The 143266-nt window shown below is 45.0% G+C and overlaps 4 protein-coding genes across 6 annotated transcripts; 1 reads left to right on the forward strand and 3 right to left on the reverse strand.

The window, feature by feature from the left end:
• Positions 1–3094: 3094 nt before the first annotated feature.
• CRISPLD2 (cysteine rich secretory protein LCCL domain containing 2) lies at positions 3095–33946 on the reverse strand. Of its 3 annotated transcripts, XM_039721387.1 has the most exons (16): positions 33522–33946; positions 32669–32715; positions 28494–28807; positions 23156–23274; positions 20819–20951; positions 20614–20729; positions 19212–19312; positions 17902–18060; positions 16572–16632; positions 15824–15890; positions 14723–14853; positions 14508–14551; positions 13521–13593; positions 12771–12846; positions 8351–8484; positions 3095–6431 (listed from the first exon to the last, which is right to left on the reverse strand). In XM_039721387.1, exons 3-16 carry the CDS (start codon positions 28734–28736, stop codon positions 6377–6379), a joined length of 1512 nt encoding a protein of 503 aa, XP_039577321.1. In that variant the 5' UTR covers positions 28737–28807; positions 32669–32715; positions 33522–33946; the 3' UTR covers positions 3095–6376. The 3 variants fall into 3 exon arrangements, with proteins under 3 accessions (XP_039577321.1, XP_039577320.1, XP_039577322.1); XM_039721386.1 differs by lacking the exon at positions 33522–33946 and having other exon boundaries at positions 32669–33316; XM_039721388.1 differs by lacking the exons at positions 32669–32715; positions 33522–33946 and adding an exon at positions 28937–29078.
• A 4498-nt stretch (positions 33947–38444) lies between these two features.
• Positions 38445–84639, reverse strand: USP10 (ubiquitin specific peptidase 10). The gene is made up of 14 exons (XM_039721222.1): positions 84570–84639; positions 65888–65956; positions 62808–62853; positions 57320–58345; positions 51679–51770; positions 50035–50144; positions 49540–49595; positions 48272–48375; positions 47455–47554; positions 46095–46275; positions 43501–43666; positions 41649–41793; positions 40520–40585; positions 38445–39553 (listed from the first exon to the last, which is right to left on the reverse strand). The coding sequence occupies exons 1-14, from the start codon at positions 84588–84590 to the stop codon at positions 39366–39368; spliced, it is 2370 nt and encodes a 789-aa protein (XP_039577156.1). The 5' UTR covers positions 84591–84639; the 3' UTR covers positions 38445–39365.
• Positions 84640–90163: 5524 nt separating this feature from the next.
• Positions 90164–108315, reverse strand: KLHL36 (kelch like family member 36). The gene is made up of 5 exons (XM_039721169.1): positions 108261–108315; positions 104059–104140; positions 99451–100524; positions 98431–98588; positions 90164–92161 (listed from the first exon to the last, which is right to left on the reverse strand). Exons 2-5 carry the CDS (start codon positions 104116–104118, stop codon positions 91606–91608), a joined length of 1848 nt encoding a protein of 615 aa, XP_039577103.1. The 5' UTR covers positions 104119–104140; positions 108261–108315; the 3' UTR covers positions 90164–91605.
• An 81-nt stretch (positions 108316–108396) lies between these two features.
• Positions 108397–129324, forward strand: COTL1 (coactosin like F-actin binding protein 1). The gene is made up of 4 exons (XM_039721170.1): positions 108397–108575; positions 108865–108947; positions 119524–119681; positions 127992–129324. The coding sequence occupies exons 1-4, from the start codon at positions 108499–108501 to the stop codon at positions 128100–128102; spliced, it is 429 nt and encodes a 142-aa protein (XP_039577104.1). The 5' UTR covers positions 108397–108498; the 3' UTR covers positions 128103–129324.
• The last annotated feature ends 13942 nt before the right edge of the window (positions 129325–143266 follow it).

Raw genomic sequence — 143266 nt, forward strand, 5'->3', positions numbered from 1 at the left:
GAACAATGACTATTTTTTATCATGACTGCCATGACTCTGCACACCTTTACCTAGGCTTCTTCTGCCAGGTCATCTCTATCTGTATCACCCATGGGAAAACGACAGTCCTTGCTTGTGCACCACCCTGGTCCAAACCCAGGATGGTGCACATGCACTTCTTTCCTCCTGGACTTCCCACAGCAGGATGAATATTTTCCAGGCAGTAGCAGGACAAACCCAGACAATGTCATACTGCACCAGAGACCTGAACAGAGGAAGCAAAGCTGGAAGGTTTCTCACCTGCCTTGCTGATCCTTTCACACCTGATATGGCTTTTATCTCCTTGGCCATAATGTGATGGTTTTGACTCTTCATTCACTTGGGCTGAGTTGGTCTTTACTGGTTGGTCTCCATCTTTTATTATTTCTTGTACTCTTCCCTTCCTGATTGTTCAGCCTGTTTGTTCCAGAACAGGTTCTGATGCAGTTTTGGAGCTCCCCGCATTGATATAAATAATACTTTCATTAGTAACATATCAAGTTAAGATGGTATGAATACCCCTACCTCCTACAGTCAATCTCTATTGACAGATTTTTTTGCTCTCTTTTTTCAAACTTACAAAGCCTGCTCAGCTGGTGGAGAGGGAAATTAGGCTGCTTTTGAGATTTGTTTTTGACAAACTTGTCCTCTGGCCCCTGGGTTTAGTTCATAGGTAGTATTTTCTCAGCTTCCACATGTGCAAAAGACAGATGTGTAGAAACAAGCCTTGAGGCAGCTACTAAATAAAAACTTCAGATGTCAGTCAAGAACTCCTCAGGACAGCTGTATGTGTTGGCAGGCCCCCCCTTGGGGTCACAGTCACCCACAGCCCCTAAACCACAGGAGCCCAAACCTGACAGAATCAGCCCTTGTAGGACACCCCAAAGCTCTGGGTTTATTTTTCTCCCTTCTTCTTTCTGCTCTCAAGTTCCACCTGCGCCTCCTGACTTTTCACCCACTATAAATATCCCTGTATTCCTTTTGACACTGAATCTCCCTGCCAGGGGCTGTGCAGTGGCTGAGGGACGCTGTGGACAGCCCTCCCCTGGGTGAGGAGCAAAGGGAGCAGCACAAGGCAGACCTTGTCTGTTGACTTAACTCCCTAACCCAATTTTAACCACCGTCAACAAGATAGAAGGGTGGTTTCTGTTTACACTGAGGCTTCTTTACGCTGCTCTCCCCACACCCTAAAGTGGCATAAATGCCTCCTAAGTGCCTTAAAGTAGGTCCTTAGTGTAAATGAGAGTCAACCCCATCGTTTGCAAAATGGCTTTGAAAACATCGGGGGCGCATCCTATAAATGACCGTGGGTTTTTGGAAGGACACCCACCCCAAGGTATGCCCGTGCTATACATAGGCTCTGATGAGCTCAGCACGGGCTGAGGGGCAGCCAGCAGAAGGCAAAACAACCAGCAACAAGATATTTGTGCCCAAAGCAGCAAGCAGAGAGGGCCTGGCTGCTTGTTGATCCCCAAGGATTCCCAGCAATGTGGGAATATCAGATCTGCCACCCTGGCTCGGCTCAGCTCCCCTTTCCTTTCCTTTCCTTTCCTTTCCTTTCCTTTCCTTTCCTTTCCTTTCCTTTCCTTTCCTTTCCTTTCCTTTCCTTTCCTTTCCTTTCACCTGCCAGTCTTTATGCCTTCTCAGCTAAAGCAGAATCTGGATCCCACTCCAGCTGGGAAAAAAATAATTAATATTTCTCCTGCTTGTGTGTTTCCCCAAGCCTTCCCTCAGCTGTTTTCCATACCTGGTGTGCAGGAAGCGGGCACAGCTCTGTTTGCCACGTTGCTCTCACTTGTGATAATACCAATTTCTGGTGGACAAGCAGAGGACAAAGCCCAGGGCTCAAGCAGGAGGAGACAAAACCAGAGACAGTGTCAAAGGATGGCAAGCTGACCCAAAGGATGGGTTAGGTTCAGCCCTAAATTTTGAGTATTTTGCTGTTTTGCTCTCTAGGCCAACCAGGACCTAAATTTTACCACAGAACGCACAGAATCATAGCATGGATTTAAGTTGGAAAGGATCTTAAATATCATCAGGCTCCAAATAACAGAGAGAGGCATTTTGTAGCACCAACAAGTAAGATATCAAACAACTATTGCCATTAATGGGATGCTCCAGGCAGTCTCACAATGACCAACAGCCTGAATTCCCCTCTCTGCTTACCTTGAAGCTCTGCTCTGGAAAATCTTCCCAAATGCTTCCAGCACAGGAGATATTTTTGCAGCAGCAAGAATGGAGGAAGGAAAGCACAAAGTAAATTCAAATGGGCACTTTGGAATTGCAGAGCATGCAGGAGCCATGAAAATTCCCTTTGACAGAAATCACTGGCGGGGCAAAAATGAGGTTATCTCATCAGTCCTAGGCTGGGATTTACAGGGAAATACTGTTCAACCAGAACTGCATCAGCCCAGCCCTGAAGTAAAGCAAACATCTCTGGATTTAACATTAATCCTCTTGTATAGGTAATGAAAAACACAAATTCCATGGCCTGGTTAATCAGGACTCCATCCCATGGCCCAGCCTACGTTTTTGGTCAAAACCCATCTGGTGCTCATTGTCTGGAGGATGAGTTATGAACCTCCCCGAGTTGCTCCTTTAACCAAATGGGGTTGGATTACCAGGAAAAATCTTGGTTTGATTTGTGGTGCTGTCAGCAAGGATGAGCCGGGAGAAAATTTCAAAGGGAGTTACAAAATACTGAATACTTTTCCTTTCAAAAAATGAGTGCACAATTCACACCAGCCTGCTCAGGTGGAGAGGAGTTCGCCTCACTGTATTTTGCAGCACTAAATCTTTAATACTATTTCCAACCCATTAATCTAATTCAACCCTTATGTTGCAGGGATTCAAAGACAGGCAGTGTTTTTCCCTTACTCTCAGTATGTTTCACTAAGGATACCTCTTATTTTTGATGCCTGGGCAGTTTATTTACTTGTGGAACAGGCTTTGCACATCCCAATCTCATTTGGAGTCTCCAGGGGACACTCCAGTTCCCAGGATTAATCCCAAATAGCTCTTCTAAACACCAACCCAACTCTGGCTGAGCATTAAAGACAAGGGAAGCATTCATTCCGGGAAGGTTTTATTTCACAAATAATTCAGAAATCAAAAGAAAATGGAAGGGTAGGGAGGAAAAGATATTTTACAATTCAGTATTTAGACAAAAAAAAAAAATCTAGTTTATAAACAACCACGCCCCCTTGGAAAACATGCAAAGGCACACAAAAATTTACAATTAACTTTTATACATAGGAAGTAAAATACACCATTTTTCATAGAAAAAAAAAAAAGAAAAAGCAACTTTATGAACTGGCCCTAAATATTTAGACTGCACAAGTGACAAACTGGAGCCTCCTCAAACAGATGTTGCCTGGAAGTCTTAAAAAGAAGGAATGAGTGGAGCCAAGGCCCCACCAGCATGGGTTCTGGATTTCACCCTGGTTGTGTTTCCTGGAGATTGGGCTGAACCAGGTGTTCTGCAATGACCACACCATTGCTTCCAAACCCCAAATTATTGGAAAAGAGCAACCAGGCAGCATCAGCTCTTTGGCTACACCTGGATGCTTCAGGTGCCCACAGATCTGCTGAGCTGGGGCTGAGGAGGAGAGGGCCTGGTGAGATACAGACGTGATGCATCTTTAAGCTGCACTGAAATATAGCAGGCTGAGAAAGGTCTTGGTATCAGAAATAAAATCTGTCAATATTTGGCTAAAAAACTGGTACTGTCCCACCTATTCATGAATAGCTAGCACACATGATTGCAAGTCACTGATAGGTCATGACTGCCTTGGAGGACCTGATCACCCCTAATTCTGGGGGAGGTATGTTTAAATTAATAGCACCCAGGACCTCGAAAAATATTTGTGTAGTAAAGTCACAATTTCTCTTTTGTACAACAAATACAAAAATAAACAGATAAACAGACTTAAATTAACATCGGTTTCTAAAAATCCAAACCAGTTGGCTGAAGATAAAAATACGCAATTTTAACTTGAATTAAGCATTTTAGGATATTTCTGTTGGAATAATAACCCTTCCCCTGTCCCCTTTCTGTCACCTAGGTACATCCCCAGCTGTTTGGATTTTTATGTGCTCTCAGTAATCCCCTGGGTTTTACTCCAAGAGCCCTCACAGTCCTTTCCATCACCTTCCATCCGTAATTTTCATGGATCCCACGCTAGAGTCGAGGTGTTTTATGTGCTCTTGCAGTCCCCATGAACCTGACTGCACCTCTCCCTCTCCCCACTTCCATTGCCAGCCCATTTGGCCCAGGATGTCCCAGGTTCTTGCTGCAGTGTTGGATGGGCTGGAACCAGACCATGCCCACCCCAACGCTTCACAGCGGGCAGAAACGGGGGAGCTTCTCCTCACTGCCAACATCCCACATGCTCCCAACCAGCAGCTTTTCTAGGATATGTTCCAGCTGGTTTTAACATCAGTTTATTTAGTAAGAGAAGGAAATGGTTCAGTTTTTCTATCTAAAGTCAATACTGTACACCTTGGACGACAATACTACATTAACAAAGATGACACAAAGGCTCACTTCTCTCTATCCACCCCAAAAGTGGCTTTTCTGTGCAGTATTTTTGGAGACAGTGAAAAGCAGCTCCAATTTCAGGTTTTACAAAAGGTTTCTTTCCAAATTCAGATTTTATGGAGAAATAAATCCTGGTGGTGGGACAAACCGAGCGATGAATGTCATTTAAATGTCATTTCCTTGCTGATTTCATGGTGTTTACAGAAGTAAAGAAGCATTTAATCATATAAATGCTTCTGGTGTGTGTTTTGAAATAGCTTGATGAGATGGCTCTTATATCTGTCTAGATTAAACCAAACATGATCTGGGCCTAAGAGCAGCTGTGAAACATCTGCCAAACAGAGGGAAATATTTTCCCATTTGTTATCCAATATTACAATTCAGTTATTGAACGGAAGGACTGCACATTTCCAAAAACTGGAGAACCACTGTTGGCTTTGTCTTCTCATGGCTGATGAAGTTATTGGATGTGTGTGTATCAAAACCCACCAGATTTGTGTTTAGACCAATCATAAAAATTAATTTCCAATATGCAGCTGAGATTGTCCTTCTGCCTTAAAAAAGCAGCTCATGCTGAGCCCTTCTCTTGGCTCTGAAATGCATTTGGGTGAAGACAAAAATATCAAAATATGGAATAACACCATTACAACACCTTATGAGTTTTGCAAAACCCACCATCCTGGATATCAAATACTCATGGGTACAGAAATTTCAATGAAAGTGGGGATGTGTTGGCTTCACAATTGGAAATTCCTGGAAAAATTAATCTATCCCCAATTTATGCTGCATCTTTAAAGCCTCAGAACTGCACACACCACAAGGAGCTTCACGAAGGGAAAGTGAACCTGTTTCCTACAGATGCAACCATTCCTAGCAGAAATAAGATTAATTTTATCACTACTCAACTACTATAAAACAACCAGCACTGCTGTATAAACCAATACACTGCATTTAACTGAAGTTATGGCGTGGAGTATAGGATGAGATGTGCCAGCACAGGAGCCCCAATTCTCTGACTGCTCAGAGGTTGCCAAAAATACCTGGGAGTGTTTGACCAGCAAACACCAAACCTGCTCTTTGGATGATCTGGTGGCCTCATTTTCTGCAGTGAGGATCTCTGCCACCGTTTTGCACCCTGCTCCAGGCCCACAAAACCTCAATTTTGGCTGCCAAGAACATCCCCAAACCCCATCATTCGAGGTACCCAGCAGCCTCACACAGCAGTGCTGCTGCACGTCACCTCAGTGGGAAAACACCACTTTTTATCCTTTTTTTGCACAGAAACCATCCAACATACACAAAATCACTCTGTCAAAGCCCATCCTCTCCCCAAACAATGCCATTTTTCAATGAGTTTCTCATTTCAAAGTGTCCAGCGCCTGGACAGCCGCTCACTCCCGAGTCTGCTCATCCTCACACCCATCCCAGGAGAAGCTTCACACCCTAAAAACACCATCCAGGGCCAAGCTGAGATCCCTGAATCTGCTGCACATGGAGCCACCGCCGTCCTGCATAGCAACACCTCTGGTAAAATGAAACCTAGAACAGTTTATGGTCGCTGAATGCCCCTAGAGAAACAAAAAAACACGAGACAAAAAGATACAACGCTGCACGGGTGCGATGAGATGCCAACAGCTGAGTCAGAACCTGGGGTCTTTTTTTGGGGGGTAATTTTTTTTCCCCTTTTCTTTTGGAATTCCCTGAAGGAGATCAGCAAGGAGGGTACGGGCAGAGCTGATGCCGTTCAGAGGAGCTTTGGCGTCTCTGGAGATCAACAGAGAGCTCTCCCAAAGAAACCTGCACCTTCCCTGGGGGTTTTTACTGCTTCACGGCAAAGATTCGGAAGGCGTTCCCATCTGAAGGGTTCTTCAAGCTGGAGGCAAAGAAAAGAGGAAAAGAAAACAAACATGGAATCAACCAAGTGGAGGCACCACAGAACCCAAACAGGCAGCTCTGAATTTCTGCTATCTCTTTCTTAGGAGAAAATAAAGGATGAGAAAGAAGTGGCATAAAGCTATGTTTTCACCTCTTTTTTTTATGTTTTCAATCCAAATCTGTAGTGCTAATGCTAAAAAAAAAGGAGCTAGAAGACAGCAGGCTCTCTTACAGTCCTAGCTTTTATCCAAGGAACACTGTGCTCTCTTGTGCAGAGATTCAGGCATAAAGAGGAATATGTTTTCCTAAAAAAACAGTTGTCAAATAGGCTGGCAGTTCCCCAGGGCCTGTCTGGCTTGGCTCCTAGTGCTGGGAGTGGGAATGTCCAGATCAGCTCATGTTAAATGACAATAAATACAGAAATTCCTTTTCAACCTGCAGAGATGTCCCCAGATGCTCTGACTCCAACCTGCTTGGGGTGGCTGTGTGCATGGGGAAAGGGGGAGTTTCTATTCCCAGGTCCTACAGCACTGAAAAAACCCAGGAAAAACACAAAATTTCATATTCCCACAAAATAAACATTGCAATAGGGTGAAGACCCTGTAAATCCTCAAGACAATCTTTCCCCATACCTGAGTGTGTATCTTTACCCAAGGTTATATCCAGTGTCCTAAAGGGTGAGGGTTCACCTTAATCTTGGAAAAGCTGTTTCACTGTCTGGTGGATCTCTCAGCATGAAGCTGCTCCTTTATTGCTGAGTGTAAATAACACTTTCCAAATGTTCATCCCTGCTGTGAGAAGGTCTCTGGTTTCCCTCACCCCTGAGATCAGCACTGGCTGCTCACATTGCTCATACCTGAGAGTGGTGGGGTTTGTTCTTAGCTAGGGCACAGTTTGCCATCCCAGTAAAAAGCTGTCTTTTAGTATAAAAGATAAGTGAAAGCAAGACTGAGATTAAAAAATTTCAAAGGAGGTTTTTCACCTAAATGCAAGTTAACCAACTGGAAAATGCTGACCCTGGTAATCTATATTAAAACCCCCATATTTAACAGCTATAGATTTCCTGTCTTAGTCTGCTTTTATTTCTTGACATGCTCTAAAGCATTCTGGAATATCTATTGTTATAAAAGCAGAAAACTTGATAGAATTTCTTATGGTCTTTATAAAAGAAAAACTGCACAGAGCAGACAGAGTTAGCAGTGACCAAAAACCCCCCTGAGTAGGAAATTCTGTACTTGTGAAGATAACTGTGAGAAATCAGTGCCATCACACCAATATCTGAAAAAAACACACAACAGATTGAAAATGAAGTCTGAAATTAGGAAGGACTGGATGAGTTGTGACTGGATTTTTGTGGTCATGAGGAGGTGCAGGATGCTGGAAGAACAGATTTGCTGAAACCAGCATGGTTGGCCCTAGAGAAACTACAAAAAAAAACCTACAAGGGCGACAAATTCATCTTCAAAAAGTGTTTGATCATGTCTCAAGAGGTCAATTTACTTATTTCAAAGAGAAAAGAGGACATGAATCAACAAATACAGATGAATCCCACACCCCAGAATTGAACGGAAATCCAAATTACAAAACCCAAATCATGGCTGGGGCTCAGAACTGAAAATACCTGTGCTATCTCCTGATGTGTTAAACACACAGCAAAATGTATTAACATGGACTTGTGCTGTAACAAAACCTAACAAGACTTAACAACATTTCACAGCAGCCTGAGTGCAGCTCCTGGCTGGGGGAAGCGAAGAGCAGGACACCACGCTCCATTTGTTTGGCTGTCACAACTCACAGTGACACTGGGAAGTCACTTCTTTCCAAGCCACCAGCCTGTCAAGGTGATATCTGCTGACTTTGCCAGGCAGCTGAAAACACTGGAAAAGAAGAGGGAAGTGCAAAGGAGGGAGATCCCACCTCTCTGACTGGACGCCGTTCTTTAAGGAGCCAACGTAGGTTTTCTTCTTTTCTACAGGCATCACGTCCACAAAACCTCCTCTTTCATCTGAAATGACCCCTGCGTGCACTGCAGTTTTGCAGATACTGGAGCTCTGGAAAATATTTAATTGTTTTAACTTATGCACTGTCTCTATTTTATATACAAAGGCTTATCAATTCCACCAACACCAAGAAAAACAGAATAGACAAAGAAACTGTTATGAAACAGTTTTGTCCCTCTTTTGGACCAATTATGGGCTAGATCTTGAAGGTATGTCATAATCCCTGGGTGAAAGAAGATCCACCATCATCACAGAGGAGAAGCAGATTTTCCATCATTCTGAGGTGGAGCTGCACCTGTGAGGTCATCACAGAATCATGGAATGGTTTGGATTGGAAGGGAGCTTAAAGCTCATCCAGTTCCACCCCTGCCATGGGCAGGGGCACCTTCCACTGTCCCAGGTTGCTCCAAGCCCCATCCAACCTGGCCTAGGACATCTCCAGGGATGAAGCAGCCACAGCTTTTCTGGGCATCCTGTGCCAGGATGTCACCACTCTCACAGGGAACAATTCCCTCCCAATGTCCAGTCTAAAGCCACACTTGTTCATCTTATCCAGGGCCAAGACTGAATTGAGGACAACTTTCCAGCCAGTGCCTATTGGGACTGCAGCAGAGAAACCCCTGAGGTGAAACTCTGTGCTACTGACAGCAAAGGTTATTCACACAGTTGCTTGAAAAGGAAATGCTTCTCCTGAATTAAGGCAAACGATCACTAATTATCTGGGACAGATCACATCCTTCTGTCTTTCCTAGAAAGAAGGGCTGCCCCCATTGACTGGTGTAGTTTTTGGATGGACTTTACCCCATTAAACAACACCAAATGTGGAGGGAGATTATACTTCTGGAAAGACCAAAGTTTCTCTATTGCACATCCCAGATGTGCAGAGTCAGAAGAGCTGGAGGAACACAAATCAGTAACAACTGATGACTAAGCCCCCAAAGCATCCAGGAAAAGAGCAAAAGCACAGAAGGCTGAGGGATAGTGTAAACTTGGCCATCAGCTCTCTGCAGGGTTTAGATACAGCAAGCTGGAAGAACAGAAAGGAAGAACCAACTCTGCACAGCAAACTGCAGCAGGTGAAAATCCCAAGCCCAGAAATGCCCTGATAGCTAAAAATCCAAGTACCACAAAACCAGAGCCAAGTGCAACTGTTCCCATTGTGCACGTATGATACAGCCCATGCTGCTCCCCTGCCACAGCCATATATGGCAGCTCTTGTCCCCTATATATATATTTATCACTTTGGATAGCCTATCTCTTGGCAGCCCTCAGAGTTTTGAGTGCTAGTTTGGTATTTTGCTTCTATATATGGTCAAGGGAGCAAGGGAATGCTGTGTTTGGAAGATATGCAGTGAATTTGCCCTAATATGTGGTGGGAAATCTATAAATCTAAAACTGGCTCATAAAATTAAAATGTCCTGGATCAATTTGCAGCACTCTCCGCTGGGAGACATCCTGAACAATGTTCTTTTCAAAGCATTCCTGTTATTTTTTTCCAGGACTTGCTGTTCCGCCGCTCACTCAAAGCTTTGACCAACAGATTTACCCCAAACCTCCTCTTATCACTCTGTTGGATCACAGCCCTCTCATGTCCCAGGCCGGGCTGTGCTTTGATTAATTGATTGCAGAGCTTTTGGAAGATGAGATATTACAAGAATAAGGCCTTCCCTTCCAGGTCCAGGAGTACAGCAGCCTGGACAATACAATTTTCCATGGTGAAGCCCCTTGGGATGCTCTGAGACCAATTCCTGATGAAATGAGCCCCGGGGCTCACACCATAAAATGACAACACAGACAACACATTAACAACGTTCTCTGACTATGAGCTTAATCACCCAGAATTTCCTCACTAGTGTGACTGGTTTAATTACTAAGTTCTCCTGGGAGCTGACTCCCAACTCAGTTTGCTCTGGTGACAAACTCCTGCCTCTGTGCAGGCCATCCATCCATCCATCCATCCATCTCCAGGTAATCACAACTGTGGTGCACAACTGCGGAAAAAACCTTATCTCTTTCCTGCTCCACAGGGCTCCTGGGCAGGGATGGGATGGGTTTCCCCTGCAGGATTATGTCACACCAGGAGGCAGGCAGAGTGACAAGTGACAGAGTTCCATGGAAATCAAAAGCTCCTTTACAACCTCCATAAACATCCCTGGCTGTTCCCACAGGTCCAGCATCAAGGCCAGGTCGGACAGGGTTTGGAGCACCCTGATCTATGGAAAATCTTCCTGCCCACGGCAAGGGGTGGAACTGGATGAGCTTTGAAATCTCTTCCAATCCAAACCAATCCATGGCTCTATGATCACCCCAGAACCAGGCCTGCCCACTTTTACCATTACATATTTCTTGCATTTTGTTCATTTACCCCAAAATTCAAGTCTCCTTTCCAAACCTTTCCATGGCTCTATGATCATCCCAGAACCAGGCCTGCCCACTTTATCATTGCACATTTCTTGCATTTTGTTCATTTACCCCAAAATTCAAGTCTCCTTTAGGTCCCTGTTCCACAGTCTTACTAATTTCCCCACAAACAATTCCCTGAACTGCTTTTTAAAGCAAAGTGCAGACTGGAAATGGGGCTAAATGCTTCATTGTCCTTTAGACAGCTTATTCAAGAAGATTCTTTTGGAGCCCAGGTGCCCCCAGGGCCATGAAGGTGCCACACCAGACAAAAAGTTGGCTTCCCAAAGCACTCCCAGAAGACCAGCACTTGTCTCATCCAACTCATTGCCTGCTTTAATTATTCCTCAGCAGTGGGCTTGGGTTAATTCCCAGCACCCTGCACAGGCCTTTCTCCCTGGGAAAAGCCTTTCCCCAAATTCTCCTTGTGTGGTGTGGTTATTTCTCTTCTTGACTCCCCATTCTGAGCATTCCCAGCATCCCCACCTCCCCCTTTGCAGCACCATTCAGAGTCACCTCAAACTCTTTGTCCCAGCTGGTTTCACCTGCTTTGCCACCAAACCCCAAAGCTTTCCTGGCACCTCCACTACTGCTAGCACAGTAGTCCAAAAAATGGTTAACCAAACCCTCAAGAAGTGGCCAAATACTTTTTTATTACTATTGCTTTTTGTTTTCCTCCCAAGCCACCATCCATGCCCCCGTTTATGAAACAATACCCAGGAGGGAGAGTAGGAAATGGGTTCATTAAAGGACACTAATCCTTTTGCGTCAGTGCAATGCCAGCCTGGGATGCTGCTCCTCACCTAATTCCTTTGTAATCACAGGCCCTGTTCAGGGGTGATCTGAGGGAGGTTTGTCCTCTGTAAAAAAGAGAAAACTATTTCCCATTTCCTGCAGGTGGGAGCATGCAGGAGGCAGGTACTGCAGGGAGGCAGCTGCCCCGTGGATTTGCCTGTGAGCTAGTCCAGGATAACCTGTTTGTGCAGCTCTGCCTTCAAAAAAATTGGTCTTGAGCAAAATTAAAAATAGTGTGGGTCTTTTTTTTGAAATTGCTTTCAAAATTGCTTCTCCAGATTACTGTATGATTCCTGCAGGATGGATTTTCTCAGCAGTCTGCAAAGCTCCAGGGTGACCTGAAGCTGGGGGTCCACAGTCTGCTGACTGCTTTCCCCAGGTTTTTTAAACCGTGATCCTACAAGGCTACAGGGCAGCCAGGGAGCTGGCATTCCTGAACACAGCCCCCGATGGAAAACAGAAAATGAGGAAAAAAACCCAAAATAACCAGACACCCACAAATGGAAAAACATTGAAACTCAGTTTTTAGAGGCCTAATACTAAGAGATTTAAAGAAAATTACTCTGCCTAGTTTTAGCATCAAGTCTCTTCTCATCTCCACAAGCAAAGCTCAGAAAAACAAACCCATAAAACCATCTCACACTCTTTCTTTCTTTCCACTGCTCTGAGCTCTGCCCTGGCTGCTCAGAAGCTGTTCATCTCCCAGAAAGAGGAGGAAAGGGGAGAGAGGTCTTTTTCTGTCAACTCTATTGTGTGATAGGATGGAACAAAAGCCCTTTGATGCTCATCTATAAATCCCAAAATGCTTTAAACAAGTGCAACCATTATTTCACAGTCGGAGGCCAAAGGCTTGGGGAGGTTTTGGTGACCAAATCTCTAGGAAGGAGTCAGTGCTGGAGAGTAGAAGAGCTCACCAAACCCAGCTCAAGGAGTTGTGGAGTGACACATCCAAGTCCTTCCGAATAAATCAGTGTCAGAGACCAAAAGGGCTCCCCAAGCCTGCTGACCCCACCTTCCACCCCCTTTTGCCCATCCCCACATGGAATAACCACAAGAGAGTTTGAATTTCTGCCCTAAACCCCAGAGTGAGCCCAGCTCTGGGTCAGGGCAGTCGAGGATGTGCGGGGAGGGTTTGTACTCACATCGGCGTAAACGTTGGTGCCGAACACGGGCGCCCAGTACGAGGGCTCGTCCTTGCAGTGGGCTGGGCAGTAAATCCTGGAAAACAATGCATTCAGATTTATTCTCCAGAGCAGGCCTCGACAGGAAGGCCAGCTGCATTCCTGGGAGATTTCAAGCGCCTGCATCTGGTCTGCAGGTGGCAATAGTGAATTTGATTATTCACTCCCCTCAGATGACATTTGGTTGCTGCTGCAGAACTGCAAATAGAAGGATTTGGACCAGTAGAAGAGGGGTTGGTCTTTTATGATCTTTCAATGGGGACTACCTGTATTTTTGCTCAATTCTGTGCACACAAACCTCTGCATGTGTTTGTGCCCCTCTGCCCTGTCACTTCTGCACAGTTTCCAGGACAAACTTCTTCCGTGTTTTAAGGTGGAAAGGAAAACCATATCTAAAACCCAGCAAATGCAGAAGCAAAAAGACAAAGAGTGTGCAGTTGCACACTCACACATGAGAGTGTGCTGGGACAGGATTGTGCAGCCTGGCTGATAAGTTACTGAAGCCATCCAAAAACATAAAGTGAATTTTCTACTGTGATGCCAAGAAAAGCATGGTGGCAGGAGGAAACACACCATTCCCAGCCCCCTCCTCCAGTTCAACCAGTATGATCAGCTCTTCTTCCACCAGCCCTCAAATTCAGGGCCCTCAGCACCTCTGTTAAGCCTCCCCTCCCTAGGACAGAGGTTTTAAACCCAACAGATTTGTGTTACCTTGGGCAGTGGCTCGCTGGCTTTTTGAAGTGGCACAGCTCAGCTACTGTGGTGTAACAATCCAGAGTCTGTGCTGCCAAAATAAATGAGGAAAGGCAAATCATTAGACCCAAAAGCTCAGGCTGCTGCAGAGAACACAAGTCAGAGCCACACAATGCATTTGGTGAGTCCAGCTGGGAGCACCAGGAGGAAAGCTGCTCCAGCAGCAGGACCCCAGGATGGGGCTCTCCAGCTCTCCAGCAGGAATCCTACAAGCACACTACAGTGTGGACTTAAAAAGGTCACAGCTTTCAGAAGAGACAGGCAGCTGATCCACAACACCTGGGTCTGCTACAGCTCCAGATGTGGAGCCCAAATATCCTGACACCTGCAGTTCTCCCTGAAAGGGGCTCAGTGGATCTAATAAAAGGATGGTTCTGCGTTGGAGGAATTCTTCAAAGCTATTCAGAAAGTGGGAATTGTTTAAAAAGCAGAGCAGTGTTTATTTATGTGCCCAGCAGAAATGTGATGACTCACATTTAGTTAAAAACTAATTTCACATGCATTGTGTTTTTCATGACATTACTGCACTAGGACATTAGCCACTATTTTTTTTTTCAGTTTTTGTAAGCGTGGACACTTGACTGAGGCTTTTAAAGATGGGTGGCTCAGCTTCCATCCCTTCACTATCAGCAGCTGAAGTCTGGACCTCACCATGATCCATCAGCAGAAGATGCTGCTGGAATTGGCCCATTTTCACCTATTGCTCTGCCTTCCTCTTTCCCATGAAAATGAGGTGGGTGGTGGTGGAATTGCCCAGGGTGGGTGGGCAGTCACACAAGGCTCTGACCACCCTAGACCACCACTGCAGGGCTTGGCTGTGGCACAGAACCATTTGACACAACCACTGAAAATGAAAAAGAGCCCTGAAAGGAATGATGTTTTCAAGTACCCCATCAAACCCCAGCAACAATAATTTTTTTTCCAGCCTCAACATTTAAAACTTACTTGTGACTTTGGAAACCATGAATGCATTTGAAGGTTTACTTTTCCTGTAAAACAATCAAACAAAAAATAATTATTAAAAAAATAAGCAGAGTGGAATTATTTGGACTGCTGTGTTTACATGAAAGCAAAGATGACTGAACATCTGCTTGTATTTAAAGCTAATATTTCAATTATTAAATTAATATTTAATTTAAAGTTGTTGGTGAGGGCAGTACCTGAATGACTCCACACCATTCCTGGTGGACTTGACAAAAGCAGGTGTCCTCCCCTTCCTCGTGATATCCACCAGCCCTCCTTTGTTGTCCAGGATTCCGTAGTGGATGGCAGCACGACATATGCTGGAGGACTGACAAGAGATAAATAGATGGGGTGTGAAATGAATCAAATAAATCTCATTCACAGAGCAACGCTGCCCAACTGCTACGTGAAAAACAGAGGAGAAATGAAACCACCACCAGAGCACCAAGTGGAAAATAAGCTGAGTACACTCCTTTGGAATCTGGTTGTTAAATCTTCCTCTCCCAACACAGATTCTTTTATTACTATTATTTTAAGCACTGCCTGGTTGAATGGCAAGATTTTTTTTTTTTTAAATAACAAAACCATACATTTAAATACAATTTAGAGGGAAAGTGTTGGAAGTGAGCGACCAGTCTGAAATATTTCCAGTTCTCGACAAAATATTCAAACCCAAAATATTTCTGCTGACGCCACTTGGAGGGGTTGGGTGTCTGCAATCACAGAATTTCCAGGGCAAAGACACATCAGGGGTGATGCAGTCACGCACCAGCAGTTGGAATGGGGAAAGAAAAAAAGGTTTTTTTGGGTAAAATCAGGTTATCTTCCAACTTCCTACACCCCAAAAACTACTTTTGATGGGAAAATGGTGCTATGCCTTATGTATAAATTATCTTACTAATTTAAGATCAAGCAAATCAGCCCAAAATATTATTTCGTTACAAATTTGAAGTGTTTTTTATATAAAGTTTCTGTTCAGATGACAGCTGCCCACAGGAGCAGAGAGATCTTTGTAGGAGCTGTCTATTGGTGCTCATCCCTCACTTTCCATGGGTGTCCACATTAAGGACAATTCCTGACAAAATCACGTCTGGAACCACTTTGCCTTCCCAGAGTCTGCCCCTTTTTTCAACAGCGAGATGAGGAAAATACAGATAATCTTTATTAGCACCATTTTACAGCACCACAACCGGAGAGCATGAAAAGCCAAATTACACCAGAATGGCTGGCATTTCCCATTTCTGTCATTCCCACTGACTCCCACAAATTACATCCAGGAGCTATTAAAAGGTACTTACACTTTCATAATAAAATGTTCCAAAGATCTTTCCCTTACTGTACAAGCAGCCAGCTGGGCACAAATACCTAGTAAAGATATTTATCTTTGAGGGTGGCGAAAAACAATTCAAGAAAAACAGACTTTGACTCTATTTCACTTAATAGTCATTCCATTCATTTCACGTAGTTCTCCTGTTTTAAAAACAAGATTGCAAAATAGCTACTTTTTTAAAACAGTTGCTCCATCCTCCTTAAGAGCCTGACCAATATTTAGGTTCTGTGGATTTGGTTTTTCTCCAAGTGATAAACTGTCCTGTTCTCTGCAGAAACCTTAACCAGAAGTTCTTGACTGGCTGGGAGGGGACAAGCCATGAATTATTGGTCTGGCTTGGACAGCAGTGGAATGCATGAAAAAGGCTCGAAAAATGACTCTGCCGAAATTTATTAAATTATTTTGGACACCTGAAACTCCGGGTCATCACGGCTGAGTAAAATCATCCAAATCACCTTATTGCCAGGCTTGGCTGAAGGCTTGAATTAAGAGAAATTTAGGAGATTTTTTTTGTTGAGTTTTGGGACTTTTCCTGAAGAGATCTACCTAGAGAGTCCCAAAAAATATATAGTGCAACCTATCCTATGTTTGCAAGAACTGAATAATATTTAGCAATAAAACATATATATTAAATATTTATTTAAAACATTTAGCAATAAAAAGTGAATATTTATTTACTTTTTCCCTCAGCACTCCAAGTATCAACAAAACCCTACCTGTTGCACGTTGAGCCTCTGCACTTGTCCCTCATCTTGGTTTCACAGGTAATGACTTGTGCTGGAGAGGAAAAAAAAAATCAAATAAATACATTTTTTAAAAAGGAAATTGCTCAGCCTGCTCTTGAGCTACAGAAATGAGCAACCTCCACATATCTTTCCTGGAGGTCTTTGGTGCAGCAAGATAAAATCTGATTTTATCCAGCCTGGAGCAGTTGGTGCCTCTTTAGCCCTTCACCTGAGACAGGTGTCTTTGGAATATTAGCAAGGAAGATGCAGCTGACATTCAAAGTGAAGGCTTTGATTTACAGCCCGAGGTCTGCAGTCAGAGCTCTCATTCTCCTTTTAATTACAGACTCTCCAGATGCTGGCTGATAAACTTGAAAAGAGGCCGCTGGCTTGCCCCACCTTGTTTTCTCAATAAGTGTCTTTTAATTAACAGCGGCTGGAAAACGGCTCAGGAAGTACCAGCAGCTCCACAAATAACTTCAGAAATATTCCCCAGCAAGAAATAAAGAGGAAACAAGCCATAAACCCCAGAAAAGTTGTGAAGCAGGGTGAGTGCTGAGTGTAGAGCTTTTTAAAGGTGAGATAAAACCAATATTTCCTAAATGTATTACTGACTGAGGGGACTTCTGGTATATTGATATTTTATTGGAGTCACTCAGAGGAGCTCATGGAGATGCTCTGAGAGCTGGAGCCAGGCTGGCAGAGCTGGGGGTGCTCACCTGGAGAGGAGAAGGCTCCAGGGACAGCTCAGAGCCTGAAGGGGCTCCAGGAGAGCTGGAGAGGGACTGGGGACAAGGGATGGAGGGACAGGACACAGGGGATGGCTCCCACTGCCAGAGGGCAGGGATGAATGGGAGATTGGGAATTGGGAATTCCTGGCTGGGAGGAGCTGGGATGGAATTCCCAGAGCAGCTATGACTGCCCCTGGGTCCCTGGCAGTGCCCAAGGCCAGGTTGGATGGGGTTTGGAACATGGAGGTGTCCCTGCCCATGGGAGGGGTGGGACTGGATGGGCTTTAAGGTCCCTCCCAAACCAAACCATTGTGGGATTCTATGAAATTACTGAAACAAACACAGAACTTCTGCAGATCAATGTGCAGAGAAGGTACAGGCTGTTTTTGAGAGCTTTGCTCACCACTTCTAGCAGCTTTCTGCACAACTGAAATTTTCACGCAGTGAGTTTTCACACAGATCACCTTTCCTCCACGCAAACATCCTCCCAGTTTCTTTGTCCCTGAGCCTCCTCATCACTTCCCACACCTTTTCCCACAGAGGTGCTTCAAAACCCATAGGAGCTGAGAAAGAGAAAGGCCATGTCTTACTCATGTAGGATTCTGGGGTGATTTTCTTGGGCTTGATGGTTTTGCTGGGTTTGTTTTCTGGAAGGTGGAACTGCACCGGCTTCTGCTCCGCCACCTGCGGAATCTCCACCTCGTTGGTCTCATCTGTCTCAGCAATGATGGGATCTTCATAACGGTGATCTTGGTGAAAGAGGGGATTCAAAATAATCACAGGGTGCTCACACTGGTGGGCAAGTCAGGCTCATGTTTTGTGGGGATGATTTAATTGGGCAAGGATCTGCTTTTAAACAGCTGGGAGATCAAAAATGCCCATTGGAGACAGCACAGGGCGATTGCTAGGATACTCCTCTCCTGCTCCTCTGCACATGAAGCAGCATTTACAGCATCTCACAATAAAGATTTAAAGGGATCCCCACTAATTAGTGAAAAAAAGTGCTGATATTCCTCCCTCTGTTTCCCAGTGAGCTCTTCCCTCTGGAGGAAAACACAAATTTGCTGAAGGGCTCATATTCCATCAGGGCTTCCCCTTCCTTCTCCCTGCTGCAGCCCACCTGCACCCTGGGGTCCTGCTTCAAACCCCACAAGATAAAAACCAAGAAATGCATGGTGGCAGCAAAATAAGCCTCAGCTTTGGGCAAGTCTCCAGGGAATCTCCCTGTTTTCAAAGAGCTCAGCTCTCTGGGAAGAAAAACCCTTGGGAGGAGAGAAATGGCCCCAGGAGATCCTGGATGCTGGGGGTAGCACTGCTGCACTGGAGGGCTCACCCTAATATTGTTTTACCCTATTGACCTCTCTTCCAAAATACTCCACAGGTCAGGAAAAACCCTTCAGGATCCCCCTCCTCTTCTCCAAGGGGCACAAATGGTTATGTTCATTTTGCATCCCTGAAAACCATCCCTTGAATCCCCACCCTGAAAGGTGGGGAGGGAGGCAAAGGCTCCACCCGTGGCCCCTGAAGGAGCAGGGCAGGCAGCCAAGCTCTGCCCCCCACAGGATGCCTCTGCCAAGCACTGGAGAACATTTTCTTCCCCAACAAGGACGGGATCGCTCCTGCCAGCGCCCAAAACCCCCTGCAGCTCCAGGGCCAAACCCATGGAAGCTCAGAGCTGCTTCGCCCCAGCCAAGCTCTCTGTTTTCCCCAGGAAAACGTGCTGAATCCCAGCTCCAGATTTTCAGCAGCTCAGGGATTCTTGCTTTCAGTGCTGTTGATTTCCCACGTGGGATATTGAGGATGGCTAATTAAAAGGGGCATGAAGCTCCAATTAGAAGCTTCCACACGTTTGCTCCAGCCTTGTACCCCACCCCAGAGGTGCCCAAGCCCCAGCAGGTACCTTTGTAGCAGAGGTTGTTCTGGCAGCTCCCCCCATAGCTCGGCGGGCACTCGGAGCAGGGACGGCCGGTCTTGTATGGAGCTTCTCCAATCCAGTTGCCCCTGGGAGCACAGGAGAAATGAGCACCCATCAGACACCCTCCCAAGCCTCCAAACCCAGAAACACCATCCTGGCCTAGAGCAACTAAATAAAGGCTAAACAACAAGCCATGTAGGAAAGATGTTCCTCCTCGTTCCATCTCTAAAATGATATTTTTTAGGGGTTTGCTTAAATCGTGTGCCATATTGCTTTTATATTACATTTCAATATAAACGCCAGGATCTTATATAAACAGAAATAAATCAATGGATTACTGCATTTTGCTGAGGAAACTCCCCAGAAACAACAGCCCATTTTGGCATTCTGTCCTGCAAGTTTTAGGGGAAGAGGAGGTTGAAGGAGCCAGAGTTAAGCTGTGGCTATAAACTCCTGGGTTATGCTCTTTCAGCTGTCTCCACCTATGAGGCTACATGAGGACAATGTGCACCGGTGCCAGAGAGAAAAGATTAAGCAGAAACTGCAGAAATAGAGTGTTTTTCCATGCAGCAGCTCTGAATGGATGATGTGTAAATCTCCCAGCCTGCTGCGGGAGCTCTGTGGGAGATGCTGTTACCCCTCAGGAGGAGCAGGTTGTTAAATCCCCCCAAACCAGGAGCAAAATGTGCTCATCTGACGTGGGGAGAGGGGCTTAAAGAACCCACCCAGAGAGCTCTGCCTGGGACATGACAGCTGCAACCCCAAAATTCTTTTTCCTTTGCATTATTCTGTAGTGATCCCCTGAAGTCAGGTGCTCCCTAAGCCACTCAGTTTGCATAGAGTAATTTCCCTATTTTGTTTTGAAGTTTTAAATTGCCAAGGGCTTGGTGTGGGAATGTTTCTCCTATTAGCCCTTAAACCAGAAAATCTTAACTGCCATTGCCAGGTAGTAAACTGCTCCTGGATGTAGTAGGCAAGAAATATGATTTTCGTTTTGAAATTTAATCAAGCCGTCGAGCTAGTGAAATCCTGACTGCTGCAGTTATTTCAGGGTTTTTTTGGCACTCACCACCACCCCATCCCTTCCCACCTCTGACAGCAGAGAGCAAGCCTTGCTCAGCAGCTCACGCCAGCTCCATCCTGGCCATCTCCTGCTCCTCCTTTCCCTTCCCGTGGCAGGAACATCAAAGCTCCAGCCTGGCCCCAGCCTCTCATTCAGTTTTCCAGGCAGCGCTCTGTAGTTTTGAACCAGCCCTGTGCTGCTGTCTAAAGAAAAAAATTTAAAGCCACAACCACCAGTCTAGACTGCCTGAAATCTCTTCCCCAGAGCTAGTTAAGCCAGCTGCCAGTTTTGGGAGATGGAGAGAGCCCAGCTGCTCTGCCTTACTTGGGGGAGTAGTTGCAGACCAGGTAGACAGCGTTCTCCCAGATCTCCCCCCACACATTCATCTGCTTGCAGACATTCACAGCACAGCCAATCCTGTTGGTGGTGGCCCAGACTATCTGTAAGGGAAATGTGGTTATTGGAAATAAGTAAATTACCCCAATCCAGACATGGGGAGTGTGGGTACAAAGCCCTTGGAGTCCTTTACCTGGGTGTAATGTGTGCACATGGCACCTGTGCACCTGTCTGGGCACCAGGGGTTGCACTCGTGGGGGTATGGGAAGGTGTAATCCTTCACTTCATCATACCAGGACTGCACATGGAACGCTGGAGATCGATACCTGAGGGGGGGAAAAGCAGCTGGAATCAGAATGCTCTGGCAGAAATTTTCAAATTTAAAAAAAAAAGTTAGTTTTAAATGTTAAAAATGAAGGGTTAGATGGGATATTGGAAAGAAATTGTGCCTGTGAGGTGGGGGAGTTCTGCCACAGGCAATCAGGATGTTCTGGTAGAAATTTTCAAATTTTAAAAAAAGTTGTTTTTAAATGTTAAAAATGAAAGGTTAGATGGGATATTGGAAAGGAATTGTTCCTGTGAGTGTGGGGAGGTGCTGCCACAGGGTGCCCAGAGCAGCTGTGGCTGCCCCTGGATCCCTGGAAGTGTCCAAGGCCAGGTTGGACATTGGGGCTTGGAGCACCCTGGGATGGTGGAAGGTGTCCCTGCCCATGGCAGGGTAGTTGGAACTGAAAAGATCTTTGAGGTCCCTTCCAACCCAAACTGTTGTGTGTTTCTATGATTTTTTCCCTCAGATTCACAGCCTGACCTGACTTTGTATTATTTATAGGTTTGACATGATCCTCAAGTGCTGCTGACCTGAAATGCCCTCTCACTTTTCCACTCAACTACAAAATAACTTCTAGTTTGGCGGAAAGTTGTGTTTTGAAAGTAAACACAAGTTAGGCTTTGCCAAACATCTCAAACCAAAAGCCATCATGTACCCATTTTACCAGGGGGCAATTTGCTAAATCTGGAAGTTAACTCACAGCCAATACTGTAAGACCTTTGAAAGTGAGTGGGCTTTTCCTCACCCACATCCCACCAGGAGCTGGTGTGGAGTAGCTGGTGCACTGCATTCCTATCCTACCCTTTATTTGGCAGCAATTTTCCCCTGCACCAAGCCTCTTATACCCTGTGTGTAATCTCTGCCTCAGATATCACAGTCTGAGGCAGTGCTGATGCTGTTTGGGGGGCACAAATGTGCCAAAACTACCTGTAGAAACTCATACACACTTTACACACAGCGATCTGCAAACTGTACCAAACCCTCTGCTTTTTGATTGCTTTCAACAGCTCACACCAAGCAAGCTGCCAGAAATCCAAATGATATCATTACCAACTGGAGCGTATCCTTTCAGCCAACTTTTCATTAAAAATCACTCATTAGAAGTATTTTTAAAAACATCCATCTCATGATGTCATGAAGCAAATACTTTCCGAATCCTATTTTACAGGGGAGGAAATGGAGGCAATCAAGTTATGGCCCGTTCCTGAAAAAAGCTGAGATAAATCTGATTTTTCTTTCCTCTCAGGGACCTCAAAGGGAGCAAGATTGGATCTTCCTCCATCAGGAACCCATGGCCATCCTGAGCACTTGTAGGACAGCCAAGAACAGCACAATCTTTTGACTTTGTTTCCAATTAATTAACCATTCTACTTGCCAAACATTAAAATGGGCCCAATTTTTACATCCAGCTAATTTCACACCAGCAAATTTCCTTTGCTTTCCACCAAGCTCTACCTGATTTACAACAAAGATAACTAGACTTCCACCCAGGAAATGGGGGAAAAGTGCTCAGGGCTCCTGAGCAAGTACAAAATGTTTGCTGTGCAGAGCAGGTTTAACCTATAACAAGCTTAAAAACAAGGGCTAAACAAATTTCACCTTGAGATAAAGAGGAAAATCCCTTTGGAAGCCTTCATGTCAGCTTTCCTAAATGGGTTAATGACTCTAGTTTAACAACTTGTCCCAGGAATTGAAAAAAACCCTGCAAAGTGTTTTCAGTAAAGAAAAATCAGGAACCAGATAAATATTTATGGAAAACACAGCAAGAGATAATTAAATTCTGAAGTGAATCCAGACAAATTCTGAGCTGGATCCAGACATTACTCCTGAGAAATTTCAGCCTTCATCTGCATGATGCCAGAGCCCCTTGGAACAGCAGATTTAAGGGTTCAGGCTTCTGTACCTGTTCTCCCCAAGGAGAAGGAGTGACTTTAAGTGTGTTACAGAGGTGCTTCCCCCAGATCCAGAAGGATGGAGGAGCCCAAATCAGTGCTGATTTCCTGGGAAGTCTCAGTGGGAGATGTCTGCAGGCATTACCATGACACCCACCCCACTGCAGCCATCACAATTAACGACCCCAGCTTTTCTCCCATCTCCCCAGTGCTCCACCAGGCGCCAGAGCAAATCTTTCCAGCTGTCTCTCTCTAAAGGAGGACCCATAAATCACCCTTTTTAATGACCCTGTAGCACCCCAAGCCTTACCTGCCCCAGTGGACTGCCAGGTTCTGCCCAATTGACCTGATGAGGTCGCTGGGCCCGTGGTCCCAGATGCACTGCTGAGCCCAGGCGTGTGCTGACCGCTCCAGCTCCTCATCCCAGGTCTGCAGGGTGTGGGGAGAGAAGAGAACAGCTCAGTTTTGCATCTCAAACTCACTAAATCAGGAGATTAAACCAACAGCAGTTGGTGGAGAAAGACTATGGTACAGATCACACCACCCATGTCTGGCCTGAAGCCACCATATTTCTGTGCTAAAATCACATTTCTCAACATGTTCCCCTGCCATGAAAGTCCAGGGCACTGAAGGGTCTATGATTTCACCCAGCTGATGCCATGCATCTGAGGAAATGCTTCACTCAGTTCATCAGAAAACACACAAACCCCCGTGGGAAGACCCCAAGAACACACCCAGACCATCCACCCTAAACCACAAGATATTCCTGGCAGTTGGTTTTCTAATATGTTTTTAAAAATTAAAAGTTAAAATTCACGCTTTGAGATACCACAATATCCAACATGTCACACATTTCTGACATCACATGGTCTCCAACACAACACACATTTCTGAGTCCTGCAGGAGTTCTGACATACACTCAGTGCTTTTCAGCATGATTTTTCATCCATTGTCCTTACTGTTGGTGTATCTCCAGGCTTTCCCACCCAGGGAACTCCAGCAGTGGAGAGCTGCACTGCCTCCACCACCACACAGCTGGAGATCTTTGATCCAAGCTCTCAGTCAAGGGGTGTGGGTCTGAGCTCTCAGCCTCAGCTCCCCTTCTCCTTCCAGAGTAAATGAGAGCCCACCAGTGGATCCAGTCAAATACATCAGAGGTGGCAATGTCCCAGGGTTTTTTAAGCTTTTTCCACTCTCACTGAAACAGGCATCACGTTAGAAGTGACAAATCCCATTTCTGTTCCCACTGGGGGCAGGATGCTGGGGTGAGATCACCGCTCATCGAATATCACACGGCTGTGAGCCAAAGGAGAGCTCCAGCATGACACAAAGGCAAACAGGAAAGCAGCTCTGCTGGCTCTGCTGCCCAGGAGAGCATTTGTTCTAAAGGCCAGACTCGCTGGGCCCAGCAGCCAGTGCCCTGAATTCATTGTGTAATTACTGACAGCTGCTCTATTCAGAACAGCCCTTGGAGGATAATTCGTTGGGATTAAAATATTACCACACATTCCTACAAATAAAACCAAAGAGAAGAGAGGTCTTGTAATGTGCATCCAGCCCATCCACATGCCAGCACGAGACTGTCCTCTTTGGACATTTACCATCACAACCAGCTGCTCTTTCCAAGTCCTGTCTTCTCCAGAAGAAAGGCAACTTCTGATCTCAAACATTTCAAAGGACCTGTCAGAGCCTGGAGGCCTGCAGGGCATCCAGGCTCTCAAACACACTTAAAAACCATCCAGTGCTCATTCTGAGCATATCTGCACACAGTCACAGGCAGTTATAGCTGGGATGGGGAAGGACTGAGCATCCCTGGGTAAGACAAAAGGAAAATGCAGCATCTCCTGGAACTTGATGTGTCTCCACTATCTCAGTGAGGCAAACATGACCTCATCTCACTGAGCTCACAGCCCAGCCTCCCAGAACAGCTTATCAGTAAGCACTCTCAGCAACCCAGATTCCAGCAGCATCCCAGGGCTGTCCCAGTCTCACCAGCTTGGCTTTGGACCGAGCAGTGTCCAAGCAAATTCAGCCTGCAAAGCCCCGTGTGGACACAGCTCTGACACAGGGAACAAAACCATTTTCCTTCTCAGCCCTCCAGCTCCTTGGAAGTGATGGGATCAGACCCACCACACATCCCCAACCCTCTGCTCAGGCAGCCTCTTGCAGCAGTGCCCAGACACAGCTTTTTGTGGTTTCCCACTTTGTGGGCTCAGCAGCGACCGGCCACGGCTGCCCTCCCATCCAGCACAAAAGCCACAGAAACTCTCCCAAGATGTTCTGCACTCCGAGCTCCTCAGACTTCCTACCCAGCTTTATTCCCTGCAGCCCCAGAGGTGGAGATGTTCCAAATCTCCTAATTTAATGCAGAGACGTCCTGAGCAATGGGCTATTAAATGGGAATTAATGCAAGCCTACACTTTGTATCTCCCTTCGACGCCTGAGGATAAAATAAATGAACTCAGACAAAAAACACTTAACAGGTAATTGGGAAAGGGGCTCCATCTCTGCACAGCTTTTTGCTGCATGAGGAGAGAAGCTCGTTTCTGCAGGCATCAGATTACAAAGCCATCCCATCTAAATTAGAGCAGTTATTTGCCTCGTGCTTCTCAGACGCGAATGCGGTCAGGAGGCTGGAATTATTTCAGAGCAATAAATGAGGGGGAAAAAAGATTTCAGACTTTCCCAGCTATACTTGCAAGAATTCTTTATGCCAATATTCAAAGCAGTATCTAGGAAGATGACTGAAGCCAGAGGGGCAACAATCCTGTGCTCAGCTTTCTTCAGAAGCAGAGGCTGAACATTTTTTTGGGTGTGTGTGATTCCAAATGGATTAGCACATGGACTCTCTTTTTTTTTTACTTCTGAAAATTTCTAATGGTCTTTCAAAGTGGAATGGACAGTGTATAAGTAAAATATGTGCATGGCATACGCACACCACACCACAGCTTGTAGGTCCAGATTTAATAATGCATCCCACAAGGAGTCTGCTCCCTCAGCCTGAGGAGCCTGCAAACCCAAAGCCAGACACCTGAATTGCAGTGATCAGGTTACTCGCTCATTTTCCTCCCCAGACCAGACTTTCTGCAATGCTGGCAGCTTCCTTCTAAAAGTGGCATCAAACTCCAGGACTGACATGTCCTTGCAGAGGTCTGGAGATGCTTTTTGCTAACCCCCACAGAAACACTATCCCATCCTGACAGGGAAAGCACCACCCTACAGCTGAGAGGAAGGATGCATACCTTATACATGAAAACAAACTATTTTCCTTCCAGCAATCTGCACTGAGAACAATTTTGCTTTATCCAGCTGTCTCTGAGGCCGCCGCGAGAGGAAAGATTTCTGCCTTTCATCACTGCTGAAAGCATCTGACTAAGCCATCTTAAAAGGTCACCGTGCCTCAGGATCTATTATGTCCTTTTTCCTCTGAGTCCGTTATGTCCTTTTTACTCTGGGACTGTTAACAAGGAGTTTGTTTTGGCCTTGGCACCCATCCACCTCTGTTAAACAGTCCAAATGCACTCTGGAGTGTCAATCATGGAGCTGGTAGAGGGCTTAAGGTAATTTTGAACTGGCCCAGCTTTGTCAGGAAGTTGTGCCCTGCTCACTCATTTTCCATTAGCACTGAACACCTGTGCCAGCTTTCAATTAATTACACAGACCCAGCAGCTAAACCGTTTCTTTCTTCATTTTTCAGCCCACTTTGCCTTTATCCCATATGTATATAACAATTCTTTTGGTCTCCAGATAAGTTATAGGACTCATATATGTGCTCTTGCTTTCTCATCAACAGTGTCATCCAGTAGCAGTTAAATATGTCCCTTTCCTGGAATATATTAGGTCCCATTTCCCTTTTAGACCACTTAAATACATCAGATATGGAGCTGGGAGAGAGGATTTTCACAAGGGAGTGTTCAGAGGTTGATACCCACTCATCCACAAATTATCCCAGCACACCTCCAGTGACACTCCACTCCAGCACCAAAGGGAAAGAGGAGAGTTTATCTATGGTCCTACAGACAGACCATCCTCTTAAACCAGTCCAAATGAGAAATGTCCTCTGCAGGATAAAGGATTAAAGAGAAATTCCCATTCAGCATATACATGGCATTTCCAAGTCATACTGGGTAAACACGAGCACATGAAAGGCTGATTATAGCCCTTCCAAGCAGCACCATCTCATACTCAGCTCCTTTCTTCAGAGCACATAAGGCCCTTTCATTTGCCCTCGATCTCCCATAAAAACCACTAGAAAAGCTCCCAGAGCAAAGGCAAACACAGAAGTGCAAACAGCGGCCGGGCCGTGGACACTCTGCCAGCCCCACGGCCAACCAAAACACCTTGGGCTTGCTCAAGCTTTGTGTTTACCCTCTGGAAATCCATCAAGTCGCCTCTTCTGGCAGTGCTTCCCTGCAGGATAATGCGAGAGCTGCTGGGAAAGGGATGCAATCCCCAGTTCTTAGAAAGGCACAGGAGTTCTGGCAAAACCCAGCTGGTGTGGATGGACTGAGGGACAGCTGTCCTTCCTCACCATCCCCTGCCCTCCCTTCTCTTCCCCTTCTCCCTGCACTCACAAAAGGCAGGATTTTCCATTTGCAGCCCTCACTTCAGCACAGCTGGCAAACAATTTTATATTACATTTAAGTTTACTCTTCTTTTACCCTTTTAAACACAGTCTTAACAAGTCATCCATCACTTGATCCGTCAGCAGGGGCACAAGGTTGAAGTCAGACTAGTTTTGATCAGAACTATATTTGCACACTGGGAAAAGGCACACAAAAAGTAATTATTTGCCTACATCATTTTGTGGCCCTGTAATATTTTGATGGCATGGCAAAAATAGCTCAAAGTAGGGTCTCTGGCATCAGGTGAAAAAAATATTCATGTGAATTGTTGATGGCAAAGGCATATTTCATACTCCTCCAACTTTTAAGTTCTCCCTCTGAAGTGGGAGAATGCACTGACCAAACTTTTATTTTGGTTTCCTGAACTACAAAACCCAACAGCACTGACCCATCCACCTAGGAACTCCCAAAGCCTTTCCAGCTATTTCCAGTGGGAGCCACATTCCTCAGGCCCTGTTTCCCTGTGGTCCTGTGCAGATTCCCAGGAGCATTGTGGAGGTTTGGCTCACGTTGCTAAGCTCAGGTGATCAGTGTGTGACTGAGAGCAGGTGAACCTCCAGCACTGGGTTGGCAACCCAAAAACCACCCTGAGCAGACTGTAGTGTCCCCACAACAGCTTGAAAGCTTTCACAGGGAGAGCAGGGGTTAAACACTGGGGGAAAATTGCTGCTTTTATGACTTGAAGGTAATGGAAGAACCTGCTGAGGCAGGCTGGGGAATTGCCATCAGCGGAGATGCATCCAGGGCTGGGCCAGATGCTCCTTTATGAATAATGGAACCACTTCTGAAACTATGCAGAGATGGACTGGATGACCCATCAGCAGCCCCTTCCAACCAAAACAGGCCACTGATCTAAAGTATCCTTCACTCTGGAATGAAAGGCTTCAGGAAACCTCTTGAGAAAAACTTACTTCAGAGGAAATTCGCCACACCTCTCACACCACAAGGAAAATTTAAATACAGTTAGGGGAAAAAAAAAAAGAAAAAGTAGAAATAAAGTGATGTATCAGGCTCTAGACTCACCATGTACTCCATGTTAGAGGCCACTGGGTACACCTGACCTCTCAGTTTATTGTGGAGCATCAGTATCTCCTGTCTGTCTGAGAATAAAATGGCTCTCTTGGACCTGGAGTGAGCTTCCCCATCCTGGTATTTACTCAGGATGCTCTCCAGGTGGCTCGAGTTGGGCAGGATAAAGCACTCGGCTGCCTTTGTCAGCAGCAGCACGCATCCAAGAGGAATGATCCAAGGCAGGGCAGGAGTCATGGTGCCAGCAGAAGCAGAGATGAAGGTGATGGTGGATCTTGGTGCAGGGACTCCCGTGGCTCAATGCAGATCTGGAATTTGGGGAGAAACAGGCAGTCAGAGCAGTACCACAGGAGCTCTCAGTGCATTTGTCCCCCAAATGAGGTCACACAGCCCAGGTCTGAGCTTGGAAAAGAGTGGTGCTTAAAATTATTGCTCACCCCAAGGCAGGAAGACCCAAACAGCCCCACAAGAGGTGGGGACTCAGGTTATTACACCTGGGAATTCCTCTGATGCTGATCTGGGAGTGAACCCTTCCCAGGCATGCAGGAGGATGCCTTCTGCACTCCTGGCATCCCGCAATGCCCAGCAGCTCCATCCCTTCTCAGGCAGGGGGACACTTGGATCTACCCCCCAAAAGTAGCAGCTGGCAAAGCCAAAATTCGCTATTTTCCGGACAAAAGGGAAACTAAAACCCCCAGCCAGGCGGATGAGGAGGTGAGGCAGCAGCAGGAGCTGCTCCGAGGCTGCAGCAGAGCAGCTGGCGGGCCGGGTGAGGGCGGCTGTTGTCGGGAAATGTCGCGGCGGGGCCGGGCAGCCGCGTCCCCGCTGCCACTGACGCACCGCGGCTCCCGCTGACGCTTCCCGGCGGGCGGGAGCGGAGCCAGGGATCTGAGTTATGGAGCAGCAGCAGCAGCCGCCCTCCCCCGGGCAGATTAGGTGTTCCCAGGCGCTCGGATGCCGTCAGCACCGACAGAGTGGTCTTTGGTTTTAGGGCAGCTTCGTTTAATCCCTGTGCCTTGCTCCGTAGTGCTTCTGCTCCACCTGTCATTCCCAAGCACTTCCCACCCTTTTTCCCCGTGCTCCAATCTATCCACCCAGCGGTCCTTGAGCGTCTTGGCTGGTTTTATTTGGATCAGCAGCTTTTCACAGGAGGCTGTGCAGCACTCGCTGCTCTCCAGTGGGATCCAAGAGCCCCTGGAGCAGGATCAATCCATCCGGGGCAAGAAGCATCTATGCAGACAGAGCAAGCACAGGATCCCCCTTCTTAGGGCTAATTTTTGGGAGAAAGCTTCCTCATCCTTGTCTCCAACATGAGGTGAGGATCTGTTTTTGACAGCACTGTTGGAAGCATTCCTCTGCAGCAGCAGGAAACAACCCCCAGATTAGCAGGAATTATTCGAGAAATTTCATCCAATGACACAGGATTTGGACACTGAGACCAGAGGAGTTGGAAGCCCACCAGAGCAGGGAACAGCCATCTGACTCCTAGCTAAAAGCTACATTTGAGCACAAAACCCCAAACCTCTGTTCCCCCAACCCACCAGAACAGCATCTGAGGAGAACAGCGGCAAGGATGAGGTGCTTTGCACAGGCAGGCACCCCAAAAAAACACTGAGAACACTGAGAATCCCTGAAACAAAAGACACAGTCCCTGCTTGAGGCTTCTTTCTTGGACTGAACGTTGAGGCAGATGAAAACCAGCTGCCCTCAGCCTCTCTCCAGGCAGTGCATTAAGCCTTAGCCTGGGTACAACAATGCAGGATGTAATTTGCTCCGTTTAGGTAACAGCTTCTCATCATTTCCTGCTCCGCAGAGCAAGGCGAACACACGGGCCTTGTCCCCAGCTGCAGGCACACCTGGAGGGCAGGACGTTCGGTGGCACGGGGACAAACACTCCTTTAACCTCATCCTCCTCTCAGCCCCGCTTGCGGCATTCGCTTCCCCCCAGGCAGGAGCCCGACTTTCTAACCCGGCTACAGAGGGGTAGGGGAGCAGGAGCAGTTGCTTTTGTAGACTGTCTGACCCAAATTCAAGGAACAATTCCTACTTTGAGGCACTTCCCTGAGAGGTTAAAAATAGCTGCAATGCCATTCACAATGTGGCCATTTAGCCCCGGCCGCTCTCCCTGCAGGAGCAGCCGTTGCACCCCTCGTTTGGCCGCCTGCCCTTGGCTAAACAGGAGCCCAAATCCACCACCCATCTAAGGCAAACACTGAACTTTCAGAAAGGGCAGATTGAAAAAATCAGCTGTAGCATCTGAGAGCCAGAGGAGCTGCCCCGCTCACGGCTCCGCAGCGAGGTCGGCGCGTCTGGCTCAGCGAGGCGGCCAAAACCTCCCAACAGATGGTGCTTTATTCCTCGGGATGTGCTTCCCTGGGTCCCACTTGCCAGCAAAAGGATAGCAGCACCTCTTTAGAGTTAGGTCACTTTGGCTTAATCTTCTATTTCACTCGGGGTGTGCAAGTCCCTTCTTCTGCTTTGGCTTGAGGTGAGGAGCGCTGAGCATCCCAAGGAAGGATAAAGGGATCAGAGGGGGACAGGGAGCAGAGAGTTCCCTGGCCAGATGAGTTGAAAGCAGCTGAAAGATGCTCACGTTTCAGAAAGCTGTCACAGATTTCAGATGCCCATCCATCTGCCTCTCATATCCTCATGCCCAGGTGCAAAGAAGCACTGGGACATGTGTGCTCCAGCCCAGGCTGCCCCAGTGCCCTGCAGGGCTGGGCAATGCCTCACCCAGGGAGGCTGGAATCACAGTGCCTTTGAGCTGGGGCTTGACATTATTCACAGAAAATTATCAGCTGACAGTCACCTGAGGAAGCCTCTGCTGTTGATTTCAAGGGTTCAAGAGGAGCACAGCCTCCCTTCAAACACATCAGGCCCTTGACACTGGTGCCAGGTGAACATCTGGGAGCCATCAGAAACGACTGAGTCAGCAGAAAAGGACTCCTGAATATGCTGGGAAGCCTCTCCAAAGTGGGGAGAAATGGGAGGCCTGCTTCTGGGGTCTGAGGGAGTTAAAGTGCAGCACTGGACTTAGGAAAAGATTATTTTTAGAAAGCTATTTCCCCAGCTAATGGATGGTGTCTGCCTTGCACGGAAAGCAGGAGAGCTGGTCACATCTGAAGCCTGGCAGAGACACTGCTAAAGCCACATGCAGGCTGATCCTGCATTCATGTCCCCATGTCACCTTTTTTCCTTAGGGACACTGAGCTTTGACTGCCTCCCTGGTGAAGCACCTGAGGGGGCTCCTTCTCCTGGGTTGTGGGTGACATTTGCAGCTAAAACATCCCAGGGCCTGTGGAGTTACACATGGCACGAACTGACAAGGAAGGAAAATGCAAAGTTAGCTCAGGATGTCAGGAGGGCATTTAAAACAGTGAAGAGAGGGGAGTCAGCCTGGGATCAGCTTGTAACCTCAGCTAGCCTGGGATCTAGGATGAGTTAGCCTGGGATCAGCTTTTAGCCTGGGATCACCTTTAACCTGTGCAAAGAAATCCAGGGATAAAGCCACAAGATGATGCACTAAACCCCAGGTCATCTCTTTCCCTGGGATGCACACACCCCAAGCTTTGCAGGATTGGGTTGGATTCCAAAGGCAAGGAGGATGACAAGTTCCTAGACACAGGACAACAGTGACACATTGCACTGGATATACCACAGATTCAGCATCTTCAAGGCCATGGGTTAAAAGATCAGGATCTTCAATTTCAGTCCACTCCTACAAAACCCAAGTGGGTGAGTTTGTAAGTAAAACCACATGGAGAACCCACTGGTAACAGACACCACACGTGGTGATGCTGAAATTCCTTTCCTACGGGACTTGAGAGCAGAGCTGCACAAACACAGGCAGCCTGGAGCACACAAATGTGCCCACAGGTACCAGCTCTGGGGACTGCAACAGCATCCCTTGGATATTTTCTATTTGCATAGAAATCCACTCCTGTACTTGCAATCTCCTCCCATTCATTCCAGATTAATGCTTGTTAATCTTGCATTAAATTCTGCAGGGCACACATGAGGGAAGCTCAGACAGTATTGTGTTATTTTATACCATCCAGGCAACTTTTTGGAGAAGTTACTAAAACTGTGCCTTCTTACAGGACATTTCTTGCACTCCCACCACCCCCAAAATCAAAATTTCAGCAGCCAGGACCGAACTTTACACTTACCTTGCTGAGAACTTCCAAGTCTCCAGGTAATTGCAGCTCCTCCAAGCCTACTTGTGGGAAATAAATTAATATATCTGAAATATTTAAACGAGGAGGAGCGGGGAAAGGATGGAATGAGCCTCAGGAGGTGCAAGATGTGCAAGGGCTCAGCAACTCGGACCAAGTGCAGTCTCCCAGAGCTCCCCAGTGGTATTTATGCTCTCCAGGCAGAGGGGAGAAGCCGGGACCATCCCCTGTGACAACGGGCGTGGAGCAAGAACGAGGAGAGGGAGGGGAGAAGGGGGGAAAGCCACGAGCAGAGAGAGGGGTGTTGGCCGGGATGGCAGCAGCTCACGGGCGGTCACTGGGGCTCAGAGGAGCGGGACCATCCTCCCTAAGGCGGGAGGGAGGAGGAGGAGGAGGGATCCTATAAAATGCTCGCTGCGCTGTCCCTGGGACTCGCAGCCAGGAATTCCAGGGCACGGGAATCCTCCCCGCACAGGGGGGACCGCGACGCCGCGGGGAGGGCTCCGGTGACAGGGGACGGGGAATTCCAGAGAGGAATTTTCCCTGTAAGGGACTGAAGCCAGCTGTCTGTCCCCGGCTGCCGGCTCAGCCAGCCCCGCTCCTCACAGGGAAATCCCACCCAGCTCCAGCCCCTCCAATAAACCCCACGGCATCCCCCTTTTTTTTTTTTTTTTTTTTTTTTTTTTTTTTTTTTTTTTTTTCCAGAGCCGGATTTTTGCTGGGAACAGGAGATTAATCGCACTCTGGTTTGCTGCCAAAGCTCTCCCAGCGCTGGCATTCCTCCGGTGCAGGAGCCACAGGGAATAGGGAACACAAAAAGTCGGTGAAACACGCAGGCAGCACTCACCTCTGCCGATGTCCCAGCAGCTCCAGCTCTGGCATCCAGCTCCGTGGTTTTACTCACTGTCAAAGGAAACGATTGAGCAAAAGACAAGCTAAAAGTTCCTTCCTTTTTTCTCGAAGTAAACAAACAGGAAAAACCCAAACCACTATCGTGAGTAACAACGCGAGTGTGTCACGGCACCAGCATCCCCGGGATTCCCGTGGGATCCGCATCCCGCACCACGGGCAGCACATCCCCCGGGATGTCCCCTGAGGAGGGGCACCGCCACACCCAGCCTGGAGCCAGGGGAGCACCCATCTCCTGGGAGCTGGCACATCCAAGAAAAGCAGCTCTGATTTTTTCCAAAGGCACTGCCTTGTCCTCTTTCCAAAGTTCTCGGGGTGGGGAAAAAAAAGTCCTTCCATTCTTCTAAGCAGTCAATATTTATTTCTTCCTTCAGGCAAAACACCAACCACTTTTATTTACTGTTTACTAGGAGGGAGTTTACAAGATATTCCCAGAGGTTTGTTTAAAGCCAGCAGCGCTCAGAAAGCAGAGGGACATTTATCAAACTCGTTCAACAGAGCAGGAGCAGAGGAGCAAATATTGGCAGCTGGGAGAGCTCTGAGCAAAGAAAGAACCCTCTGAAGTCAGCATCGAGGCTGATTCCACCTCTGACACCATTTTCCTGATGATTTTTCAAGAAGGAACAGATTGTCATCACTGGGGTTGTATCCTGCAGCCCGTTTCAAGCTGAGATGGGCAGCCAGTCCTCACCAGCCAGTCCCAGTCCCCCAACCTGGTGCAGCCACACCAGCCCCTCTGGCTGCTCTTCCCACTGCCCACACTCTCCCAGCTGTATTTACAAAGAGTTTCTATTTACTTCCAAACAAGCTGTGCATGGGAACCAACAACACGTGGTCCAGCAGTTGGACCTGGCACTTCTGCCCTGCCAGGAGCCGTTCAGTGCAGTTTGCTCCCAAAAAAAGCTCAGACTCTGACACCAACACAGGCAACTCAAAGACCACCCAGAACTGAGCTGACAGAAGGTTCTGCACTGCTTTACTGTAAAATCACTGTATTTTTTTCCTTTTAATTCCCCCTTGCTCTTATGATTCCCTCTGGATAAATGAGTTTGCTCTAGGCTTATTTAATTAGCTGAAAGATGCTGCAGCCCCCCTAGATCCTAATTTCCCCAAAACACAGTGAATTTCACCCCAACACAGTGAACCCTGGTGCCCCCACACAGGCTGCCACCCCGAAACCACGCAGCTCCCCAGCCCTGACTCACAGCCCTCAGAAGGTGCTGCTCACTCCAATTACCATAAAGCTGAATTAACTCATTTTAAATCTCACATACCGATCTACAAATAATTTCCAGACCTCAGAGGAATTTGGTATTTTGTAATCTCCACAAATATCCCTATGGGAAATTATCCCTGTAGGATGGTTTGGGTTGTCTGATTGCTCCATCAACCTGGCTGCTTTACAAAGATTTGATTTTTTAATTTATTTTTTTTAATATACACCAGGATGGTTTCACTGTACAAGACATACACAGGGCCTGGTTGTGCTCAGGGATGAGCACAGCCTGGAACAAGAATTTTTACCCACCTCATTTTGTCTTGAGTCAGCAGCTTGGGGTCATATGTTTCACCAAAGCCAAAACAATCAGAAGTTACTTTTAATCATTGCTCGTTATTACTGCCTTGATTATAACGTCTCCATTTCATATGTGGTAAAAGCCACATAAAGCAGGCTGCATATGTAAGTATATATTAGCAGAGAGGTTTTAATGGAATAGCTAATGAATGGGAAGAGACACACATTTCCCTATGCCCTCCTAATTGACCAGGCAGACAGCAAGTCTTGATCTCCACTGGAATTAATGCCCCTTTATTTCCCACTCAAACACAGCCCGGCAGGAACGGCCCCAAAGCAGGGCAGGGTGAGAGGCACAGAGCTGCAGGGGATCCCTGGTTTGGTGCTGCTCCAGAGCACAGGGATGGACAGGGTGAAGGCAGTGGCAGCAGGGATCGCAGGGGTCTGTCTGTGATCACCAGCACTGAGAGCACAGCCAGGCTCAGGTTTGGGGGAATCACCCCCCGTTTGCTGCCTGCTCACATCCCCCTCCTGCCTGGGCTGTGCTTACCTGAGGGAGCCAAGGAATCTCTGCCACATCCACCACCCCAGCAGGGTGGAGATGCCTCTCTCCTGACCATGCTGCAATCCAGAAGCTCCTCCAGCAGATGAATGAACAGCATGGGGATCCAGATCACAGGAGGGAAATCCAGGCATGGATGGAGTTATTCCCAAACACAATTATTACTTGGCACTGTGAGCCCCCGTTTGTTCTTTCTTGCTGCTCTCCTGTTTTGGGGTAGCCTGGACTGACCACCCAGGTCCATCTGCAGCTTCTCATACTCAAGGACATTCCCCCAAATGCTTCAGCAGCTGATGATAAGCAAGAAAACAACTCCCCATAAATCTGTCCTGTTTAATCAGTGAGAAGCTGATGTAAAACAATGAAATAAGAACACGAGCTACTGCAATTTCAGAAAATTTAGGGGGCACCACTGACTGCACCAAGTATAAGTCAAATATGAACTGAAACCTACAAAATCCTTCTCTATGAAGGTGCTGAGGCACAGGCTGCCCAGAGCCTGTGGCTGCCCCATCCCTGGAGGGGGTTAAGGCAAGTTTGGACAGGGCTTGGAGCAAACTGGCCTAGTGGAAGGTGTCCCTGCCCATGGCAGGGGCTGGGACAAGATGAGTTTCAAGGTCCCTTCCAACCCAAATCAGTCTGGGATTCCAGGAAAACCACTCACCTTGTTCCCACAGGTTCAACATCTGCAGACTGGAACAGTTCAGGACCCTTCACCCAGCACCCACCTTTGGAGATTTCACCCCAGAGCAGAAGGTGAACTGCTATCACAAGCTCTGCAGCCACCACATCTCATTATTTACCAACATAAATGATTGCCAGAAAATCCTCTGGGTCATTAAGACAGCCTGAAATTAACCCCTCTTAGCTGCACAAATCTCCAGGATGTTTGGAACATCCCCTACACATCCAAGGCTCCCTCTTCATTCCTAGTGAAAAGCAGCAGATTCAGAGCACATTTACAGAAATAAACCCTCTGCTGACAGCTCAGGATCCATGCTGGCAGCAGACCTGGCCCAGCCCAGCCCTGAGGAACATCATCTCCAGAGGATATTGTGGAAAACAGCATTTTCCTACTTACAACACCTTCCCCAGCCCCAAACAGTGGTTTTAATAACCCTCCTCCCCCAGCCCATCCAGCCTCTCCCCTGCACATCTGGCTCATGGCACAAGTTTTTCCCCTTTGGAGCTGCACATCCAGTTTGTCATTTTGGAAATTTCAGGTCTTTTTGTGCATTAAGGAAAAACCCCAAACATTTCTCAAAATCTGGTTTAAACTTCAGTAAACAACCACCGGATTTATGGTGTATCATCAAGGGTGTTGGGGTTTTTGTTTTACATAATCACACCCAGAGCAAATGATCAAAAGCTGCAAGCTCTTGTTTTGCAACAATGGGAGGAGCTAATACACAAAATAAAAATTGTGGCTGTGTGTCCACATCATTGTTGCCACATACTTTTATTTCCCTCTTAATACACTGCAAAAGGACTTTAGTGACAAATACATCTGTAATATCCTCAGTAAAAAATGCAAAATTCACTTTTAAATGATACTGAGACAATTTCAAGTCATACTGAGAGAATTTCAACACTTGATTTTTAAACTGGGAATGACTCATTACCATTTCTTAAAATGGTAACATCTGTAACCTTTATTAAGTAATACATTAATTAGTGATCACCTGCAGTTTTCTCTGGACTATTCAGGTTAACCTACACTATCAGAAATGCACTTTTTCACAATGCACTGGAGACAGAGCTAAATAAACACCCAACACAGGTACAGAATTAAAAGCAGAATTTCTGCTGAACAGAAGACCACTTTAACCAGGTTCCAGAAACAGAATGTGAATAATAACAGCACAGAACAGTAATTTCAGAACCTGGTTTCTTTCTTTTTTGGAACAACCTCTCAATCCCCCAAGATTTCAAGTTCTCACCAGTGGGGCTCTGGGGCAATTCCCATCACAGGGATGGGAGCACCAATCCTCCAGCAGGCTCAGCCCCAGGAGCTGAGGTTCTCCCTGCAAACAGCCACAATGCAAGTGAGCTTTGCACAGAAAATTGTTTTGGAATTGGTGGAATGACACCAAAATCACAAGCAATCACCATCTGTAAATCAGAAAATCCTAATCAAGCATAAGCAGCAAAACCATACCAATACATTTGGACATCCCAAAACAATGCCAGAGCATCATTACACTAATTCAGCAGAGCAGGACCAGCCCAAAGAGCCTCGGGGTTGGGATGCTCCCTCCTACAGCAGGAGCTCTGGGCAGGAGAGTCAGAACAAGCCAGGGAGCTTCCACCATCCCATGACTAAATAAATATAATAAACCACTATCAGCAAAGAATTAAATAATCTATAGGAGATTTTAGAGAAAGCAACAGGAAGCTGATCAAGGAAATATTTTTACCAGAAGTTCTCCAGGGCAATGTCAGCTGGCTGAAAAAAAGACAAACAAAACATCATCTGCTGCAGAAACAACAGTGCAGGAGTTTCTAGGGCACAGAAGGAATTCCATCCCCTCTCCTGGCTGCTCAGTGCTCAGCCCTGGGACCACCACATCCCTTCACCTCTCCCCTCCCATGTTCAGTTCCACTCGAATGCAAAACAGGAACACTTCTGAAGTTTCAGAAAGTTGTAAAAGCAAAGAAAAACCATCTCCATGTGATTTAGGGAAGGCTCCCTACACCGTGAGAAGTGCTACACAGAAACCTCTGGAGTTTCCAAGGGCAGGATTCACACCTGAGGAAAAACAAAACCCACACACACACACACCTTAAACCAACTTTGTGACTTTTATTGATGGGCGACAACTTTATACTTCTAGGTATCACTAAACTGTGTACAATTAGGAACTCAACATTATAGGAGAGCAGACAGCAAAATTAAACAAAGCAGACTTAAAGAAATATCAATCTTAATTATTTTGCCCATTTTCTTAATTTCATGTACACAGAAGCATAAATGCAGTTTGAAATTTCTTAATAGCAATAAAGTTACAATCACCCATCTATATAGACTAACATCTTAACTCCAAATATTTGATCTGCAATGTGTACTTAAGCAGTTTCTCATCGCACAATTATTAAAATGTGTCTTCCTATCAGGAACCAGCAACTCTGCAGTTTGTACATGTTTTGAAGCACAAAGGACCATTTCCATCTCATACACATCGGCTCATATTTTACCACTTATCAAAAAACTATTGGGGAAGCAGAGAGAGCTTTTTATTTTTTTTTTTAATTTTTTTTCTTTTTTTACTGAAGTAAAGATAAAACATTTTCACAGAAATCTACAAGTTCTGTTGCTGGTGCAGGGTTTTCTTCTACTACGCAATTAGAAAGTGGGAATTAAACGCAAATCCCCTTTTTTATTATCTTAGGATTCAGCATTAACTCGGATGAACTTTATTTCATTTTAATTTTTTTTTTTTTTTTGTGATTCACGAGGCTTCCAACCGAGCGACTTCATTCTGCAAAGTCAAAACTCAACACAAACTATGTTGTGCACAAACGACAGCTTCCTTTATCACTCCATCCCACAGTTGCAAGGGGACAAAAAAAAAATTAATAAAAAGGGGGAGAAAAAAAACATGAAAAAAAAAACCAAAACAAAACAAAAAAAAAAGATTCACTCAGAAGAGCATTTACAGGAACAAAAGTTAGTGATGTTGGCGTTCTACGGGGCGGGGCGGGGGTCACAGCAGGTCCACCTGGCGGTAGTACAGGAGGTAGGCTGTGCGCTCCAGGGCCGCCTTCACCACCTGCGAGTGGTGGATGACCCTGACGGCCTGGTCGTCGATGCGCAGCCACCCGTTCAGCCCGATCTGGAACACGTCCGTCGTGTAGTGCCCGCCCGTCGCGCTGTTGCCGTGGTGGTACACAACTGTGGGGACACGCGGGGTCAGTGGGACATGGAGAGGGCAGCCACGGTGCTGCTGGGCTGGGAGGACTCGGGGTTTAAGGGTTTCGCTGGGTTTGGGATGTGCGGATCATGTGCTGCCTTGGGACACCCCCAGCTCAAAGCACAGAGCTCTCTAATCTGTACAGCTCAATCTGCACACATCCATAGGTGGGACAGACACAGAATCATGGAATGGTCTGGGATTGTAAAGGATCTTAAAGCTCATCCCATCCCACCCCCTGCCACAGGACACCTGGCACTGCCCCACGTTGTCCAAGCTCTGTCCAATCTGGCCTTGGACACTTTCAGCTTCTCTGGGAATCTATGCCAGGGTCTCCCCAAGTCTCCATGTGTCCTAGGAGACAAATCTTCATCCCAGATATCCCCCTGGTGGTATTTCTGATGGTGACAGGGACTGGTTTGCCCATGGGGAAATGGAAAATGGGATTTTCCAGCTGCCTGCAGTCAAGGCCCACGTCAATCCCAATGGGATGACATCCAGAGGCAGGGGTGGGATGAACATCTTGGCTTTGTATGGCTCAATTCATGTTTAGATCTACAAAAAGTGAAGGAAACTGGGACAGTGCCCTGGGATTTGGCTGTAAAACCAATGAGGTGCTTTAGGTCCCTGTGTCCCACGCCATCCTTATGGCAGGCAGCTCCCCATGCTCACAGGGAAGGATTTCTTCCAATATCCCACCTAACCCTGCCCTCTGGCACTGCAAAGTCATTCCCCTTGGCCTGGCACTCCCAGCCCATGTCCAAATCAGTGCTTCTCCAGCTCACCAAATCTCCCAATTCTAAACAAACCCCACTAAACACAAGAATTTCACACCCACAAGCTGCTTCAGGGCAATTTAAAAGAAAACACTTAATGTAACCCAGTGTTTCTGTAATTCCATATGCAGAGTCTGCACTTGCAATAGAGGGACCACACAGATAAAATACCTGCAAAGAGCCGGTAGGTTCTTTGGCCTTTTGAAATTTTACTTTTCACACCAGGAGATAGTAGCTCTGGAGGAGGAAAAAACAGCCACACATTAGAAATTCCATATCAAGAGGATCAATTATTTTTCAGAGAAATCAACACTATCACAAGGGACATTTAATTGAAATTTCTTCTGCAGCCTTTAAAGAATGGTCATGGTTCTAATAACTGTTAATCAAGGGAGTGAATTTGCAGGTTTGCTGAACATTGTGGTTTAAGGAAGGTTTAAAAATACCACCAAAAATGAGAGGAAAAAAAGTAATAGTAAAAGATCAGACTATTACATTTTCCCCTTTCATTCCTGCTTTCAGAATGACAACATCAATTATCATTTTGAATCTGTCAATGAATGACAGACTCAATTTCAGATTCCAAGTCATGCTTACATTCCTAAAAGAAAATTGCAAAATAAAATATTAAGTAAAACAAAAGGGCAATGCCTGCCAGATCTCAGTTGAGATATGAGTATACACTGATTTTATTTATTCCTATTTGAGTTACTGGCTGGCTAATAGTCCATTTATCAGCTCAAAACAAAAGACATTCTTTTGGCAAGCTTCAGATGCTGGACAGTTTCCAATCTCACACTATTTAAAGTCAGTATCTCCTAGGATACTTGTTAAATAAAGGATCCTTGTTTAACCTCTGCACTATGGATTGTCTACCTTCAGGCTGCATTATCAATAAAACACCAGTTTCCTTCCACCTGCTACTCATTAATTAAATAATCTGACACCTCTGAATTAAATTTCTGGTAAAAATGTCCAATACTTGCAACAGTCTTGAACAGACAGGGACACAGATCCAAGGGGATCACTTCCCATATTTGCCCTCAGCTGCCTATATCCTTACTCTAGAAATCCACAAGAAGTCCTCATTTGGCCAATCCATTGCCTAGGAAGTGCCAAAGACTTTAAGAACTTGCATCCTAAAAAAATCCCCACAAAATATTCACCCAAGTGACCAAACTTTCATACAACGATGAGGACAAAATCTTGTGTGGGAGAAAATTAAACCACAGACACTCGTAGGAAATACAACATTCTCTTCCCCATGAGGAGAGGGGAATTGTGTTCCTAAATCTTTTACCTTTGCTGATTTCCAGATCAACAGTGTACTCAATATTCTTGATCAGCTTCTGGCATCCTCCAGTCTTCTCATACACAAAGCGTTTGAGGTGTAAAACGAGAACAGGGGGCAGCTTTTCTAAGGTGAGTCTTCTACTGATCTCCACCTGAGAGCATTTAATTTTAAGTATTAAAATTAATAATAATTTTAAATTTAAGTATTTAATTTCAAATACACTAGCAGCAAACCCTCCAGATTTTTTATTATTGCAGTATTAATTTATTAGAAACGCTCGTTTGTGACTTAAAGCCCACTGGATCTTCAATCCTAACATTATTTCAAAGGAGAACTCAGTATTTCAAAGGAGAAGTCGAACATGTGAGTTATGACCAAAGTTTTCTTTACTAAATGTTTTGATTTTTATGTAATGATAAATTGATACATAAATATAAAATGATTTTTATATAATTATAACCAAACAATCCACAAAATTTCTGCCTGGAAACCAGAAGCCGAGCTCAGAATCGTAGAACAAAAATGTTTTGCCTTCCTAGAAATGAAATATTTCTCAAAATAACTGCTTAAGCTTTTTCGCCATTTTTTAATCGAGAAAAATCTCTTTACTGGTAACCATGAGCATATTATTTTGCAATACATGGCTTGATTTCACTACAATTTTAATACAAAAAAACAACTATTTCAATTTGGATTTCTTTTGAAAAAAGATTTGGAAGACACTGTGGGTGCCTGTATTTCCATCCAAATCAAATTCTGAAATATCATGAAGCACCTAACTCATTTCTTCCAACCTAGCACTGGGCTGTCAGTCAAAAACTTTAAACTATTTTCAGTAAGAAACAACAACAAAAAAAAAAGAATGGCAAGCAAAACAAGATCTTTGAGGTAAATCATAATCAGTTTGCAGATGTTTTCTTCACATGGCAAACAACTGGAGAAATATATGCTCTCAATATTCAAGGTAAACAAATTTCTGCTATTCATTTTTAGCTTCCAAGGGAAATAAACCTTTCTTTATCTTATCCTGTTCTCACTTGGAGGATTTTGAAAGCTTACAGACATAAATGTCAGAGGAACATCTACAATTCCAGAGTTACCAACAGTGCCCAGGTGATAATCCTGCACACCAGAGATGCCTTTAGTGCCCACCACAGGATAAAAGGCAAGGCCTCGGTGAGGGAAATTTAATTATTATCCTCCATCACAAGTTCTCAAACTGCCAAACCAAAGGCATGCTTTTCCTCATTGTAAGTACTTTTCTACTGCAGTTATTACTACAATGCATTACAAGTAAAATATGAAGTATGTACTCTGAAGAACTGCTCCTTTACTAACAGGATCTGGCAATCCCCAGGAATTGGTAAATTATGATATTGAACATAACATTATGTATCTTTACCACAGGTCAGCCTATTAATATTTACATTATTAATAGTAATGATAATATTATATATATATATATATATGTGTATATATGTATATATATGTGTATATATGCAGTAATGATAATATTACTATATATATATACATATAATATATATATAGTAATATATTATATATATTATAATATATATATACTATATATTGTAATATATATACTATAATATTAATATGGGGAATAGTATATTCTCCCTTAATATCCCAAACAAATGATTACATTAATCAAACTCCAACTATTTACAGGCCTGGCTTGGTTTTAGAGCTGACATCTCACTGCTCCAGGACACTCTGAAAAGATTTGTACCCCTTTCGTTAAAGCGTGCTCCAACAACTCTGTAAAGCCAGAGCTCCATGAAAACCCTTTTAAATACAAAGTTTAGCAGCTGGCTGTGAAGAAGGTGTGAGCAGAACACACCTCTTGCTTGGTTTTTGTGGTGTAGCCCTGCACAGACTCCCTTGCCACCAAGCTTTCCAAGGCATCCTGCACGGTGCGGATCTTGTCCGACTGGATGTCCAGCTGCAGGGTGAAGAAAAGCTGCAGCGTGGCAGACTCCTTGGAACTCTGCTGGTAAACAACAGATCTGTGGAGAAAAAAAGAAATCAAAATGAAATAAAGAGTGGTTTTGAACCAGACAGAACCTTCAAGGAAGAATGAGTTACTTAAGTAACTCAATTTATATTTAATTTAAGGCAACACATACAAATATAAAGGTTAAACATGAAGTTTTAACAACTTACCCCAATTTAAATGATTTCCATCTAAGAGTATTTTCAATGGGATTGTAACTGAATTATTTATGCAAAGTTATTGGATCCAAAGTTTAAAGAAAATTCTGATAAGCATTTTAAAAAAATTCACCTCCTGGCTCTTTTTGTTAGTTTAGTTTTCCATCAGCTCTTCACAAGTGCAAAGTGCCAGTGTTTATTTGTGTTCTACTGTAAAAAACACAGCTGATTCCAGATTCTCCAATAAAAATACACCATTTTTTCCGTCACTTCTCTAAGACCAATTTTATAGTGATTTTCAATGTTTGCTTAAATCTTGCCATAGAAAATATAAACTATGCTCCACTGAGGACTGGCCATTCATTTTCTTTCCATTATTTTCTGTATCCAGACTTTGTCCATGTATATAAATTATTACGTTGTTACATATTGAAAGCAGAATTATAATTAACACAGCTCTGACCCATTTGGCCATGCTGGAATATTTCCAGGTCAGGTAGGAAATGTTAATATTCAGGTTAATTTTAATGTTCAGGATAATAAAAGAGCTCTTTTTACTCAGGCAAAGCCCTGAAGTACCAACACAAAGCCAGTGCAGCTTAATACTGGCAAATATAAATCCTTTAGAGGGAGAGAATGCATGAACCTTTGCAGCACCTTTGTCTGAAAAACCAGAAATTATATTGTAACACCTCTTCAGGATATTTTCTTCACAAGATATGCAGAAATTGATTTGACAGCAAAGCCTTCACTGGGCTATGATTTCTCTGTAACCATTCCCCTAATTAGAATAATTACAAATCTCAGATGGACATGGGAAAATGCATCATTTTCAATGAAAAATCACTCAAGCACTGCAAGAATTCCCAGGAAAACTTTGCACTTTCCCACTTAAGCTTCATGTTGCTTAGAAAGGCTTTATAGGCTGGGGTTTTTAAGTAATTAAGCCTAAATAGACATTTAATAGACTCAACCCTCTCAAGGACAGCCTAAAAACTCCCAAGCCTGAAGTTTCCCCAGCCCAAAGATGCCAATTTAAATCATCTTTTCCTCACTGCTTTTCCCATTGGATTTTTCCAGTTTCTGGAGCTTTCATTTAGTGGAATTCTACTGGCAGTTTTATATTCAGTCCTTCCTATCTCCACCCCTGAGGATGAAGTTTTCCAGCATCCCAGGGGACGCTGTTTCTGTGGTGAGTTGTGCCCTGGTGTGAAGGATAAATAAAGTGGATGTGGTGCCAGATGTTGGATTGGATCCTGTGGATCTGCTGCTCTGTGAAAGGTTTTCCCTATTTCCAGTGTTACCAGTGCTTTATATAATTTTTTGTGGACTTCTACAGAAAACTGCATCATCTCAATATTTTTAACATAAAAACTGATGGAATAATGTAGATATCTAAACAATAGTGGCAAATTCTGGTAAATACCTGGGGTATTACAGCACCTTGGGTATGTGAACCATTGATGCAGGACTCCATCAATACCTACAAACATCTGTCTGCCAAATTCTATGGAAAATATCATTTTATTTACCAGCTGTCTGGCTCAAAACCCAGAAGAATAAATAATTTTAGAGCATTTCCAAGGCAGAAGGCACTAGCCCACATTATTCACACTTCTAGACTCAATATCTGGCAACACAGAGAGTCAAACACCAGCAATTAAGTGTCTGTCTCCAATTTAAAAATAATTCTTCGAGTCTAGCAGTTTTGTTTTGCTGTATGTTTTTAGCAAGTGTTTACTTTGCTTTCATTTTAAATTATACATCTCTCCAAACAAGTCAGGAGGCTTCCTTTCAAAAAAATATTCAGATTCTCCTTTCTGCCTTTGTCTGGTATCAGACCTGCACAGAAGTGATATGCCACATTCTTTTCATTCCAGTAACATCTTGCAGCAATTTACATTTTTCCAGACTTCTTTTGCCTTTAACATTTCTTTACTATTAGACACAGCTTTCTCTGGGAAGCATGAAGGGTCTGAATAAGCTAAAATTCACAGTTTTATGTTTTAGTTCACTGTTTTTCTATCAAGATTCAACTCTGTGAATCTCATTCTCTCTCAGTATCCTTATTTATAACATGAGATAAGACTCCTCAGAGGTCATAAAAATTAGGCAGCTCTAAAAATGCCCTGGAATTCCTAAGACAATATTCAAAGCATAAATATTCCAAACTCCTTTTGCACGTGCAATTCAGAGCTTGGGATCTCAGAACAGTGAGTTCATTTAAGACTTTTAAAAAGATTCATCCACTACAAGTCAAGATTGTAGGAAAAAGTACTGTACCTTATGTGACCACCAAAAATATCAGTGATTGGAGTCTGGACAAAGTCAGCCTGGCGAGTGACTGAGGATTTGTTGCGGGGTCCCACCTGCTCCCACTCATCCTCGCTGCCTTCCCCCTGCTCCTCCTGCTCCTCCTCCTTGGGAACACTCTGAGCCTCGGGGCCGTTGGACACCGACACTTCTTCAAGGGACCAAGGAAAAAACATGTAAAACATCCAGCCAGACAAAGGATTTGAAAGGCAAAAAACCCAACAGAAATGACAAAAACCCCAATACAAATAATTTTTTTCAGGATTTTCATGCATCATTTTTTTTAATTAATAATTTTTTTTTTTAAATTTAAAAAAGAACAAGAATATTCCAGGTTAGCTCCCTGCATGACACATCCATGTATTAACAGAAGGCAGCTCACTGATGACTGTATGTAAATAGCAAAGTTTGATATATTTTTAGCAGTAAATTTATGGGGTAGAAAATTAGAAAGTGAAGTGTTATTCTGGCAACAGAATTATGCCATTATTAAATACAACTCCTTTTCTGCACAGGTATTTTACAGGGAACCCAAGGCTTAGCAAATATTTTCCCAGCCTGTGCCAAATTCAGGTTATAAACTGCACACAGCTAAGAAACAAAATATGGTATGACTTTATATCCCAAAAAATTTACCCTACCAAAGAGAAATGGGGTAACTAGTGATCTGAATTCTTACTTGACCAAGGCTTGCAGGATTTTATTTCTAAAGGGGTTCAAGCTAAAGACTCTATAAACTAAAATGACATTTTACTCTGCACACAAATTCTAGTAATTCTTTCAAAGCAAATTCTCCTCCAACTTCGTCAGTAAGAATTTTCATATAATTTAGTATCTTGGTTTGTATTAGATAGAAAAAGAAAGATCTTAAGAGCTGGTTTACAGATCAGTGAAAAAGACACTGATGTACTTTTGAACTCCCATGGAGTCAAAAACCACTAACATTGCATGTGTTATAAATGACAAACAAGACTGATGAACTGGAGTTAGCCCCAAATAATGCTCAGTTGGCTCAAAAAAATGTGAATATTGAGTTTTGTTGTTTAGGAGAACCAGGGCTGTGATTTACTGTCATTCAGAGTACTGACAGAGCCATGAGGCCTTTCCAGAAACCCAGTAACTCTTCAGATCATTCACAAACTGGACAGAATGGACTCACTGTATCCAGATTTTATCAAAATATTATCTGCTTATGTCCCAGTCCTCTAAAACATGGCATTCTGTCCCTATCTCAACCTCCATTCTAAGCATTACCCTGTATTATGGAATCACCACACAAAAACAGTATTTGAAATTAATTGTTTGCTGTAAAAAAAAAAAATCCACGAACTTTCATTATGTGGAGAGAGAAGTTTCTTGAGGGTCAGCATTTCTTCATGTAGTCCATTGAGAATAAATCCCAAGTATTCTTCAGCATCCTCTTGCCTGCCCTGAACAAAATATTTTTTTCAATTAATTCTATGATATTTTCATGGTTTCAGAAGGTTTTTTTCATGGTTTAACAGAAGGTTCAAGACACTGAACAAATCCAGCATTCTCCTATTAATTTAGCAATACTCAGTCTAAAGTTATGTCAAATAAAGTTTAAATTTTATTAGAAGACAAACTTTTTTAACCAGTTAAACCCATACTCTGCTAAGCAGCATCAGCTCTACAATGGCTACAAGAATTTTACATTTTTCTCAATACAAATTCCATTTAATGTGTGAGTTGGAATTTTTTTCTCCCCATTTCTTTTACAGCCACTATTAAAAGTTGCTGTCAAGCCAAGGCCAAATCAAAGGATGGTTTGAATTATTATCTTTTCTTTATATTGAAATTAAACCTGACCTTTAATCAGTCTTAGCTGAATTCCTCATAAAAATGAACAACTGCTCATTTCTTAAATGTAAATCAATTGGTAACTCCATTATAAAAAGAGATGTTCCATTCCAACAGTAATTTTTCCATTATTCTGACATATCAAACTGCCAAACTTGTAATTAAGATTTTCCTGTAATTCAGGTCCCAAGGCAGTCGAGCCTCATCACCATGAGCTCTCACTGAGCTGATTTTAGTGGCATTTGAGCAGAGCCTGGTTTGGCTTTGCAGAGTTTTAAGGAGTGCCCTGCAATGCAGTTGCACAAGTCAAAGATTTGAAGTCCCACCTTTTCTGACAGACTTGACTTTATAACCGTCAAGAGCCTGTAAATGTAGGTTGGTTCAAAGGCAGCTCCTGGTCGGATGTCTCTCACTATTTTATCACCTAAAGCTGCAGGGTGAAAGAGAATTAATGTAAGTAATAAGCAATAAAAGGGGTTTTTTTACAGTATACCTTAAAAGTCTCTTCACACATCACTAGTTTTGGAGTCCAGCACTTTTTTTACTAATAGTTTAATTGTAATTTTGGGGTCTTGAGCTCAGAAGTTATAAGACACAACTCTTATTGCTTTAAAACATATCACCCTGCATAAACTCACAGACAGTCAGGAAAAGTTCTAAGAAGATTAACAAGAATATCAACAGCCATCACAAAAGAACACTTTTAGTGCTATTTGCATTTTTGCATTCCTTTTGTACTCAAGAAAACATCCTTAAACCTTCTGTGTATCTGCATTTCTAACAGATCACTTTTGCTTACTGCAGAATAAGAACTCCAAGAACAGCCTGACAAAATGTTCCACCTAATGGCAATACAAGGCCTCAGAACTGTACTTGAAAACTACACAAGGAAATGACCTACAAGTAAAATAAGTTGCATAAGCCAGTAAGATCTGTTTCACAGAAAGAAACCACAGAAATGTCTGAACTGTTTGGAAATCACTGGAACAACCAGTCCTCCTGATATTTCCTTATCATGTTACATAAAGAATAGTTTCAGGAATGTGCTTGTTTCTACAAGTTTGCAATACAACAGACTTGGCCTAAAATTAAGATTAAACAACTGAAACCTTTAAGATCATTTATTTGCATCAATCACTCCATAATCATCACTGAGCCTAAATATGTATTGGGAGAAATCAGATATGTCTGAAGTTTTCCCACTGGAATCAGAAGCCAGGACAATACTCCTGCAGGCAATCTCCAACTGCTTAAGGGACCTGGTTTGGCCCCATTTTGTTCCAAATCAGTGAGTGTTCAGGATTTAAGGAGCAGAATTGAGCAATCTGATAAACAAACAGCTGGAACTAAGTAAGGCAGGAAGTGGAGGAAAAATAGGGAGTGTATCAACTGATTTTCTTAGAAAGGGCACATTCTTAGAAGGCATCTTCACAATTAAGTGAACCTTCAACAAAAACTGTTCTTATTGCACTTCTACACTTGGTCCACCAAACAGAAGGAAAAAATCCAAGGTGCAACAACTCTCCCCATGCAGATCTTTACCCCAAGGGCTCCTCCCCATCATTTTCTGCTTTGTGCCCCTGCTCCCACTCACCTTGCTTTGCTTTAGGAGGTACAGGCATATTAGTGAACTCATTCATTAAACGAACACTGAAACAGAAGGGAAGCAACTGGACATGAGCAGCAATTTAACACTTAGAAGAACAAATAATAAAATTAGAACACTGTCATTCTGCCAAAATAAAACAAAATCAGAAGAATATCACAGAAATCTGGGTGAAGTTCAGACATAAAAATCCACCTGATCATTGCAGTGAAGCCCAGGTGTTGGGCTGGTCCTTGCACCTCTCACAGTTCATTTTTGCACATAAAATGCTACACAAAACAGATACTCCAAAAGCAAGAGGAATTATCTTCTTTGACCATCCAAGCACTTGTAAAACACCAAATTCATTACAAAAGTGTCACCCAAAAACACAGGAAAAACTTCTGGACACATATCAGCTTCTACCAACAGCCATTGTTAGGTACTTCTGTATGAGTTTAGCCAGATCCCAGAGTTTGATTCCTTTTTTCCCAAGCTACTTACAAACTGTCTAGCATTGGTGTGGAGGTGCACGGCCTCTGCGATTTGGAATACATTGGAATGGACTTCATTAAATGATACATTGGAGGGCAAGCAACCAAGGCTTGCAGGGTCTAGGCAGTGGCATTAAGGAAATTTGCAGAAAATGGCATCTGTGTATTAACCAAATATTCAATCATATGCAAAACTATATTTAAAACAGAGCTGCATTTTTATGAGGTAGATCAATCCAAGAATTTAACTGGAAAAGAGGATGAAGCTTTATCACAATATTAACCAATAATGTACAGAAGTTGTATTAAAAAAAAAAACAAACAGCATCTTGTAACATGCAGTGATTTCACTGACATTTTAATCATGGCAAAAACTTTCATTCATGGGTAAGGAAACATTTTATCCAGAAGCTGGATGAAATGAACTTTCATAGGAAAAGAACTTTCATAGGAAAGACTTTAGAGAATTAACCATTTGACAACTGGCAGGAGATAACCTGGAACACATTTTCTGAGAAGGATGGAAGAAACCAGCTGAAACTTAAAGGTGCTGAGTCACCCCTGCAACCAAAGCAAAACTCGCTGAGATGTGAGATATTCTGCACTGCAAAGGGTCAGGAGCAAGCTGGAAAACTCCAGAGTATGCTGGAAGAATAATACTCTAAAAACATCACAGCTTGGTGAGAGCAGTGAACAGAAGAAATGCACTTAAAAACTGGAGGGAAAGGGAAATGACAAAATAAGGCATCGATCTCAACAGCTGAAGAGAGATTTGATCCCAACAGTGTGCAAAAACTGAGTCATAAATTCCAATGTAAAACTCCAAGATGAAAAGAATGGGAGCTAAGATATACAGAGTATATAACCAAATGAGTACAGAACTGGTTATATACAATAAAAGCTTTATTTAAAGCACAATCATTGGCCTAGAAATAAGTTTATTAGGATGTGCCATGATCTGTCTTGAAATTGGTGTGAACATTTTTCACTAGCAGTACCAGCAGAAGCATCCCAAGTGTCACCTTGCTGACATGGGAGACAATTTTTATTAATTATTAATATTTTTATTAATATCATAATATACCATGGAGGGGAGGTGCTTTCTGCTCCTCAGGGCAAAAGTTATTTTTGCAGGGAAATACAAATCCAATTCATTAAGAGTAAGCTCATCTTCCATATGTACAATTGTAGCAGGATTAATTTAAATTAAATGCTACTTTACACAGATGAGACAACAGTGACAACCTGCTCAGCACAAACCCAAATGTTCCACTTAAAACTGCAAAACAAAGCCCAAGTGTGAGAATAGCTACTTCAAGTGCAAAAGAGAAATAACCATTTAAATGGCTGCACAGAGCCATGGGGAAAGACTGCTAGGAATCACAAGGGTTTCAGGCAGAAGAAGTTACAGCTCTGAAATATTTTGAAACAGGTAACAAACAGGATTGCAGGGGAACCCTGCACACCAGGTTCAATGATCCAAAATCCCCTGGATTTCTGGCTGCTACACTTCAACATTTTAACCACAGGAGCAGGATCTGGGAAAACAAAACACTTTTATAAAATACTTACCAGAACAATCCAAAAAAACTCTGACAGATATAATATAAAAATATCAACTTAAGAGCATTAATTTTTTCCCAGGGAAGGATACAGCATTGATGTAGCACCAGTTTCCTTTGTTGATCAGCCCTCGGGGTTGCAAAGACACTGGTTTATGTATTAGTCTTACATTTTCCAGTATTTCTGCAGAATGAGAAACAGTAAATTGAGCATCAACAAAACTCCCATGGCCATCAAACAAATATCTGCTGCAGCATTACACAGTAATTCAAATCCATGAACAAGATTCCCAGACCCTTCAGCAGATGATTTCCCCTCCATTTACCCACTGCTCACATTCCAAACCAGATGTTTTTCTTCCACTGAAGATCCCAGGATTCAGATCAGGAGATGCTGGTACAAAACTGATCACTGTCATTCCAAAGCAAGGCCTATTGATTTGGGTGTTTGTTTTCCTAAATCCAGATATTTTATTTATATTGCTACATAGATACATACAGATATAAAATGCCATTAGCTGGAATCACTTGTCACCAGTTTTATGAAGTATTTCCCACATTCTTCTGCTTTGAAGAGGGATGAAGCCAGGGCAGCAGTCTCAGTTCAGAAGTTTCACCATCCATTATCTTACAACAAAATCACCCCAGTGCAAACACAGACTGATGTGCTCTGCTCCTCAGAACACACTGTTTTATTTAACACTTCCAAAATCTACGAGATAACAGCCTTACATAACATAATTCCTACTCTTTCCTGCTTTCAAAACCCAAGTTTAAAACTTAGAAACCACTGCACATTAGTCTGTCCCAGTTATGAAACCAAGAGCAACAAAGGGAGCTTTTCCAGGAATCCTGACCTGTTATTTAAAAACCTAAATAAGAACTGTTTATATTGGAGCTCATATACTTTAAACTTGAAAAATTAGATGTATACAACACAAAACACAAATTGCAAGTAAATATAGCAATTGTGTGCCAATTGGGTTATTTATTTTTATAATAAATGTGAGGGGCTCTGCTATAAACTGAAAGAATCTGAGCTGTTCACTACAGGACTAAAAGATAAAATAACATGACATAGGTACAAGAGCAGAGGTACAAAGCTGTAAGTAAGCAGAGGAGATGGCAGAACTGCAAACAAAATCCACATCCTTCTACTGCCAAGCTATCTCCCAATCTATAAGATTGTATTTAGAACAGATAACATCAGTTCTAAGCAAACAAAATTGACCAAAAAAAAGAAGAATGTTTAGTTCAGTTGTCTATTGCATAAAGAACATGCCACCTGAAAGAGCAGACAGCAAAGAAATGTAAAATGAAAGATGAGGTAGCACAGATGCAGAATGAGATTATTTTCTAGTGAAGGCTAAAAGATGTTACTGAATTACTGCTAAAGTGCTTCAGAATGTATTGCTAGAGCAGCGACATTTGAACTGTGCTCACACACAATATTTCTGTTAACATCATTTAGCATTGTTGAAAATAAGGATAAAAGTAACAGGAAAAGTTTCTATTGTTTGTGTCTATCAATAACTTTTTACATTAACTCTTTTCTTCCCTATTTTTGCATCGTGCTCAATAAAGCTGTTAAGAGGACCTTTAGCATCCTCTTGTGGTCACAAAGCTGCTTTGTGAGCAGGCTCCAGTGCAACTCCTGGGAGTTTTGCTTCTTTTAACAAAGACTTGGGTTTGTTTACAGCAATTACATCCAACAGCACACAGGAACTAAAGAACTTACAGCTTACATCAAACACACAGGAACTAAAGAACTTTTACAAGTGTATCAGAAGAAAAACAGACTTACAACCATGAGAAAATTTTAAAATTTCAAAACCTGTTGGAAGGCTCATGTCATCATCCAGAAAACTTATTTCTTTTGGAGGGTACTGATTAGTGAAATGAGGAAATGGTTAGATATTTCTGTTGGTAAACAGAAAGCATTTTGCTGAAGTTCATTCACTGGGTTTTGTTATTACAATTACCTCTCAAATTTTTTGAACAATGTGATTCTTAACAAAGTAAATCCAGAATTTAAGGCAAGAGAAGCTCTGTGGATATGGTGTCCATGCTGAAGAGATAAAGGTGGTTACAAGTCAGGAACTGAACACTTGGCTTAAAGCCCTGAGAATATTGTCTCAGTCACTCTGATCTTTCCTCAAATCTGGACAATGCCTAAAAAAAAAAATCTCAGGACAACACTGCTGCATGACCCCAAACAAAAACATTTCTGTAAGAATGCAGTTTGAATGTACAAAAGGTTGCATTTCTGAAGTTTCTAAAACCCTCAGACCCTGGATGTCTCCACAATTCCTTGCTCTAGCATTCACTGACCTTTACAATGAGAATAAAATCATCTACTATACAACACTGGAATACCTTTCTTACAATCTGAATTTCATTTTATCATGAGGCAGAACTAGTAATGGTAAATTGCCATCTTCTTTATGAATTTGCTTTGTAAATTTGGATTTACAACCATGGTAGTGCCAACAATATCATCTGAGACAAATTAACTCTGAATAGTTCATGTTTGCCCACATGGTTTTTACATCTTATTTCCATCTTTGCTGCTGCACCATGAAATTTTCCTTGAGAAGGAATGCCCAAAGACTGCCACTGCATTTGCATCAAGTCCTCAACAGCAGAATTAGTTATTTTCCATGTTTTCCATATAAATTGTTACTAACATACACTGGGGAAAAAAACTTTGTCTCCTTCAGCTGCACCAGACACTTAGCAATTCCCTACAACTTCCAGTAATACATCTACCATTAGTTCTTTACATTGTTCTGTCATTTGGTTCCTGTTCTGGTGCCTTCCATACTTCCATTTATTGGATTCACTAATTTTAAATCATTCCAGATTTAGTCAGATTTTAAAAGTTTCTGTTCTTTGATTCATCTGAAATCCTGCCTGCTGTAACAGCACCCATAAAATCTGTTTACCTCCATCACCCACAGTGAAAACACTGCAAGAGAACACAATTCAGAAAATTGTTTCAGTTTCTCTCATTGCAATTTTAAGACTACTCATAGAATTGGTATTTTTCCAATCACTTATTTCCTTAGCTTATTTCCAACTTTATTTTATATATAAAATTAGAAATATAATGATTTATCTTTCTAGTAAATTTTAATATTTAATGATATTGAATATTAAAAGTTATTATAATTAATTATAGCCTGGCATTATTAATTACCAGGTTATAATGGTAGGGAACCAACTGTGAAATGTGGCAAGTAAAGCCTTGAAGACTCATATTTTTTACCAATATAATTTATGACCTTACTATCCCTTAGATATTAATTATTAAACTGTTCGTCCTAGCACCTAAATTAGCCTGTGGTACATAATTACTGCACTTGTCCCTTTCTACACACTCAAGTGCAGCACCTGCATAGCAGATATATCTTGGACACTTGCTAAAATTACCTCTCCTGTATTTGTTTCTCATCAAGATTAACATGAAATGTGTCTGTTCTATTCACTTTCTAGTCCTGATCATCTCCTCACCTCATGCAGCTTCTGTCTTTGAGGCTAAAGGAACCACAGATCTCTGCAGGTTGAATTAAGCAGCATTAAATTATCTTCAGGGTGCCTGTGAATCATTAACCTCTCTTGTAATAACTGCTGAAACTGAAGTACAAACCAACAATTTGTCCCTGGAAAAGCAACTTCTCGTGTGCTGAGCACCTGTTCTAAATAAAAACTGTGTAGAAGGGCCCCAGCACTCCAGCACTGGGTTGTTTGTTAATTTGATTTGTTAATTTTGCCTGTTAACTCAAGATACTTCAGGTGTAGAGTTAAGCTGTGTGCAGCACCCCTTGGTACTTGTGGTCAAACCTTCACTCCCACTGGCATGAGCTGAAGCTGCTGAATTCCCAGCAAATCCAGCAGGAGGATCTCGACTTAGCCACAGGGAAAACAAGGAACACACCTGATAAACACACAGACCCTCACACAGTGATGAGCACCGAGGCAGGAGATTTGAAATGAAATATCTACAGAACAGAGCCTGGAAAGCATGAACTGGAATTCTTGTAACACATTTTTGAGTGTGGGTGGATGAACAAAGCACTCAGGTATCTGTTTTCCAAACAGGACAGAGAACACTCGAGTACATATATAGAAAATAAAGAAAAATAACCTTTCTCCACAGAGCAGAGCACTGATCACATGGCATTCAGATCTCCAAGTAAACATTTTACACTGAAACCAGCAGTATCTGAATTACAGGAATTGCAGCAATAACTCCTATCTAAATCAGCTATAATGAGCAGATGAATTCCTTTTATCTATACTCAGATTATTCCTCTGCCCAAAGAGCAAGCTAACAGTGAAGGTGCAGAAGAAAACTGGGTAGAAGTTACATTTGTGTTTTACTATAGCGAAGACAGAAAAAAAAGCTCTGCTCCCACCTGGTGGCAAAAAATAGTACAGAAACAGTGAAAGTCTAGAAAGTTAACTTACAGCTTGGACAAGAGAAAAACCTTTTCCATTTATGGCAAGCAATCCTAGCTTTATGATGGTCACAAAATACCTTTAAGTTAAAAATCATTACCAAATGAAAGCTGGAGATTTTAAGACAACATTCTCCATATGGGTTCATACAGACTGTAATCACCTGCTTTTATATATATATGTTGTTTTAATACAGTGTTTGTGACACCTAAGTGGAATATACACTGAAATATAAATTATTCTGACAGCTTTCCTCTCAACAGACAATTCTGAGTAATGAAACCATTGCAGAGTAAGGAGGGGAGGAAAGGCAGCACTCAATTCTGGGCACCCTGAACATCATCTCCAGGTCAGCTTCTGTTCAGAGTGGAAACCTGACTTGAAGCTGTCACTTTCAAAACAGCATTGTACCTGTAAATTAGCTTGTAGCATAAACAGCAGGACTCTGCACAAAGCCATCTCACACACTGACCACTTCACAGATTTAAAATAATTACTTTGGTTCCAACACTGGTGACTCGGCGACACAAAATGCACCCAAGCTGGGAGAACTTCACCATTTCTGGCTGAATCTGCACAACCAGCCTCCAGCAGTTTCTAGCCCTTCCCATTAGGACCACAAATATGACAGGACCAAGAGTCAAAGCTTTTGTGTCACTCATTCCCTGTCCTGATGTCCCCTCTGGACAGCTCCTTAGCTAGCACTGGTTATGGATAAAGCAATACTGTTTATAATGGTTAAAATGGAAGGACAGACCCCTCAAGAAGCATATTAGTAAATATGACATTTCCTGAATTGAAATTTCTGAAGCAAGACCTATGTAGCCATTACACTTCCACTCTTGTTTGGTGCCCAGGAATTTCAGCCACTTTGGTATAAATACAGCAATACTCTTCTTGTCATGGAATACTACAGAAGTGTAAATACTGGATAATATAACACACCGTTTTCTGAACAAACCTAACATATTCTCCTTTTTGTAACAGCACACAGCCTATGTGAAACACAGATCACTTCCACAGACTGTCTGACACGTTGTTTGACAAGCAGCAATAGTTTCCCCGTATCTGGGATAATGACATGGCAATGCCTGGCTGGAATGTTTACTCAGGGGGATACAAACTGGCTAATTCCAATGACATCCTTCATGCAGTGTTTGAACAGTCAGCTCATTACCAGAGGAATGTTCTCTATCAATATTCCACACTCCTGTTTACAAGCAGAGCTAATACCCTTGCAGTGTAACATCCACTCGTGTGTATTAACTATACCTGCAATCTTTATGGCTACGGGATCCTCTGAAACTGGAACAGGTCCCTCTTTGACTTCAACCTGTTTTTCAGGGACCAGAGGAGATGTGGCAGGAGGGGTATACTTAGTCTCAACATAGACCACAGATGTGGAAGCAGAGGGCTTGGAATTGTGAAAAAGACTAGCCCACGACTTTGCAGGCTGATTAACAGGGACTGATCCTGCAAGCGGGACCGTTGCCTCAGTAGTAGGTGAAGCTTCCTCAGGCTTAGCTTGGTCTGAGTCAGTGCTTTCCACAGTGTGCAATTCTACCCCATTGGCAGCTGTGTCCTCACCAGAGGATTCAAGTGTTTGTCCATTAGTAACGCCAAGAGTTTCAGTAGTATCAGTACCAGCATAAGCCTGTACAACAGCTGTCCTTAGGGGGCTCTCTCTGACGGCCTCCGAGGGGAGGCAGAACTGTTCAGAATGAGCAAGGCGGCATACCTCGGGCTGCCCGGCAGTCCTGCCGGGGGCTGCGGCGCCGGGGCCGGGCTCGGCACACGCAGCTCCGGCCAGGAAGTCCACGGAGCTGGCGGGGCTGCTGCAAGTCCTCGGCGTGGCCAGGGAGGGGAGGTCTCCGGCCAGCTCCGTGTCCTCCGCGCTCAGGCTGTTGAGCCCCGCGGCCGAGGCGTGGCCGTTCACCAGCGCCTCCGGGGCAGCCACGCCGTCAGGGACATCTTCCAGGTAACTGTAGTATCCAGGGGGTCTTTTTTTCTTTTTCTTCCGCTCCCTCTGCCCAAGGCCCCCAGCCAAGGCGTCGTTTTCGGCGTTGGAGCCGCTGTCCAGAGCCAGGGTGGGGTCACTGAACTGGCAGTCAATGGAGTTGTAGTTTGTGTCGCTGAGAGCATCATCTGGGGTTTTCTGAGCAGGTGCACAGCTGAGAATGAATTCTGGAGCCTGAGGATTCAGAGTACTCGAAATACTGTAGTCGGTGTTATTTAGGACAGATGACTGGGTCTCGATAACTTCATTAACACCAAATTCAATTCTCTGATACTCTTCCCCTGGATAATAAAAAGCAGATCTCAGTTAGAGAATCACACGGAATCAGAAAGCTACAAAAGCAAGAAAAACACTCTCCTATTTACCTGTAACTCAGAAAACAAAGTATGCTGCCCCAAACAAAAGGAATTCTCATTCTCAACCATGATGACTTTCAAAAGATCATTTTCTTAAAGATAGCAGAGCACAATTCAGGTTTTCTTAACCACAGTTATGTAATTTCCAAATCACTGCAGAATCCTGCAAATAATCCCAATTAAATTCCCCTCATAAGAAAACTATTAAAGTCCAAGGTCTATAGGAATAATGTGTATTAAATTAATTACTGGATAATTGCCTATAAGATATGGTGTAATACTTAATTCCACACTTTTTTCAAGCCAGTCTGCTCCACTGACAATTACAAAATCCAAGCCTTTCTCTTTTTAACTTTTCCATATGTGAAGTTTGCTTTTGGAGGGGCTGGGTTTGGTTCTTCTGGTGTGATTTATAGCTGGGTAACATTTACCATAATCCTTAATAACTGAAAAATAAATTTATTAATTGCATAGAACACTGCAATTAAAGCTTTTGAGCCTCCAAGCTCATTTATATCTTCTTTAATTTTATCACAATTAAATGCATTACTATGTGAGAGTAATGATAAATATGAATCCAGGATTTTATGACATACAATACAACACATTCCTCAATATAAATCAGTGTTCATCTTGTATATAGGAGCTGTACTGAAAAGTTATGAATGGGTTTTTTCCTTTTATTGATTTATTTATTTGCCCTGGAATTAAATATTCTCATGGCAGGCTGCAGTATCACTAAATATTTTCAGTCACCAAGTTCTGCAATTTCCCAGAATTATTATTAAAAGGTATGTGTGCTAACACTGAATAATTCAGCTACAATTATTTCTGTAACTACTGAGTAAAGATATAAAATTAATGAAAGTTTCAGGAATTTTGAAGGTAAGCTGACATTTGAAAGCTCTGCAGGTCCTTATGATATGTATGCTACTGTTCCAAAGACATTACATTTTAATATTTTGTTTCCTCAACAACTGGGGCTCAAACACACATTTCCAATTTTTAAGACTTACTACAGAACCAAACAACATTAGGTATTAATTCCAAAGGAATTAAGTGGATACAGCACTAAACTTTAAAGATTTTGTGCAACTTGCATTATGCATGACAACAACAAAGACATATTTTCAAGTACATCACAGATTCACTAAAAATGAGGTGGATTTTTTTAAACACAACAAAAAGCAACCAACAGTTCCCAGAAAAGAAATTATTCACACACCTCAGGAAATAATCCTCTGGGAAAACAATTTAGTAGGAATATTTTGATATGTGACTGTCAATATAAAAGTTCTGCAGTTCTGGGTATTTTCTAGAAATATCTGCTAACAAATATTTTGGCTTTAAAAAATGTGAAAGGAACAAGAATCTGCATTTTTTAATATCAAATGAAGAGTAACAAACATACAATGTGTGTTGAGGTCTCACTTATCCATGCAATACCAACATATTATGATTTAATGAAGAAATTATAAAGATGTTAATTGCTTTTCTGCATTGATCTATTAATCTGACTAAATGAGAAGCAAACAGGTCATATATCAACTTCAACCTTGCTGCCAGTCAGACTAAAGGAGACTTTTTAGGAATAAAAATGAATAAAAATTCCACACACATCTGGTTTCTCCCTTAGAGAGTGAATTTCAAATTTCTAATTTCTAAATTTCTAATTTTTTCCCCCTCTCCCTGTGAGAAAGCATTTTTAACACCCTGTCTGCCATTCACCAACACTTCTGCCATCACTGATGAGCCATCAGCACCCAGAAGAGAGGGCTGAAGTTCCTTTTTTAAAAAATCATCAGCCTGGAGCCAGGGAGGGGCAGCTGTGCCCGATGGGCACTGGGAGAGCTCAGGCAGCACCTCCTGCTCCAGGGCTGGCAGTGCCACAGAGCCTGAGCTGGCTGTGACACACAGCCCCAAACTGCTTCATCTCAGTGCAAAGGCAAATTTTTGGGGGCTTCAAGGGATATAAATGCACAACAAAACCATTCCTCATTAGTTCAGCTGTCTATGGTTCTTTCTGCCCTTTGTTACAACAGCACAAAGCACAGGCAACAATTGGTAACACCCAATATTCCTCCAACCTTGAAACAAATGAATTACTGGGCACATTTCAAGTCCCTACCAGCTCAAATAATTCATGACTACTTCTTTTCCAAAAGCCAAGTTAAAGAAAACAGCAATTGCTTCAAAATAAAGAATGTGGTTTCCCTCCATGGGTGAGTCAAGTCTATCAGAGGCCAAGGTAAAAGCTGTCACCTCTGTACCCCTGTCCTGCTCCTCTGTCCCCAGCAGCTCACAGCACTTGTGTGACCCAGAGCTAACCCAGCAAAAAACATCATCTAAGGGAGCTTTTTTTCTAGTTTTGATGAATTTATCACTTTACACTAAACAATCACAAGAGCCCTCTCAGGGCTAGTGGGGAGCAGAAAACAGAACACATCCCTTACAGAACATCATAGGCTGAAACCTTGCCAAGAGCAGAACTGATGTTGTAGCATTGAACACACAAATTAGGAACTTACAGCTGAGTAATTGATCTTTGTACCTTACAGCAGGATTAAAATAATAAATACCAGCAGCCACTGTACAGTTAGTCTATGGAATGACTGGCAGAAGCTCATTTGCTGTAAGATTGTGTCAAGTTCATTTGAGAAAAATCAGACGTCATTTTTTTTCTTATTTGTTTTGACTTTCCACTTTGCTTCAGGGCATCTTTGTTTCAATCTAGTTCACAGCTCTGTTTCTAAATGGACTGAAACAGATCTCTGTGCCATGAACAACATGGCACACATATTGAAATAAGCACCAACAGATGCTCCAAGGACAGTCTGTGTACAACCCCAAAATCTGTGAGTGCACAGTACTAATTAGTGGGAACAGAGTTCTGCATATTAGAGCTTAAGCCATGATTTGATTACTCCTAGTAGGTGTTAACAGATATTCTGACTCTGTAATAAAGTTAAACACTGAAGAGAAGTACAGAAAAAAATGAAGACTATGGGGAATGGTGACATGGTAAGTGTGTGCCATCATATATAAATACAAATATTCTGCATAACCAAGCATTCCAGTTTAGTTTGCACAGCTTCCTATGCAGCCATCACAGTGATAATGTGCATGCACAGTACGGTGCAAGCTTGTTAAAGACATTTTTCAAGCAAAACCTAATTTGCTGTCATTACCTAATCTCAGGGCTGGGAGGGGGTCTCTCAAGGTCTAGGAATGATCTGAAAGACATTTGTACAAACCATCTTTCTGTATGGCTTGTGAACATTAAAATCCCAGTCTGAAAGAACAGAACTTACATCTAGTTAGACAAAGAAATAGATGACTGGATGCCCCTGTCACCAACAGACAATTCACACCATATGGTCTTTTTGAAGAACCTTTCCAACTCCTATTTAGAGCTACTCAGGGTCCTAAAGCTGGTCCTGTACTAAATAAAACTCCTGAATTGTCACAAGTGCTGCTGATCTGCTCTCAAATGAGACCTGTGGTTCTTCTTTCTGACTGCCTATCTTGTTTATCTGTAAAAGGAAGGCCCAAGTCTGTAAGCACAATGATCTAATGTGTAGTTTGGTCCTCTTTTGAGCACTTTAGAGAAATGTTCAGTCAGATACTTCCATGATTTTCTAAGGAGATCTGGAGTCATTTTCATATACATCTAAGTCTCAGCTTCTTTGCTCTCTGGTTCAGGGAATAAACAAAAAAACTAATTTACCTGCTGCTTAAAATTCTGTGGAAGTTTGGTTAAAACTATTTAGAGTGAGGATCCCTGGGCAGCTCCCACCTACCTGTGCACTTCTTGCAATTCAAAGTAAAGTCAGGTTTTAAGAGGGGTGGGTTGAGGCAGAGGAGACCTGTGAGTGTTACAGCTTTAAAAGGGAAACTCTGTAATTTATTTTTAAATCAAGTCACACTTTCATCAAGAGATTAAAAAAACCAAACCAGGATTCTCCAGAAAAACAGCCAAGCCAGGCAGAAATGAGAGTCAAAGGGAGCACAGACCAGAGCACTGCTTGCAGAGCAGTCTCGCTGTAAGTGTTAGGAAATACTCATGCTGTGGCTCTCCAGCCCCCCTCATTTTCACAGCCACATCCCACAGAGTTTCCACAGGACTCTGACTGTGTGACAACAAAGTGAAGGAGGAATAAGATGCCCACTGTAATTAGCTGAAGTTCAGTGCAGGATTTTCAAAACCTCTCACGGCTATCATTCAGTAAAGTTTAAAAATCCAACCTGCCTAATATATGCCTGTGTAGGTGCTGAGCAAGTTGTAACAATTGTATTTAAAGAGAGGTTACAATAAATCTCAGGAAAGTGTCACAACCTCGAAGTTAAAAAAAAAAAAATCTTGATTTCTTACCATCATGAAACTTACCTGTGGATTTAATACCACATGAAACTGTTTCATTGTATGGGGGGAGCTGTACAAAAAAGAAATGAAACTTATTTAAAGGCAAAGCAAATCTATGAACACTTCATATCAGTTTCATATGAAACATCCAAATCCTTTAAAAATAACATCATAGCTGAGATTTGATTTTCGGAGGATGCCTTGAACTCTTGCTGCTATATTTACCAAATCCCACACTGCAGCTCCAGGCGTCCTTGCAGATTACCACAAGTACTGAGAGATAAAGATTATCTTGGTTACACACTGCAGGCTCCCCAGCCTCTCAAACAATTCACCTCCCAGCATCTTTCTTCATCACCTCATTTCAGGATGAGGAACATATTCTCTTTTTAGACAAAAGCTGCAGACAAACCAAATTGGGACAGGATGAAACAAACCTCTGCACAGCCAACAATCACACCTAAACCTTCTGACTCTCAACCTGCTCCAGGGTGGTCCTTGGAATGTTTCAGCTAAGGTGGATCCTTGAACACACTGTGAATAACTCTTGTATAAACTGCCATCATTTCAGGGATTCAGGGCTGCCAGAACCCTTGCCATGGTGTAAGCACAGGTGGGCAATTCCTAACCCCCCTCACCTGCCCCTAAACCTCCTGGGCAGCTGAAAGCTTCTCCTGAGCCTGCAGAACTGGCAGCCACTGCCACTGCATTCCAGCAGCTCCTGGAGAACATGGAACTGGTTCTGCAGTGGGAGGCACAACACTGAGGGGACAGAGCAGCTTTACAGTGCTACTCTAAATAACTGCAATGGTGTAACAAATAAAAGACTTCTTTATTGAAGGTTTCAATTCCCTAAGCTACAGATACTCACATATCACCTTTTTAATGCACTGGAGACACTAGTGCATCAGAAACAGCAAGGAAGATATTCCTGAAATTCCACTGCAAAAATATATTTAAAAAACCACACACTGTAAATCCATATATGAATCTCAATACATCTTAATATATCATCTTTTCAAACCAAAAATGAGAATCAATGGGTCAAACTCCATATTAATTTTGAACACAGGTTCAATGTAATTTTACTTAGAGCCAAAAAATTACTCTAAATGTCTATAACAGTTTATGATACACCTTGCAATTTTTGTTTTTATCCAAAGCAAAGACCTTCAGAGAATAAGATTTTTAAAAAGTAGTCAGCCTCTTGGTCTCCAACATGTCAGATTAATCAACAGCACTTCTGCAAAGCTGACTTGTTCCATACTCTGGGGTCACGTGAACCATCTCAGCCAATACGTATGACACAGAACATGTGTCAAAAATATCACATGTAAAAGGGACATTTTAGACAACAGAATCACAAGGCTGGAAGAGACTTTCAAGATCGAGTCCAGCCCAGCCCCAACACCTCAACTAAACCCTGGCACCCAGTGCCACATCCAGGCTTTGTTAAACACACCCAGGGATGGGACTGCACCACCTCCCCGGGCAGAGAATTCCAGAACTTTATCACTCTTCCTGCAAAAATCTTTTCCCTAACACCCAACCTATATTTCCCTTTAGTTTTAACTACTCCCTTGCCAGAGTCCCCCATTGGGTCTGTGGTTAAGGGACCTCAGAGGGGCAGCAGCACACGTGGGGACTGTCCCCAGCACGAAGTGTGTCAAACATCACTGCAGCATTATCATCTCTGGCTCGTCCTTCTTGGATTTCACCCTGCCTTTTTCAGACCAATTTTTTACACCAATTAGTGTAAAACTAATAAGCATCATTTTTATTTCATCATCCAGGTAATTAAAACATTGAAGTGAACCAGATCAAGGACAAACTTAAGGAACATTGTTCAACAGCTCTTTATTTTGACAGCTAACCAGTAAGTGGCACACTGAGAAAATGAAGTCACACTGGTTCTGGTGCTGCTGAACATACTTTGAGAACAGCTTTGCACAAGTTATGACATTTTCATCATCCCCAAAGTAAGTGTTGAAAAAGTTGATGGGGGCACTTCAGGTGACATTACATGGGATGAAAATGTCCCACTGCTGTGACTGCAATTATGGTGGGAGAACAGCAGGATCATCAGAGCTAACAGGAATTACCTAAAGATCTCTTGTGCTTCCCACAGGCCAGACAGCTTTCTCCCAAAAAAGAAGAAATGCTCTTTTTCCTTTCTGAACTTCCCTCACTCCCCACCCCACCCCATTCCCCTTGTGCCCTTTCATTGTTCTGCAGTTTACTACACTAATTATCCCTGGAAAATTAAGCTACAGGAAAGTAAGTCACATTAACAATGGTTTGTAAACTGTGACAAAAGGATTTCCCCATCTACAGCTCGAGTGTTTGTTTCCTTTATGTTGAGAGGGCAGGATGGAAGCACGACTGAAATGTCTGAATGGAAATGTCTGGAGGAAATACATGGAAATGGACCCAGAGGAAAATTATTTTTCAAGTCTGGAGATGAGGACAATGGGCTAAAACTCCTCCCTATAAAGGAAAATGGTTTCATGATTTTCTACCGAGAACTACAGAGAATAAGAGCCTACAATACCATGTGAGTGTGTAATGAACTCCAACACACAAAGACAACTGTTCCCACTCTGTGGCTCTCTCTGTCACTAATTAGTTCATTATTAATGCATTTCTCAGACCTCACACACAGCCTTCTCTGTGAGCACAGAACTCTGTCAGCAGTGCTCTACCTGGCAAAAAATATTAACAATCCCTGTGCTTCAAAAGCCTCCCAAGACTTAGAAGCCCACTTTACAACCAAGAACTCTGCTGGGAAAGTTCTCAGTATCCACCTCTTTAAAAAAACCATCAAAACAGAGGTACAGGGCTGGAAAATTCATCATCAACCTCCAACCACTACTGTCAGCTAGTCCAGCTCTGAAAGATGACAAGCAGAAAGTGGAATCATTCATTTATGTCTAAAAATTTACTTTATATCCACATACATGGAAAGAAGACGACTGAATAAAATTTTCAGTTTGTAAATTAGCAAGCCAAGTGAATGACAAATATTTGTACTGTTGTATTTCAAATTCACACAGAGATGGAGCTTTCAAATGTTATTTCTAAAACAAGTTTAAAGTAGATCTTACCTCAACAGAGCATCGTGGAGTCACAAAGAACTGATTAAATTCATCAGGGCTGAACTCCCCAAAAATATACTAAAAACAAAAGAGAAGGATCTTTGTTAAAGAACTATTTATATTCAATGCAATTCATAAATTCATATCAAAATCCATTAGGTACTAGAATTCAAAAAGACCCATGTGCTGGGAGTCAGAAACTCTATCATGCATCCCAACTCCCTCTTGGTCCTTCCTACATCTTTAAGAAAGAACTTTAAGCTCTGAAACTGTAAGCAAAGCATTTTCCTTCCAATTCCCACTGGAGATGATCACAAACTGCTCCTCACCCTGTGAGCAGTTTAAAACCACGTTTGGGGTGCAGCTGCATCAGTTCATGCAAGCCCCAGGCAAAGGCTGGTTTGCCTTCTGAACCCACCCCTCTCCACATGAGAAAAAAACAAGAATTACTTCTCCAGAGCTGTGCTAAACTGAGGAGTTACACAAGACAAAGTGTACCTGACAACACAAAGAAATCAAACTGCTCAGGTGTAGGAAAACACACAAAAATCATCAATGTGTTATTCCTGCGCCTGAAACTCCCCATAACAAACCTAAGATAAAACATCTTTCCCCAACATTATCTTCCTGCAGCTTTTCAGATACTTTGCATCTAGATACTCTGGAAAAAAGTACCTAACAAGACCACAAAGAAAACTACACTAATGAGAAATTTAATTTACAGCAAACAAAAGATTCCAAATAAAAAGGCCTCAGCTGTTGGCATTTCACAGCACCTGGAAGTTTCCATAAACTTCCACTCCAGCTGGAGTGGAATAATATAATTGACTGAATAACACCCAAACATTCAGGACAGAGATAGCAGGACAGAAAGAAGTTAAACAAGGAGCTGCATAAACTGACAAAATAGACAAAGAGGACTGAAAAACACCACTCTTGGCATAAAAGCAGGTCAGTCTGGCCCAGTGCAGCACAGCCCCCACTGCAATTAATCTCCGTGTTCTCCCAGGGCCATTCTGGACAATTCTCTGCTCTCCTCCAGCCTCCCACCAGAAAAGCTTTTTCAGCAGTGTTGAGTCTTGCTCACGGTAAATCCTCAGCTTGGCTCTATCGAGACACAACAAACCAGAGTGGGAGCTGAGCCAGAGAAAAGAATTCCTAAATCTGGGAAATCCTCTCTTCTGAAGTGCACGCTGCTGCCACACGCTGCACACACAATAACCCAATCACAGGATTTTATTCCAGACTTTAGGTGGTTTATTCCAATGGAACTTGCTGTTTACATGACTCACAGCCATCTACATCCATAAATCCCAAAGCTCACTGAAAGCCAAATTCCACAGCAATTACAAACCATCGTTTTCTTACACAAAAAGTGATTTATACACACACCACTTTCACGAGTGGCAGAGTGTGCACATTTTAATGGCATTCAGGTTTTTTAAAAACCTAGTAATGTAATCTGGTTTAGACTACAAACAACTCAAACAGCCAAAACAGACTGGAACATCTGTGATTCAAAGGGTGAAACACAGTTAAACATTTAATGCTTCAAAAACTCTTCCCTCAGCCAACTGCTGCCCACCAAGGGAGAATCCAAAGCCCACACCCAAGAGATCCCTAAACTGTACCCGAGTGCCTTCACAGCTCCTGGCACAGGACTCAGGCTTGGTTCATACTTTCAGTATATAAGCAAGGCATTTTTATTCAGCACATATGAGCTAGAATTTATCATAATCTAAAAACAAACCTAAGAAAATCACTTAGACTCATCACTAAAATTATGTTTTAGGATATATTTTTGATGCTGTCATGCAACAGAACAAAACAATCATCTCAAGTGCAGTCTCTTAAAAGTTACATAAATCCAACCCTAATTTCTCCATCTAATAATATAATACAGTCATTTCATTAACCAGCATTTTTAAGCAAAGTATCTCAGGCCTGGTACTTCTTTCTGAGCTTCTTTTTTAATGAGGAAACACAAGACAAAAATTGAACAAAGTGATCATTAATACTGTATTAATTAACTGTTTTAATGGTGTATTCATATAGAGAAATTTGTGTCTATGCGACTCTTCCTGTGGAATTTAAAAGAGGATTTTAAATATTTACCAACATCTCATCCAAGTCAGACTAAAGCTTAAAAACCCACCCTATTTGGGCTTGAAATAAACAGAAATTGATCTGATTTGGTTTTATTTACCAATGCTTCACACCAGCATTGTCACCAGCTGAAAGACCCATGCAGGATAACTGAAATAATGTTTCCAAATAAACCTTATATAAACATTAAACCTGCCCAGTTTAACCAACCTCCTCTGCCTCCAGTCAGCCTCATCTCTCCAGAAATAACTTCTGCAAGCTGGACAGGATTTTCTACCCTTTTTCATACACAACTACGCACTTGAGTGAAAAAGAACCGTGATATCACATCCCTTGGCAAGTATAACAACCCCTACCAAAAAAAGACAGGATTCAGAGGGGGGAAAATGTATTTCAAGCAGTTTGAAAGATGCTGTAATTCCCTGCCTGCTGTCCATCCATCCATCCCAAGGAATCAGTGTACCTGGCACTCTACAAGCTACCTGTGTAAGAAATTACTTGTTTAGTTTTAAAACAGCATCAGCATTGCTGCAGTGCTTACCCCGTACCATTAATTCAAATTTTGAATTTTTTACAGCATCTTAAATGCCCAAGTAAGAAGAAATTTTAAGCGAGAGCAGACTAAGATCTCATAAAAAGTAGCACACCCTTACAAGAATAACCTCATTATCAGCATGAGCTTTTGGGGTCCTAGCTTATTTGTACCCTCAAAATTACTCCACCTAACTTCAGAAGTCTCAAAGTTGCCTTCCTTTCCAAACTGACAAAATCTAAGGCTTGGAACATCAAACATTTAATTAAAGTACTTACACAAGCTACTCACCATCAGCATTAATTTCTCCCCCACTCCATAAATAACATTTTAACACATGCCAGAGATACATCAGCACATGTTAAAAGCTTGGCCAAACTCGTTTCAAATGGTTTCAATTCCAATTTTAGTATTTTCAAGCGTGTAAGAAACACACCCATTACACCTGCATCAGACTGATGCTTTAATGCCATTTAATGCTTTAATGGGGCAGCTAACGTGCCCTGTGCTGTCCCAGTCTCTGGTCCTGAACGTCACAACACTTCAAGGTCCTGGCTGGGGATAACAGTGGGAGGCAGACACAGACAGCTCAGGGTCAGCCCTGGAGCAGGTGAGAGATTGTGCTGTGCTGGAGATAAGCTGCTTGTGCTGCCCCATCACTGCTGTGCCAAAGCAGCAGCACCTCTCACCTGCACCAAGAACTGCACAGCCCCGAGTGCAGGTCGGGCCCTGCACTGAGCACCGAGCTCAGCTGGCCCAGGCAGCAACAGCCAGGCCTGTTCCCATCAGTGGCACCAACTCGGGGGGGCTGGCAACATCAAAACCCAAAATATTTAAAAATATCACCTGTGAAAAGCTGAGGTTTAATTAATAGCTCTACACAGATTTTAAGACCCAAAAAAAACATCTCTAACACTCTTTAGCATTCAATTCCTGATTTCAAAAACTGATTTATAGCCTCAGACAAAAATGCAGCTGCTTGAAAATCATGTTAAACAGCAGTCAATGGTGTCAGCATTCACTCGCAGGAGCACATGGGTAAAGTTTAGGAGTTCCACTCTTACACCAAGACTGAATGTGGAACATAACAACAACACTGGGAGAAAGTTCTGAAAATTTCCAACTGTAACAATATCCCCAGACTTACTTTTAAAGATACCTAATCCCTAAGAGGCTTAATTCAGTCCCATCTGGCCTCCCTCTCCTTTCAAAGCCTCTCCACAGCCTCTCTCAGAGCTGTCTGTCTGTCCTGGCTCCTGGGAAGGAATCTCTGGTGCTTTTGGGAGCAGGAATTTCAGTGCTCCCTCTCCCTGGCTGACTGAACTCTGCAGAGCCACCACTGAGCCTGCACTGAGTGTGCCCAAGGGTCCCTCAGCCCGGGAACTTCATTTCTGCCACAGGTTAAAAGCAGTATCAAAACAGTATCAAACAGATCCCAGTGACCTTCCACTTGCAACTGTATAAAAAACCAGCTGGGAAATGAAAACCTCCTCTGGGGGGAGGCAGGGCTGTGTGGGAACAATGGGGCTCTGTGGAATTCCTGCAAAGAGGGGATGATAGAAACACAGGACAGCTCTACCTCTGCTGCCTTTCCAATTCCCCATCAAAGCTACCAAACTTCTCCTCTGGGACGGACAAACAACTCTAAACCCAAAACATACTGCTGGATCTATTGCATTCTGCAATTCTCAGCAGTAACCCAATCTGACCATTTACAGAAATGTACAGTGTTAAAAAACACACTGAACTGCCCATGATTTAACTAATGTGAGCAAACATTCACCAACATAACAGAATGCTTTGCTTACACTGCACAATCAAGTATTTATGCATTTCTTAAAAGTGTAGCATTTTTGAAATATTTTTTTCTATAATACAAGTTAGGAACACTGAATGGATGAGACTATTAAAGCTGGAACAGTGTTTCCAGCTCACTCCTGAGCCTCTGGCACCAATTTCCATGCTCAGTCTGACATGCTGCAAGGAATCAAGTTGCCTGTTATTGAATCCCTGCCTCCCAACATTAATTCTCTTCAGAAAAATACTCATGTTAAACACCTTCCTTAGAGCAAATCCCAAATCCTGCTGATTGTCAGTCGCTGGTGTTTCCAGTCACAACAAAACTGGAATCAGTTTCTAACCTAATCTCTTCAATGTGATTACAGCAGTGTAACATCCAGCTGCACTCCAGGAGATTCTACAGCACTTGGAACAAATCATTTCATCAATAACATTCCCTTTACATCTTCAAGGTATTATCTACAGCTAGATTTTAACATAAATTACAAAAAAAATGAATTACACAAACAAATCTATCCAGGAAGATTTATTTTCTACCACTCAGGAATGAAAGTAATATATTTGGGTAACAACTGATCACCAGGCAACATCTCAACTATGCAGATAAAAACAGCAGCAACAAAACTAATTCCAAGGAGGGGGGGAAAGACCCCAAAGGGTAAAATAGCTGACCTGCAGCTCTGCCCATGCTGACTGGTTTTTGCTGTGGTGCCCTAACCACCTGAAAAAGGAATGCTAATGTTAGCCCACTGCCTGTAATGAAATCTCCACTGGTGCTCCTGCCTAGCAGCACGAAGGCTGTCCTGGAGGAATAAAAGGAGGGTGAGTACGTGTTCCACAGCTGCTTGTCCTAGAAAAATAGGTAGAAATAGCACTGCTGCTGCATCATCATCCTGGGATCACCTGTGCTACAAGAAAGCTGGGGAAATGAAGTGTCAACTTTGGCTTTCAAAAAGCATTAACGCGGCTTTCATCTACCACCCAACAGCTTCAGATCTTCACTCAAATTAGTTTAAGCTGCAAATACTCCCACTTCAACTGCTTTTCCATAAAAGAGTTAAAAATACAGCTTTTACAGCTGGATTATTCCTTGCCACCACTAAATATCTCAGCAGAAGGCCAAACAAGTCAAACTAGTTCACAATTGAACTGAAATGATGAAACAGCTGATGTACACCCAAAGCTGTACTTATATATACATTATATATATAATCTTGGCCACCAAGTTACTCCTCCAAAGTGGATTTACTCTTACAGCTCTGTGTTAGGCTGCAGCAGAGCAGGAAAAGGAAACATTCACAGAATTGTGTTTTCTGGCAAGGAAAAAAGGGCACATGCATATGACTGCACTTGGGGTTTATTAGCAGAGAAAACACTGTGCCATTAGTCATCCCTGCAGCAAACAAGGCTTTGCTTCCTCACCCTTTACTTCTCTCCCAATTTCTCAAGGGTTTTTATGGAAAATGTAGGAAAAAGCAGCCTTCCCACAGGTTGTCCTTTCCTCTGAGCTGAAATTCATCAAGTCTTACTACACACATGATTACTTAACTGGAGACAGGGTTCTACAAACTAACAAATCTCAAGAAACTTATTGCTGAAATGCTTAAAAAAGCATGGACAAAATTGTGAAACTGAAAAACAGGTTTGCTGTTTGGGCTTTTTATTGATTTTAAATTTGCACCCAGAATCCCATAACCAGGAGCTATGAAAACCACTGGCCATGTATTTACAGCTGTACCACAACCTCAACAGCATTCCAGGCAAAGCATATGTCAATAGAAAAAAATAAAGTCAACTTTTATAAACACGAACGTATGTAAATGAAGGCACACTTGAAGGTGGAGCAGTTGCATATTAAAACTTTTAACAGCTGAAAATGCAACAAATCACAAGCAAACTCTCAGTGAAGCTGCCAGTCCTTTATCATTAGCCTGCAGCTCAAAACTAGAACATTAACACGTCTCCATAGTGCCTGCAGAAAGATCAGAGCTAGGTAAATGTAGGTCACCTAAGCCCATGAGTCAGTGCAACTCCTGCCCACCATTTAAGCTATCAAAGGTTTTGTCATGCACTGTATTTTTGAGCCTTTCATATTTTTTTTCTCCCCAATTCACTGTTTTTTTGGGATGCTATTATAGAATTCTTATACTGAAGAAAGTTACAGATTTTCTACACGTTTCACATTAAATAATCTGATAGGTTTTATTCCTTCATAAAAAGAAAAAAAAAGAATTATCATCCTCAAAAAGTCATTTTCTGGTCAGAGGAAAAGGCAGATCTCTGGCTTTTGTGACTGTCACATTACTGGAAGGACGGGTTTCATGACCAAATGACCCCTTTACAGCCTGATGTAATTAAGGGAGCACAATGTGGATCTCAGCAGTTTATCCTGAATATTGTAACTCAAATACTCAAAAGCAGAGCAGGTTGTACTTTTTTTATCAATTATATAACGTACTTCAAATCAAAGCAACAAACTGAACAATAACCATAGAAAATGCTGCCAAAAGACCAGCCAATTTCTTACACCCAAACAAGTTCTGTTTATGCATGCTCCTCATTCTATTTCAAATAATGAGGTGCCTGTTGGCAATCCTCTATTTCAAACAGCAGCTGCCACAAAGTGCATCCAGCCCAAGGAAGTTGTCTAAAAAGTGGTCAGTGTAGTGAGCAGGGGAGAGAAAAAGGGAGTGCAAGAATAAAGAGCAACCCATGCCACACAGACACCACTGCATTTCTGAGTGAGCTGTTCCAAAAAGACTCCTTATCTTCCCATGTCCAGGACTGCACCAGCAGAAAACCTCTGCTGCTTCACATTTCAGATTTGCCCCAGCTGATAGATTTGTGTTCCAGAACACAACAAAGCAAAAGCCCACCCAAACAGGCGTGATCTTATTTTGTAATTAATGACAGTATAAGGAGAGCAGTGCAACTGCAGCACTCGTACAAGACCACAGAGCAACGACCCCTGACAGGGGAACTGTACCCACATTTTATACACAACGTTTAATCTGCATCCTGTGGCACACCGTGGAATATTCGTGATGAGCAAACACCTTCCCTGCACCTTCCCCAGCACCCAAGGCAGGAACACACATTATAAACAAGAGCTGCCATGAAGAGCAGGCATTTGGGGACTACAGCAGCAATACCTGCAAAGTGCATTCCAGGCAAGAGAGAGGGAGGCAACTGAATTGTGAGAGGTGATTACATCAACTCTTGGCTCTTTGGAGAGCAAAAGAAGGAATTTCTGACACCTTTCCACCACCACTACAAACCCACAGAACATCTGCCTGTGATAAAGAGAAGTAGTAACATTTTCCTATCTGTTTTCTTGTTATGCTAAAACTAAATACAAGCCAAACAAAAATACTTTCCTATCACAATCTCCAAGCTGGCAGTCCTCACACATATCAAATGAAAAAGAAATACTTCCCAAACGGGGAGATTGGTCCTTCCTCAGTTCTGAATTCAAGCACAGTGGTTGGTAAAAAACCTCTGGCCAAGGCTCTATCTCTTCACACCCTCTAAAAGTTTGGAAACACCAGCTCCAGGCTGGCTGCTCATAACTCAGCAAACACATTTACTTCAAGCTCTGCAGGCTCCTCTTGCACTGAACTAGCTATTGAGTCTATGTGCAAATTGGAAACTCTCCCTATAATGAAGAACAAAAATAATTAAGACTTGCATTATTCTGTTTACCACTGCATGATAAGCTCTGAGGAGAGAGAAGCTGGAACACGAAGTTCCTCAAGAACACAGCCAGTTTAACTACTCTTTTATTACAGGTGGAGCAGGCAAAACAATCCCTCAGTAATTTTAACTAATATTTCCCAGCAGAAAACCCTTAGTGCTGGCCCTTTTTTTTTTTCTCTGCCAAACTAAAATCGTTAGAGCTGCAACCTTCAGTGCCAGATACCTTCAGTGGGATGAAATTCTAAGAACACAGTGATAAAATCAGTTCTGCATCTGGAGAACACTGCTTGGGCCACATTACATAGCAAAGTGCTTTGGAACACCTCACAGCTGTCCACTCAAGTTCCAGGCACGCTCCATAAATCCACCTTTTTCTGTGGTTTACAAAATCTTTATTTAGCAGCTAAGATCCTGAAGGATTGTTTTCCACAAGCTTCTCTCAGTTCCTCAAGGTGGAAAAGCAGCCCGTGCATCTTCCCTGCCATCCCCAGAGCCTGCAGCAGCCAGCAGCCAGCACATTCCTGCCCTGGGCAGGCAGGATGCTCCGCGCTGCCGGAACCAAGCCCGGCTTTCCTGGAATGGCTTCCAGCTCAGCAACTGCAGCGCTGCTTGGCACTGCCCTGCCACTGCAAAGCCTTTCTTCTCTTCTTACTGTGTCTGAGTTTACCTCACAGGCTGCTTTCATCCTTCAAATCCATGGTTTAAAGAAGTAAAACCAACAGATCTAGACTTGGATGAGGCTATTAAAGAGAAAAAAATCAGAAGTAGAGCTTTAGGAGTAAAAAGTGCAAGAATGTGACTTTTGAGAAATGAAACAGATTAAACATGGGCACACTGTAAGTAGTTCAAAAATATTACAACTGCTTGATGAGGCCAAGGATGATGAACAAGAGTTAGGTGAAGAGCTGACAGAGGACCTGAAGTTATTGGTAAAGACAGCAAAGGAGAAAAAAAGAAATTGAGAATGGGTTTTGTGCCTGCCAGACCACTCTCCCTTCCAAAACCTGAACTATCACCCAAAACTTTGGAGTCACATAACCCCTCTGCTGTTGTGAGGAATCTCTTGAATCCAGTTCCAGCAGTTTATCTCACAGTCCCTCTCTTGTGAGCTGCTCCATGTGCCTGGCAGCAGGTGCCCTCTCCATGCAGGTGAAGGTGCCAACCTTGCAGATACAGCAGCCAATATTCAGGACGGCACCTTGTTATTTTAAATATGGAAATTACACTAAAATTTATGCTGCTAAAATACAGCAATCAAAAGCAAAGCTGTAAAATTCAGACTGCTTGTACCTTCATTAGATTCTTACTAGTTTGTGTATGTTTGATATTTTCTTTGCTTATTTCCACTACTCTCAACGTCACAGACAACAAATACCTCAAAAGATCCAAACAGACCCATCCAAGAGAACCATTCCACCCTGGGCAGTGGGGAGATTGCTGCTCCTGTTTGTTAAGCCATCTGGAAAATACTGTGGAATATAAAGAAAATTGGGAAAAGAATGCATAGCCTCTGAATTACTGCAGCCAAACACTGTGGAAAACTAAAATCTCTCTAACAGCCCCATAGCAAACGAGTCACCCACACAATGCTTTTCACAAGCAATTACTCAGAGCAGGATTTAGGATGGCTAAGATTAGGTGAGGCAGAAATTAGCTATCTGGACTCCATCCTGACCAGGAACACAGATTAACACTTTTGGAAAGCAGCTAAGCCCACCTGCCCAGGACTCATATGCCTCTTTTGATGGTCTAACTTCACACCTCAACCATAAATCTTTGAAGAGCTGAATGCTTAAAACATTTTGCTGGATTGACAATCTTATCTCTTCTCCACAGGCTGAATGATCAACAAGGTGATTACAGTCAAATTGAGAAAAAATTATCCAGATGATTTTTTATTTATTTTTTCCACTAGTGGAAGGAGTGTTAAGGAACTGAGGAGCCAGTGTCAAGCAGAATATACAAGTGGCCAGGAACAAGGAAGAATGAGACTTTCCCCTCTGCAAGTTGTGACCTGCCAAAAATGGGTTATCTCATAAAGAAACAGACAAAAATAAACCAGAGAATATGTGAAAAACACAATGGTTGGTAAATGACTCATGGGGATCACAGAAACGAAACACAACTACCACTACAGAATAAAGGCTCCAATATTTAAAGTTCTGTATCAGCTGAGTTTGAGTTCCAGCTCTGCTGAGGTTCTTGTGTTTTCTCCTGAAGGAACTCCAGCCCCTTCCAGGACTGCAGCAGATGACACACATGGATGTGGGATGTGCCATGAGGACACCACGCCATGTTCTGATTCCCAGAACATTCTCAGCCATCCACCTCCATCAGCCCAACACCTGGCAGGTGCAAACCTGCAAGGATCTGGCAAAGCCTGCGACAGCAACTTTGTATTTTGAAGGGGTTTGCAAGTTAAAATGAAAATTGGGACACCACACATATGCCACCGCCTCCTGAGACAGTTTCAGAGCTTAAGTATCTGCAAAACAATTTTATGTAGATGCAACATAGCTGTTAAAACAAATGCACAGATTAATACACTGCTGCCACCAAGCCCCAAACAGCAAGCAGACTAAACTCTCACATTTTTAAGTGACAGCATTAAAAATTGGGTATGAGTAAGGCAGTCTGTATACTGCAAGAAAAAAAAAGAAGTCTTAAAATGGTCAAAGCTCATTTCAAAAGATTACCCCTGATAATGCTGCTACTTTATGTCTTTCCTTGTACAACATCTTCTGTCAGCATTCAGAATTCTTTTGCACATATGAATGAACAGAATGCACAAAACAGCACTCCAGATATTTCCCAGCACATTTACAGTCTCAAAGATATTGAAATTCTTTTGCTTTCTGAAGGTAAGAAAGTGATTAAACCAGAATATCCTGACAAACCGATGAAGCCCCCAGTGCTCAGAGAGCAGAGCACTCACAGCTCCCTGTGCACCCTCCATGCAGGCAGTTGAGTCACCACTTCCTTGGCCGGCTCACCCAGGCAGCTCAGGAGGGAATGTGGACACCAGCAGGAGCACAGGCAGCTCTGCTCTGGCCTTCAGCTGCCTCCGTGCAGGGACAGAGGCAGGAGCAGCTCTGTCTGCAGCGTCCCTGCTCTCACCCACAGCTCCACCAGCCCATCTGCAGCTCCAGCACCTCCTGCTCTCCTCTCCCTCATCCATCCATCCATGGCTTGGGAGACCGCACAGGAGTTCCATCAAATTGTCATCTGGCCCAATGCAGGCAAGGCTGAGCAAGGATGATGAAACCAGACCCTCAATCCTGACACTTCTGCACACCCTGAACCTGGGAGACTTTCCACTTTCAAACAACAGCAACTTAGAAGAACACGCTTCTCATGGGTTTGTTCATTACCTCCGTTGGTCCCAAATCTAATTAAGAGATCTTGCAAATCATAATGACATTCGGTAAAGCAATGAATTACACAATTGTTCAAAATTGCTGTTTTGCAAATAAGGCAGAAAACACAAACTGAACTAGAAAATACAAACTGATTTAAGTTTCACATTAGTGGTGTCTGCCATTATCAAATATTACTGGCTACTCAGTAAACACTCTGGATGTGCTGGACACTCAGACCTGCCAATAAGCAGTTGTTCACTAATTATAAGCATTTTTTTATTTCAAACTATCACAAAATAAATAAATTTAGAGCACACACACTTAAAATTGGTTTGTATACCAAATGGCTAAAAAGCACCTTTGCTCTTAGCTTCTCTCTTTCCTAACTATAAAAATCCATGCGAAATTCAGACCAATTTTGAAGTCACACCACCAGGAAAACACAGAGGCTGCACAGCTCAGCCCCACTGGAGCACTGCTGAGCCCTGGTACCCACCACTGCCAGCAGCACACAGCCAAGGGCAAAAATGTGCACAGCTGCCCTCCCACAGCACTGCAGGCTCCACGCTGATGAGAACTTGGGGAAATCTCTATTTCAAGGATGTGATCACATCAAATCAGAAAATCATACCAGCCTTCATGTGACAACCATTAGTGCCAAGTGTAATACACCTCCATTGCCCTTACTCTCTCCAAATCAGGAAACTCAGCTCTGGCAACACCTGGAACACCACGGCAGCATCTGCCACCTGCACCCACAGCAACAGCAATGACCACCAAAACTCAGGGACCACCACAACCCTGCACTATGTCTGGAATATGGTGAAGTTCAAGAGACTGAGACCACAAACCTGTTGACAGGAACAAATTCAACAGCTTTATTTCTTCTGCTCTGAAAGCTGACTGCTCCTCTTTCACACTTCTGACTCTGCTGCACTTTCTGTCACTTGCAATGCCAGGATGACAATTTCATGTATCTCATTCCTGCCTGCTCTGAAAGCACACTAACTGCATAAACTCTTTTTTCATTGTTGCTGTTCCAAGTTCTGTTAGGGAGTTCTCACTATGTGTGATGAAATGTGGAAGCCTAAACTTCTTAAGGGCAATGGTCTTTGGTCACAGCCCTTAAGTGAGAAGAAAGTAAGTACTGCCTAAGTAAGTGGAAATTGCCTCAATAAGTTGTCTTCGACTTTTTTCCAACTTTGTATCAATTAAACACAGCGCTTCACAGACAATTTCAAACAGCTGTGGTTTTGGTTTTGTATCCCAAAGGCAGCAGCAGAACAGAGAGTGAGGTTTTCCATGCTGTAAGGACACCAGAGTGCTATTTCTTACTTTCTTTGGTCAGCCAGCTATTATTAGAACCCATAAGATTTAATGGATAGACTAAGTACAGTGGAACTCAAAAGAACTTGATTCTTTTTGCAATTCAGCTGTTACCTGTGCTGACAATGACTCTTTTCCTTTCTGCTTGACTTCCCTCTCCTTTTTACCCTATCTACTCATATTTAAAATGACAAGGCCACCCCACACTATGTACCAGCCTCATTTTGAATTAAATACCCTCCCTAAGTAACATGGTCCAAAACAATTATTTGATTACAACTAATCTAATTGTCTGCCTGTACCATTAAACAGTTAATTGAACTTTTTCCACTTCCCTCTCCATCCAGCCTAATGCTTCCACCAAGAATTCAAGGATTACCAGTATCTTACCTATTTTAACAGGTTGCTACAGTACCTAAAAGACATCCCACTCCAACAAGACAAAACATTCTCAGATCAGAAGCCTTCACTTCTTTGCATGAATGATACATGACTTCTGTATTTTGAGTTACAGTGGCAAATGCATTGCCAGCCTGCAACATTCACGGGGAAAAACGAGGCAGGAAATCTGTGAATCACTACAGCAGGCTCTAAATGTTGTAGGAAAACACATGCCCAGTGCACTGGGGGAATAACTCAGCTATTTCTGCTGGTCTGCCCAGTGGGGTTCAAACAAAATAAGAAGTCTTTCATACACAGAATTCTTTGAAGAAAACCTACTTTCCTGCGTTTTTTTTTTTTTAATGCATCTTTTCGCACAACCTTTAGAGACATGCTCTTCTTTACAGCTTCTTACAGATCGTGCATTTTTCTCTGAGCCTCACTTGGGGTATTTACTTTTTTAACAAAGCAAAACAACTTCAGAACCCCTAAGTGGTTTTCCAGTTTGTGTTAACATTACCCTCGATGGCAGCTCATCTATATCCCTTTCTTTCCTACTAATTCCAATGCAAATAACACACAGTGCTTCTTTTAAAGCTCCCATCCATGAGATGAATTCACATACAATACTACAAGCAGCAAATTCCCCCAAGTGCTCCTGCACATTTCTTTCCTAGGGCACTGACACTGGTGGCTACCACAGAATCTCAACAAGCCTTTCTTGATTTGAAGAACAGATGTTTTTTTCACAAAGTGTATGATTCAAAGAAGCCTTACACAAACACTTTGTTAGGACTACTGTGATTTAATCTTCCTCCTGCCTAACTACAGGTGAAGAAAAACAGACCTTGTAGCACACACTGAAGATCAATAAATTGTATGCTGTCAACCAAGAAGAAAAAGTTCTTACACGTATTTAAAATATCAGGAATATCTGGAAATAAATTAGGCATTAGAAAGTCAAACACAAAATGAAAAGACTAATGTACCTCAAAGTTTTACTCTGTTAAAGCATTAATGAATATATTAACATGAGTACTAACAAAACAGAATCCTTTAAAGTGTTTTAAAAATAACCAACACAGCCCCATTATTGGAAATACTTAAAACACAGTCTTAAATACCTATGTTACAATTTCATAAAACAAAAATAGGGTTCAGAACCCCAGTTTTAAAATATCAGACTATTCTCTTACGGAATGTCTGAATATACAAACACACACACATGTACACACACACACTTTTTCACCATGAAGCAAAACCCTTTGTTCCCTAATCCCCAGTTGTATGTTTAATGATCACACATAAAACACTTCCATCAAAAAGAAAAACCGCAGTTCCAGCATGTTTAATTCTTTGGAAATGAACATCTACATTGCTGAAATGGCATTAGAGTGACAAATGACTATAATCCAATGGCCCAAGGCCAGCAGATTCTATTATAACAGATTTGGCAGTTTTGTACGACACAGCATGTTGTGTGTCGATCACTGAACAGAAATGAGACTGCTCAGTTTACCTACAAACAAAACCCCATTTAACTTTACAAGTATTTTAACAGCTACATGAATGGAAAGACCAGTACGTCTGAGCAACTGCCTACAGAAACTGGATTTATTAATAGGTAAATGGCTGGAGCCATTCTAAGAAGTCTCCAGATCAGTGCTGTAGTCTAGAATGCACAGAATAAATAGCAGTGATTCACAAAACCTGTGGGTTTTAGCCTATTTGCATGCTGCCATATAGTTCCAAATTTAAGTTCTATGTCAGTTTTCCCAGACTTCCTTTTTTTAAGTCAACCAACCCACATTCACCCACTTTACTCAGTGTGGATTCACCATTCACATTTTAGAAAGGCAAATGATCCCTTCTGGCTACCGAAACTCCCAGCTTCAGCTGCAGCCTGAATTCCCAAGATCACAGAAGCTGGGAATAACTGCTCACTCCAGGGGCAAAAGATGAGACCAGATCCTTCTGAGCAATGAAAATGAAGTGGGGAGAGACAAATCCAGCTTCTTCAGCCCTTTAAAACACAGGACAGCAACTGAGCAGCAGCAGCAAGATGGGGACTTGCACACCTCCCTCCAATTCCACTCCCCAGCAGCCCTTTCCCACGGCCACCTTTCATTTTGTGTTCAGGGTGTCCCCAATATCTTCAGTGGATTTCACAAAGCTGACAGAATCCAACTGCCCCATCCCCAAATGTCTCTTTCTGCCTGTGAGGACACTCCACCATTACACATATGTGCACAAGAAACTCATCCAGCTGCATAACAACCATTTTTTGGACATTATTTTCGAGACATCGATTTCCTAATCACCACAAACATCAGGCAAGACACTGCAAAGGCAGCACAGCACAAATGCCTGCAGGCTGCTGCTGCCTTTTTTTTTTCTTTTTTTTTTGTCTTCTAGAAAGAGTCCTGGCTTAAGGAAACACCAAACTACACCCTGCCAGGGAGCAGCCCTCCAAGGCGGCCAGAAAAGAGGCAGTTTGCAGTGCAGTGTTTCAGGGAGTCAGGTTGCACGCCATGTTCCGAGTTCCAGTTCTTCTGGTTGCCAGGCCAGACACAACCTGGGTGAGGATGAGCAGCTTAGGAGCTTGTTCAGCTTTTTTTCTCAGCTCAAACCTGCCAGGTTTTCACTTGAGCTGGGTTTGGGGCCAACGTGGTACATTTAAAATGGCACCGAGTTCATCTGACACCACAGTAATGGTGGAAGAACAAAACAAGCATAAATGATTCATTCTGCTATGGGATCCTTTCTTCTGCTTAACTTGTTTTCACAGGATTTACAAATGATGCCTCTGTATTAATTCTTTCTATGAAAAACAATAGAATAAGTGGCTAAAACAACTGTTTATACAGTTCCTACAGAGTTTTAGTCTTTCCAAACAGGGAAATAGTTTTTAAGCTGTCTTTTTTTTTTTTAAGAGATTTTTAGATGCCCTTGATGACAAGTGGTTTTAACTAGATCAGCTTAACATCTTTAGTGCCATGGAGCAGTACAGCAGGTTTACTTGTAGCTCACCTTAAAAAAAAGAACAGATTGTGAACACAGTCAGCACACACCCAGCAGACCCACACAACACTTAAACCTCTCATGAGATGATTATGAAATAGTGACATGGAATAGAGGTACAAACACCAGCAACAGCTGAACTGTGCTACCAAACACTTCTGTGCTGCCTGAGCTGGCCACCCAAAATCAATGAAATATTCGATATGATGGGGTTTCAGGAGTCATTTGTCACAATGTGCAAACTGACTGATGAAATATTTCTGCCCACTATTCCATGAATCCATCCACTGGCAGAAATCTGACTCTGCATTTTAGCTGCAGGAGCAGCAGGATTTTCTTGAAGATGTTTTTTCCCCATGTGACAAAAAATGCCTCAGTGATGGTACACCCAAACTAGAGATATGGAAGAAGAACATACTTCTGCAACGTGACATGAACATAATGACTCAATAATCTAATTTATCTTGTACTCAGAACAGGCAACTTTTATCACAACTTTCTTATTTTTTCTACTGATCTGTAACACCACCATCCTAAAACAAAAAGGAAACACCTTACACATGTGAAATTGCATCCCTGAATGTATCTTCAGGCTTTTCATCCCAAAGGCTCCAAAACACTGTCACCTTAATTCAGCATCACAGCACTGTTCTGGAAGATGTACTCACATAAGTCCCAGACAGCATCTCAATAAACTGGTTAAATTTTAAAAAAACCCAAGGCAAGTTGTGTTTAGTAACATGAACAAAGCATTATTTAAACAATACCTTACAAATGTGTTTCCAAAATACATATGTTCCACATAATATGCAAACTACCTAATACAAACAATATATTATAACTTGAGCAGCAACCTCATGAGACCTAAAATCCACCTTTACCTACAGAGGGGGATGATTTAAAATAGTCTGTGCTCAAGCTGCTATTAAAGATGAATTTACAGCCCAGTTTTAATTTCAGCAATAGAGCACTTCACCATAAACTAAATTATCAGCCTAACCTTTTTTTGTTTTAAAGTACACCAACACAATTATGTACAGACCAAATAATGAAATAAGCTGCATTTTAAACACCAAACTCCTCAAACTGACCACATGCATGGCTGAGGGGGAGAAAGCAGGGAGTGAAACAGCTCTTGCATTGGACACTGAATCCTTCTGATGCATCTGCATTCCAAAAATCATTCACTGGGATAGTAAAAAAAGGAAGTGAGTTCCAAAAGGAAGTGAGTTTCCTTCACTCTGAAATAAAACTAGAATGACACAAAATTTTAAAATTAGTTGTAAATTTGAAACAAACCCCAGACACTGCAGCTGCCTTAGGAACACCCACATGAACAAAAGCACTCACGTTTTTCTCTCAAACATAAATAAATCAAGCTAGGCAAGAAATGTCGGTATAACTTTCACCAATTACGAACTTTTTTAAATGGAAATACTAGTGCCACTAGGGCACGTCTTCATTTGATGTGTAACTTAACTTCATTGAGGAAAAAAGCCCAAAACGCACAGAACTCATAATAAAGCATCACCCTGTTCACAATGACTTACATTTTATGAAACGTGCTTTCTATGACAGAAGACACGGATCCTTAACAAAATTACCTTTAACGCCACCACACTTTTCTAAACTTTATTATTTGCTAAACAACAAAGTTGCTCTAAGTCTTGCAAATAAAACGCTCCAGAGCTCCACACGCTTTTCCTGACGTTCCTGCTTTCAAGCTCTTTGGGAGAAAAACCTTAAGGGAAAGAAACAGCGAAGCGAACCCATTCAATCATTCGCTCTAAGCACACACTGGATTAGCCCAGGAACCGAGCTGTAAACTTCCAGCGAAAAACCACCACGACTGCAGTTTTTTTGTTGTTTTTTTTTTTCCACTCGGTGCACAAATCTCCGGGCTGGTTGGGCCAGTGGGATCCGGGGAATCCGCACACGCATCCCCGTGCACGGCGATCTTGCAACACTCAGCCCTTTGCACCCCGATGCGCCGGGGTTTATCGAGTGTTTGGGCGGGGGGGAGGGGGGAGGATTAGTTTACAAATCTCCTTATTCCCTTCTCGTTATAGAATCCTTTCTGCCTCTCCCCCCGCCCCAAAAAAAAAAAATAAAATAAAAAAGAGCAGCGGGAGCGATGGGCTCTGTCCGAGCCACCCTCGGCCGGGGGCTCAGCACCGACACCCCCGCCCCGGGCCCCGGCGTGGAGACACCGACACGGGCGCGGGGCCGACCCCCCGCACTCCGGAGCCCTCCGGGATGGGAATTCCACCCCGGGAGCGCCGGATCCGCCGTCCCCGCGGGCAGCGAGGCCGCCCCACCGCCCTCGGCACATTCAATGAACGTGCACAATCACCCTGGGCCTACTCCCGGCCACCACGCTCCCCCCCCCATCCCGGGGCCCGCCCGCCGCCGGGAGCGCGGCGGGGTCCGGGCGCGGTGCCGCAAGGGTGCCCGCGGTCCCGGGCGGTACCTGCGCGCCGTGCAGGGCCATGGCGCCCCGCGTCCCCGGGGAGCTCGGCGGTCCCGGCCCCTCCCCGCCCGCCCGCTGCGCGCGCACGGGGCGGGAGCTGAGGGCGCCCAGGGAAAAGGGCGGGAGGCGGCTCCGCCTCCCTGAGGGGAGCCGGGCGGGAAGGCGGGCGAGGAGCCCGGGGAGCTTCCCTGGAACACCCCCGCGGGCATCTCGCCTGTGAGAGGCTGAGGGAGCGGAGAGGGTTTGGCCTGGGGAAGATGAGGCTGAGAGGGGATCGCGTTAATGCGTGTAAAATATCGCCAGGGTGGGCGCCAGAAGGATCACAGAATCATGGGATGGGTTAGAGCTTAAAGATGATCCAGTGCCACCCCTGCCATGGGCAGAGACACCTTCTACTGCCCAAGGGTGCTCCAAGCCCCAGTGTCCGACCTGGCCTTGGACACTGCCAGAGATCACAGCTTCTCTGGGCACCTGTGCCAGCCTGGTGCCCAGACCTCTTTCCGTGGTGCTCAACAAGCAGCAGTGGCCATAAACTAAACCACGAGAAGTTTCAGCTCAGCGTGAGAGGGAATTTCTGTTCGTGTCAGGCGGCAGAGCTCTGGAATAGCCGCCCAAGGAGGGTGTGGAGTCTCTTCTGAGGGAGGCATTCCGACCCCACCTGGCCGCGTTCCTGTGTCACCTGCTCCAGATGTCCCTGCCTTGGCAAAGCCACTGGGCTGGGTGATCCCGAGATCCGTCCCAGCCCAAATAATTCTGTGATTCCTTGATTAAGTTGGAAAAGCCTTCCAAGACCATCGAGTCCAACCTGTGACCAATCCCTACCTGGTCAGCTGGCCCAGAGCACTGAGTGCCACATCCAGGCATTCCTTGGACACCTCCAGGGACGGCCCAGAGCACTGAGTGCTACAAACAGGCATTCCTTGGACACCTCCAGGGATGGTGACTCCACCACCTCCCTGGACAGCCCATTCCAGTGTTTAATCACTGTTTTTGTGAAGAAATTCCTCCTAATGTCCAAATCTCATCTGTAAGAGGGCACGTGCTGAGGGTCACTGGCAGGTGACAGGTAAGGCTGCGTGCCCAGATGATGCCAGAGTGAAGCTGTCCTACCTCTGTCCCAAATAACCGGGGTGGGAAAGGGTTCAGTATTTGTATCTAGGAAAAAAAAAATTAAAAAAGGGAATGACTAAGCCAATCTCATGATTTTCAGAGGATTGAGTCATAACAATACAGAAACCCCCAGGCAAGAATCCATCAAATTAATCGCTAATTTGCTCCATACTTTTTTTCTTTTTTTTTCTTTTTCCTGAAACAAACTACCAAGTCCTGCAAAAATCTAATTCGGCTGGGTAGTGAGTGATAGAGACAACTTTATATCAGTGAGAAAGTTGAGTAGAAGAAAAGGAAGAGCACACAAGAACTTTGTGTCTTTGGCTGTTCACGGAAAGTGGGCAGAAGATTCCTGCCCGTCTCCACGACGAGGACACGTCCCTCCTGTTTTGTGAAGAGCAACACTTACCGTGTGCTAATGACAGTAAATGATTTTCTCTATCAGCCTTCACCCTTCCAGCTGACACACCCAGCTGCCGCTCCCTCGCTTTTGTCTTTTGCGAGTGTTGCTGTGCTGTCCTGGGGCTGAGAACCAGCAGTGAAAATGGCTGGTTAATATTAAAAGGGAGAAACAAAAAAGGGAGACAAATGTTCAGGCTTTTTGCATACAGCATTTCAAACGTCTGAAAGCCCCTCTCCCCTCGGGAGTCTAATTTACAAGGTAAATAATGGAGTGAAAACCCTTACGTAGCTAGTCTGGTTGAAGGCAAAATTCCCTTCTGCCCACAATGCTGCCTAAGTAAACTGCCTGTTTCAAAATACAAATGAGCACAGTGTCTTCAGCCTGGAAAGCAGAAATTCAAATACCAAAACTGCTAAAACCCAGAGCTGAGGGTGAAAACTGAGACAGGATGTCACTGTTTCATTCAGCAACATTTTCAACACGTTCAATTTTATCCCATCTTAGTATAGTTTAATTATAAAGTCTGTTAACATTTTACCACAATATTTCCTAATAATCTAAGGGGATTTTTTTGTAATACCTTGCTTTGATGAAACTTACCTGCTACAAAGTTTCCACCTCAGTTCTGTTTTATTAATTTTGGCCGGTTATTTCATTACTGCTTTCATTGCATAAACCAGTTGTATTTTCTTACATCCTTTATGCCAGTGGCTGTGAATTATCCCTCCAAATCAACAAGCTGCTTTTCCAAATGAAAAAAACCAACCAGTGTTGGATTTTTCTTTCTGCATATGCACATTCTTAAGATTCATAGAGCAACGTTCCTACCAACATGTGGATTTATCACAACCAAACGAGGTCCATGGCTGTGGAAATAAAGGATTGTCTGACAGCAGCCGGGAGCGGGACAAACCACTCCCAGGGTATCTGGCTCCAGGTGCTGCTGTAATTGCTCTTATCCTGCTGGAAATGCAAAGTGCTGGGGACTCCGTGGGACTTCACAAGCTCATGAGACCTGTGCTGGTGACAGTGCCAGGAGATGTGTACACGTGGCTCCTGGGTGCTTCTGAGGATGGCTTTTGGGGAGCTGAAGCACTCAGGACCCTCACACTCACTTTTTCAGGGACAGAGGGAATACTGTAGCACTTCAGGAGGTTTAGTGCTGTCCTTGTACAGCTCCATCCTGGTGCCAAGAACTTCAGGGACTCCCAGGACCTTTTTTTTTTTTTTTTCAGAGATGCAGAACCTTTATCCCAACAGTTTCTAGGTCCAATAAGGGCTATGCCTATAAAAAGTATTTGCAAACCCTGGCTGGATCTCAGTTGGCTCATATTAAAAACAGGATATTTAAGTTTTCAATAAAGAACCAGCCAGCTCTAGGTCAGCATCAAAAATTGTACAATTATCAGCCTTGGTAATATTTTTTAACTTTCTGAGCCCTAAATGTCCCAGGCACTGGGAGAGGGCAAGGAGAACCTGAGGGCAGAAGGGCAGGAATGGTTCTGCAGGTGGAAGACTTTAGACAGGTAACACAGGCAAACAGCAGCTATTTAACTCCAAAAAGGGGTTAATGCAAACCTGACTTCAAATTCCATTGGCTGTTCATGGAAAGTGGGAATTCCTAAATTTTCTGGGCACTTGTAAAAGATTTGCTAATGTAAAAAGCTTAAGCATGGACTAGGTCAAGCAGAAACACATTTGAAGTGTGGACAAGCCTTTAGCAGATCATGTGGATGCTTGACTCAGTGTTTCCATTATCTATGCTGAACTTCTGGCTAATTAATTGTGACTGATTCATCCTTATCTTAAATATAAGTCCTCCCTCTTCTCATTAAATCATCTCTGTCAGTTTTGGAGCATCAAAAGAACCAGCAAGTCTCCATCTCACCTTCCCCTCGTGTTCTGTCACCAAACCCATCATCATAAAACAAAGATATATTTTTTCCCAAAACTACTCCGAGTTCCAGGAGGAACTAAAAAATGTGTGCAGCACCAACCACCCCGTGACTGGGCTGTGTCCTGCCAGTGTGGAGTTCTCAGGAAGGAGGAGGAAGCTGTGAGTAGCTGAGCTGTGCTCTGACTCTCACAGCGTGGTGACAGAACCTCTCCATCTGCCCTGACCTGATCCCTGAGACACCCCAAAGCCATAAGTTCATGAAGGAATAATTAGCATCTCGCTCATTATTACATTCATGAGAACTAAAATAGCTCAAGAAGCTGAAATAAAATAAAATTTAAAGCCTGTCATTCCAGCTTTTTTTTTTTTTTTTTTTGTCTTACTGGTCTTTACTTTGCTAAGACATACCAGCAAGGGAAGAATCACAATTCAAATCTGGGCTTGTTTTCTGCAAGTTAAATTGCTCTCAGAAAGAGCACTGAAGGTTAAATTATTTCTTTACATTCCCTAGACACACAACCCCTTTTTTTGCTGTCATGCAAGAATCCAGAATCCTAAACAGTGCCCAGAAAATCAGCAGTTTTTGGAAGAAACCACTGAAAGCAGTCAGATCTCTTACAAAGAAAGACACTAACACATTTTTCTCAATTTAAAATTTCAACTCAAGAACAAAAATATTTTCATCTTCTTTCTCAAGCCTTCAAAACAACTGCATCTCACAGCAGGCTGTGATTTTTCCTCAGGGTACCTCGAGGGATTTGTTATCCAACGTCAGAGTTACAGCAGCAGCTCCTTGACATGCCAATGCCACGATAGAGGCATGGAAGTGTGGGAAGAACAAACCTGAGGGTTTTGGTAGCTGCTTTGTTCCAGGTAAAGCGAGCTTTCCTCAGAATCTGGCAATGGAAACCTTTTTAGAAATGAGGTAGAGCAGTAGTTATTTTTCCCTGGGGCAGGAAGAAAGAGCTGTGCTTCCTGGCAAGAGTAAAACGCTTCACAGAGCTTGGGGATGAAGGCAGTGGGATCTGCAGGTTCAGGAGCCAGGCCAAAGCCAGAGAATACACCTTTCCTCTGCCAACCCTAATTCCTCACCAAGAGGACTGCTCAGACCTCAAAAACCAGAGCACAAATCCACTGGTGTCACACAAATTCCCCCCTTTCATTTTTCAGAAATTCCAGCACACCGATTCCCCAAAGCCGTGCAGCGCTGGGTGATCTCCAAGCTCCCTGTGCTCTCTGCTCACACTTCCCCAGGGGTGATCAGCCACATCTGGACCCGCAACATCCCAAATCCAGAGGTGATCAGCCACATCTGGATCCACCACACCCCACATCCAGGGGCACTCTGCCAGACCTTGCCTTTAGGAGTGCTCCCTGTCATGGGCTTGGAGGTGCAAATGGGGATCACTTTTTCCTTTAGTAATGGAAAAATGCTTCTGGCAGCAATAGGTAGGATCCCCCAGTGACCTCTAATGACACAGGACATGTCCCACACTCCCTCATAGCCTCTGGCTTTGGTATTTTCCCCAACACACAGACCAGAGGAAAGAAAGCTTGCTTTGATGAGCACTGAAGCTGCCTTTTGTTCATGCAATGAAGTTTAACGTTAGGAAATTGTAAATTGTTTATCTACGCTCCATTAAATACTGTGTTTGAAACCACCCTACAAACTGGATTGGATCTTTTGTCAGACCTGCAAAAATGTGAAAAGGAATTTCATAGAATTACAGAATGGTTTGGCTTGAAGGGATCTCACAACTCATCTTGTTTCCCCCCCTGCCATGGCAGGGACACCTTCCACTGTCCCAGGGTGCTCCAAGCCCTGTCCAGCCGGACCTTGGACATTTCCAGGGATCCAGGGGCAGCCACAGCTGCTCTGGGCACCCTGTGCCAGCACCTCCCCACACTCACAGGGGAGAATTTCTTCCCAATGTCCCAACTAAATCTGCGCTCTGGCAGTGGGGAGCCATTCCCCCTTTTCTCTTCTGACTGTCTGGAGCAGAAAAATGCAGTAAAAATTAATTCTCTAAGTAAGTTATATTTCTACTTCATATTGTTAAATTTACCTTCCTACTAAAATGTTTCCACTATTATGAATTTCACTGAAAAATGATTACAGGATTATTTTTTTCCAATTAATCAAAAAGGAAAACCTCAATGAAATCAATACACAAGACATCAGGCTGTGATGAATAGTATATTCTAAACTGGATTTATTGTTCCCAGACATTAATGTGATACATAAACACGTTAGAAGAGGGGATATAGTAACAAGCAACCCAGTAACAGAAAAAAAGCAAGTCTTTGAAATTTTTGTTCTATACTTACACATGAAAATGTTCCCAAAAAGTTAAGTAGTTGTCAGTCAACATAGCAAGGATTTCAGATATTTAAAAAATAACCCCAACAACTTGTCAATGAGTTTGTCGTAACCAAAATGTTTCATTTGGGGTTTTTTTGGTTTTGTTTGAAATTTATTTTTAGTCTAAAAAAGAATAACCATTACCTCATGCAGTACACAAACGCTTTAAAATAAATCCATTAATGCAAATGAAAGACTGGCTCCTGAGGCTTTTTTTTTAAATTAAAAAAAAAAACACCAGAAAAAACCCTCAGAGTTTCAGAAAATTAATTCCAACTACTTTTCTTAGCATTGAAGAAACAACCTATAACCTCCTTGCACTCCAGAAATTTATTGTTACCTCTTTCGATACACACGTGCTTGTAGTAGGTCTTTCATTTACCAGAGTTTCAAATGAAATTAAGTGCAAAAATGTTTTCTTAGTGTTTTCCAATTATTGAGGTAAATAGTTTGCGTGGGGAAAAAAAAGACAAAAGAATGAGGGTAGCAGGATATCACCTGCACATACACCAGGTGGGAGAAAAGGCAAATCTGAAATTCATGGAAAGGGAGATGGGAGAGGAGGACTGAGGAAAAAATAACAGCTGAACTTTAAACCAAAGCCCTTGAAATCCACTCAGCAGATCAGCAGTCACTGAAATAAAGGGTGTTTATGGGCATGGCTGGCGAGCTGGGCTCTGGGGGAGCTGGAATTGTGACAATAGTCCCAACTCCAGCTGACTGCCTGACAATGCTGGGAATGCCAGCGCTGCTCCAACAGCTGCACCGCGTCCTGGCCGAGCCACACAGGGACCAAAGATCACCACACGAGGATCCTGACACCAACAACGGGGTCACGAGCACGCAGCAGCAGCTTCCACAGTCAACAATGTAATATATGGCAAACGAGAGACTGAGTTAGCAAAATGTGGTATAAAAAAGTATAAAAGTTGTTTTTAAAAACTCCTCAAAACGTCGATATAATACGATGTATGTGGAAATGCCATGAACCACAGAAGGAGAAGCCTAAGCCTTGACATTCAGGAGAGCAGCAGAACCTCTCTGGCCACATCACCCTTTGTATAGCAAGAAGGGGAGTTTTTGGTTTCTTTTGTTGTTTTTACCTTAAACATGAGTTTAATCCAAAAACCACATTCAAGCGTACATTTTCTGAGGCTTCAGAAGATGCCCTCCCCACCCTGTTTAAAAAGAAAAAAAATAAAGGTTAGATAGAAATGTCTAAATACAAGGAGCCCACCATCCAAGGGTGGCTATCCAGGAGTGGTCATCTTCCTCGATCTTGATGCTTTTTTGTTTTTATCTTTTTCTTTTTGTCCTCTGTTTTGGGTTTCAGGGCGCAGACACACGCGGACACTCCGGCGATCGCTTTGGGCAAGTCCGTCCCTTTGCACCACTTATTTTTCTCCTTATCATAGACCTGGACTGTTTTGGAGAAGACGGCCTCCTCCCAGCTGTAGCCTCCCAGGATGTAAATCTTGCCTTCCCAAACTGCCACCCCCGACTCGCTGTTGGCTTGCAGCAGTGGGGCCACTCTGGTCCACTGGTTGCACTGGGGGCTGTAGGACTCCACGCTGAGGATGTCAAAGCGAGCCATGGTCTCGATGTTGTCGTCGCTGCCGCCGATGGAGTAGATGTTGTCCTGCAGGGTGCACATGCTGTGCCAGCCCCTGGCAGTGATCATGGGTCTCTTCTCCTCCCACACGTCTGTGCGGTAGTCGTAGCACAGCAGGTTCTTTCTGTAGGGGCCGATCTGGTAGTCGTGGCCCCCCGAAATGTACACGAATTCCTTGTAGACGGTGCCAGCGTGGCCGTAGGTAAACCTGGGGCAGGCAAACATAAAACCTTATGGGTTTTATCAAGGCACGCAGGCATGCAGTAGAGACTGTGCTAAAGAAGCAAATAAACAGTAACTAAAGGCAGAAGAATCCCAGATCTGGCGACCCAGTAACTCCTCTCATTCCCAGGGCCTCACCCTGCACTGCAGAGTGCACAGCCTGACAACCACTTTTAAATCACCCTTTCCATAGCTGGTTGCTGCAGAGCACTAAGGTATGACAATCACTTTTTAATGCATCCTCTAGAGTGTGTCACACAACAGAAATAGCCCATCCTGCTCTACTGGCATGACCTTCACTCCCATATTTCTGCTCCAGTGCTTGGCTTGCATCAGTCTGAGAGGGAAAAAATCCACATGTCAGTAAGGGTTTCTGTGATAGAATGGGAAAATAATCATGACACCTCTCAGACTTACCAGTAGGGACGAACCAAGAGAAACCAAGAAGAAAATTGCTGCTGCCTTGCCCTTGCACAGCTTCAGGATCACTGGATACATTTCTTACCATGCTCTCTGCCTGGTTCACCAGCAGTCCCAACACGGGCAGTGTCCTTTTCATGAGCCATCTGTCTGCTCTACCACCTCTGCCCCACAGCTGGGAACTTCTCTGGTCACCGCAGGACAAGGCAGCAGACCCCAGCCCACCAGAGATCATGGTAAGAGAAAATGAGATGGTAGAAGCTGCACCATGCATGCTGCATGCACAGGGCAGAGGGAAACCCCCTTTGATCATCTGTAATAAACCCACTACAAACCTAAATCTCCAGGCTGTTCTTAACTTCACTCTAGGCTATTCCTGACCAAACCCCTTTGAGCCAAGGTGACAAACAGCATCAGCTGCTTTGGCTTTGAACACATCATTCCTATATATGTTTTTTTCCCCTCTTTTGGGGAGTTGGGGTGTCAAAAGATGCAGCACCAGCCACAGCAAATTGGCTGTCACAAGGAGCCTGAACAATTCAATCCCCACAGGGCACAGAGCAGTGTACTCGTCAGGCTGCACTCAGGAGCCTCTACCACCATCCTTTGTAGTCAGGCACCGGAGACCACGCAACCTCCACGGCAGACAAAGCTCTGTTAGCTCTGCTGTAGCCTTTGAACCGTGCCTGAACACGCTGGAGCTCCGTGTGGAGAGAACCTTGAGCTGTTTTTACTTTGCAGGCTGATGGTTTCTCTGAGCCGCACAAATGCTATCGGAACATCTTCCACGCACCTGAGTGCCAGCACTTCTGTGCCAAGGGAGAAGATGGACTAGGAAAGAAACCCCACATTTACCCTGAAAGCACAATGCTTCTGAGACAAGCTAAAAGGTGGTTATTATCCGAGATGCCTACCAAAACCTCTGATCCCTGTCTGAATCAGATATTTTAATAGGTTCCTGCTACAAGAAGCAGAAAAATCCCTGACATGCTTGGGCTGACAGTGCTGAGTGACCAGGACAGTCTGTTCAACTATGGGGGCTGCAGCTCCAGCCCTGGAGATCGTGCAGAGGTGACTTCACAGCTGTTCTGCTTCTTGGCCTCTCAGGGAAAAGATGGGAATAAAAAAGGAGAGAGCTTTGGTACAGTTATGCACTTTATCCAAAAAGGCAACTCAGAATTTCCACAGCTCACAATGTGCCTCATGATGGAAGCAGTTAATTCACACTCAGTGCTTCTGGTGGACACAATGTACCTTGAGCACATGAACCCCTGGCTTTCACCCTGACAGAAACACCAGGCAGGTGAAGTGCCCAGAGATGCTGCTCCTTGGTTGAGGTCTCTTCCAGACAAGAACAGGGACTGTCCCTCTCCAGTGGCTCCTGGGCTGCTTGGCAGAGCCTGTGTTTCTCTGCATACACAGGAGTAGGTTTAAAATGCTCAGTCTGGGGATGGGATGGACAGCTTGAGGTCAGTTCATTTCAAACTGCAGCAGATTTTAAACCCACATGAAACCAAGCTGCCTGGAGGCTGTGCTGTACCAGGGAGTTTGGAGGAGTCAGGAGGAGGACAGTGTGAGGACATGGAATGCACCCCAGAGCCCTGCACTGCTGATGGCAATCACACTGCATTCACCATTCAGGGAAAAAATTACCCCGAGTTAATAAAAACCTGCACGGCCTTTGGAGAAGTAGGTTAAATATTCTCCTGCTCTGGAGCTCTGTGCAGGTAAGCAAGCAATAGCCATTGTCTCTCAAGCACAGGCATGCAGCCCAGCACAGGCAGCTGCAGAAAAAGCACTGATCTGGTTCTTTTGCCTCAGTCAGTGGCTGTGTCCAGGGAACAGCAACAGCTAGACAGTGCTCTGACAGAAACTGTCAGATCTGAAGCACCAAATCGACCATCAATTTGTTATTGTACAGTATAGGAAAATTACCCACTGAAAGGCACCAGAGGTGTTTCACTTTGAAACTTTCACTTCTGAAAGCTCATCCAAAACAGCATCACTTTCCTAGGAACTGCATGAAATAGATGCATAAATTGAAACCAATCAATACAAATCCTTTCTACAAGCCCTGTGATTGAGAGAGGGGCATTTCTAAATGGGCAACAGGACAGGCGCATCAATAGAGTGGGTCTAGACATCCTCCAAAAGAGAACATTGAGCATTTTGGCAGCATTATCTGCAAGAGTGGCCAGAAAAAAAGCAGAGGCATTAAGAGAAAGGAGATTTGATTTTAACATCTGCTGGAGCCTGGTGCTGATTTTGAATGCCTTAACCCAGATACAGTGCTGAAAAATTAGTTCCTGACCCAGTGACACCATTCAAATGCCAGAAAACCTACCATTTACTGCCCAAAACAGAAGAGCACATAACTCAATAAAGCTTTGGGAATCCCCTACTCCAACCAAAGTCCAGGTGAGCTGTGGTTGCTCTCAATCTTGGTGTCCACCTGTCGTAGCCCTGCGAGATCGTTCATGACCCAACTGGCAGAGCAGATATCATCTCTCCCCAGCCTGTTCCAACACAGCTCCTCACACAGCAGCTTTCAGTTGTTCTGCCAAACTTTAACCTAGGGCCACTCAATTAGTTTTGCTGCTGTCTGCAGCAGGCCTTTTCATGGTCTGTTCAGGATGAGAACATGCTGCCCCACCTCCTGCTCTGCCCAGCCACCGCTGCTCCCTGCCGGGCTAGAAACTATGACAGAAACTGCTCCCAGTTTCTGGGAAAAGGGGAAAAAAATATAGGACTGCTCTGAAGAAAGAGAAAGGTATTCCACAACCAAGGACCTTAATGAGAATCAGGCAAATTGAACTCCTTTGTAGCGGACTTGGACCAGGTCCACCCTTTAGAAAACTTGGCTGACGTTTTCCTCCCAAAGCATCTGCCCCGAGAGGCTGTTTGCTTCTCCAGCAAGACAGCCTAAGTTCAGTCAAAACAGCTCAGCTCCTTCCAAGAGAGTGCTTAGGGAAAACAACATGTTGTTTTGACCTTATAGGCTGGGAAGGAGAGCGGGGTAAGAGGAGATAAAGAAGAGCCTGTAAAGCTCTTCCTTGGAGGAGTGAGACTGCGAACAGCAGCACGGACACGGGATTTGGCGCTGGCATGTGTGCTCAAGGACACAAGCACTGCCTTTCCCTGCAAATCTCCACACACGTGGCAAGCTCTGCCCCTTGGGAAGCAACAAAACAAACCCATTTTCGGGATGTTCAGCATAGAAGCTTTAACAAACAACCTCCGGGAGTCCCACCCCACACAACCCGAGTTGATCAACACAAGCCCACACCCCAGAATGACCTCAACACGAGCCCGTCACTCCAGGGAACAGGATTCCAGGCAGTTGCTGGCTTGGGGCAGTCAGGAATGGCACCAAAAAGCCTGCTGCTGGTGGTCATGCTCCCAAGAGAACGAAAACACCTGCAGATGCTCTCTTCAGAGGGAAGAAGACAGAAAAACATGGGAAAAGAAGAGGTTTTGTTGGGATACCATGCCTGATCAGGCAGTCAGGAAGCAGAGGACTGGAGCTTCTGGTTTCCTCTGTGTGAGAAGTCTTGCTGCTGGAAGAGGACTAGGGGAGATGTTGAGTGAAACAAGAACTTAAATCTGTTTAAGGAACAAAACCATGTGGTGAGGAGGAACACAGACATCAGATGAGGAATGTGTTGAAGGGAAGAGTGGAGCAGGCTGGAGGAACTGTAGCTGGAATGCTTTTAGCCTTGAATGGATCACAGAATTCTCTCTCATCCTTCCTCCACTGCCAGTAAATCACAGACTCACAGGGATGGGGCAGCCACAGCTTCTCTGGGCAACCAGAGAAGGGCCTCACCATCTCACAGCTAAGATTTTTTTTCTAAAATCTGATCTAACCCTGCCCTCTGCCCGTGGGAAGCCATTCCCCCTTGTCCTGGCATTCCAGGCCCTTGTGAAGTCTCTCTCCATGGTTCCTGTAGGCTCCCTTCAGGCACTGGAGTGCCACAGTCAGGTCACCCTGAAGCTTCTCTTCTCCAGACTGAACAATCCCAGCTCTCTCAGCCTTTCCTCTTCGGAGAGCTGTTGCATCCCTCTGATCACCCTGGTGCCTCCTCTGGACTTGCTCCAACAGCTCCACCTCAAGTACCTCAAGGAGAGGCTGCCCAGACCCTTTTCAGCAGCCCCAAATCTGCCAGAGCCACCCAGCTCATGCAGTGGACGTGTGTCAGAAAGGTTCCTGTTCTCACCCCTGAGTCTGGCCTTTTGCAACCTGCATAAAGTTCTTTTTGCCTTATTCCTTCTATGCAGAAACAATTCAAACTCAATTCACTGCCCAGCACCAAATGGAACAAAAGGGCTGAAAAGACAAAAAATCCAAAGGGGCCAAGAGTCCACGAAAATCTAACTAAGGACACTTAAACATGCAAAACAGCAACTGCATGGAAAAGTGGGGAGCTGTCACCACACAGCTGAGCTGACACAAGGACAGAGCAACAGGAAGAGAGGATGCAGAATCATTTATTTGCATGCAGGAATAATTCATCCTAAGAGGGGTCTGTCCGCTAAGAGGGGACTTTTGCCTTGTTCAAGCAGACCAGCCAGGTAATCTAATAAAAAATTAACACCCACAAGTCAAAGTTCACTTTAAATGCTGCAGCTGCAGAATTCCCAAAGCCAGCACACAGGCAGGAGTTGGAACATGCAGACAAACTGCTCCTTTTTGGAGAGTCTGTGTGGATTAAACCAACTGTGTGAACTTCCCCAGGATCATTTATGAGTAAAAATATCCACACAGGATACACCTCACAGGTGACCCCAGTTTACAGAAGGATTTAGGACCTGAAGATATTCTCCTACACAGCTTCCCAGGAAGGGCTGTGGTGTTTAGCCCCAACTGCTGGATCTGCCTAAGTGAGCAGAAATAAGAAAGCATCCTGCTTGTGAAGAGCCCTCGAGCCCAGCTGTTAGCCTGGATCAGCCTTGCATTGCAGCACCTGCCCAAAATAGAATTGGTTAACAGGCTTCTGTGCCTTCACTGGCTGCCTGTGCCTCTGCAGCTCTGCAGCTCAGGGAGCGGGGAAAAACCTGAGCTCTCGAACCAAACTGCAGGAACCTGCTCTGTGATGGCACTGCTGGGAAAGCCAGCACTGCTGCTGAGGCTTCAGACATCATGGAAACACCATCCATACAGCCAAGGTCCCTGTGATTCCCACAAATGTGAAACAGCACTAAATCTGAGGCACTGTCAGCAAATGAAATGCTGTCCTGCTGTCCTTACAAAGTCACTGCTCTGACATTGATTCAAGACACAGCAATGTCCTGTCTGCTACCACAAGAGCTGCAGGGCTTAAACCTCTCACAAGAGAACAGCCAAGTGTTAACTCAGACAGAGAGAGAGAGAGAGAGAGCTCACATTTGTCAGGGTTCTGTATTTCCAATACAGGTGAATGTGTTTGGCTATGACAGCCAGCCTGAGCAGCCCAACACAAACACCCTACAAGGAAAATCATCACACCAAGGTGACAAAGTAAGGCCAAAGAAATGACCAAGATGTGAAAAGTGCTTCTGAAAACATTCAACTCCAAGTGGCCTCAGGAAAAGCTTTGTAAGAATTGTAGAATGAAATGATCAGAGTTCTCCCTCCCATCCTCCAGATGCACCTTGGGATGAAAATTAAAACCCTGCTGACACAAGGCACGCTGCCTGCTCAGCTCCCAGCTGCTGCTGTGCTTGGTATGGCTGATGCCACACTGGTTTTACATCCCCTTCCCTCCCCTCCAGGGTTCCCTCCATCAGCTACAGCCACACAAGCTCCCTTTCCTACCACTCTTCAAACACAGGGGAGCTTCCAGGCTGCTCAGTTACCTGGGCAGTCCTGCTATGTAGGTCCAGGAGTCCTTCTGAGGGCTGTAGGTCTCAACTGAAGACAGGGCCCCGTTTTCATTCCTGCCACCAACAGCCACCAGCATGTCAGTGATGGCTCCCAGGTAGAAATCCACTCGTCGCTGTCTCATGGAGGCAACCTGGCAAAGAAAATGACCTGGTGGCATCTTCCAGTGTCTGCTAAGCAAGGAATTTAAGGGCTATTCACGTCTGAGGGTGGGGAAGTTGCTCCTTCCCATTTATTTGGTAAGGAGAGATTCTGGTTTTGACCATTATATTCATAAAACACTTCTGTTTTTCTGCAGTAGCATCCATTTCAAACAAGGGGAAAACATGAAACCTCTAAGAGACAGGTTACTTTAGAAACATTTGTGTTTATAGGAACTCCTTCCCAACATAAGAAGAAACAGGTATTGGAATCACTGAAAACCACAAGTGAACCATCCAGGATGGCTGATCCATAGAGGAATCATGATTGGTTCATATGGAAACCATAACTGGTCCATACAGGAACAAGGAGTGGCTGATACAGTGACCCGTGCAGATGAAGGGTTTTGTGGCAGCACTGGGAGCAAAGAGCTCGTCCTAAGGGACATTTAGCACAGAGACACTTGGTAATTGCCAGAGACATTTCCTTTCTATATCACACCTATTTCTGATTTATATGTACTACTGCTTGAGGAAGATGAACCAAGCAATCAACTCCAAGTCCATTCCAGAATTTTTCCAGAAGTAATCTAAAGAATTGTGGGTGGATTATAACCAGGAATTTCTCAGATGAGATGCCCAAATCCCAAATGAAGCTGAATGTCTGCCTTTGTGTAATTTAAGCATTCCCACAAAGGACTCAAGCAGCTGCTTCAACTTAACTAACTTGACTTTTCATTTGCAAGTGCTGCCATGTTGACTACGCCAACAAGCCCTGTCCCTCCACCAGCAAAGGAGAAAACACTGTAAACATAAAGCACTTTGAACAGAGAAATAATACAGCTCAAGCCTCACCTTTATCCACTGGTTACAGCGGGGATCATACCTATATAGGAGATTTGACGCCGCATCCCCTCCATTGTCCCGGGAAAAGCTGCCCCCGGCTATGAAGATGAATCCTCCCAAGACCGCCACGCAGTGGTGACTCCGCCGGGCCGGCAGAGGCGTTTCTGCCACCCACTGCCCCTTCCTGGTGTCCAGGAAGCAGGTGTCATCGCAGAGCTCCAGGCAGCGCTCCGACACCTCGCCGCCCACGAAGAGCAGGCGCTCCTCGCAGGTGCGCAGCGCCGTGCGCTTGGTCTGCAGCACCGGCTGCGCCGCCACGCTGTTGTGGTAGTTCACGGCCTCCTCGATGAAGCCCTCGCAGTTGGCTTCCTTGGGCAGCAGCGAGCACACGGCGGGCTTCACCCGGTGCAAGAGGTCGCTCTTGGGGATCAGCGGGAAGTGGATGTTGTCCAGCACTTGGTAGGCCTCGTTCTCCCGCTCCGGGTACTGAGTGAGCCACTGCAGCGCGGCCTGCAGCAGGTCGTGCTCGCACTCCTGCTGCACGTCGCTGCTGTCCAGGTACTGGCACAGCTTCTGCAGGGAGATGTTCTGCAGGAAGTCCGGCGTGAAGGACAGCGTGCCGAAGTTCTGCAGGATGAAGGAATCGATGTAGGAGTCAAGGCGCTTCAGGTTGTAGATGGAGGCCAGCTCCTGCAGGTACAGGTAATTCTCCTCGCTGACTTCGTTCTCCAGGTACTCGCAGCAGAAGTCCACCACCTTCCAGATCTGCAGCAGGTGAGCTGTCTCCAGCACGTAGTCGATGTTCCCTCCATCCAGAGACAGCTCGCTGCCGTACAGGAAATCCACCACGGCCTTGAGACCGATGTAGGAGGCTCCGAAAAGCTCCACCTCCTTCTGGTGGGCCTCCCTCATGCCGATGGTGAACATGGAGTTGAAGTAGTCACTGCACACAGCCAGGAGGTTCCGGTGGGCCGGGACTCTCTGCTCGTCCACCACCAGCACGATGTCACAGAAGAGGCCTCGGTGCCTCTGCTCGTTCAGGCTCTGCAGAACCAGACTGGAGTGGTCATCCCACCTGTACACCTGGAAAGCACAGACAGCATCAGCAGGTGGCACCTCCACCATGATCAGCTGCACAGTGAAATGTGATTTATGTGTTTTCCCACTAAGTGCAGTCACACATAACTCAGAGACAGCTTTTTTGTGTTGCACATTCACATTTATAATAAATTCTGACATGAAGTAGTTGGCAAGTGACACAGTACGAGCCTGAGCTCCTCACCTTCACTTTGAAAGGTCTATGGAGACTTTTACTGCTTCCTACTCCCCTTTTTTTATAAAATTTACTCTTCCTTCCCCCACAGTGCTGCATTGAAACCTCCTCCCTGATGAGTTATACAGGCACAATTTTCTGAAACTCTTCCACTCATTGTCTCAGAGACATCTTGCTGACATTTCCTTTCTTCCTTGTCCCCCAAATGACTCCTTGCAGAGTTCTCCCAGCTAAGCTACTCACAGAGCATTTAGAGTGGGAAGCAGCAGAACTCTGAATTTTCATTCAGCCCATGTATTGTTTGGGTTACTGCTTGCTTGACAGCTACCCCCTCTTAAATCTTTCCAGAACTCTGCATTTCTAAGCTTGTTAGGGTGAAATCCCTCTCTTTCTTCCCACATTATTCCAGGCACACACACTGCACTCGGGAGTAATAGCTGTTTATTTATGTGCAAAGCCACACATGTGGAGAACTGATTCCCACAAGGCTTCTCCTCGCTTCCAGAAGCTGAGGTCGGTTTTGTTTAAATGAATAGGAGCAGATATTTTTCTTTTAAAGGAAAGGGAAAATGCCCTCAGGACACATCCATTAAGTGCCCTTCTGGGATCCCTCTGGTGCTCACATTCTAAGCAGCAGCTCTGGATGTGTCACCAAGCTTTTCAGGCCACCAGCATTTGCCCCTTTTCCCACAGACTCACATCAGCAGCCTTAGGATGAACCAAGATGGAAACATTTAGTTGCCCCTCAAATGTCCTGCAGAACATGAACTGAACACTGCTGGTCAGTCCAGATTGTCAAGTGAAGTTTTAGGACCACCCTCTGGGGGAATTAAATGTGTGATGGCACAGTCAGGTACCTTGTGAGGCCCCTTAATAAAAGCCAGGTTAAGGTAAATGCAAATAGCAAATACTTTAATTGCCAAATCCAAACCAGGCAGAGCCTGTAAGAACTTGTAAGAGCAGGGAAAAGGGGTGGAAGGGAAGCACATCCCTGTGTCCTACCTAGGGCAGCTCTGAACAGTCCTGGCTGTCTCAATCTTGCCCAGTCCTGAACCCCCAGGCTGCCTTCCCAGAGGTGACACCTGCAAAGGTCACACAGGTGACCTGAGCTCCCAGACACTCCCCCTTCCCTTCCCCACCAAAATGTTGTTTCTCCTGGAATCCTCATGACCTGTGGCTCTCCTGGCTGCCCAAGCAGAGCACAGCAGTCTGGAAAAGCCTTTGCTGGGCTGGTTAAACCACAGTGGGACCCTCTCTAGCCCAAGAGGGCTTTTTGGGACCCAAATTAACAACCAAATGTGCTGCTCTTACTGTGACATCCCAGCAGATTCTCTTTATTTCCTTATGTTCTTTTCTAAACAATGGAGCCCAAGCTGCCAAAAATCCTGCTGTTGGAATGGCTCTGAACACTCAAGTGTGCAGAGTTAAACCAGTCTAAGGGAAGAGGCTTCAATAATTAAAAGGTTTCTGGATCAGAACTCTTTAATTTGCCTTCTACTCATGAACACACCTCTGAATTTAAAAAGGGATCTATGACATAGACAATAAAGTGGCTTCCACTGAGGAATAAAATTGCCAGAGATTTGTAACAGAAAAAAATGGTGTTTAAGGACTGTAAAGCTTTTTATCTGAATTTTCCTGAGGCTGAGAAAAGCTGATGTTGTACAGGAGCCTAAGCAGAAACCAGAGGGTGGAGAGGAGGGGCAGAAGAATAAAAATGGCAAAGGATAAACCACACTTCTGTGGCAGCTGTAATCAGGGGTAGTTGATGGTGGCAGATGAGCAGACAAGAAATAACAACTCGCTGCACCCTCTCCAAAATCTGACTGGGATAGGGGGATAGGATTGATCCAAACCCTTGGACTGAACCAAACCCATCCTCCCCCTCATCCCTGGGAACTGGCTGATCATTTCTCTCTAATATTCCCTAATACCACCATCATGCATAACGAGATTACAGCAGAATATGAGATTTGCCAGAGATCCCTCTCTGCTGAGCTGGATGTTGAGGCAGCAGCGTAATCCTGCCCTCAGATCCGCCTGGCAACTCGCTCTCCTGAAATCCTTGTTGCCATGTGGGACTGCTGCTGCTCCAGGAATCAGGCACCAGCCCATTCCACACTGCACTGGAGGCACTCACAGCACAGCAGCTCAGAATTTCAGCCACTTGGAGAGTTCATTTGTTCAGGGAGCAAGAAACAGGAGCTGAGAGCTGCACATTTCAGAACCAAGACTAATTTCATACTGAACTTGAACATCTTCCTCAAGCTATTTATATTCTGTAGAGCAGCCTTCGCATTATCCAGCCATTCTAAGTTTAACAGATAGTGACAGCTGCTGTCTAAGCAAGCAAATAAAACAATGCTGTCAAGTTAATTAATTTTTAATGTGATGAATTATCATTACATTCAGACTAAACCATTTAAGTGGCAGACAGGATCAGCACTGAGGGAAAGATTATATTGGTAGGGATACATTTAAAAATTAGTCCTATTTATCTTTCATCAATTGTGTTAGAGCAGAATTTCAGCTTCTCTTGGATTCAAAGATCTAATTTCTCTCAGACTGTTAATGCAGCACTGCTGCTCATCAATGGTGCAAAAGAAAATGAGATCTGGCTCATTCAGCTTTGGTAAGGAGGCACTGAAAAGTTTCTTTTTCCTGCTTTTTTTTTCTGGTATTACAAGGTACCTGTTCTGCAGCTCCTGTAACTACAGCACAAAAGCAGCTTGCACTGGCATGAAACAAAGTGAACAAAATAATTACAGCTGTTATTAACATTTTATAAGTCATCCTGAGGACCTGCATAAAGAGCTGCCTGAGATGGATTTCCGTGAATTCACAAATAAAAACAATGTATTTGTGCAGACAGAGCTCTGATACAAAGAACCCCACAAACTTAAGAAAGCAACCCAGGTTCTGTGAGTTCACTGGGCTAAACACAGTTTCCAGAATCAAGGCTCCCATTTTGTACAAAACCAAGGCTGAGCCTAAAGAGTAATCCCAGCTTTGCTTTTGTAACGAGCTTGGATCTTACGAGATGGATCAGTTTAAAAAACAAACACACCACATTTCATAACAGAATTTTTAGTATAGAGAAACTACTGTGCTGCAATGATGTGGGTTTCTAAGTTATGAGTCATGATGAGCAGATGCCCATTTGCTGCTGCTTTTCCTTTTTTTCCCCTTAATCGCTAGGCAGCAACTTCTACCAAAAATACTCGAGCAGGTAAACCACCATTTCCACCCCTCTTTTTAAAAGCTCAGCATTCTCACATTCCCCCCAAAGGAGACCCTCTACCCCCAGGGGGATTTTTTTGGTGGGTGCCACAAACCGTACGAACCTTCGAGGATTCACTTATCTTGTGCGGGCGGCAGATCCTGCTCTGCCGGGTTCCCTCCATGACCGCCCGATCCGCAGCACTTCTGCAACAAAGGCACAGGAAGATGTTCAGCAGCTCGCCAGCCCCTCCTGAGCGCTCGCACGCATCTTGGGCTGAGCCGGGAATGCGATTCCCAGCCCGGCTGATCCGGGAATGCAATTCCCAGCACGGCTGATCCGCCCCTTGGAAATGCCCGGGTTAAAAAATATTAATTTTCCCTCCTCGCTGCTGTTGTCGAAGGTCGGTTGTGTCAACAAGTTGGGCACAGCCCAGCCCAGCCGCGGCACCCAGCGCTGCCCGGGGCCGGCCGGAGCCCCCCGGCCGCGGTGACCGAGCGGCCCCGGCCCCGCTCCGGCCGCTACATGGGCCGCGGGGACGGAATCCGGGCGGAAAACAGCGGGGAAAACAAAGCGGTGACAAATTCCTGCAGGCTGCAGCCGCCCCTCGCCCCGCGGCCGGGGCAGGAAACGCCGGCGGGGCGGGAGCGGGGCGGGAGCGGGGCCGGGAACGGGAGCGGCGGGGGAGGCGCCGGGGCGGGTCGGGGCGGGGATCCCCCGCGGGAGAGAGCGAGAGCCGGGCCGGGATGCTCGGACACAGCCCGGGAGATCGGGGCTATTCCCTGCCCCGGAATGCTCGGATACATCCCGAGAGATCGGGGCTGTTCCCTGGCCTGGAATGCTCGGACATATCCCGGGAGCTCCAGGCTGTTCCCTGCCCCGGGATGCACGGACACAGCCCGGGAGATCGGGACTTTTCTCTGCCCCAGGACGCTCGGACACATTCGGGAGATCGGGGCTTTTCTCTGCCCCGGGATGCTCGGACGCAGCCCGGGAGATCGGGGCCGTTCCCTGGCCTGTAATGCTCGGACATATCCCGGCAGCTCCAGGCTGTTCCCTGCCCCGGGATGCTGGGACACATCCCGGGAGCTCCAGGCTGTTCCTGCCGGGTCAGGGCCTGAGGCAAGGCGGACATGGATAGCAGTGCCAGGGGCATTGGCTGCAGGGAATGTGTTTTTTTTGTGTTTTGTTAGTACAACGATGATAAACAGTGCAGTGCCTGCGGGAGGTGCATCCCGAAACCCCACCACCATCTCCTCCTGCTTACCTGGCATGGCACTACCTGACCTCAGAAATTCACCTCCGCAGTGGGGCTTTCCCTGCTTCTCTGGGACTTTCCCCTCATTCATTGCGGCCCAGGAGGCTCAAAGTTAAGAACCTCCCCCTGGTGAGCAGCAGGCTGAAAATTCCCTGCCTCAGGGGGGAAATAAGAAGCAAAGACACTACACATACACCCCGGATCCAGGTTCAGTGCAGTGGTCCCCCCAAGGAGAAAAGCCCTTTGCTAACCCAGCACCCCGGGCATCCTCCAGAGGTGACCGTGGGGACAGCAGAAGGCTGGGGCTGTGTCCAGGCCAAGGACAGCCCAGCTTGGACACATGTCCTGGGTGCTGAGGGGCTGCAGAGGGTGATGTGCACAGCGTGTGGCACCAGGGGAGTGTGCCACGGCTGCCTAGTGCCAGCACCACCCCTGCCCCAGCCTCTGCACCCTCCAGGGCTGGGGCAGCAGCAGCCAGCCAGCTCCAAGGACACGCCAGGAAACCTGAGGGGATGATGGGCTTGTACTCATCTATTGATTATTGAATCTGGAGATCAGAATGGTTTTTGCCAGCTTTGGTCTCTCCTGTAGCCCGTGTGACCATGAGGAGATGGGTAAAGACCCTTGATGATCTGAGTGAAACCCTCTGCTGCCAGCCCCAGTGCTAACTGTGACCTGTAAATGGACAACCCCAATAATGTGACCTGGAAATGGACAACCCCAATGCTAACTGTGAGCTGAAAACTGACAGCCCCAATACTAACTGTGATCTATAAATTGACAACCCCAATGTTAACTGTAACTGGAAAATTCAAGGCAGCCTCTTCCTGAAGGAGAGCATTGTTCTCTCCATTCCTTCCTCTGCTTCTGCACAGAAAAGACAGGGATGGAGAAGCAGGACTGGGGACAGACAAATTGTCTTCTTGGAGAAGAAGCAAAAAGTGGGGGAGATGGCAAAGAGACACAGGGACAAGGCACTGTCAGGGGTGTATTTTAAGATAAAGATAATGCTCCGGGGGGCCCATGGCTGTGCAGAGCCATCCTGTTAGCTCAGCTCCCTCCAAATATTCTGAGACCCTTCCTGAACCTCATGACATATTCTAGACAGCTGAAGGTCACTCCAGACTCCCAGGACTCCATGCCTGCTGGAGATGTTTTCTTGAGGAGGTCCATAAGTCCTCACTTTCTCTTGTGCTTCCTCTCCAAGGACTCCTGTGACATGGATAGGTATTTCTGCCAGGCCAGTGACATCTTCCTCACAGGATGAAAAGCCCCATGTTCTGGAGGTCTCAGAATTGCTACATAAGAATCAAATCAGAGCTCACTAAAGTCAAAAAAGTAGGTAATTTCCTCACTGCAGTTACAGCCTGGTGAAACTGAGCCCAATACTTATCCCTCTGTGCATTAAAAAAAAAAAAAATCCATGGAAAAGTGAGAAAAGACAAGGAAGAGAAGCAAAGAGAAGAGATTTGGTCCCACAAGGAAGATGTGCATTTCTGATGTTTGGATCTGGCACTGAAAACTGAGAGGCATGAAGTCCCTAATTAAGAGAATTAATGCTCCAGCCATTGGGTCACAGAGACCTGCACAAGGATGAGGTTCTCTCCTCCTAAGGGGATGACATTGGAGTCACCCACCTCTGCCCTAGGAAACATCAGGGACAAGGGATTGCAGGGACAAGGACAAGGACAAGCAGCAGTGTTACAGGTACAAACAGCAGCAAGTGCCAATGGATGATAAACGCAGACTACAAAAAACAGATTCATGAGCAGATAATGCTCAGCATAAAGGCTGTAGAAAAAAAAAATGAAAACGTTCCTAAAAGCAAAGAAAATCAATATAAACCCAGAAGTATTAATGTGTGATTACATTATCCTCCAGAGGCTGCAGCCTGCAGAGAACGAGTGTGATTCACCCGGTGTCCTACACTTGCACTGACTTCAGAAACATTCCCTGTTCCCTATGACCTCATCGGCTCAGAGATGCACTGCAGCAGGGCCGTGCTGGGCCCCGGGAGCCTCACGTCATGCAGGGACGAGGATGCAGCTGGGAGGAGCTGCGGGCAGGCCTGGTGGCACTAAAGGGTCCCCGGCACTCAGGGCTGGCTCTGGAGCTCTTGTCCCTCGTGTGTGACAGCACTCAGTGACAGTGGCAATGACACTCCCACTGCTCAGCCTTCACAGGGACGGCACTGATGTGAAACAAGCAATGGTCATCCCCCGCAAACTTTAAAAGAAACAAAATGTGATACTTTTTATCAAGGAATGCAGTGTTTTTATTAAATGGCAAATCCAGCCCTAAAAAAGTGGGTTCGTTTTAATGGGTATTGAAACTCACTAAAATGCCGAAGGAGTGGTTAATAAAACTCCAGTCCTTGGGCACGACATCACCTGGTGCTGTTTATTCCCAGCCGGATTCTGCAAAGCAGAGACCTGTCCCTGTTTCCGTGGGACTGAAACGCAGCCCCACAGGCAGCCTCAGCCTCTCAGCCCGCATCCCCCCGGAGCGCAGGGATCTCGGGGATGCGGGATGGCTCCTGGGCATCCCCCGGAGCCCCAGGGACTCGGGGATGTGGGATGGGGCCCCGGGACATCCCCGAGGAGCGCAGGGATCTCGGGGATGCGGGATGGCTCCTGGGCATCCCCCCGGAGCGCAGGGATCTCGGGGATGCGGGATGGCTCCTGGGCATCCCCCGGAGCGCAGGGATCTCGGGGATGCGGGATGGCTCCTGGGCAGCGCCGGGAGCGCAGGGATCTCGGGGATGCGGGATGGCTCCTGGGCAGCGCCGGGAGCCCGGCAGGGGGAGATCGCTGCATTGGAACGGAGCGAGCCGCTCAACACAGACACGGACACACAAACAGACAGACACCCGGACAGACACCCGGACCGACACACAGCCCCCCGCACACGCCTGGCCCAGCAGCGGCTGTCACCACCCAAAGCCACCCCGGAGCCGCCGCTCGAGGCCGGGGCCGCCCCGAGCGCTGGGGCCGGCATGAGGGTGATGCTCAGCCCCGGCTGCTCCGCACCCCCCGGGCCCCCATCCCCATCCCCGGTTCCCCGCTCACCTGCTCCGCTCCGCGCTACCTCCCGCGCTCCCGGCCCGGCCCCCGGCCCCGCCGCGCCGCCGCCGGCTGCTCCATCCCGGGCGCCGCCTCCGCCGCCCTCCTCCTCCCGGCGCTCAGCGGCTGCCGAAGCATCGGGGCGCTGCCAGCACGGCGGCGGCCGGGAAAACCATCCAGCAGCGGCGGCCGCGGCCACCCCAGCTCCGCGCCGCTCCGCGCTGCCCCCCTCCCCTTCGCCCCCATGGCCACCAAAATCGACAAGGAGGCGTGCAGGGAGGCGTACAACCTCGTCAGGGACGATGCCACCGAGGTGAACTGGTAGGTGGCCCCCCGGCGTCCCCTCTCCCCGCTCCCCAAAGGGTGGCTTCTGCAGACCTTGTCCCCTTGTCCCCTTCCCCTCTTCCTAAAGGATGGGGTTTCCCACAGCCTGTTCTTCCCCATCTCCTCCTTTCCCTTCCTAAAGACTGTGACTGTTCGATGTATTCTTCGCCTTCCCTTCCCCCCTTCCAAAGGGTGACTTTTAAACGTGTTATTCCCCTTTCCTTTCCCCCATCCCGAAAGGTGACTTTTAACTGTATTATTCCCCTCGTCCTTTCCCTCCCCGAAGGGTGACGTTTAAGTACAATGGCTCTACGATCGTCCCTGGAGACCAAGGGGTAGACTATGAAACCTTCAAGAGGAAGTGCACAGGTAAGCTCCGTCTCGGTGCTTTGGCCCCTTTCCTCCCTTCCTGCTGCCCGCGGCGAGGGGGAAAGGACGGGGAAAAGGAAATTTGGGGGGACTGGGATTAGTGCTGCTGCTTCCCCGTGCCCGCCCGTCCTGCGGGATCGCCTTCCCAGCTCCACAGCGTGCAGCTCCCCCAAGTCCATAGTCCAGCGGCTCCTTTGTCTCACCCTTAGACTTCCCGTCCTCTGGGCTCTTTCTCCCCTCTTTGCACAATCTTTCACTGCTCCTCGGTCATAAATCAGATAAAACGCCTGATAAGCAACGGCCGCCTTGTTTGGCAATGCAATTTCGGGGCGAAACCGACTCAGTTGTCGTGGCTAGAAAGATGCGGTCGTGCAGATCGTTGAGAACGAAATACTTATGAAATCCTTCTGGAAATCATGGCACGAAAGTGACTGCAGTTGGAAGGCTTGCTGGGATTTCTTAAAGACACGAAACCTGAGCGGAGGGTGGTCGTGCAGAGCTGGGCTGAACAATACAGCCCTGCAAACAATCCAGCAATCGCAGATGTGGCGTTGCACAACCGCAACTGTTGCGGCTCCAGGTTTAAACGTGGCAGCGGATTGCTGAGCTGCCGGCTGTGCGACGTGCAGGGCAGGAACAAAGCCTGGGGAAAATGAAGATAAATTCAGCAGTGTTTAACTGCGGCTGATCGCGACTTTTGATGAGTTTCACAAAAGCGGGTTTTGATTTTTTAATCTCAGTTTTCCTCCTCTCTTGGCTGCTAAGTTAACAAAGTCACCGAGCGAGGTGAGATATGGAGTATTTTTTACTAATACTGGATTATGACAAAGACTTACTCGCTCAGCCAGTTCCTGTACAATCCAGTGCTGGGATTCACCTGTATTTTCAGAATTCTGTGTCTGAGCTGTGGAGGAATTGTGTTGAGCAGTCTCTGCCCTCCCAAGGTGGGGCAGTTCATGGGGACACCGCGGGACTGGGAGTCCCAGGGCTTGGCTGGGCTTTACTGAGTGGGAAGGGAGAACTCCCAGGAAAGTAACTGAGGGCAGGACAGCTCTGATCAATCACAGGAGAAAAGTGTATTTTAGTCCTTGGAAAGGAGCCCTGAAATGAAGATGTTTTAGGCTGCTCTGCTACGATGTTGGCAGTGGGGTCTCACTGAGATTAATGCAGCCACTTGTTTCCAGCTGCTCCCGAGAACCTGCAGGGAAAATTCTCAGAACTAGGAAAGGTCCTGTTGTGGTTGGTATCAGAAGAGCTGATCCTGCACTGCAGGAACTCCTTCCCACTCAACTCTTTTTCAGTGGGCAACAGAAGAGAAAAGCAATTACCTGGAACCCAGGCAGTCCCGGGGCTCAGCCCTTTGGAAGTTCATGGCAGTGGTTAATTGTTCCCTTGGGAGGTCAATGACTTCAGGATCTGAGTTCTCTGTCTCCTCTCCTGGCCAACTTAACTGAGCATCTCTGGTGTCTCCAGACACCTGAGGCTCGCAGGAGAGCCTTCCCCTCTGGTTTCTCTCCTTGCCTTTGTGGAGTCCCTGTCTTTCTTTTCGTCTGAGCGGATTTTTAATGTTTTTCTGGAAGGGAGCCCCGTAAGAACTTCCTCTCCTCCATCGTGTGGCAAAGGGAATCCTTTTCTGGAGTGGCTGAGCAGGCAGAGGGGCTTTGGCAGAGCACAGGCAGGGGCTGGGTTGGGTAGGATGAGGATGATAAATAGTGGAGGCACACACTGCACTCTGGAGTGTGGCCACATCTGTGTTCTTTACAGGCTTATAAACAGGGTGCTCAAACCAAGCTGGCCCCAAGACAGAAAACAGGAAATGTTCGATATTTTATAAATAAGCTCAGTAAGGAAAGAGTTAAATATAGGGCACTTGTGGGGTATTGTTCGCCTTTAATGTGGAGCTAAATCCCTTAGAGCTGCTGCCTTGCTCCCTGTTCCTCCTTTCCCTTGGCATGCACGTGCTGAGGGCTGCTCCCTGCCAGACCAGGGCCAAGAAGTTGTCCTCAAAACCCACCTCTGGAGCACCGCTGGTGGAGACTTTAAAAAAAGGCAAATTGAAGTGCCAGGTCCTTGGCTGAGAGCTGAAAGGATCTTCCTCCACCCACGAATTTCAGCGCTGCAGTTGGGGAAGGAAGAGATGCAAGTTTTGGAGGCTCCATCTGTGCAGCAAACCTTCACCTGGCCCGCTAGACATAGTCAGAATCAGACCTTGTGCCAGCAATGAAGCTGGAGCTTTCCTTCCCATCTGGAAGAGAGTGGAAGTAGAGTTGGTTGGAATATTTCTACTGAAACAAAGTCAGCAAAAAAGAGTAGCAAGGGATGGGGAAAGCTGTTGAATATTATTTCTTCTTGTTGCTACATCTCTTTTCTCCTGGTCTCTTCCATCTCCTTTTATGTTTCATTGGAGGGGAGAAGAGATGCTATCAATGCAAACAGCTTCCAAAATGCGATTAAAAATTTTAAAAACCCTGATATCAGAACAAATTTCTTTGCTTTGAATTCCCGCTGTGTGAGAAACGCTGTCCTGAAAGCCACAAAGTGCTGCAGCTGCCTCTGGTAGAAGCCGAGCATCGTTTGGTGGTTGGAGGTGAGAGCAGGAGCTGGGGCTGCGAATCTCGGCGTGCAAAGAGTCACCGTCAGAGCTCGCCCTGCTCCACTTTGTGCAGCAGCTCTTTCAGCGCCCTTCTGAGCTGCAAACACCGTGTCCCCGCTGTCTTTAAGAGCCATTCTTATGGAAAGCACCTTGGTACAGGCTGCTGCCCTGCCGGGCCCTGGGCGGGGTCTGTGCGCTGGCTCCTGTGGCTCTGGGACCAGGAGGGGCTTTGCACCAGTTTGGAATCGCTGTGCCTGTGGTGGATGTCCTGCCTTGTGCAGTGGCAGAGGTCAGGGGGCTGGAAGGGGCTGTTGGTAACAAGGCTATATTTTTGGGTATTTCCCCCCTATCCACAACCCTTTCCATGCCCATCACTGCCTCTGCCAACCCGCTTGGGGAACCAGAGTGGCTGGGGACAAAGAGAAAGGAGAGAAACTGAAATTGCTGCTTTTAGAGGAAGTAGCAGCTGAGGGAGGCTGTGTCAGAAACCAGCTCTGCACACCTCCAGCCCTGCTCTGGGGCTGCTGGGGGATGTGACACAGGCGCTGAGCTGGGCCAGGGAGGCCCATGCCCTGAGCCAGGAGCTGCTGCTGGCCCTGCTGTGGGTTCTTTTCTCTGCTGTGCTCTCAGATCCACCTCCCACATCAGACCTGCATCTTACAGATCCTGGCACGGGGGCCTTTTCTTCCTTCCATCTTCACTAAGCTTTGTGTAGGAGCAGAAAATTTGAACAAACAGCATCATTAACCTATCCCATTTTCCCCGTCCCCGTTTGGGGACAGCAGTTGCCACTCCTAGAGGAAGGAAACGTGGAAAGAAGAGCTCCTTCAGTGCCCCCTTGTTCAGGGTCCTGGGGTGATGCTGCAAACACAGCCTGACCCTGGACTTCTGCATGTCAGTCGCTGTCATGTCAAGGTCTGTTTGTCTCAGACAACTCAAACACTGCCTGGGAGGCAGCAGACCCTGCTTTAGAGCCAGACATTCATCTTCCCTGGCCTCAAAGGCAGCCCCATGTGTGAGACCTCTCCTCCAGTCCATCCCAAAGCAGAGCCAAGGAGGTTGATTTAAGCCAAGGAGGTTGGTTTAGGCCGAGGAGGTTGGTTTAAGCCTTGGAGGTTGGTTTAGCACAAGGAGGTTGGTTTAGTCAATGGAGGTTGGTTTGTCAATGGAGGTAGGTTTAAGCCAAGGAGGTTGGTTTAGGCCACTGGCACATCCTTGGGTGATTCGGAGGTGGCTCCTGGGGGCTCTTCCTCTTGCAGTCCTGCCTGATGGCCAGTGTCCTGCCTGAGCTGGCCCTGGTGTGACCCACAGACTCAGGAGACCAAAGCTGAGGACATTCAATGTGTCAGGGTCACTGAACACTCCGTGTAGACCCCGCTGTGTCTTCTGACTTAGGACTGTTGTTTTGGTTGGGTTTAACAGCACAGATTACCTCTGCATTAAACAAGGACTTGATTCAAGGCTTCTCATCCATTTTACTTCCCAGTTCCAGCTCTTGCCTCTGCAGATGGCCTGGCTCCAGAGGAAGCATTAATTTGCTGGTTATTATTCTACGTGCCATCAGTACACTTTGAAAAAAAGCAGCTGAGCTGGTGCATTTGGAGCCAGAAAGAGATAAGAGTTGAAGGTTATTGTATGGAAGGATGTGACAGCTCTTAGGATTTTTTTTTGGATGTTTTTAATTTCAAAGTCAGCTGGTGATGCTGTTGCTGAGAAGAGCAGAATGAGTTACAAGTGAAATGACATCCTGTGGAACTTTTGTGTGTGTCTGTTGTACCTGACTGCCCTGGACATTGCCTCAGTGTCTGTATTATGAAGCAGCAGAGCATCACATTGGCTCTGTCTGCGGTTTAATTTCATTTCTTTTTTAGAGTGTATTCTGCCATTCTGCCATTAAAAAAATGGAGTGGTCAGAAGGCTGGGTTTCCCCCTGCCTCCCCCCCTTGCCATATGTGAACAGCTGTTTTCAATGCATCTCTGACAAAAGAAATAATGAGCCTTTTATTTGGAAAGCCTCAGTGCAGATAAATAATTGCAATGACAGCATGAAATGGGATAGTTATTCATGTGTCTGAAAAGATCAGCCCAAAACCACACTGGGCATTCAGCAGCAGGAAGAACAGAAAATCTTTGGAAGAACAGAAAATAAATACCCTATAAAATCATTTGGGGTTGACATAAAATATTAGAAAATAGAAATAGAATTGGCTCCTAATAAAAATACAAGTTTTCTGGGGTTTAGATCAATTGTCCCAGAAAGCCTGGGCTGCACATTAATGACGCAAGAGCTGAGTTGAGAGATCACCAAGGTTACGTTGGCACCTGAGGTTGTAGGAAAGATTTGTAAAAACACACGAGGACATATAATGAGATAGGTGCTTATCTGCATTTGGCTGCATCTTAAGTTGCTAAAATGGGCCTTGTAAATCAATCTCCTACTGCTTTTGTTTTTCCTCTTCAGTTCATCTCTCCTGCTTTCCCTTACTGGCTATTTCAGGGAAGACCTGAGGCCATGGGTGGCTTATGGAGTTTGTCACCCTGCCCCTGTGCCCTCCCTGCCTGTGTGGACGTGCTCTTGGCAGGGTCACAGCGATCTCCTGGCTGCCAGCTGCAGCCCAGGCTCAGCCTGGCCCTGCTGTGGGGTGGGTTTAGGGAATATTCTCACTGGTTTTTGCGGGAGTAACTCATCAGGTCAAGGCCTGCAGTGATGGTAACTCTTGGTAACTCTGGTTTTTTGGTAACTCTTGGTAACTCTGATTTTGTGACAATAACTGATGGTAACTCTTTGGTTTTTGATGGTAACTCTTGGTAACTCTTGGTTTTTTTTGGTAAGTCTTGGTAACTCTTTGGTTTTTTGATGGTAACTCTTGGTAACTCTTGTTTTTTTTTTTGGTAAGTCTTGGTAACTCTTTGGTTTTTGTGACGGTACCTGATGGCAACTTGGTTTTGGGATGGTAATGATGGTAACTCTTGGTTTTTTTGGTAACTCTTGGTAACTCTTTGGCTTTTTGATGGTAACTGATGGTAGCTCTTGGTTTTGTGATGTTTAATTAAAATGTCGTGGCTGTGGGTCTGCCTTTGCCATCCCGTGGTGGGCACAGGAACAGGGAGGGAAGAGCTTTGTACCTTTTGCCTGCCCTTTGTTTTGGGGCCTGCCTGGCCCTTCTGGCCAACCAACAGCACCATTCCTTCCTTCAGGGAAGAGCTGGGATCCTTGTGCTCCTGCTCTGCCCTCGGTATCCACCCAGTCAGGAGAGGAGCCATGACTGTCACTGGGGTAGCAGCAGAGAAGCCACTGTGGGGTCATTGTCCCCGGGCACTTGTGTCCCTGCCCTCACATCGAGTCACCTGGAGAAGGTTTGGTGCCCCAGCAAAGCCCTGTGTTGGGCTCAGACAAGTCTGAGATGATTTAATGAACACGTTGGGGTGGAGCAAGGCAGCCCTGCACGAGAGCTGTGGGCTTAGTGCAGGGTTTAAGAGGAAAAAACAGTGTAGGAGAGGTAAGGAATATTTCTGTCTGCACTTGTAGCCACGTGACCACAGGGCTGACTGAAGAGGTGGAAAATTGACAAATTAATCCAAAATTAATCCAATTGAAGCAAACAAATTAAATCTTCATGGAACCTCTTATGCACTGTGATAATTCATGTTGGACAGAAGACAAAAGCAGGTCACTCCATCACCTGCCTTGCTGCCTGTGACCTTGATTCAGCAGGCAGGTGAGGCTGGGAGCAGTGTTTTTATCGTGGCACATCTCCGGCTTGGCCACTCAGAGCCCTCAGCCTGAGAACCATGATGGTTTGGCAGTGCATTTCTTTCCTGCAGCTATTATCTTTTACTGATGACTCACTGCATTTTAATCTCATGGAGAATTTTTCAGTACAGCTGAACCAAAGCACTTGAGTGGATGTAGAAAAAGGGAAGGATACCATGAAGGAAATCTCTGTAGTTTGGCATCAAGCTTTGTTGACGGCCAAGGGCAGCTTAATCAGAATATTTGGAAAATCCTGCCTTTAGTTATAAATAAAGAGTTTGGAGAGAAATACCAAATGATGCTCGCTAAGGCATTCATTGTGCTGCTCATTGTTTGTCCAGCCATTGTGAAGGGATCGTGGTATTAATTGAATAAACATTGCTAATTTCTGCTGTTTGGATCCTGTGCGATCTCAAGTAAAGCTGCTATTTCCGTTCTCCCCAGATCATTTATTCACTTCTCTCTGCCCTGAAATTCACGTCTGGGTGGCTGGGAAAGGGGGTGGCACAGCTCTAGGCAGGATTTCCTCTTTCAGGGGAAATCTGTGCTCTCTCTGGGATTTGTTCTGCTCCCCTCACTCCCAGCAAATTCCCAAAACCTTTTGTGTGAGCAGGGGCTGGTGGATGTTAATGCCCTAAGATTTCTCGGGGAATTGGCACTGATGGCACTGATGACTTCCAGCGTGGGGAGCTGATGTGGCAGGGCAGAACCGATTAACTGAGAAAGAGGAAAGCTGGGAGCAGGGCAGAACTCGCGTTCTGATCCCCTTATCACTGCGAACACGCTGCAGACTAATTGTGAAACTCAGCCACTTCTGCTCAGGGATTTTGACCTGCACTTGGAGAGGCTTATACCCAGGCTGAGCTAGGGCTAAAAACCTCTGCTTCCGTCCCTGATGCCCTTTTAGGAACCGAGACATGTTAATTGCTCAGGGCTCCGATTCCCATTCCCTCTCAGCTTTGTGTGCTAAGGCATCATTTGTGCTGAACATCCTGTGGCAGCTGGAGAGCCTGCTGTGCCTCCAGTGGGGATCTAAACCCTTGGGGAGGCAGGAGGAGACAGCACCCAGCTGGGCTGTGAGCCCTTCAAGCCCCCACAAGTGAAGCAGCCCCAGGAAAATCTGCCCAAGGTGACTCAGAGCCCCAGTCCAAGCTCATTAAACTTACTGGGACTGAGCACGGTGGAGCCAGGGTTGTTCATGCTCAGGTGATCTCATGGATAAAAGCTTGGCTCTCCTCAGTGTCATGGAGCTGCTCTCAGCCAGGATGGGCAAACACTGAAAGTTCTGCTGAGAAGCAAATCCTGCTGCTGCCAGTGAGCTGTGGGTTAATGTCAATGGAAGTTATTCTGACAGAGAAATTCATAGAATCCCAGAATGGTTTGTGTTGGAAGGGCCTTAAAGATCATTTTATTCCAGCCCCATCATAAGCAGGGACACCTTCCACTGTCCCAGGTTGCTCCAAGCCCCATCTTTGGACACTGCCAGGGATGGGGCATCCCTGGAACTTCCTCTCTGTGCTGCTATGAAAAAGCACTGGTTTTTCACATCCATTATATTTTTTCCCACTATCTTTATTACAAAGGGCACACTGCAGTGTTCAGGCTCTGTGACAGCCTCTGTTAGGAGGGGCAGGGATGAAAAACCCCACAGGCTCAAGGATGGACAGAGGGCTCCATGGGAAGGACAGTGTATGTTTAATATGCATTAATATGCATTATGTGTATGGTTTAATGGATGACAGCAGGAAATAAAATTTGCCTTGCTGCTGGTACCAAAACAGCCACCTAAGAATTCACTCTGTCCTTCAGCTGCTGCTGCAGTGCTGAAATGCACAAATTCTGGACATTTACTTTTTTTTTTGAGACTATTATTTATTGTAAATATTACCAACTTAATGGCAGCAGATGACTTTACTTAGCTGCATAATCCCAATGGCAGAAGTCTCTCTCCCAGAGAGGAAGGATCTCTAAGTGAGCAGGGTTAGTGCAAGGTGTGATTTTTCCTGTAGTGTCAGTCTGGTACCTTCAAACTTGATGGAGCATGAAGAGAGACAGTGAGCCTTTGTATTGCAGCAGATCAGTGACACAAGCTGGGGAGTGCTGGGGCAGTGACACCATTGCAGTGCAGGAGCTCCCAGCACCCTGGCACTTCCAGGACTGCTCCCAGGGCAGCCACAGAACAGTTCTGGGCAGAGCTGGGGAAGCAAGGCTGGCTCCTGGATCTGTTAATTGTGACATTGGGGGATTTGCTGTCTCGCTTCACCTCGGGTATTTCCTGGCTGTTGCTTCATTTGTGGTTCTAATCAATCTTGGGAAGAGGATTTACTGTCAGAACCAGCAGTCTCCACGTGCATTTCTTACACTCACCAGTAGCAGGGCAACTGAGAGAGAAGTTTTGTTTGCCTGCACTGACTCTTTCTCTCCTTCCAAAGATCCATCTGGATTTTTCCTCTGAATAAGATCTTTCTTTTTGTTTCTATTTTGAACTCTTCAGAGGAGTTTGTTTTGAACATTGTACTGGCTCACACACCCCCCTACATCCATTCTCCAGTTTGCCCAGTATTACTCAGTCAGTGACAAAAAAATAAAAAAGAACAAAGAGAATAAAACAGGGAGAGCAGAGGTGGATTTTTTTCAGACTTAAAAAAGTCTTCTCTTTTATCAAGGAGAATTTGTCTTTGTCCACACTTTGGCAAATCAAAGTGTTAAAGAAGCTCTGAGATCTGTGAGCTTGCAGAGAATATCCCAATATTTTTTTTAGCATTGATTTCTAGCAGCTGAATTTCTGGGGATGAGCAATTTAGATCTGCTTCTCCCCTGTCTCCAGAGCTCCTGGGAGCTGCTCATGGAGCCTGCTGGGGATGTTGGCAGTCATTCCCACACCTGGAGCCGACATTTTCACCTGACAATTAGTCAACCCAGCAAATCCCTCTAAGGCATGTTGAACTGGCCACAATAAGTGTGCCAGCATTACCAGGACCCCTCTCAGACAGCAGGTCTGTTCTTCTGGTTTGAGTCACCTCCTTTAAAAGGCCTCGAGTGACCTCTGAGAGATGAAGAAGCCATGATTAGAAATATCCCACAATTGCACAAGTGTCCATCTGCTCTGCTTTCTGCCCTCCTGGTGGAAGGCTCCAGCATCCCTTGGAGCCTGGGATGCAGGGGGATGGTGCTCCTGATCAGGGAGCTTCCAACTGCTCCATGAGTCACAGGAGGAGGAGGAGGAAGGAGCTCTTTGAGATAAGAGTCTGCAAGGTTGTCACACATATGGCCAGACTAAATTAGTCTGGTGTGATGTAGCACAAACCAGCTGTGAAACAGGGATCAGCACAGCTCTAAAGTCCGGGACTTTTCCCTCCAGGGCTTTGGAAGGAGTAGAAAAACACACCTGGGCAAGTAATTGCAGATTTTTCTTTTCCTCCTTCTTCTCCCCTCCTTCTTGTAAACTCATTCTACAAGTGAGCCAGAAATGGATGGAAGGAGGGAGAAAGATCAGACTTGCACAATGGCCAGTTTCTGGTAATGTTATAAAACGTGACCCTAATCCTGCTGTTCTGTAAGACAGAGACACCAGGATATCAGTGCAAACTTGTACTACAAGTGAGCCAGAAATGGATGGAAGGAGGGAGAAAGATCAGACTTGCACAATGGCCAGTTTCTGGTAATGTTATAAAACGTGACCCTAATCCTGCTGTTCTGTAAGACAGAGACACCAGGATATCACTGCCTTCCCTTCTTCACCAGAGAATCATTGGGCTGAACGTGTAACTGGGCTTAGCCCTGTGCTCTTGAGCTGCCTGCTGACTGTATTTTAGCCATTTCCACTGTGCTGTGGGGTGTCCAGCACTAAAGAGACACCAGGATATCACTGTCTTCCCTTCTTCACCAGAGCTGCAGATGAATCATTGGGCTGAACGTGTAGCTGGGGTTAGCCCTGTGCTCTTGAGCTGCCTGCTGACTGTATTTTAGCCATTTCCACTGTGCTGTGGGGTGTCCAGCACAGCCAGTTTCCTCCCAGTAACTCAGAGAACCCAGAAGGGGCAGAGCACACCTTGCAAGCACAGGGCATATCAGCAGAGCCCTGAAATGCCCCAGTTCCCAAATGCTGGCACTGAGGCACGGGATCAGTGCCTTGCCTTGGTGTTTGAGAGCAGCAGGCTCACCCTGGAGAAGGGGAAGGCAGGGGCATTGCTGGCTTTAATCCCTTTGTCCCTTTTTTGCCTCCGCAGATGACGTGCGATTGTTCGGCTTTGTCCGATTCACCACCGGCGATGCCATGAGCAAGAGAGTCAAGTTTGCCCTCATCACCTGGATTGGAGAGGATGTCAGTGGCCTGCAGAGAGCCAAAACTGGGACTGACAAGACTCTGGTCAAGGAAGTAGTACAGGTAAGCTCTTCCTTGTGCTCCTAACCAGCAGCTCCCATCGCTGTTCTCTGTACCAACACCAGCAGGAGGGAGAGGGAGGGAAGGGTTGGCTCATCCTCCAACTTGGGAGCTAATCCCTTAAACAGAAGACAGTTTCCTATTGCCTGTCTTCCTCCTAGGAAGGATTGACATCTGCCCTTTGAGCACTCAGGCATAAAGAAGCATCTTTTGAGCTTAAGGCTGCCTTAGCTCTTTCATGAGGAGGGAATTTATGCACTCCCCTCCTGGTCACCACTGGGATGTTTCCCATCCCCTTCCTTGACATAAAAATAATTCACTATTGAATGGTCATGAGCAGTATTCAGTTAAGCAGGTAGAATTAAACAGGAAACCCCACACCCTTGTTTAAACTTCTCCGGAGGCCTTTTGCCTTTGTGCAGTGGATTTGTGGAGCTAATCACCCAAAGTCTGAAGTCCCTGTGGCACCAATTAACTAACAGCTCTTAATGGCTAACTAGAAGTGAACAGGCTTTGTTTGGCCTTGGGCCTAGCAGGGGAAAGAGAAATGTGCTCAGTCCAAGTGAGAACAGGCAACAGCCAGGAGAGAAGTGACTGGTGGCAGGCACAGCTGAGACCTGCCTGTGATGGAGAGGATGCTGATGCTTGGAATGTTTCTTCTGGAGGGGTATTTAAAGCAGGATTAGCTCTTCCAAGGAAACATAGAACCAGCTCGCCAGAGCCTGAGAAATGGTTTTGTTTATGCTCTTGGAGAATGGGCTGATGATTAAATTAATCTTCCTCAATAGCTGAGCTCTTGCCAGTGTAAAGAAACCTCCCAAGAGGACACTGTGGAGGGTGAGAATGAAGCCCCCTCAACTCTTTGGTAGTTTATGTGATACAGAAGATCACATTTAGTTAAGAAGAATGAAAAAGACAATGCATTCCTGTCCTTCCAGAGGATAAACTCTGGTACTAAATGTTTCAGAATGACAACTCAGAGGGGCCTGTTCTCCAAAGAAACTTCCACAATGACACCTGAGAGACAGGAAAGCAAGTTCCTGCTCATGGGAAGCAGCTGAAACTGTAATTGTAGCTGAAGATGAAATTATAGAGTACTAACGAATGACTCTTATATGAGTCACTAAGCCCAAGATTTTCTTAAAAATCTGTTTAGACAATGTATTCCTGTTGAATTGAATAGCATTCCTGAGCTCTGTGCTCAGATCTGTCCCTAGGTCTGTTACATATAATTTGCAATTTCACTTGTTTCATCTTTGATTAGTAGTCTGTACAAGTTAATAATCTGGTGGAGCTTTAACCATTCTTGGCTGTTACTTAAAAGCTTTCATATTCCAATTAGTCTGTACTAAAAGATAAAAACAATACAACTGGTGCTTGATACACTTTTACTGAGCAACCTCGTCTATAAACCCCTGCAAAAGCATTTCTGAATGTCACAGCAATGGTGATCTCCTGTCCAGAAGAAATTATCTTGACAGGTATTTTGAGTAGTTCTTGATCTGCAACTGAATCCCTCTGAGTGCAGTGAGATAAAAGCAGAACTATTTTCTTCTTTTTATGCCTGTGACCTTGCAGGCAATCTGTCAGAATAAACAAGGACAAGTAAATCCAACTGAAATTTAATGGAGGGAGTTTATCCCAGAGCTATTTCACTCTTAGCAGTTCCCTTGACCTTCAGGTACATTCTCAGTGTTCTGTTTTTTACAGAGATTATTGGAGATGTGAGTTATACATAGAAGAATACTTGGGGTTTTTTCTGTAATGATTTTTTTTTCTGGTTCATTATTTGGAATAAGCAGTACCCTAAGGTGGGAGTTTTGTGGTCTGAATGGGTGCAGGTGCATTTGGGCCCACAGGTGTGGAAGGGTTGGCACAAGGAGGCTTTTTGTACAGCTTTGAGCCACACAAGGGACAGCCTGGGATTCCACAAGAGCACTCTTCACTCTGAGAAGCCCTCAGCAAAACCTGAAGGGCTCTCACAATCTTGTGCTATTTGCCAAAGCACCTGTGGGTCTTTATTTAAGACCCAAGTGTGAGGGGATTCCTGCTTTATGTGCTGTGCTGTATTGATGAGCTCTGCTCAGGCTGAGCAAACACCAATAAATGTTGCTGTTCCTGAGACCAAGTGAAAGCCAGTCAGCTCAGGCACCTCCTGCCAGCCCAGCCCAGCCCTGGGATAAAGAAAATCCCACCCAGGGATGTTCCTGGGCTCCCAGAAGCACCTGCCATAAGGAAAACACAAGGGACATGAACTGGTGAGGAGTGGATTAGGGGCTGGGAACAAAGGGATGAACTTTTACAAAACACGGGGAGGAACTGGGCTGTCCTGGCTCTTGTGTTCCTCCCTTGGAAGGAGGAGCAGGGGCTGTGAAATCCATGGGGAGATGGCTCTGGAAGCAGTGCTGATAGTGAGTGCAGGAGGTTGCCAGAAAACCTCTCAGGAAGAAAGGACAATTGATTTTTAGCTGTAATAACTGTAAAATGACAGGGGTGGATCTCATCTGCTACAAATAGCTGTAGTTCTTCTGATCTGTGCTAGATGAGAGCCAGGTTCTTGTGGCCCTACTTGGACCTGTGCTCATTACCTCTTTAATGTTGTTGGAAAATGGGTTTTGAATTTATTGTATTTCTTTTGGATTGTAGAAAAATCTATTTAAGGAACTATTAGGAGCTTTTTTTTTTTTCCCACAGCCATTTATTTTTCCATCCTTTCCTCCTTAACTCAGCTGGAAATCTTGGCTCCAGCCTGCAGCCTGTTCCAAGCAGTTCAGCTGGGATCAGATTTAGAAGTAAGGCCAGGATGGGGTATTTATCTGTATTTACAAGTATTTATCTGTATAAATGGGTCTAGCTAAGTCCTACTGTGTGAGACTGCTGTGAAATGGAGGCAGGGAGCAGGGGGATGCACAATCCCACCTTCTACCACTGGCTCCTCTCCATGCCAAGGCCAGATCTAATGGGGGAAGAATGGCACAGAATTTCCCATTGCAGGTGGCTGCTTGAGATGGTTGGGAGATCATTTCTGGGGCAGAGTCTAAACCTGCCTCTAGAACAACCTAAACAACTGGGAACTTCATGGAGCAGTGACTCCTGCCTCTGTTTGGCAGCAGCCATGTGTCACCTTGTGCCCAGGCTGAGCTGGCAGCTGTGTTCAGAGAGCCACCCCACAGCACTGGTGTCCCCTGTCAGCTGCACTTTGGTCACCCCACAGCCAGGACGAGCCCAGGCACAGGGGCTGTGGCACAGGGGCTGTGGCACAGGGATGAGCCCAGGCACAGGGGCTGTGGCACAGGGGCTGTGGCACAGGGATGAGCCCAGGCACAGGGGCTGTGGCACAGGGATGGGCACAGGGGCTGTGGCACTGGGATGGGCACAGGGGCTGTGGCACAGGGGCTGTGGCACTGGGATGAGCCCAGGCACAGGGGCTGTGGCACTGGGAGCGGCACCCGGTGCTGCAATGGGGTGGTTTTGATGTAAACACCAAAGAAATGGAACCAGGATTTGGTTTCCCTCTGAGTGTCCCTTCCTCTTTGTGAACTTGTGTCCTTTTTTGATTGCATTTCCTACCAGGAGATTTTAACTCTTCCTCAGGCAGCCTTGGGGTCTTTTTCCTGACAGGGCTGAATTCATGTTCTGCAGGACTCTCCCAGCAAAGGGACTGCCCAATCTTTGCCAGTTTGTCAGATTTTCCATGGATTTTGACTCCTTTCTGTTTTCATCAGCACTCCTTCCCCCACAAAGTCATGTGCTCTGTTATTTCCCTAATTCATATTCAGGGTAAAACAGCTCAGTTTCTGTGAGCAAATATTCTAGGCATTTTATTCATCATTATTTTTGGTGAGGAATTCATCTGGCTTTCATGATGTCAACAGCTCTACTGCGTTCCTGTTTTGCAGCTCACACCAGATCTATTTTTTTTGCTCACCTTTCCCTTTTCCTCTGGATTTCCCACTGCACTGATGAGGTGTCCCATGAGGGAGCACCCACTGATGGGGTCCTGTCCCTGATCTTGGGATCACACAGAATTCCCTGTATGTGCTTTGGTTTTCTCATATCAGTACAGAGTCCTGACCAGAAGATGAAATAGCTAAATTACAGCAGAAGGTTTAAAGCTTTGTTAGAGGCAGGCAGGCAATCAAACTCCCAGGGAACAGCTATGTCATGGTGACTTTGAGAGTTACTCATGAGGGTGAGTGAGATCCTGCTGGGAGGGCAAACCAAGTTCTGCTTTTGGGCTGTTTTTCCTGTTCTGGTTTACTGTAATGACCATACCAAATGGATATGGATTTACAAGAACTCCCAGTCTAGAGAAGAGGGTCAGAATCAGCAGCTCCTCTTCTCCCTCTGTCTGACACACAGACTTGTGACTCTTCCAGTGGGATGAAGCACAGCAGGGAGAATTTGCAGAGCAGCTGAAATGCAGCTCCCATTGCTGAGACAAGTGTTTGCCAGAGGTTTGGACTGGCTTCTCTCAGAGTCTGGAACTGGTCCACATAAAATTGGCAGGGAGTGGGTTTGAAGAGAGGGTTTTTGCTGAGCTTGGAGTCTGACAGCTGAGTGGAGGAGCAGGTTTGCTGTAGGCCTGGGACTCAGACCATGCTGGAGAAGAAAGCTGGGAGATGCCATCTCCTCTGCCCTGCATCTGCACTGAGGATGAGGTGACCAGTGCCTGGGAGTGGTGACACTAAGCACAGTAGAACTGAGGATTCTGAACACCAGAAGAAGCTGCTGGAAGCCCCAGTAAAAACAAAATAAATAAAGAAAGGCAAGAAGCTGCTCAGCTACCTGGCACCATCTGTAGCTGCTGGGAAGTGTCTGTAGACTATCCAAGGATTTTACTCCTGGCTTCAGGCTTCCCAAGCTGGGATTTTAAAGGCCTCTGCAGACCTAGTTTGGTACAATATCTGCAGCACACGGATTTTCCCTTGGCCAGTTTAGGGAAATTTTATAGCCCATATGCTAAACATTCAAGGCTTGGAAGAGAGGAAGAAAATCTACTCCACCCTTTTTTTCCCCCTTTAAGTTGGCTGGAAGAGAAGGATTGAGCTTTCTGCACAAATTCCACACTTCCCAGGGAGGGATGCAGGCTCCTTCTTTGCTCCTGCATCCTTGGAGCCCTTTCAGTGCCTGGTGTGGCTGACACGGGGGATGGCATTCCAAAATTGTGACCCTCAGGCACAGAGAGGTGCACTGGAGACCCAGGGGTGAACCTCAGTATTTCTGTGTGCTGTTCACTGAACTGAGAGGCAAAGCAAAGAGGCCGTGGCCACTGTTGTGTTGTGAGAGTGATAAAGACAAATGGCATCATTGTTTTTGTTATCTGGAGGCTGCTGCTGGCTGGGGTGAAGACAAAGGCTGCAATTCACTGGCAGGGCTTGCTGTGGTTGTAGAAAGCCTGGGGCTGGGGGGAGGAGAAGGGAGAAGGAAGTGGAGGATGTAAGATGAAGACACATGTCAGCAAAGCAAGGGCCTAAGCATCAGAGTTATGTGCTTGCATCCTGAACAAAAGCCCAGCCCCAGAGAGCTCAGACACTAAATTCAGGGTGATGAGGGAGGCTGTGGCTGGAGAAGGTCAAGCAGGATGTTAAAATCAGAAATTCCAGGCACCAAACTCACCAAAAGCATCATTCCTCCTCGGAGCCAGGCTTGAGGAGACACCGTGGTGGGTTAGAGCTGTGTGAGGAACCAAGGGGGACCCTGAGAGAACAGAATAAAGCAGAGTTATTAATAGCAGTGACCCAGATTGCACTCTGAGGGTACAAATCTGGCACAAGAGGTGGCCCAGTCAGCTAAGAGGATATTTAAGAGTGGCTGGGAGCAGAACCCATCTGGCCACTGCTAGGGGGATACTGCTCATTCCTTGCAAGTGTCTTGGTGGTGCTGATGTGAAATGGTGGCTGATGCCCACAGATCATCACCCAGGAGTCATCTGGATGAGTGTCTACTTGAGAAGGCAGCTGAGTCATTATATTTACTTTGTGGCACATGTAATTAGTTGTCCTCTGTTTGGGCATGAGTGCACTTGCAGTTTCAATTTCAGAATCAGCTGGATTCTGCAGAGTGGGCATTGAAGAAAACTCTCCCCACACTTATAAAATACAGTTTTCATGGAATCCCTCTCAGAAATGGTTTTATGGCCTCAGTTCTCGTGAAAGCAGGGCAAAGAATCACCCTGAAATCAGGTAGTCCTGGATAATCTGCTCCCAAGGTGAGGAAAATTTGTTAAAGCTAGTACCATAGAAAAGGAATTGAAAAGGCTCAGCTCAAAACTCACACAGGAGCATCAAATAGCTGAAAATCCTGGGGCTGGTCTTAGCAAGAGCTGAGCTTTGCTGAGATGTCACCCTGGAGACCTGGAAGTAGGACACTCGTGAGCATGACTAAATCTGATGGTTTGGGCAGTTTGCCTCTTTATTTCTATCTTAAAAAAAAAAAAAAAGAAAAGGATTTGTTTTTCTCTACAAAGCAATGTCTTTGCCATTTTCCCTGGACTCTGCCAAGGCGTGGATGAGTGCCTGTGCTGTCCACAGGGCCAGAACAGCCCAGCACTGCAGGCAGGGCAGCAGGGCTGTCACCCTGGGCACGCTGTGGAGCTGCCCTTCAGGCAGAGCAGAGCAGACACGGCTCCCCAGCTGCTCCCAGGATTTCCTACAGTGTGAAACAGGATCAGCCCCAGCCCGCCGGGGGAGGAGGGAGCTGTTTTCCTCTCCTTTCCATTTCTCCCAGGCATGAAAGAGGTGCTGAGGCTCTTTCAGGCTGCATCCTCCTCCACCCCCTCCTTTATCCGGCTCTGATCCCAAACTGAGACCCTTGAGATGCTGCCAAATAAAGAGCTCTCCCATGGCTTAGAGGCTGAAACCAATTAGAAGCCCCCCTTCCCAGGGCTGTGCCAGTGCCAGGCAGACCCACACGAGATACCCAAAGCGTTCCCTCCTTCTCCATCACCTTTTGGGGAACTCACTGCCCAGGGATCTGGGCACTGCAGGTTCCCTGAGATGCCACAGCAAAGCTGTTGGGATTTTAATCCATATTTTTGCTGGAGTGCAGTGGATGCTTGTGTTTGTCATGTCTGTGGGGTGGGGGAAGGGAGACTCACGCAGTGCTCTCAGTTGTGGTTAGGAAGGGGAGGAAAATGCTAAAGCAAGCAGCAAAGAGGCTGTTTGCTGAGATGGCTGTGCTCACACATGGATGCCATGCCAGCCCTGCTGGGAGGCAGGAAGGACAGCCCCCAACAAGGGAAAAGATCCCCGAGCTGCCACTGCTCTGACCAGAGCCCTAAAGGCACCCTGGGATCCCATTCTGCTCCCAGCAAGGTTTTCTGTGTCCCCAGCCTCTCATCCCAGCGCTGCCCGGGGCTTGCCCTGATTTTTTAAGATTTTCTAAGCCTTCTGATGTTCACATTCTTGTAGCAAGCTCTCTCACACCCTTTCTGTAAATATCTTATTGTGTTGCATTCTTTTATGGAAGAGGAGAAATGTGATGGACTGTTGGTTTGTCCAGTGTCATTGGAGAGGTGGCACTTTCACCCTCCAGGCCACTGTCACCTTTGGAAATCTGTGAATGTTGGGGTCAGAAAATCAACTTCCCTTTTTTCCCTTGAGAGCAGCAGCATGTTTGTGCTGTTTTTTCTTGTCCTATAACAACATTGCCCAGCTCCCAGGGGCTGCACAGAGCTCTCCAGAGGGAGGAAGCTGCCCTGCAGCACACAAGTGCATCCATCCAGGAGCTCCCTTGGGGCACAAAGCACAGGGCACAGCCTGTCTGGGGCAGTGTCTGGCTTTGGCCAGGGTGTGGAGATGAGGGCAGGAGGCACTAACTCCACTGAAGGAGCTGTGTTTGCTCCTGGGACCATCCTGTGCTGCTCAGTCCTTCTCAGGTGTGACACTGCAGTGTACTCTGGCGTGGTGCTGTTCTTTTTTTAGGAGAAGGGGCCCTAAAAAGGGCACAGAGAGGATTAGTGACTTGGCCAAGATTATGCTGAGGGTCAGTGGTGGTCAGTAGGTCAATAATTTTGAGGGTTTCAGTTCACAACCTGCTTAGGGACCTTGGCCTAACCTGGCCTGTGCATCTCCAGGAAGAGCTGCACCCCTGCATTGGGTGTGCAGTAGAAGTAGATACATGACATTTTTCCAGGTTAAACGTTGGGTTTTGCCTTCACCAGCCCTCTGTCTCATCCACAGCTTTCTGTTTATCATCCCAGCCACAGGAGATCAGGGTGTGCAGCTCAGACACCCAGGGAAGAACCCATCTTCATTCAGCTACTTTAAAATATCCCCCTTTGCTAACAGGCTTTTTCTTTATCTCTTGCAGAACTTTGCCAAAGAATTTGTGATCAGTGACCACAAAGAACTGGATGAGGATTACATCAAGAACGAGCTGAAGAAAGCAGGGGGGGCTAATTATGATGCACAGACTGAGTAAAGGCAGGAACCTCCTGGCACCATCACCTGGATCTCCAAGGGAGGGCAAAGGCACAACAAACTAACACACCTGAGAGATGAGGCAACTGAACTCCCCAGCTTTCTGTGGCTGCACCTAAGAACTCCCTTTTTTGCATTCAGAGGACTTTTATTTTCCATTCTTTCTCATGAAACATTCCTCTCTGGGGCTCTGTTTTTCTTTTTTCCCCCTTTTTTTACTCATAACTCTGTCTTACACCTGTGGAATTTAGGTTTGGCTCTGCTTTGGTCCTATTCAGCCCTGTGTTTGTAGAGGCTTGCCACTGTGTCCTTCTTCATGTCCGTGTGTTTTACTTGGGCTCAGCCTGGTCTCTGAGGGAAGAAAGTTTTGGGGGAGTTCTGAACATCGATTACTTTAATTTTGGAAAAATTTGTTCTGACTGATATTCTTGAGAATAACATTATTTGCTGTTCTAGGCTCAGATCAGCTTGAGATGACTTCCCTCAAACTTTGATTAAATCATCTAAGCAGAAATGTCCAGCTGAGATGTTATCTAACAGCTTCAACAACAAAGCCAACAAACAAAAAAAGTCTTTGAGTCCTGATAAATGGGAATAAATTTGCCTTAAACATTGCTTGACAGTTGCTATGCTCTGTGCTGCATCTCTGTCCCTCCCTGTTAAAAATAAGATCCACCACAATCCTAAAGTGGCTTTTGTTGCTCTTTGGAGGTGTCACAGCACAGTAAACTGAGGGGCTTAGAAATGTCTGGACGCTTGGTCACTATTTTGTGTACGTTGGTCTCTGGGTTTGTATCTGACTTTGCTAATGCTGGGGCTCAGGAGGTGAAACTGAAATGCATAGATTTCCTTTTTCAATGATGTCTGAAAAAAATAGCAGCTGCTGAATCCTTCCCTGCCCCTGTCCCCACTGGTTATTCTGCAGTTAAACACAAGATCTTTGCTTCCTTGGGGCCTTTGGCAGTGAACATCCTCCAGCTGGGACCAAGGGATGGGGCAGGGCAGCTCCATCCCAGCTGGGGTTAAATATTCAACAGCAGAGACCCAGAGAGAACCTGGGCTCACTTTGGTACCAAGCTGTTTGTTTGTGGGAGATGCTTTGTATGGCTTTTGTTGTTCCATCTGAGGTAACTGTCCCCAGAATGACACGTTGGGAGAGGCTGTGGGGTTTGGAGTCAGCGCTATAAATCCATTCCAGAAATAAATGTTTTTCAAGAACAGTTCTCAGCGACTCAGTTGTTCTTTTACCTTCCCTGCAACAAACCCATATTAGGAGGTTTCTTAATCCTTGGTGTGAAGCTTTGAGCCCCTGCAATCTTGGGGCTATTAGGAGAATTAAACACTGGCTTAGATGTAAAATGATCCCAGTGCCTGCAGCCCTTGCCTGCCCCTCTCTGCTCCGAGAGGCAGAGGTGACCACAGTGCACCTGACACACTTTTTGTTCAGCAGCTCTGCTTCTCCATTTCCAGTGCCAAAATACCAAGTGGGAATTGTAATTAGGTCAAAGAGAATTTCACAGCCACAGAAAATAAATGTAGAGAGGTCAGGAATAGATTTGGGAATAAGAACAACACTTTCAGACAAGTTTTTAAGCTTCCTGCACAGGGTTACATGGGACATTGCAGTTCTGGACAGGACTTCCTAAACCTTGCCCTGAAAGAAGAGAAATGGTTGTTTTTTGCAGGACTGACAGGCATAGCTAATGGGAAGGAGCTTTGCAGAGAGCTTGTGATGCTCTGAGGCTTTGCCTTACTGGTTCAGTGACCACAATAAACTTGAATTAGACACCCTGTGGCACAAATCTCTGCCTGGTTGTGAAGCCTGGCAGCACCATCACAAGAAATTCATCAAAACCAGCTGTGGTGGGGGCTCAACAAAGAGCTCAGCAGAGGCAAATTAGCTTTCTCAGCCTTCAAAGGCATCTCAGCAAGAAAAATGGAGCAACTTGTGTTGCCTTTGGCAAGCTGGGTCTAGGGATGGAGGAAGAGGAGGCATCACCCTGGCTCTGGTTGCTTTGCTATCCTTAATCCAGTCCTTAGAACATGGAAAATCCCACATTCCCTCTTTGAATAACCTCTGTGATGTACTGGCATGTGGACTCATGCTGAGCAAAGGAATATCAAGTTTGCAGGCATTGTATGGTAACACATGAGAAAAATGAGAAGGAATTACTGATTTGTAAGATGAGGATAAATCCTTGTGGGGAAAAAAAAAAGTAGATTAATGAATGAGAGTAATAACAGAGAACCAGTGTGGCTGGGTTTTTTCCAACCTCAATTTCATCTTTTAGGGCAGGCTCTGTAGGGATACCACCCTGGTGATGTTGTGGAGAACCTTGTGGGGAAAATCTGGGGTGAGATGCACAGGAGCATTGCTGCTGCTCTGCCCTGGCCACGCTGGGTCAGTGCTGAAAACCCCCAGGGAGCTCCTGTTTGTACAGTCCTGTCCCTCTGGCAGCACTGCAACAGCCAAGTGAATCAAGTCCCTGCTTGTCAAAGCCTCAGTCAAACAGGAGATTATCTTGGTCACAAAGAATGTCCTGCAAACACACCCAGCCCAAGCTAATGAATGCACATCCCAGGGGATGCCTGGGAGTGTTTGGGGCAAAATGTGCTTCCAGAATGAAATGTTTCATTTTCTCTTTGCTTCTCATTCCTGAGGAGTAATCTGAATTAGCCATTAAATGGCTTTGTTTCTAGGATGTTGATTATATTTTAGTGTAGGAATGGTTTTTATTTCCCTCAGGAGAGTGACTCTACTGGTGTTATGTCAAACCCTTACACTGGTGGTAGGAGCAGCTCAGCTGGTCCAGGGGCTGCACAAGCCTGGCCTAACTCACAATCTGTCCTGCAGCCCAAACCTCATCTCTGGGGTCTGCACACACTTGGCTGGAAAGGTATTGACCCCACAGTGTTTGCAGGAATTCCCCTTCTGTGCTTACAATTAATAATGCAAGGAACAACTGGAAAAAATGCAGCAGCAGAAAGGCTGAGATGTGAAGAGCAAAAGCTTGAGATCAATTATTTGTGCTGTGTTTGGGGTCTCATGCTTGGCATATCACAAGAGCACAAAACAAATTGGAATTTGTCTCTGTTCTGAGAGCCCAGGGGAGCTGAGTGTCTGTGAGTGTCTGCTCTGATCTGACCTCCAGTGGACTCTGCTGTGGGCTGTGTTTCCACCCACAGTGGTGGAGACAAAGAAGGAATTAATAATGTCTATTTTTGCTGTAACACTGCTCATCAGGAGTTCCCAGAGTATTTCAGGAAGATTGGAATCACTGAATCATTAAGGATGGAAAAGACTTCCAGGATCATCAGGTCCAAGCTTTGGCCCAACAATATGATGTTAACCAAACCAGAGCACTGAGTGCCACCTCCAGTTGTTCACTGAACAATTCCAGGCGTGGTGACTCCATCACTTCCAGTGCCTGACAATCCTTTCAGTGAAGAAATTCCTCCTGAAAATTGTATTTTTGCTTATTGATAGAAACCAGACTGCACTAGTGCTCCTCCTGGAGCACAATATCCTTGTTCAGGAAGGGCCTTTCACCATGGAACTGGAGCAGGAATAGCAGCCTGTGTGTTCCAGGGAATTCAGGCTCTGGGTGTGTGCACTCCTCCCCTTATCACAGCAATGCTGATAATGCTGCATCCCAGGATTGATGCTAGCGACCACATGAGGCAGGCACTCCCTTTTCTTTATTTTTAGGGCATTTTTTTGACAATCAGGTGCCCTGGTTTTTGTCCATTTAGCATCAAAGCCTGGCTTTGCCTTATCAGCCCTTTCCTCAGGCAATGCTGAGGCTCGAGGGCTGTGTCCTGTGGTGTCCCTCGTGGTGTGGCTCAGTGTGGGGACCTGGGGCTGGGACACCCTGCTGTGCCTCCCCCGGGGCTGGGACAGTGTCAGCAGTGCCAGCAGGGCTCTGGGGGCTGTGTCTGGCAAGGAGCAGATGGAAAAGGATCAATGGCTGCTTTATATTTGGATTTGCTATCCTTCCCCATCAGGAGTGAGGCAGATCCGAGGCAGAATCCAATTTTAGCAGGGAGGAAGCCACAGAGCCGAGTGAAATAGCCTCCAAAAATCTTGATGAATACAGAGGCACAGAGCAGATGAGTTCCTTCCAGCCAGCCCTGACTGGGGGGTCTGTGCAGAGCAGGCAGATGGTGGGAAGGAGGGGATGAGTGGGGGACACCTCAGGACGTGTTTAGGACACCAGGGCAGCCCTCAGGCAGGGAAAGGTTTGGTACCCAGGGGCAAAGTCAGCTTGGAGCGTGGAGAAAACCAGGCTGCAGTGAGTCAGAGCAGCAAATTCCCACTGGGAGGAGGAAGGAGGCCTTTGGAGATGAGGAAATCTCTGAGGCAGACAGCGCTGGCCCCTGGAAACTGTCACCACATTTCTCTTCACAGAGAAAAGCAAGGCACAGTTCTTCCCAAGAATATTTCTGAGATTCACATTCTCTGAACCTCAGAGAAAGGAAAAACAGTTCTTATCATTTGCTGTGCCTGTGTTTGTGCAAAGTAGGATGCAATCTGGAGATTGTTTACCCAAAGTGATGGTGTTTTGTTTCCTTGGCCTGTCAGGGCCAGGTGTGTGTGTGTCTGGACTGTGAGCTGGCAGTCACGAGATGAGGGCAGTGGGATGCAGTTGTGAGCAGAGTTGAGTGCTTGGCAGATTCAGTTTAGATGTAATGTGTCACCATGATATTTTATGGAAATCCCTTTGCCAGGATTTTTTCTCCTGAGAAGCTGAGAAGCCTCAGAGGAAAAGAAAAACAATAATTATCTGCTGCTGTGGAATGCAACAGGTGCCTCTTTGATTGGTCCATGTAGATTGTTTCTACTTCATGACCAACCATGGTCCAGCCCTGTGGACTCTGAGAATCACAGGTTTTTGTTCTTCATTCCATTCCTTTCTAGCTTTCCAATGGATCCTTTCTCTCTATTCTTATTAGTATAGTTTTAGTATAGCATTATAATATAATATCATATAATAATATAATAAAACAGCCTTCTGAAACATGGAGTCAAGATTCTCATCTCTTCCCTCATCCTGAGGACCCTCAAACACAACTACAGTAATATAATATGGAATAATATAGTATAATAAAGTAATTAATTAGCCTTCTTGATAAGATGGAGTTCTCCTCATCATTCCTCCCTTGTTGGGGGTGAAAATATCATTGATAGAAACCCCCAGGGTTTTACAGCCTGCTGTTCCCAAGGATGTGCAATGCCAGATTAGCCCAGGCTTTAAGGAGGCTCTGCCTGGGCATCCTGGGGGGATCTGATCTCTCCAGCTCGAGGTGGTGCTGTGGTTAAAACAGGGCACAAGGAGAGGGGTCTGCAGAGGGGAGAAGGGACACGTGAGATATTTGGGGAGTTACAGGATGGGACTGGCTTATAATTACCAATGCAAGAAACAACTGGCCAAAATGGAGCAGAAGGAAGGCTGGTACACGAAGAGCAAAAGCTTGAGATCAATTATGTGTGGTGTGTTTGGGATCTCATGCTTGGTGTATCACAACAGCACAACATAAATTAGAATTTGTCTCAGTTCAGCTCAGTTTAATGCTGTACCACGCAGCACAAACAGGGGTATGTTGTTTCAAGGTGTAAACTCAGCTCCAGTCAGGGCATGGGCTATAACTACCATGCAGCACAGACAGGGATGTTGTTTCAAGGTGTAAACTCAGCTCCAGTCAGGGCATGGGCTATAAGCTCAGCTCCAGTCAGGGCATGGGCTATAAGCTCAGCTCTAGTCAGGATATGGGCTGTAAGCTCAGCTCAGTCAGGCCAGAGGCTCTAAGCTCAGCTCAGTCAGGACACAGGCTCTACCCTGGCAGTGCCCAAGGCCAGGTTGGACAGGACTTGGAGCACTCTGGGACACTGGAAAGTGTCTCTGCCATGGCAGGGGTGGCACTGGATGAGCTTTAAGGTCCCTTCCAATCCCAGTCCAGTCAGGGATTCAGTGATCTCAGGCATGGCTTTATGGCCCAGTGAGCCAAAACAGCAGAGGAGGTTTAAAGCCAAAACAGCAGAGGAGGTTTAACTGCAGCCTGTGTATGGCTTGGTGGGAATGAGGGCAGTAAATGACATTCACAGCCCACTCAGGCCTTCATCCCTGCTCTCTTCGTCTTTCCCAGACATCTGTTCCTGGCCTGGAGCTGCTCACTCTGCTTGTCTTTCAAGGGCTGGTTGATTTGTGTAAGTTTATCTGGGCTGGGAAACAAAGAGAAACCTTCCAAGATATTCCACCTTTCTCCCTCTCTCCACCATCAAAATGTGCAATAAAGTTTTTCATTAACCTTACGACTTCTTCAGAATGAGAGCAAATTCCCATGGAAATGAAGCTGAAGGGAACAAACAGCATCTGCTGTGCAAATATTAAATGCAGGCAGGAGATGAATAGACTTATCTCCTTTATCATGATTAGCCACATTTCGGCCTTGTAATTTTGGCCTATCACTCAAAAGAAGCTGTAATCAGGATGTAATACATCCTATTGGCAAATTACAGCCATGCAGCTGTTGGAGGCAGCAGCTGAGCCCTTCAGCAATTTAAACTTGCTTTTATTACACCAGGGCAAGGCTCCAATAAGTATATTAGTGACATGATTTAAAAATAATAAGAGTTGAATCTTGTCCCACTGAGGAATGTAGAGTGATGTCGGTTTTCGTGGGAAGAAGTGTTTTGCCAAAATCAGGAATCCAGGAGCTCTCAGGGGTGTCCTCAGCAGGGTGAGACTGTGAGAGCAAGGGAGCTGTGGTGAGATCAGCCCCAGCAAAGGTGTGAACTCCTCACTGGGATTTCTGGGTTACTACGAGCCAAGAAACGTTCCATGTGAGGAAAGTTAGATGAAATCTGACTACAGAATACAGGGCTCAGACAAGATTTAAAGTGTGCTGTGGCAAAGTGTGAATTTTCAGCTCTCTTGAACACAGCAGTGAAGGGTGTGTTACCATAACAAAGAGCACCAGAAATGTGCTTAACTTCAAATGTCAGTGTTTCAGTTTTGCTGAGTTTCAGACCAAGATAAAATAAAAACTGTTACAATTCTTGAGAGCAAGAATCCTACAAAAGCCCCTAAAGTTTTATGCAAAAATTCCCAGTATTTTTTCAGGCAAGAACCATAACTCTTGGTCCTAAACAGATTCCTATTACAAAATCACAAATTATTCTGTGGGCTATTAGAAACACCTGGTAAGAGTTTTGAGAGCAAGAATCCTACAAAAGTCCCTAAAGTACTATGCAAAAATTCACAGTATTTTTTCAGGCAAGAACCATGACTTTTGGTCCTAAAACAGATTCCAATTACAAAATCACAAATTATTCTGTGGGCTATTAGAAACACCTGGTAAGAGTAAGAGAAGAACTGTTCTCTTTTCTAGATGCAAAGTGACTCCTGGCTATTTTGCAGTGCCCATATCTATGTGTCAATATTCCCTGCAGCACCCAGACTAGCAGCTGTTTTCCATATCCATGTGCTGGCTGCCACCAGATACCATATTCTGGTTGAGAATTATTTGCCTTTTTTTCCCCTAATACTTTTACTTCAGTTGGATGACAGAGTTGATGAAAAACTCTTTGGGCTGAATCACAAAACTAGTTTTTAAGTAAGAAATCAGCACTTTCCTCCTCTTTTAAGCTGTTTTCCAGGAAGCATCTTGCATCTGTCTGTATCTTCTTTCTAAAACACAAAGTTTCTGGGCAATCCCACTTCTGGATTCTCACTTAATGTAAGAATATTGTATTTGCTAATGTGGATACAGCTATGGGGTGATTTGATAGGGAATCTCAGTTGTGATCTGTAGAGAGCAGTCAGCTTATCTCACATCAGAGCTGTAAATCAGATATGCTACAACATTTATTATATTTATCTCCCTCATTTCAGAGCTCAAACCTGTCAGATGAAACCATAAATCTGCTCCTTGCATCAAGCCTCTTAATATTCCAGTTGATGTTTGTTTCCAAAAGCTCTCTGCCAATATTTCATTTTCCTCTCATACTGACACTTAATGCCTTAAGTGCTTGGAAAGATAAACACTGGCTTTGAGCAGTACAATCTCATGATCAGTTTATCTGAGGATTATCACACGGGTGCACAGAGGAGTCAGTCATAAATTGAGCACTTTTTGCCCTGGCTGCTGATTTAATTGAGTGAATGGGGTGGAATATTCTGAGACTCACTGACCTGGGACCTAGAGGAGATTCAACTTAAATTTTACCCAATTAAACCCCGCTGGGGTGGGACACCAGGCTGTAATTGGGACCCAGGCTGGGGGTGAGGAGAGAAGATGAATTTTACTGGGGGCTGAACTGGTGTCTTGCAGCTGAGCACAGCAGGACAGACCAAGAACCAGTGGCAAAAAGCTGAAGACAGATTAAGTGAAACATCAAAGTAGACACAAACATTTTATAAGGAAAGGTGATTAACCTCTAGAAGAATAAAACAATTGACTGATTCACCTTTTCACTGCTACACAAAGCAAGAACTCTCTTCAGAAGATGCTTGAATGAAACACCAACAATTGGATTTAGCAAATGGGAAATACAATTGTCTGCAGTGCACAGATGATTAGATTTGATCTCAGCCCCCTTATGAACTTTAAACATCTTCCCTGTCTCAGGTACAATAACACAAAAGATGATTCAAAGTGGATTTTCACAGAGCTCAGATGCATTCTCAGTGGCAAGGCAAAAGTGAGGCAGCTCTGCTGCAGACTGGGCAAACAGCTGAAATAAAAATGTCTTAAATTGTTAGAGGGCTCCAAGGGCAAAACTCATCCCTCAGAGCCATGGGATTCTCAGCCTTAAACAAGGACACACAAGCTTTTGTTTGCTGTAGTGCTCTTTTTCCTTTCCAGCCTCATTTTGAATAGATTAATTTTTTTCCAGCAGGGTTTATGGCTTATACCAAATGCTACTTTCAGCACAGCCAGAAAAGCTGGAGTCTTCCAGTGGAAAAAGTATTTTAGACCTGATGTTGTATTAAAATAAACCAGCACAATCTCATCCCCTTAAATGTAAACCAGGCAAGAAACCAAGACAGTTTGATTTTAGTGCATGTTGGACCGAAATGTAGAAAAGAGTCTGCAAGATGTGCTGGGAATGTATTAAAACAATGTATGGAACTGGTCAGCTCTGCCCTCCTGGCACCCCAGACAAACAGCTCAGAACCTGCCTGCACATCACTGAGTGCTCCTCTCAGCACAGGAATAGAAATTTTAAGTCTCTGAACAGGATAAACAGCAAGAAATAACAAATTCTTTACTTAACAGAGGCACAAACCGGAGCAACTGCTCCAGGGTCTGTAGAGCTGGTGAGGGGTTCTTGCCACACTCCTGCTCCAGACACCACAACTAGAACACTTCACTCAAGGCAGGAGGGCACAGTGCTCAAAAACTGAAGTAAAAGCAGTGAAATATTTGCTAATTTTTCTGAATTTTCCATTCAAGGCTTTAAAGTGCTCCCAGCAAGTTAATCTCTGCAGAAAGAAGGAGAGTTTCTTACCCATCCCCTGGGCAGCACAGCAGGGCAGGGAGCAGGTTACTCTGCATGGCAAATCCTGTGCAAAATGATAATGGATAAATGTCAAACCAAGCTCAGAAGGGTCCAGTTAGGGCAACTGCCAATTAAATATTGCCCTGGTAATGCAACTATCCCCAATATCAGTGCACAGCTCTCAGCTTTCCATCCCACAAGGATATTTTTTGGTGAGTTTAAAACCTACTTAGTGGAGCAAGTCCCTATTCTGCTTTCACCAGCTTGCAGTCACCCCACACAGGCCAAAATCCTCCTGGATTTTTGATTGGGAATGTAAATCCCAACAAACAACAAAACAGTTTTCACTATAAACTTCCTTTCCAGGCTTAACTGCTCCCAAGGTTGCTCCTGGTGGCACTCCCATGCCAGTCGGACATTTCTTTTTTTTTATTTAGTTACAACTTGTAAATCTGACCTGCAAGAGTGATCCAGCAATAACCACAGTGTTCCTTTCTGCTGGCTTCAGTATTTGAGCTAAGTGCAGCTCTGCCTGCATGAGCAAGATGTCAGAATCATCACCCAGTTACAACTCTTCTCAAATATACACAAATAATTCTTCCAAATTCCCATTTTACTACATTATTTATACCAACAGATGTCAAGGCAAGAACACACTGGATTGCTTTCTGAAAACTGGCACTGATTTCAGTTTGGGAGTGCATTCTCCTAATGAAAAACATGTTAGAGGTGAGGATGTTTTCAAAGCAACTGATTCTGGCATGTTAGAGGTTGAAAATAAAGATATGCTTTTCTGTATCCTAAAAGAATTCCACAAAATTCACACATACTTGGGAAAACAAAAGATCTTTTTGTATGTGTGTGAATATTGACCCATTTCTGGAGCAAGAAATTCAAGTTAACAAAAAAATCTGCAATGAGGACAGATAATTTTGGGACTTCTTTACTGTGTAGATTCTTGGACCAGTCATAGCAGTGATTTTTGAAATTCTTTGGTTTTGAAAGGTTCTTTGTGAGGGAAATGTGTTCTAGATGGAATCAGGGCTTTGGGAGCTGGAATAGAAACAGAATCTACTTTCTCATTAAACAGAGCACTTTTCATGTTCTAAGCATGGCAGACCAATACAAATCACAGACAGGCCTGAAATTCAGTGTTTGAAACCACAGGCAGATTTGCCTTTGCACTGTTCCAAGGGAAAGGAGGAAAAAACATCTCCAGTTTGTGTTCCCTGAACACTGAGGGGACTGAGAGCTCCCTGATTCAGCAGCCTGATGTGTGAGGCTGACTGGGGACTGAGATGGATTTGGGGTAAACCTCCATGGAACCCTGAAAATTCCCCTCCTGAGGGATTTGGGAGTATCCAGATTCTCCCAGGGATGTCTGGTATTCTCCAGGACAGAACTGGAGAGCTCTTGTCTGTCTCCTCACACACTCACAGCTTCCTTGTGCCTGGAAACACTAATTAATGTGCCTCTGCCAATTACTTCATGCAAGGAAATTACAGCCACATCTCCTCTGCTGGCATCATCTGAGATAAACTCTGCTGGACTGAAATTGCACCTCACTCTCCTTTCCTACAGAACAACAATCTTTTACTTCTGCAGGCTTTCCAGTCCATGTTATGTTTCAACAGTTACAAGTGTGGTGTCGTGAAAGCATCACCAAAGAAAATGTCTCATAAATAGCACCAGGGTGCTGTGTTACCCTCCCACTCTTCCAGAGTGAAAGATGATTTCATTTCAGCAAAGAAGTGCAGAAGAAATGGTAAAAATCTTTTATTACAGGTCATCTGCTCCATCTCTCTGTTCCTGTTGATTAAGCAGACAGGAAAGTAACAGACTCAGAACTGTGATTTTTTTATTTTATTGTGCATTCACAGCTTTATGTTGGATTCAAGAACATGAATTATTACTGAGCTACATCTGTTAGAGAACACTGTCCAGGTAAAATCAGCTTCCACTGGCTCCTGTTCAGATGAAATCAATAGGCTTTCTGCCATCATTTTTATAGGTCCAGATCTTGCTGTAAAACGTAAGGGTAAAATATTTGGACAGGCAGACACATATGATGTGTCTGTGGAAACTGAAGCCAAAGCTTTTCAGCCTCCAGCGAGATTTGTGTTTTAATTAAGTATAAAGAGGAAGGATAATTTGATTCAGGAATAACATTATCTTTCCTGCAGCTCCCCTCACACCAGAAGGTGCATTTGGTGTCACCATCATTAATAAAAGCCCAAAGCACCAAAGATCCATGGCAGTGCCTCAGAGCTCCCCTGCTGTGCTGGCTAAAAACAAGCTCTGATTAGTTTGGAACACAGGCCAGGGTCCTGAACTGGTCTGCAAGCAGTGAGTGCTGCAGAAGGGGAGGCTGCACAAGCTCTGATTAATCTGGAGCACAGGCCAGGGGTCCTGAACTGGTCTGCAAGCAGTGAGTGCTGCAGAAGGGGAGCCTGGAGGTTGGGGAGCAACCTGGGGATCTGTTAAAAGGAAATGGTGTTTCTCTGCAGGGCCAGGATGTCTGAGTTGGTGAACTCGGGAAGAAATGATCCCTGAAAGGGAAGGAATGATCCCTAAAAGGGAAGAAATTATCCCTGAAAGGGGAAAAATGATCCCTGAAAGGGGAGAAATAATCCCTGAAAGGAAAGGAATGGTGTCCCTAAAAGGGAAGAAATGATCCCTAAAAATGATCCCTAAAACGGATGTATTCTGCTCTGGCACTGGCAGCTTCATCACTGCAGTGTTTTTGCATTTTTACCCCTCTTTTCTGTGTGACTGTTGTAGATTAACTTCAGGCTAAGCACTGACAAGGGGCCATCCCCACTGGTGGGATTGCTCTCTAGATGCAATCTCCTCTTTGATGCAGCTCCTTGAGCAGAATCCTCCATGAGAAAATTGTTTTTGAGGTTAACTGAAGAATGTAGAATGATGATGGGTTTTGTTTTCTTCAGTCATCAATCTTTGCCTGAGAAAGGCTTTAAGGAAATCAGTATTTTCTGTATTTGCTGGCTGCCCAGTGATAAAGGGAAGGACATCCAGAATTCCTGTACTTAACACCTGGACATTCCAGTGTAGCAGAGGACAAATGATGGCACAGGCTGGATCACCTTCCTGCCCAGCTTTTATTCCTTTTGGCTCACACTTGGTGCAATGGGAACAGGCAGCTGAATTCACAGGGCACAATCAGAGCCTCTAAATTAGCATTAAGCTCTTCTCTGGGTGCTTGTGATAATCCGCATGGCCAGGGATCAGTTAAGGATCCCCAAGCTTGAAAACACATGAAAATAGAAGTTCTCAACACAGTTCCTCAAAGTGAACTCCTCATTCAGGAGCTCGTTCATACCTGGAGATTCCTCCACAAGCAGTGTGTGTTTTCAGTGAGGACACAGCAATGGTTCCCTGTGAGGCAGCCTGGCAAAGAAAGAAACTAAGAAAGAAAAACTGACCCCAAAAGCAAAGATGATAAAGCAGAAGATGAAAAGAAAGTTGGTTTCAAAGATAAAATCTTTAGAAGGCTTTTGGAAATACACGTGAGGAGAGGAGACTATTTGGAGTTGACCAGAATGTTTTTAGTGAGAAAATGAATTGAATAACCAGAATTCTCTGTGTCTCCAACACACTGGGACATTTCACATGAACGTTTATGGGCAGACATATATTTTCTCTCTCATTGAAGCATTTTCCCTCTTCTATTTTCAGAGCCCTCTGGAGTGCTCAGATAACGCCTCTCTGTAAGTCAATCCCAGCTGGAGACTATTTAATAAGACTCTTTTTAAGATAAAATATTTCTATAAAGGTAGAAATAATGCTATACCTACAGTCCTTTTCAAAGGATGCAGAACAAGAGAATTTTGCTGTGGAAAACCCCTTTTTGATCACCCCAGTCCCTGTCTCTTTGCTGCAGGACACAGCAGTGACAGAGCTTTGTGATTTATGATTATGGCAATCACTGAGGCTCATCTGGAGACCCTGAATTTCATTATTCAGTTCCACACCATTCCCACTGACCCTGCAGTGTCCTTGTACCTGCTCTGACCTGTCTGAGGGTGCTGTCAACTTCATTTGGTTGCTAAAGGACCTGAACAAGAGCTGGAGCCTGTGCTACAGCTCCTCTGTTTGCCCTCCTGCACCTCTCAAAGGCAATGAAGGGGTAAGGAACAGAGGAACCTGCTTTGTGTGCTCCAGTTTAACAGAAAATCCTCTCTTGGTGTCCCAATGCACTCCTCTCCTGAGTTGGACTGAATGCAAAATAAATAAAATGCAAAACATAAAGTCCCATTCTGGTAGGGGCTTTAATTTCCTTCTGTACCATGGAGAGCTGTCCATGTTCATGTAAGGCACTTGGGTAACTGAGCTGTTCATTTGATTGTCATGTTGGTTTTGGGCATGTTCTCTCCAGCTTTCAGAATTTGTTTTCTTAAAAGGAAGAAACATTTGGACAGCTCCCCTCAGCAGGGGTTTATTTCTGGCCTTTGAGTGGTCTGAGCACCCAGCTCCTGGACACCAGGGCTCCTGGGCTCTCCTGAGAGCTGCTTCTGCTCCTCTCCCTCCAGCTGGGCTTTACAGCGAGGAGAAACCTCAGCCCCCTTCAGATGAGCAGTCTGGGCCAGCCAGGAAATCTTCAGGGGCAGGAAAATCAACAAAGAGGAAAATGCTCAAGGTCTCATGTACTGCCCAACAGCCCAAAGTACCAGAAAACAGGAACTGGAAGTCTTTTCAGTTTATTCATCAGTCCTGCTCTCTCTGCCCCATGCACCCACAAGATAAAAGGACAATAGACATATATTCTGTATTGACTATACATTCTATACTGACTATATATTCTATATTGACTATTCTTTTTTGACTATATTTCAAAAGATTAAAGTTTTTAAACACAGCCAAAACTTAAAAAATACTCATTGTTTAGAGGAAAAATAAAAAAAACCCAAAAAAGTTGTGATGCTTACAGGAAACTAAAATATTTTTTTACACAACCAAACCATTTTGTGTTGATTTTTATACACTGCTTGAATATGTATAAGATATTTTGTCTTACCACTGACATTTCTTTCTTTGCAAATTTTTCAAAGATTAATAATAACAAGTATTATAAAAAAATGTAAACTATTCAACTTATCTTTTTTTCTTCCCTGCTAAACTGAATTGATGCATTCCCAGGAAAGGTTTTAGTTCTGCAAAATCAGCACATCCCACAGAATTTCTGTTCCATAGGGAAAAATTTTATCTACCTGCATCCGGTAATTGTTCTATTTTTCACCTCCAAAAGACCTCAGTTGGATCAGGTCAGCTTTCCTATTCTGGTTTACATTTATTTCCAACAGGAAGCCATGTCTGTCAACAGCTGAGTATTCTGCCAGCAATCAGAATCCCATCCAACATGTGCACACTGCAAGAGTGGAGAAAGGGCATTTTGGATGAATTAGAGGTATTAATATTAATGTGTGTCACACACTAGGCATTGTTGATTTGCCATGACAATATCTCCATGGAGATTTCTAAAATACCTATCCCTGGTTAATGTTTGTACTATTGATCAGAGACTCATTCCCCAAAATTTGGGGTTACTATGGGTATCCTAAGGGTTCCAAAGGAAGTACAATTAGTTTGGATGCAATTTGCAGAGATTCACAGAATATCCTGAGTTGGAAGGGACCCACAGGGAT

This window comes from Passer montanus, unplaced genomic scaffold, assembly GCF_014805655.1.
Source record: "Passer montanus isolate IOZ18808 unplaced genomic scaffold, ASM1480565v1 scaffold45, whole genome shotgun sequence".
Lineage (NCBI taxonomy): Eukaryota > Metazoa > Chordata > Aves > Passeriformes > Passeridae > Passer > Passer montanus.

Bases quoted from the DNA above. Each gene is read 5' to 3' on its own strand.
- KLHL36 (XM_039721169.1), bottom strand. From the start codon at position 104,118: ATGGAGGGAACCCGGCAGAGCAGGATCTGCCGCCCGCACAAGATAAGT. The intron at 100,525-104,058 runs GTTCGTACGGTT...TGTGCTTTCCAG, and splicing joins AGATAAGTGAATCCTCGAAG to GTGTACAGGTGGGATGACCA. The intron at 92,162-98,430 runs GTAACTGAGCAG...TGCCTGCCCCAG, and splicing joins TACATAGCAGGACTGCCCAG to GTTTACCTACGGCCACGCTG.
- COTL1 (XM_039721170.1), top strand. From the start codon at position 108,499: ATGGCCACCAAAATCGACAAGGAGGCGTGCAGGGAGGCGTACAACCTC. The intron at 108,576-108,864 runs GTAGGTGGCCCC...CCCTCCCCGAAG, and splicing joins GATGCCACCGAGGTGAACTG to GGTGACGTTTAAGTACAATG. The intron at 108,948-119,523 runs GTAAGCTCCGTC...TTGCCTCCGCAG, and splicing joins CTTCAAGAGGAAGTGCACAG to ATGACGTGCGATTGTTCGGC.
- USP10 (XM_039721222.1), bottom strand. From the start codon at position 84,590: ATGGCCCTGCACGGCGCGCAG. The intron at 50,145-51,678 runs GTATCCTTCCCT...GCCACTGCCTAG, and splicing joins ACTGGTGCTACATCAATGCT to ACCCTGCAAGCCTTGGTTGC. The intron at 41,794-43,500 runs GTGTGTTCTGCT...AAATGCTCTCAG, and splicing joins CCACAAAAACCAAGCAAGAG to GTGGAGATCAGTAGAAGACT.
- CRISPLD2 (XM_039721387.1), bottom strand. From the start codon at position 28,736: ATGACTCCTGCCCTGCCTTGGATCATTCCTCTTGGATGCGTGCTGCTG. The intron at 23,275-28,493 runs GTGAGTCTAGAG...CACACCCTGCAG, and splicing joins CCTCTAACATGGAGTACATG to ACCTGGGATGAGGAGCTGGA. The intron at 16,633-17,901 runs GTAAGACATGGC...TTTCCTCTCCAG, and splicing joins CACCCCAGAATCCTACATGA to CACAAGTCATTACCTGTGAA.